At 44.4% G+C, this 123,468-nt stretch overlaps 2 protein-coding genes across 9 annotated transcripts; both read right to left on the bottom strand.

Annotated features, from left to right (window-relative positions):
• Positions 1-21,727: 21,727 nt before the first annotated feature.
• LOC134583349 (receptor-interacting serine/threonine-protein kinase 3-like) lies at positions 21,728-49,730 on the bottom strand. Of its 7 annotated transcripts, none has more exons than XM_063440237.1 (12): positions 49,660-49,730; positions 49,484-49,559; positions 49,208-49,452; positions 34,461-34,788; positions 33,487-33,626; positions 32,009-32,058; positions 31,076-31,234; positions 29,891-29,982; positions 29,483-29,528; positions 28,907-28,968; positions 23,077-23,165; positions 21,728-22,621 (listed from the first exon to the last, which is right to left on the bottom strand). In XM_063440237.1, exons 3-12 carry the CDS (start codon positions 49,330-49,332, stop codon positions 22,393-22,395), a joined length of 1,320 nt encoding a protein of 439 aa, XP_063296307.1. In that variant the 5' UTR covers positions 49,333-49,452; positions 49,484-49,559; positions 49,660-49,730; the 3' UTR covers positions 21,728-22,392. The 7 variants fall into 7 exon arrangements, with proteins under 7 accessions (XP_063296307.1, XP_063296303.1, XP_063296309.1 ...); XM_063440233.1 differs by having other exon boundaries at positions 49,484-49,599; positions 49,662-49,730; XM_063440239.1 differs by having other exon boundaries at positions 21,728-22,619; positions 23,084-23,165; positions 49,484-49,599; positions 49,662-49,730.
• Positions 49,731-56,106: 6,376 nt separating this feature from the next.
• On the bottom strand, positions 56,107-85,939 carry LOC134582368 (receptor-interacting serine/threonine-protein kinase 3-like). 2 transcript variants are annotated; one of them, XM_063438944.1, is made up of 8 exons: positions 85,696-85,939; positions 75,514-75,841; positions 74,954-75,093; positions 74,165-74,214; positions 69,496-69,657; positions 67,912-68,018; positions 63,868-64,021; positions 56,107-56,618 (listed from the first exon to the last, which is right to left on the bottom strand). In XM_063438944.1, the coding sequence occupies exons 1-8, from the start codon at positions 85,818-85,820 to the stop codon at positions 56,410-56,412; spliced, it is 1,275 nt and encodes a 424-aa protein (XP_063295014.1). In that variant the 5' UTR covers positions 85,821-85,939; the 3' UTR covers positions 56,107-56,409. The 2 variants fall into 2 exon arrangements, with proteins under 2 accessions (XP_063295014.1, XP_063295015.1); XM_063438945.1 differs by having other exon boundaries at positions 85,707-85,776.
• Between the last annotated feature and the right edge of the window lie 37,529 nt (positions 85,940-123,468).

The raw sequence follows: 123,468 nt of genomic DNA, 5'->3' as shown, positions 1-123,468 counted from the left end.
TCATTCAATCATTCATAAACACAAGTCCATTGTATAAAGAAACAAATATAGTACATGAATTAACAGCATATCATATATATAGCCAGAAACAATATAGATAACATTATGAAGCCTATGACTGATGTGAAAACACCTTAGGGGGAATAGAACCAAAAAAGGCATAAGTAAAATAAAAATAAAATTAAAGAAAATAAATAAAAAAGGAAATTAAGAATAAAGGTAGAGAATATATAAAAAATAAAATAAAAATAAAAATAAAATAAAATAAAAATAAATAAAAATAAATATAAAAATGAAAATAAAAATAAAATTAAATAAATAGCAATAAAAAAAAAATATAGAAATAAAAATCAAAAAACAGTAAATGATTATAAAAAACAAATCAAATCAAAATCCACGTTCAAACCCCTTGGTTTCATGGTTTTCAATGTATGGATCCAATAACCAGGGCCGGATTAACATAGGGGCTGATGGAGCTGCAGCTCCAGGCCCAGGCCCATGGAATAGGCCCATTGATTTAAAAAAAAAATATATATATTTTTTTTTTTACTTTTTTTTTTTTTTTTTTTTACACACTACTCTTAGGGATTCCACCTGCCTTTTATTTTATTGGCACAGCCAGTATTTGAGGCTGCCTGGCTGGTTCCAATATTACAGTGATACTGGCAATACAAATGCTGGTATTTTTCTCAGTATAAACAAGAGATTACTATGCAATACCAGCACTGGCCAGTAGGGGTCGCTGTGTATGGAGAGAGGCAGGGATAGGAAGTTCTAGCATACCCCTCCCTGCCTATCTCTAATCACTGATCCGCAGGGGAGCAGCTACAGAGAGTCCAGACAGCAGCTCCCACCCTGCAGAGACAGCCTACAGCTCAGGGAAGTAAGGGATGGGGGGGGGGGGAGGCTGCAAGGAGACATACACTGAGACACTAAGGGACATTGGGAGACATTATGACACAGAGACACATGGGGACACAGAGTCCCCATGTCTCTCAGTGTCCCCATGTCTCCCAGCCAGTGTCCCTGGCGTCTCAGTGACCCCTAGTCTCCCAGTGCCCCCAGTCTGCCAGTGTCTCATTGTCCCCATGTCTCCTAGTGCCTCCATGTCTCCCAGTGCCTCAAGTGTCTCAATGTCCCCATGTCTCCAAGCTAGTGTCCCTAGTGTCTGTGGCCCTGGTGTCTCAGTGTCCCCATGTCTCCCAGTGCCCCCATGTCTCAATGTCCCCATGTCCCCCAACCAGTGTCTCTAGTGTCTGTGTCCCTGGTGTCTGTGTCCCCATGTCTTCAAGTATCCCCTATTTTCCCAGTGTCTCCATGTGTCCCAGCCAGAGTCCCCTAGTCTCCCAGTGTCACTGGTGTCTCCGTGTCCCTAGGTCCCCCCGTGTCCCCAGGTCTCCCCGTCTTCCTAGTGTCCTAGTGACATGGGGACCCTGGGATACATGGGGACACAGGGAGACATGGGGCATTGAGACACTGTGATACATAGGATCACTAGGAGACCTGGGGACATGACACTAGGGACACTGGGAGACATGGGGCACTGAGACACTGATACATAAGAACACTGAGACCTGGAGTAATCGACAAATGGGGGCACTGGGAGACATAGGGGCACTGGGAGGTATCCATCTATACAGCAGAATCAAACTAAGTAGTTTTTTTTGGTGATTTTACAGCATTTTCTCTTATGTCACTCCTTGTGATTTACATCATGTGATGTCACCCATACATAGTTAATTATGCAAATTAGCAAGGCCGGTATGTTTTTCCAAGAAAGGTGGCAACCCTAACTACTTTTCACATACTCTTACTTAAGTATGGAAACTTAAGAGGGATGCATGGGAACAAAACTTGTGTGGACTGGCTGACAATGAATATAGTTAAAGGGACACTATAGTCACCAGAACAACTATAATTTATTGAATTTGTTCTGTTGAGTAGAATCATTACCGACAGGCTATTTGCTGTAAACACTGTCTTTTCAGAGATGCAGTGTTTACATTACAGCCTAGTGATAACTTCACTGGCCACTCCTTAGATGGCTGTTAGAGATCCTTCCTGGGTCATGGCTGCCTAAAATGCATCCAAACATTCAGTATCTCCTCCCTCTGCATGCAGAAACTGAACTTTCCTCATAGAGATTCATTGATTCAATTCATCTCTATGAGAAGATGCTGATTGGCCAGGGCTGTGTTTGAATCATGCTGGCTCTGCCCCTGATCTGCCTCTTTGTCAGTCTCAGCCAATCCTATGGGGAAGCACTGTGATTGGATCAGGCCACCACTTCTAATGATGTCAGCAGACTGCTTGTTTTTCTGAGTCTAACAGCATGCAGAGTTACAGCTTCAGGCTTGAATACAGTAAGATTTTGCTATATTAATGGAGGCATGAGGGGCCCAGGGGGGCTAGATGGTGGTGTTAACACTATAGGGTCATGAATTTATGTTTGTGTTCCTGACCCTATAGTGATCCTTTAAGGTAATGCAGACGTTGGTCTCTCTAACACTGTGGCATGTTCCCTTTCACTACATACAGCTTTTCTCTGTCCCAGACTATATAACAGGAGCTTCTACCTGCTAGTAAGAAGGTAAGGAGACAAGTGGACCCGCGAGTGCTAGGGGACAGTCCCTAGAAAGCGTTGAGCGAGCGCATCATTAGATGCATTTATGCCAAGCTCGGGTGCTGTCTGCATAGTATGCCCTTAGTTGGCCAGCTGCATGATTGGCAGGCAGCCTGACATGCATTCATGCCAGGCTGGCCTAATTCTTTGGGCAGACATGTCCTCTTTTTGGGCATGTTCGCCCCTTTTGGCAGGTTACGTGATTTGTGTCAGTGGCACACCCTTTTACCGTGCCCATTGACTTCCTGCTTGACTGGACACTGCTGTTAGGGGTTATGGATTTGCTTGAAAGATGAAAACATAAATTAGTGAGAGATTAGCCTAGGGTATGTGTTTTCTTATAGCTGCTGTTTTCTTTCTCTCCAGCACCATCTCCATCAGATACATGACGCTTGGGAGTGTTTTACTGTTTTTGGTCGATATGATCCTGTAATTAGGCCCATCATAATTGTCAGCACCAGGCCCACTGGGCTCTTAATCTGGCCCTGCCAATAACCCTCACGTTGTCTTAAGGTCATCATTAGATCCCCACCTCTTTCATTCAAGCTTACTTGTTCTATGCCTATGCATTTTAATGTATTAAAACTGAAAAGGGGGCAGCTATTACAGTGAACTGGCACTGAATGAGTGCTATAATAGTGTGTTATGGAAACTGCACAGTGCTGTAATACCCTGTTACCATGGAAACTGCACTGTGCTGTAATACTCTGTTGCCATGGAAACTGCACAGTGCTTTAATACTGTGTTACCGTGGAAACTGCACAGTGCTGTAATACTCTGTTACCATGGAAACTGCCCAGTGTTGTAATACCATGTTACCATGGAAACTGCACAGTGCTGTAATACTCTGTTACCATGGAAACCACAAATTGCTGTAATACTCTGTTACCATGGAAACTGCACAGTGCTATATTACTCCGCTTAGGGGGGTCTGCCTTGACGTTGGCAGGCGGGCATTCCCTCCAATGGCCATTGCAGCAACTAAATGACCTCCATTTGTCTAAATGTACATAGGGATTAAGGAGAAAGCGCAGGTAACGTTTTTCTTTTCTTTGGTTCATCCCAAACCTGCACACTCCAAGAAAACCACGCTCAGCATTATTACCCCTCTAATATGGGGGCATGTCAGCTCTCAGCACTAAATTTCAGCCAAATGTTAATACAGGATTAATATTGAAGGATTTCTCATAAAGGAAGATCAATTAACCTGACTGGATTGTCTGAAGTGAAGAATGTATCAGCATTTTACATTATTATTATTATTATTATTATTATTATTTGCCTTGTTTGTTATTCAGTCTGCAGTTCCCTCTCTTACCACTGGGAGCAGGGCCGAATTAACATAGGGGCTGATGGAGCAGTAGCTCCAGGCCCATGGAATAGGCCCATTTAAAAACATTTTATTTAAAAAAAAAAAAATTACACACTACTATCAACGTTGCCACCTGGGCGGTATTTTTTTGAGGCTGCGTGGCTGGTGCCGATATTGCAGTAATACCGGCAATACAAATGGCGGTATTTTTCTCAGTATAAACAGAGATTACTCTGCAATAATGGCACCGGCCAGTAGGTGTCGCGGTGTGTGTGGAAAGAAGTTACAGCATATACATCTCTTTACTCACTGATCCGCGGGGGAGCAGCTACACAGCACAGAGAGTCCAGACAGCAGCTCCCAGCCTGCAGAGACAGCCTACAGCTCAGGGTAGTGAGGGACCAGGTAAAGGCTGCAGGGAGACATGGGGACACTACGCGCTAGGAGACACTGTGAGACATGGGGATGCTGAAAAAACATGGGGACATTGTGAGACACTGAGACATTGTGACTGGTAGACACTAACGACACAGTGTCCCCATGTCTCCCAGTGTCCCCATGTCTCCCAGCCAGTGTCCCTAGAGTCTCAGTGTCCCTATGTCTCCCAGTGTCCCCATGTCTCCCAGCTAGTTTCCCTTGTCACAAACGCACCCTACTTCAAGAGTGTGCGTGACGTGGTTGTGGTGGTGAAAGGGTTAAAGTTCACTATTTGTCTGTGCTAGACCGGAAATAATGACAAAATCCCCCTTAACACCACCCACACTGAAATATAATAATACAACTATAACTATTTTAATGCTGCCACCACCAAGACAATTTATAAATGGGGTGCCTTAGTCCCCCAGGTAAACCAATAATAAAAAGCCCACTAAATATTACTTAGCACAATATCTATGTAATTGCAAAATATTAATTCGTCTCTTCAGGTAACGTGATTCTTAACCAGACAAAGGCAGAACTTAATAAATGAATGTTTATTATAAGCAAAAAATAGTCACAGTGCATACAAAATATATGATAAACAAATTACTTACACCAACAACAGATAAAAACAAAAATGATAAAATAACAGAAGTCCTAATTACTCACTTAGGTTTTCAAAGTAAAACTTCTGCCCAGGGGATCTCTGGCAAAGAAGGATGATGGTGACTCACTCAAAATTAGATCTTGGCCCCAAGAAAGTACATAAACACCCCTCCAAATCATTGGATATATACCCTGTGGGTTATCAAGTCTTGCCCAGGGGTGGAGTTAAGGTGAACCTATAGAAATATTAAGTGAGCACCTCCTTTGTTCCAGACCAACGTCAATGCAAATGGACACATTTGGCTCTATCTTCTCTTATGTACCTGCCATATAAATAATAATTGCATCTATGAATTTATTTTTCTCCCCTTCTATACATATATCGAATGCTAACCCTAGATGGACCTCATTGAGCTGAAGTGGTCTGGATGCCTATAGTGGTCCTTTAATGTTTCTCTTGGATATGATACTGGAACACAAGGGTCTTCATGAAACTAATACCATTACCATATCAAAGGATTGAACTATCAATTGAGAGTTTCAGGCCATATGGTCAAAGTCAGTTAGTTTACATTGAAACTAGACATACAGGCGGCTCAAGTGTAAAAATTTCTCACCTTGCAGGGCCTTTGATAAATCAAAAGAGCAATCCTTTTCACACCTTGCAGAGAGCAATTTCTCTCTGCCATTTGTCCTCTACCCAGGGGTCAAACTATTGATGCACTACACAAGTTATATTAAATAGAAATATTCTATAGTGCAACAATGAATTATGTACCCTTGCCATGACATCTCTAGTGTATCAGTGTCCCAATGGCTCATAGTGTCCCCCAGTCTCCCAGTGTCCCGTAGACTCCCAGTGTCTGTGTCCCAATATCTCCCAGTGTCCCTATGTCTCCTGGCCAGTGTCCCTAGTGTATCAGTGTCCCCATGTCTCCCAGTGTCCCCTAGTCTCCCAGTGTCTGTGTCCCCATGTCTATGTCCACAAGTGCCCCCATGTCTCCCAGTGTCCCCAAGTGTCTCAGTATCCCCATGTCTCCCAGCCAGTGTCCCTAGTGTCTCAGTGTCCCAGTGTCCCCCAGTCTCCCAGTGTCTGTGTTCCCATGTCTCTTAGTGTCCCTACTGTCTTAGTGTCGCAAAATGTCTCAGTGTCCCCATGTCTCCCAGTGTCTGTGTCCCTAGTGTCTCAGTGTCCCCATTTTTCACAGTGTCCCCAAATGTCTCAGTGTCCCCATGTCTGTATCCACAAGTGCCCCCAGGTCTCCCAGTGTCTCAGTGTCCCCAGGTCTCAAGTGTCTCAGTGTTCCCATGTTTTACTGTGTCCCCATGTCTCTCAGTGTCCTCTAGTATCCTAGTGACATGGGGACACACTGAGACATGGGGACACTGGGAGAAATGTGGACACTGAGACACTGGGAGACTAGGGGACTGGGCGACATGGTGACACTGACAATGTGATACATAGGGACACTGAGACTCTTGGTGACTTGGGAGACTGAGACACTGGGAGACAGGGAGACACTGGGAGCAATCCATCTATACAGCAGAATCAAACTGTTAGTAGTGTGTTGGTGATTTTATAGAATTTTCTCTTATGTCACTCCTTGTTAATTAATTATACAATTGATTAAGGCCATTTCCTTTGTCGCAAAGCACTCCTGATAAGTTACCAAAAGCTTTGATACTAAGACACCTGCAAATACATATTTGTTTCGAAATATTTTTGTTCTTGTATTGTTTTTCTCTTCTTAGTTTTTTTGGTTTTTCTCCAAGTTCTTTTTCCCTTTTCCTCTTTTTGTCCATATACTTAAGTTTAGCATGTTATACTACCTGTATTATTTATTAATTTTAATTGTCATTATTGCTAATTTTTTTCCACGAAAGTGTCAGGGTACCTGAAGTCTCTACCTCCGAGAGAGGTAGAGACTTAGACGTCTATCCGTCCAGACGGGCTGTTTCCTCTGTTCCTCGCGGTCCACCCGGTCACGTAAACGCCGGCCGCGAGGGAGTCACTTCCTTTTGTAGCAGGACGTCCGGAAACCGACGTCATGACGCCAGCCCGGAACGACCTGTCACTCAATCCTGTAGAGACTAATCAGATCTCGTCGGAGCCGTGTCTCTCCCTCCGAGCCAGGGTATTTAAACTTGCTTCTCCCATTTGCTCATTGCCCTGTCGTGGTTCTAGCCTGTCTAGTCACACAGTGCTCTGGTATTTTCTGTTATCCCTTTGGTTCCGACCCGGCTTGTTGTACTTTCTCTGTTTACCTCTGTTATCCTTGACCCGGCTTGTTCCTCGCTTACCTGTCCTCTCGTTCCCTCGACCTCGGCTTGTCTCTGACCATTCTCTATACTCTCCGTACGTTAGTCCGGCCATTCTAAGGTCCGGTATACGTATCCTGTACCTGTTTGTACTCTGCGTGTTGGATCCCTGTCCCGATCCTGACATTACGACAGGGCCAATGGATCCTGCAAGTACAAACAGTCAGCTTGGTCCTTCTGATCCTAGGTTCGAAGCCATGGAGCACAGAATGGATCAGATGGCGCTAGCACTACAGGCGTTATTGTCTCGTGCTAATAACCCGCCAGAGGAGACGCGTACTACTTCTATTTCTCCTGTGAGCTCAGGCCTAGAGGTAGCCACTGTAGGTGCCTCTTCCCGTATTACACCACCAGTACGTTATGGTGGCTCACCTGAGAAGTGTCGTGGTTTCCTTAACCAGATCAGTATCCACTTTGAACTACAACCTCGCTCCTATCCTACAGATAGGGCAAAGGTTGGATTTATTATCACCTTACTCATTGAGAAAGCTCTGAGATGGGCCAACCCACTATGGCAGAACGATAACCCGTTAGTATATAACTATAATGCCTTTGTAGCTGCCTTTAGAAGAACTTTTGACCCTCCTGGTAGAAAGGTCAATGCAGCTAGATTACTGTTGCGCCTGAGACAGGAGAACCGAACTCTCGTGGATTATTCACTAGAGTTCAGGTCTCTGGCGTCAGAAGTTAAGTGGAATGAGCAGGCTTATATAGATGTATTTTTGAACGGGTTATCAGACGTAATCCTTGATGAGGTTGCTACTAGAGAACTCCCTGAAAATTTGGAGGATTTAATTTCGTTCATTTCTCGTATTGATGAGCGTTTAAGAGAGAGACAAAACACTCGAGAGAGGAACCTTAGACCTTCCTTTAAATTAGCTCCCGCATTTCAAAGTCCTGATCCCACTACCTCACTGTTTCCTGAACCTATGCAGATAGGCAATACTCGCCTCTCAGAAGAGGAGAGACAGTACAGGAGAAGAGAGGGATTATGCATGTATTGTGGAGTCAGAGGTCACTTACGCCTGAATTGTCCTAATCGTTCGGGAAACGCTCGCACCTAAGTTTCTCTAGAGGACAGGCCTTGGGTGTTTCTATTTTGTCCTCTACTCATAATTATAAAGATCACAGGCTTCTGCTACCAGTTTCTTTAACTTGGGAGAAGGGAGTACTAAAGACTATGGCTTTGATAGATTCCGGAGCTGCTGAGAATTTTATCGACCAAGCCTTTGCTACCAAACACACTGTCCCATCCCAGTTAAGGGATACACCCTTGGCCGTTGAGGCCATAGATGGTAGACCTTTACTTGAGCCTGTTATCTTCCGTGAGACTATACCCGTTAACTTAACTGTTGGTATCTTGCACGAGGAGAACTTATCACTTATGCTCATTTCGTCCCCTTCGGTCCCCATAGTCCTGGGGTACCCATGGTTAAAAAGACATAACCCTATTATCGATTGGGAGTTAGGGGAGATACTCTCATGGGGTCAGGGCTGCCAGGAGAAGTGTTTACGCAGGGTTTCCCCATTGGCTGTAATAAACACACCGGGTAGTACCACTCAGTCTACAGAGGGACAGATACCGTTCATCTACCAGGACCTAAAAGCAGTATTCGACAAGAAGAATGCCGATACCTTACCTCCACACAGGTCATTTGATTGTAAAATTAAGCTTTTACCTGGTACTATGCCTCCGAGGGGCAATGTATATCCTCTATCCACTCAAGAGAACTCAGTTCTAGAGGAATATATTCGTGAGAATCTAGAAAAAGGATTCATTAGGAGATCCTCTTCCCCCGCCGGGGCTGGTTTTTTTTTCGTTAAAAAGAAGGATGGTACTTTGAGACCTTGTATTGATTACCGGGGTTTGAATAAGATAACCATCAGAAATGCCTATCCCATTCCTTTGATTACCGAGCTGTTTGATCGTTTAAAGGGCTCTAAAATTTTCACCAAGTTGGATCTCAGAGGGGCGTATAACTTGGTGAGAATCCAGGATGGACACGAGTGGATGACAGCGTTCAATACCCGTTATGGTCACTATGAATACACGGTTATGCCATTTTGTCTTTGTAATGCTCCGGCAGTCTTTCAGGATTTGATTAATGAAGTTCTTAGGGAGTTTCAACATGATTGTGTCATTGTATACCTGGATGACATACTTATACACTCTAGGGAGATTGAGACCCACCACAGACAAGTCAGAAAGGTATTGCTCAAACTTCTGCAACATGGCCTATACTGTAAATTGGAGAAATGCAGTTTTGACCAGTCTCAGATAGACTTTCTTGGGTACGTGATTTCTGGGGAGGGTTTTAAGATGGATCCTGACAAACTCCAATCTATTTTGGATTGGCCATTACCTATGGGACTCAAGGCTATCCAGAGGTTTATTGGTTTCTCTAATTATTATAGGCGCTTTATTAAGGGATACTCTTCTATTATTGCGCCTATTACCAATATGACCAAACAAGGGGCTAATACTAAGACCTGGTCTACTGAGGCTCTTGTTGCTTTCAAGACGCTCAAGGAACTTTTTGCTTCTGCCCCAATTTTGGTTCATCCTGATACGACTAGGGGCGGTTCTGTCACAAAGGTTAGGGGTGGACAAACCGTTACACCCTTGAGGGTTTTTCTCTAAGAAACTATCTGGTCCTGAAAGCAGATATGACATCGGTGACAGGGAACTGTTAGCGGTCATTATGGCTCTTAAGGAGTGGAGGCATTTATTAGAGGGGACCTTACATCCTGTTACTATTTTAACGGACCACAAGAACTTGTCCTATATTGGGGAGGCTAAATGCCTATCCTCCAGGCAAGCTCGTTGGTCCCTATTCCTGACTCACTTCAACTATGTGCTTACTTATAGACCTGGTTCTAAGAACTCCAAAGCCGATGCTTTATCTCGCCAATATGAACCGTCCACTATAGTTGAGCCAGTTCTTTCCTCGATAGTTCCTAAATGTAATATCATCGCTAACACGAATCTCAGGATTCATTCTCCGTTGCTTACCGGGGACATGGAGTTACAACATCTAGCTCCTAAACAGACTCCTGGGGATAGACACTTCGTTCCTCCTGCTCTCCAACTGGAAGTGTTACGGTGTTTCCACAACAGCAAGGTAGCTGGGCATCCTGGCATTCGCAAGACGTATGCTTTAATCTCCAAAGATTTCTGGTGGCCTGCTTTGCGTAAGGATATTAAAGATTTCATCGATACTTGTGAGGTCTGTACTAAGACTAAGCAACCTCATACGCTTCCATGTGGATTTCTGCATCCCTTAGAGGTTCCAGAGAAACCATGGTCCTGTTTAGCTATGGACTTCATTGTCGATTTGCCTATCTCTAAAAAACAGACTGTCATCCTCACCGTGGTTGACAGATTCACCAAGATGGCTCACTTCGTTCCTCTGCCTAAACTCCCGTCTTCACCCGAATTGGCAGAGATATTCGCAAGGGAGATTTTTCGTTTACATGGGATACCCTCCCAAATTGTATCTGACAGAGGTTCCCAATTTGTTTCCCGTTTTTGGAGGTCCTTCTGCTCTCAACTGGGTATCAAATTGAATTTCTCTTCTGCCTATCATCCTCAGTCTAACGGAGCTGCTGAACGCACCAACCAAAAAATTGAACAATATTTACGTTGTTTTGTTTCTGAACACCAGGACGATTGGGTTGGTTTGATTTCTTGGGCGGAGTTTGCACACAACAATCTCGTTTGTGATTCTACTCATTCAAGCCCCTTCTTCATGAATTATGGCTTTCATCCATCTATTCTTCCCTCGGCCTCCCCTTCCCAAGGGATACCGTCGGTTGATGTTCATGTTGCCAATTTGAGGAAGTTGTGGGATCAGACTCGACAAATTCTTCTGCACAATTCTATGCTGGTTAAGAAACACGCCGATAAACGTAGAAGGGCGGCTCCGGTGTTTGTTCCAGGTGATAGAGTTTGGTTGAGTACAAGAAACATCCATTTAAAAGTACCTTCCATGAAGTTCGCTCCTCGTTATATTGGACCTTACAGGGTGCTGACTCGGATTAACCCAGTCGCGTATCGTCTAGCTCTTCCCGCTGCCTTACGCATCCCTAACTCATTTCATGTTTCATTGCTGAAACCACTAGTCTGCAACAGATTTTCCTCCACAACGTCCTTTCCTCGCTCTGTTCAGGTGGAGGGTCAGGAGGAGTATGAGGTTAACTCTATTATCGATTCTCGAATCTCCCGGGGGAGAGTACAATATCTGGTCGATTGGAAGGGATATGGTCCTGAGGAGAGGAGTTGGGTACCTCAAGAGGATGTTCATGCTCCTCGTCTCCGCAGGGCGTTTCACTCCCGCTTCCCATCTCGTCCCGGTTCCTTCCGCCCGGTGGGCGTATCTGAGAGGGGGGGTACTGTCAGGGTACCTGAAGTCTCTACCTCCGAGAGAGGTAGAGACTTAGACGTCTATCCGTCCGGACGGGCTGTTTCCTCTGTTCCTCGCGGTCCACCCGGTCACGTAAACGCCGGCCGCGAGGGAGTCACTTCCTTTTGTAGCAGGACGTCCGGAAACCGACGTCATGACGCCAGCCCGGAACGACCTGTCACTCAATCCTGTAGAGACTAATCAGATCTCGTCGGAGCCGTGTCTCTCCCTCCGAGCCAGGGTATTTAAACTTGCTTCTCCCATTTGCTCATTGCCCTGTCATGGTTCTAGCCTGTCTAGTCACACAGTGCTCTGGTATTTTCTGTTATCCCTTTGGTTCCGACCCGGCTTGTTGTACTTTCTCTGTTTACCTCTGTTATCCTTGACCCGGCTTGTTCCTCGCTTACCTGTCCTCTCGTTCCCTCGACCTCGGCTTGTCTCTGACCATTCTCTATACTCTCCGTACGTTAGTCCGGCCATTCTAAGGTCCGGTATACGTATCCTGTACCTGTTTGTACTCTGCGTGTTGGATCCCTGTCCCGATCCTGACAGAAAGGTGGCAACCCTGACTACTCTTCACATACTCTTGCTTAAAGGAACACTATAGGGTCAGGAAAACAATCATGTATTTCTGACCCTATTATGTTAAAACCATCATCTAGCCCCCTGGACCCCTTTTGCCTCCCTAAATATAGTAAAATCCTACTTGTATTCAAGTCTTCATCTGCTGGCTCAGACCCTGTCTGCCTCTGTCTGCTGACATCCTCAGAAGTGGTGGTCTGAGCCAATTACAATGTTTCCCCATAGGATTGGCTGAGACTGTCAAGGAGGCAGATCAGGGACAGAGCCAGCACGAGTCAAACATAGCCCTGGCCAATCAGCATCTCCTCATTGAGATTAATTGAATCCATGCATCTCTATGAGGAAAGTTCAGTGTCTGCATGCAGAGGGTGGAGACACTGAATGGCAGTACTGCACACTAGGCAGTACTGCCCCAGGAAACACCTCTAACAGTCATCTAAGGAGTGGCCAGTGAAGTTATCACTAGGCTGTAATGTAAACAGTGCATTTTCTCTGAAAATACAGTGTTTACTGCAAAAAGCCTGAAGGGTATGATTCTAATCACCTGAACAAATACAATAAACTGTAGTTGCAGCCATTTACAGTAAGTAGTATGTGAATGCTGTGTGCAGTGTTTGAATGCACCCAGCTACAGTATGTAGTGTGTGAATGCTATGTGCAGTGTGTGAATGCAGCCATATGTAGTGAATAGTGTGAGAATGCTGTGTGCAGTGTGCGAATGCTGCCATATATAGTGAATAGTGTGAGAATGCTGTGTGCAGTGTGTGAATGCAGCCATATACAGTGAGTAGGATGGGAATGCTATGTGCAGTGTGTGAATGCAGCCATCTACAGTAAGTAGCATGTTAATGTTGTGTGCAGTGTGTGAATGCAGCGATATACAGTGAGTAGTGTGTGAATGCTGTGTGCAGTGTGTGAATGCAGCCATATACAGTAAGTAGGGTGGGGATGTTGTGTGCAGTGTGTGAATGCAGCGATATACATTGAGTAGTGTGTGAATGCTGTGTGCAGTGTGTGAATGCAGCCATCTACAGTAAGTAGTACTGGAATGCTGTGTGCAGTGTGTGAATGCAGTGATATACATTGAGTAGTGTGTGAATGTTGTGTGCAGTGTGTGAATGCAGCCATCTACAGTAAGTAGTATGTGAATGTTGTGTGCAGTGTGTGAATGCAGCAATATACAGTGAGTAGTGTGTGAATGCTCTGTGCAGTGTGTGAATGCAGCCATATACAGTAAGTAGGGTGGGGATGTTGTGTGCAGTGTGTGAATGTAGCGATATACATTGAGTAGTGTGTGAATGCTGTGTGCAGTGTGTGAATGCAGCCATCTACAGTAAGTAGTACGTGAATGCTTTGTGCAGTGTGTGAATGCAGTGATATACATTGAGTAGTGTGTGAATGCTGTGTGCAGTGTGTGAATGCAGCCATATACAGTAAGTAGGATGGGAATGTTGTGTGCAGTGTGTGAATGCAGTGATATACAGTGAGTAGTGTGTGAATGCTGTGTGCAGTGTGTGAATGCAGCCATATACAGTAAGTAGGATGGGAATGTTGTGTGCAGTGTGTGAATGCAGCGATATACAGTGAGTAGTGTGTGAATGCTGTGTGCAGTGTGTGGATGTAGCCCTATACAGTAAGTAATGTGTGAATGCAGCCATATATAGTGAATAGTGTGTGAATGCTGTGTGCAGTGTGTGAATGTAGCCCTATACAGTAAGTAATGTGTGAATGCAGCCATATATAGTGAATAGTGTGTGAATGCTGTGTGCAGTGTGTGAATGCAGCCATATACAGTAAGTAGTATATGTATATGTGATGAATTAAAGGGGCATTCTAAGCACTATCCACATTATCCAAAGCTTCCAGTTTTGTGTTAAACAGTTTGTTTTTTGTGTTAAACAGTTTGCCCACTGGTTGCCTGTAGCCTGGTCCATCACTTTACTTATTTTTACTATGGAAAGTCCATGTGCATATGGACACTTTCATTGGCTGAGCAAATGGGGGACGGGGCATGCAGGCAGGCACCATAACAACACCAGTGGGCTGTAGTGGTTATGGTGTTATAAGAAACTTTTGGAAAATCATAAATCCCACAATCCACTCCCAACCCTCCACTGTTAAAATGGACAACCAAACACTTCAATAGCCCCTAGATGTAGCAAATGTCTTTAATAATTTATTTTGCTGGATGTGCTACCACCCTGGTTGCTAAGATAGCGAATTACATTCATTTTCAGACCACAAATAAAGATCAGGCTCTGCCAAATCTTCAAAATCCTCATTTAGAGATATTCAATTATAGACATGTGCCTGTTAGTGTCGTTAATAAACATCTTAATAATTTAAAAATGAAAAACCAGTGTGGACCAGATCAAATCCCAACGATGTTGCTGAAGCTCAGTGCGTCAGGATACATACCCAAACTTTGGAAGACTGCAAAAGTATCCACAAAAATGGTGACAATACTGGTATCTAACTATCGCCAGATATCATTGCTCCCTGTATTGTCAAGAATCTTTGAAAAATGTGTCCACACGCAACTATGTGAATATTATCAACAATTAAATTATCTGACCCCTGATCAATCAGGCTTTCGTCCAAATCACTCCACTACAACTGCCCTCTTAAAAGTTTGCAATGACATCCAAATTGGCATGGAACAAGGAGACTTAACTGAAGCTATTTTCCTTGATATTGCCAAGGCCTTTGACACAGTAGACCATGGCATTCTTTAGCAAAAACTTAAATTAAAAACTCAGACATTGGTGATCGTCCGCTAACCTGGTTTCAATCGTATGTTTCAGACAGATTGCAATATGTGGCCATTTCTGATAGCGCTTCCCTCCCTCTTCCAGTCACGTGTCAAGGCTCCATACTCAGCCCCCTGCTTTATAAACAATCTGCCTAATGTCTGCAAATCTTCAACTGTACACATGTATGCACACGACACAGTAATCTACGCTGGAAAACCCAAGCTACCGCAGCTTGAGGCTTTGCTCAAAAACCAATTCGCAGAGGTAGAAAAGTGGATAGCGGATAACAAACTCTTCCTAAACACTGACAGAACCGTTACAATGATCTTTGGAACTGTACCTTAATTACGTAAACTACAAAATGAACATTGAATATTTTTTGTAATATTGTATCCTATTGTATCAATGCAATGTTTTGTTGTCCCAGGACATATTTGAAAACTAGAGAAATCTCAATGTATTCTTCCTGGTAAAATATTTTATAAATAAATAAATGATGCCCCTTTAACAATCAGTAAAGTGGTAAATGTAGTGAAGTGTTCAGCAAGTTGCATTCAGTGGTCATTAACCCATTACATTCTAGTGAATGGTGACAGATAAAGTAGCATTTTATATCCTCTAATTCCGTATCCTCGGCAATCAGGACCTCTTTTAGTTTAATTATCACTGTTCATATGTTGTTTACCCCCATTCATCCTACGTGGCCCATGTGGACTTTATAAATACCACGTGGCATGGTTAACAGCAATTTCTTATCGTATTAAACGGCGAATCCTTTGGGACAGGAAGAGAGCTTTTTACGATAGAAGATTTCAGCTGAGATCCACCGAGATTGCACAAACTTTGCAATAAATTTTATTCAATGATGCCTATTTAGCAGCCAGCTTCCCCTTTCTCATTTCCTCCTTGGGCTGTCACCACTTCGTATTCTATGAAACAATATTACAAATAATTCCACTTAAAATCGTCTGACTTGGCATTTACAGACGTATACGCAAACTCCAAATAGTGTTGGGTGCACTTTGGATGCATTATGTAAACATGTCTTTCACCAGCAGGGAGCGCTATAAGCTGGGTACGGACCTGCTGGGCTCTGCAGTCAATACAGTCACCTTACGATGTTCCTTTCTGTATTACGTTTTACAATGTATTTACAGCAGAAATCTCCTTGAGGTTGTGAGTATGTGATCCCCTTGTTAATTCTTCGCAACTCCCAGCTAAGTGAATAGTGAGATCAGAGAGAAGATAGGATGAGATAGAAATCATTGTTATTAGAACTTAGTTTGTATTGAGACCTGACCATGAGCCTCCAGTATGGACATGACAATAGCTCCATATTGTTCTGCTAACCATTTAGGTGACTGTCCCAGTGGCGGATCCAGAGCCTGATCTCGGGAGGGGCACTTGTAGATTATTTAAAGAATTAATCCAGGCAGCTCAGTGTAGTAGTTATGGTGCCAGTAGTGCCAGGATCCCATCGCAGAGTAAGTAGTCAAACCGTTTAAGAACAGTTTGACTACTTACCTGGGGTCTGCTGGGATATAGAGCATAGGAGCAGTGGTATGTGTGAGGGGTGAAGTGTGTGTGAAAGGTGCAGAGTGTTGTGTGTGAGCGGTGAAGTGTGTGTGTGAGTGCGTGAGGGCGGCAGTGTATGTCAGGGTTGCAGTGTGTATATCAGGGTTGCAGTGTGTGTGTTAGGGGGCAGTGTGTGTGTTGGGCAGTGTGTGTGTAAGCGGTGCAGTGTGTGTGATAGTTGCAGTGTATGTGTGTTTGGGGCAGTGTGTGTATGTGTATGGGGGGAACTGTATATGTGTGTGGGGCAGTGTGTGTATGGGGGGCAGTGTATGTATAGGGGAGCAGTGTGTGTGTGAGGCAGTGTATGTATGGGTGGCAGTGTGTGTATGGGGGGCAGTGTGTGTATGGGGGCAGTGTATGTATAGGGGCAGTGTGTGTATGGGGGGCAGTGTGTGTGAGGCAGTGTGTGTATGGGGGCAGTGTTTGTGTGAGGCAGTGTATGTATGGGGGTAGTGTGTGTATGGGGGCAGTGTGTGTGTGTGGCGGGGCAGTGTGTGTATGGGGCAGTGCATGTATGGGGGTCAGTGTATGTGTGGGGCAATGTATGTATGGGGCAGTGTGTGTGTATGGGGGCAGTATGTGTGTATGGGGGCAGTGTGTGTGTGAGGCAGTGTATGTATGGATGGTAGTGTGTGTATGGGGGGCAGTGTGTGTGTGAGGCAGTGTATGTATGGGTGGCAGTGTGTGTATGGGGGGGCAGTGTGTGTATGGGGGGGCAGTGTGTGTATGGGGAGAAGGAGGGTAGGCAGGCTTTTTAATAATGTTTTCTTTTAAATTTAAATTAAATAATTATATTTATGTCTCCCTTCCCTTCTTACCTTTGTTGAGGAGGAGGGGGGACATTTCTCCATCCCTGGTGGTCCGGTGGATAATCCCTGGTGGTCCCAGTGGTGGTGAGGTGAACTCTAGCCCGTAGCTCCTGGGCTAGAGTTCACTCTCGCGAGATTTGGAGCGTTGCTGTGCTCGCGAGTGTTGGACCCGGAGGAGCTGCCGGCTGAGCTCCCGGGTCCTATCTCCCTCCCTCCCCTGCCGGCTGTCAGCATAGTGCCTGCGGACCGGGGAGGGAGGTCTCTGATCTCTGATCTACCTCCCCGGACCGCAGGCACATTGCAGGGCTGGCACTTGGACAATGCCAGCCCTGCATTAGCTGGCAGGGGAGAATCTTGGGGGGGGGGGGGGGAATTGCCCTGTTCCCCCCCCCCCCCCCCCTGGATCGGCCGTCCCCAGTGAGCTTTAAAAAAAAAAATGAAGATTGATTTACCTTTTAGCCCTCGGCGCGGCATGCTTCGCGTTCTTGGCCAAGATCACCGATCCTGAATCAGTAGATCTCTACGAGGAGCGTTCGATGCCTTCATGCAGAGCGTGCCTGTGACAGTCCCTCCATCAATTGATGCTCCTAGTGCTTACCAAGGACCATCAGCACCGCACCAGACACCATAAGCACTGCAGATCCCACAAACCGCCGCAGCTTGGCTGGGAACTCACCGTCCTCTACCCACCCTGGACCCACGACAAGGCTCCAGGTTCCAGTGGGTGAACCTCTCCTCCAAGAGAGAGTAGCAGGAACAACTTAGTGATTATAGCCCAGGGGAGTATACAGAGTATAGCAATTCCCCAGTGTAGATGCAGCCTTTTCCCCCACACATGAGACGAGGCTCTATGTTGAGGGTAAAACAGGAACTCAGCAGATCTGAGGGTTTATTGAACAGCTTGGTCTTTTATACAGTTTCCCCACCCAGGTGGACCTTGTGGGGCACAAGGACACAGGAACAACAAACCAATAAAAACATAGTTTTACATTCAGTCACTCCCAGTTACTGTACACAATCCCTCCCCTCTGCCTGTGATACAATTATCAAAGACAATCGACTAACTCAATTAACTCTAAGCAGAAAAAAACATAAATTTTTACAAACCCCAAAAAGTACCCCAAAATACAACATATCCCCACATCCCCTGATAGCCCCGATCTGGGTGAACAACATATCCAAAAATCACCCAGATCGGTTCAGGGCTTCAGGAATTTCCTGGAAGTCTTATTTTTGCACCACCGTGCACATAGTCCCGTGCCCAAAATAGTTCCATACACTCGACGGCAAAACACTGCTGGACAATTTAAGATGGCCGCCGCCACATGTTTGAAAGGGGCATTGTGCTAAGTCCCAATATGCACAAATAGAGTTTTTAAAAGGCAATACACTCCAGGGGCCATAGTCACAGGACAAGAGGCTGGCAAGCAGGCCTCTCCAAAACCAGTGGCGAGGTTACTTTCGCCATAGTGCCATCTTTGCAGGACCGGATCCAGGAAGTCTGTTTGGCGGCTGTGAGAGTGACTGACTAATTGTCCTAAATGTCTACTAACAGCCAGTAGACTGGATTTAATCAGCAGTGTAAACATTGCAATTTCTAAGAAAAGGCAGCATTTACACGGATGACCCTGCAGAGACAAACTATATCCCAGAACCATTTTTACATTAAGCTGTAGTGGCTCTGGTGAGTGTAGTGTTATACTCTAAATACGTACAATGTTATTTGGAGTGAGCCGGCTGCTCGGGTGGTGTGGCATTTAGAGGGTGTGGGAATTTCCATTTTGTTTTATATGTATAATAAAGTTTTAGTAATTAACACTACAATCCAGTTGACTCCTGGCACAGTCCAGGCACACATTTGTTAGGAGGCGGAGACACAGAAGCATTCAGGTAGACTTAGCAAAGTCTCACCAAAACGTTTACTTCCACTATTCTGCAATTTTTGGGGCAATTTGTTAAACCTGTCAGGTTTGTTCACCTGTTGCTCCTTTTGAGCCCTAACAAAATATATATGAATACACGCCATTTTTACACAACTGTTTTATTTCTACTTTTGGCATACTAAACCCACAAATTTACTGTGAAGAAAACTGTCACCTTTTAGAACCTTAATAAATATAATCAAAATAATGATGGATAATAGTGCTCTCTTTTCAGAACACATTGATACATACTACCTTATTGCTTCTTTGTCCCCTACATGGCCACATCCAAGATATGCAGACGGACACACACATACACACGCTGACTCAAGTAGACACACATACACACACTGATCCATGCACACACACACATACACTGACATATACACATACACACACTGATCCATGCCACACACACATACACTGACATATACACACACACACACTGACCCATGCAGACACACACATACACACACACACTGACCCATGCAAACACATACACTGACCCATACAGACACAGACATACACACACACACTGACCCATGCAAACACATACACTGACCCATGCAGACACACACATACACACACACACTGACCCATGCAAACACATACACTGCCCCATACAGACACACACATACACACACACACGCACACTGGCCCATGCAGACACACACATACACTGATCCATACAGACACACACTGACCCATGCAGACACATACACTGACCCATACAGACACACACATACACACCCACACTGACCCATGCAGACACACACATACACACACACACACTGGCCCATGCAGACACATACACTGACCCATACAGACACACACATACACACACACACTGACCCATGCAGACACACACATACACACACACTGGCCCATGCAGACACACACATACACTGATCCATACAGACACACACTGACCCAGGCAGACACACATGTTCACACACACTGACCTAAACAGACTAACATACACAAACATAATGAGTGAAGCAGACTGGCACACGTTCTCTGAAACACACTGTGAGGTATACTTAAACCTCCTACCTCTTTATTAATTTGATGTTCGTGTGTTTCAGGAGACACCGAAGCATTCAGGTAGATTTAGCAAATTCCCACCAAAACGTTTACATCTAATATCCATCTTGACTGTGCCTGGCTGCCTTCAATCCCTGTCTTTGTAGTGAAAAGAGAGTATGTGTCTAAGGGGTGGAGTTTCACTGCAGAATGTGTAATCCATGAATGAACACATAACTAACAGATGACAAAATATATAACTGATTTATTTGATACAATTACCATGTTTTTAAGTTTTGGGTTTAATGTTTTATTACTCAACAAACAACATCTATAATTGTCTTTTATTTTCAGTATCGTAGCATGTAGTAACCTTTCCCACAGTCCTACACATTAAAAGAAGAGGTGCAAACACTACAGCCAAAGGCGGTGTTTAACCCCTTAAGGACCAAACTTCTGGAATGAAAGGGAATCATGACATGTCACACATGTCATGTGTCCTTAAGGGGTTACAGGGACACTCCACTGCTCAAATAAAAAAATATAAAAATCCTAATGAAAACATGCTGGCATTTAATCATACATTTTTCCACTGGCGGTATATCTAAAAAAGAGCTTGTAAAAGCTGTAGATCTCTTGTCTGCAGCCTTTGAACGCCCTCCCCTTCTAACCCCGCCCAGACTTTCCGTGGCTGTCCAATTACAAGCTTCTCAATGCAGCTCAATGAGTAGTCTTTGTAAGGCAGGTACTCTGGGTAATTGCTGCCAACTGAATTTTGCTTTACTGAGCTAATCAACCAGGAAGTACCTGGACCAGTTGGCCGATAGACAGGGTGTGACCAGGTTCATTTATAAAAGTAGCAATTTCTATTGAAATCTGCGCTTTTTGTAAAATGAAAAAGACGACACACTCTTCACATTTCAGCATTTCGGCAAGATAAATTGCTTTAGAGGTCCGGAGTGTTCCTTGAAATTGTAAAGGAATGGGATGGGCTGACAAACAGTTTATGCAGTATATTAGAGATTGGAAATGCTTAAATAAGAGGTGAGATGCAGTTATACTTAAACAGGTAAGAATTTGTCTGCAAACATCACAAAGGTGAGAAAAATAAATCCCAAAAGTTGCTGTGAGAGGGAGCTAGATCGATTAGCGTGATCTAGAAAGTCGTACCTGGTGGATAGACCTTTGGAAGGGTAAAATGGGATTAAATAAATATTCTTTGGTGTCAGTTTAATTTTACCTGTGCCTGACCAATGACCCACTATACACCGCACCATGAAAATGGGGAACATTAATTTTCAGTGTGACTATTTTGGTCTAAAATTTTAATTTCTTGGTAAGTTCTCTTGGTAAGTCCCACAATGAATAAACCTCAATGGGTTCAATAATGACATTTATTTTCAAGCAATGAGAAAATAGTTTATATTATTTTTCCTTAGGCTTGCCAGACCCCATTCAGAGAAATAATATAATTTATCACATAATTAAACTGAAAAGTTGTGGGATCTGGGTGCTTTTCAGCTATTTTGGGCGCTCAGACCAGGCTATTTGGGGATATAAGACTTGAGGGGGTACCTTGTGGGGAAATGTATAATTTAGGGTGATAAAGATTGTACATGTCCTGGACCTGACAGTTCATGTCATTATGTTGTGTACTTTGCTTCAGTCTGCTCTCAGGTCCAATGCCCCTGGAATATGTATCTGGAAACCCCTTGCATGGGGATTCTCATAAAAGGCCAGCCGTGGCTCCATTAAAATCAGTAATATCCCCAGAGCTGAGTGTTGTCCAGTTGCTGGGGAGGTGTTGGGAGGTTCTTGGATTACTTTGCTGTATTTGGCTGTTCCCTTGGAGTATTTTATTTGTTCCTGAGCACATCTTGGAGTAACCAGCGGAGGAGAGTCCCTGCTATGACTAGCACTCCACTACAGCTTTGTCCACATCCAGCCTCTGTTTAATCCAAAAATGGTGGCTGTGACTTCGAAAGAAGTTCCTGCCTTTTCCTTGCTTTGTTGGTCAGATACCATTGCAGTCCACATTCCAAACTTCACTTCCATAATTTTACGATGGATGATATAAGCTTCCCGGGATCTTTCCGAATGGTTTCTAATACGGCTTTCTCAGCAGTCCGTCCGATATCTTTCAATGAATCGGAACTGTCGAGCTTTGCCTTCTCAACGCTGGACAATATTTTATCTTTGGAAAGTGTCTCCACTATCTTCTTATATTCTCCAGAATTTTTAATGGTTTCTGTGAGGTTTTTAAGCGGGCCTTCTGTGTGAAGAAAACAACAAGCAATTAGAGTTTAGAAATGTGTGCGGATCAAAGAGCTAGTGGTAGGACAATAGGAGTATAGGACTATAGCAGTTAACCAGGGGAAAAGCATAATTGACCTTGTGTAGTAATATAATGTTCCTCTCACGCAGTGCATTCTGGGTAATATTCTCTGGTCAGATTTATGTTAGATTGCTGGGTTTCGTTCAAGCCAGGGGAGAATAGTCTGAGTCGTGAGGAGATGACTTGAGCGATGGATTTTCATTAAACCACCAAGACCACAGGACCTTCCTCACCAATGGGAACAGTTAAAACCAGGGAAGGGATGATTTACCAGTGCTACGGGGCCCTAGAGACCAATGTCCCAACACCATGGAAAAGATATCAGGCCAGACTAACCATTGTGGGACATCTCCTACGAAATGAGTGTGAAGAGTGACAAAATATACGATTTTAGAATTTACCTGAATCTTCTGTAGGGGTATCAGCCGCTATTTCTGTAGTAGTTACAGCAACGTCTTGCTTTTCAAATGTCAGTTGGTCAGCCTGAGGAGGGAATGATATGGAAATGATCTTAGCTACCTAGACCTCATAATCATATCACAATGTGACTGCTGTCTGTAGAATACTCAGGGAACACAGCAGCTCACACTGGGGGGGGGGGGGGGCAATTAACTAAAACCCCCCAATATCTTTTACACTAAAGGGATACGGATATTACAATGTGACTGCTGTCTGTAGAATACTCAGGGAACACAGCAGCTCACACTGGAGGGGGGAATTAACCAAACTCCCCAATATCTTTTACACTAAAGGGATACGGACATTACAATGTAACTGCTGTCTGTAGGATACTCAGGGAACCCAGCAGCTCACACTGGAGGGGGCAATTAACCAAACCCCCCCCCCCCCAATATCTTTTACACTAAAGGGATACGGACATTACAATGTAACTGCTGTCTGTAGAATACTCAGGGATCCCAGCAGCTCACACTGGAGGGGGGAATTAACCAAACTCCCCAATATCTTTTACACTAAAGGGATACGGACATTACAATGTAACTGCTGTCTGTAGAATACTCAGGGAACCCAGCAGCTCACACTGGGGGGGGGGGGGGGGCAATTAACTAAAACCCCCCAATATCTTTTAAACTAAAGGGATACGGACATTACAATGTAACTGCTGTCTGTAGAATACTCAGGGAACACAGTAGCTCACACTGGAGGGGGCAATAAACAAACCCCCCAATATATTTTACACTAAAGGGATACGGATATTACAATGTAACTGCTGTCTGTAGAATACTCAGGGAACACAGCAGCTCACACTGGAGGGGGCAATAAACAAACCCCCCAATATATTTTACACTAAAGGGATACGGACATTACAATGTAACTGCTGTCTGTAGAATACTCAGGGAACACAGCAGCTCACACTGGAGGGGGCAATTAACCAAACCCCCCAATATCTCTTACACTAAAGGGATACGGACATTACAATGTAACTGCTGTCTGTAGAATACTCAGGGAACACAGCAGCTCACACTGGAGGGGGCAATTAACCAAAACCCCCCAATATCTTTTACACTAAAGGGATATGGACATTACAATGTAACTGCTGTCTGTAGAATACTCAGGGAACACAGCAGCTCACACTGGGGGGGGGGGGGGGCAATTAACCAACCCCCCCCCCCCCCAATATCTTTTACACTAAAGGGATACGGACATTACAATGTAACTGCTGTCTGTAGAATACTCAGGGATCCCAGCAGCTCACACTGGAGGGGGGAATTAACCAAACTCCCCAATATCTTTTACACTAAAGGGATACGGACATTACAATGTAACTGCTGTCTGTAGAATACTCAGGGAACACAGCAGCTCACACTGGAGGGGGCAATTAACCAAACCCCCCAATATCTCTTACACTAAAGGGATACGGACATTACAATGTAACTGCTGTCTGTAGAATACTCAGGGAACACAGCAGCTCACACTGGAGGGGGCAATTAACCAAAACCCCCCAATATCTTTTACACTAAAGGGATATGGACATTACAATGTAACTGCTGTCTGTAGAATACTCAGGGAACACAGCAGCTCACACTGGGGGGGGGGGGGGCAATTAACCAACCCCCCCCCCCCCCCCAATATCTTTTACACTAAAGGGATACGGACATTACAATGTAACTGCTGTCTGTAGAATACTCAGGGAACACAGCAGCTCACACTGGGGGGGGGGGGGCAATTAACTAAAACCCCCCAATATCTTTTACACTAAAGGGATACGGACATTACAATGTAACTGCTGTCTGTAGAATACTCAGGGAACACAGCAGCTCACACTGGAGGGGCAATTAACCAAACCCCCCAATATCTTTTACACTAAAGGGATACGGACATTACAATGTAACTGCTGTCTGTAGAACACTCAGGGAACACAGCAGCTCACACTGGAGGGGGCAATTAACCAAACCCCCCAATATCTCTTACACTAAAGGGATACGGACATTACAATGTAACTGCTGTCTGTAGAATACTCAGGGAACCCAGCAGCTCACACTGGAGGGGGCAATTAACCAAACCCCCCAATATCTCTTACACTAAAGGGATACGGACATTACAATGTAACTGCTGTCTGTAGAATACTCAGGGAACACAGCAGCTCACACTGGAGGGGGCAATTAACCAAAACCCCCCAATATCTTTTACACTAAAGGGATATGGACATTACAATGTAACTGCTGTCTGTAGAATACTCAGGGAACACAGCAGCTCACACTGGGGGGGGGGGGGGGCAATTAACCAACCCCCCCCCCCCCCCCCAATATCTTTTACACTAAAGGGATACGGACATTACAATGTAACTGCTGTCTGTAGAATACTCAGGGAACACAGCAGCTCACACTGGAGGGGGCAATTAACCAGCCCCCCCCCCCCCCAATATCTTTTACACTAAAGGGATACGGACATTACAATGTAACTGCTGTCTGTAGAATACTCAGGGAACACAGTAGCTCACACTGGAGGGGGGCAATAAACAAACCCCCCAATATATTTTACACTAAAGGGATACGGACATTACAATGTAACTGCTGTCTGTAGAATACTCAGGGAACACAGCAGCTCACACTGGAGGGGGCAATAAACAAACCCCCCAATATATTTTACACTAAAGGGATACGGATATTACAATGTAACTGCTGTCTGTAGAATACTCAGGGAACACAGCAGCTCACACTGGAGGGGGCAATAAACAAACCCCCCAATATATTTTACACTAAAGGAATACGGATATTACAATGTAACTGCTGTCTGTAGAATACTCAGGGAACACAGCAGCTCACACTGGGGGGGGGGGGGGGGGCAATTAACCAACCCCCCCCCCCCCCCCCCAATATCTTTTACACTAAAGGGATACGGGCATTACAATGTAACTGCTGTCTGTAGAATACTCAGGGAACACAGCAGCTCACACTGGAGGGGGCAATTAACCAGCCCCCCCCCCCCCCCAATATCTTTTACACTAAAGGGATACGGACATTACAATGTAACTGCTGTCTGTAGAATACTCAGGGAACACAGTAGCTCACACTGGAGGGGGGCAATAAACAAACCCCCCAATATATTTTACACTAAAGGGATACGGATATTACAATGTAACTGCTGTCTGTAGAATACTCAGGGAACACAGCAGCTCACACTGGAGGGGGCAATAAACAAACCCCCCAATATATTTTACACTAAAGGAATACGGATATTACAATGTAACTGCTGTCTGTAGAATACTCAGGGAACACAGCAGCTCACACTGGAGGGGGGCAATTAACCAAACCCCTCAATATGTTTTACACTAAAGGGATACGGACATTACAATGTAACTGCTGTCTGTAGAATACTCAGGGAACACAGCAGCTCACACTGGAGGGGGGCAATTAACCAAACCCCTCATTATGTTTTACACTAAAGGGATACGGACATTACAATGTAACTGCTGTCTGTAGAATGTGTTGGGAACACAGCAGTTCACACTGGAGGGGCAATTAACCAAAAAAAAAACAATATCTTTTACGCTAAAGGGATACGGACATTACAATGTAACTGCTGTCTGTAGAATACTCAGGGAACACAGCAGCTCACACTGGAGGGGGGCAATTAACCAAACCCCCCCAATATCTTTTACACTAAAGGGATACGGACATTACAATGTAACTGCTGTCTGTAGAATACTCAGGGAACACAGCAGCTCACACTGGAGGGGGCAATTAACCAAACCCCCCCAATATCTTTTACACTAAAGGGATACGGACATTACAATGTAACTGCTGTCTGTAGAATGCGTTGGGAACACAGCAGCTCACACTGGAGGGGCAATTAACCAAAAAAAACAATATCTTTTACGCTAAAGGGATACGGACATTACAATGTAACTGCTGTCTGTAGAATACTCAGGGAACACAGCAGCTCACACTGGGGGGGGGGGGGGGGGCAATTAACCAACCCCCCCCCCCCCCAATATCTTTTACACTAAAGGGATACGGACATTACAATGTAACTGCTGTCTGTAGAATACTCAGGGAACACAGCAGCTCACACTGGAGGGGGCAATTAACCAGCCCCCCCCCCCCCCCCAATATCTTTTACACTAAAGGGATACGGACATTACAATGTAACTGCTGTCTGTAGAATACTCAGGGAACACAGCAGCTCACACTGGAGGGGGGCAATTAACCAAAAAAAACCCAATATCTTTTAAACTAAAGGGATACGGACATTACAATGTAACTGCTGTCTGTAGAATACTCAGGGAACACAGTAGCTCACACTGGAGGGGGGCAATAAACAAACCCCCCAATATATTTTACACTAAAGGGATACGGATATTACAATGTAACTGCTGTCTGTAGAATACTCAGGGAACACAGCAGCTCACACTGGAGGGGGCAATAAACAAACCCCCCAATATATTTTACACTAAAGGGATACGGATATTACAATGTAACTGCTGTCTGTAGAATACTCAGGGAACACAGCAGCTCACACTGGAGGGGGGCAATTAACCAAACCCCTCAATATGTTTTACACTAAAGGGATACGGACATTACAATGTAACTGCTGTCTGTAGAATACTCAGGGAACACAGCAGCTCACACTGGAGGGGGGCAATTAACCAAACCCCTCATTATGTTTTACACTAAAGGGATACGGACATTACAATGTAACTGCTGTCTGTAGAATGTGTTGGGAACACAGCAGTTCACACTGGAGGGGCAATTAACCAAAAAAAAAACAATATCTTTTACGCTAAAGGGATACGGACATTACAATGTAACTGCTGTCTGTAGAATACTCAGGGAACACAGCAGCTCACACTGGAGGGGGGCAATTAACCAAACCCCCCCAATATCTTTTACACTAAAGGGATACGGACATTACAATGTAACTGCTGTCTGTAGAATACTCAGGGAACACAGCAGCTCACACTGGAGGGGGCAATTAACCAAACCCCCCCAATATCTTTTACACTAAAGGGATACGGACATTACAATGTAACTGCTGTCTGTAGAATGCGTTGGGAACACAGCAGCTCACACTGGAGGGGCAATTAACCAAAAAAAAACAATATCTTTTACGCTAAAGGGATACGGACATTACAATGTAACTGCTGTCTGTAGAATACTCAGGGAACACAGCAGCTCACACTGGAGGGGCAATTAACCAAACCCCCCCAATATCTTTTACACTAAAGGGATACGGACATTACAATGTAACTGCTGTCTGTAGAATGCGTTGGGAACACAGCAGCTCACACTGGAGGGGCAATTAACCAAAAAAAAACAATATCTTTTACGCTAAAGGGATACGGACATTACAATGTAACTGCTGTCTGTAGAATACTCAGGGAACACAGCAGCTCACACTGGAGGGGCAATTAACCAAACCCCCCCCCCCCCCCCAATATCTTTTACACTAAAGGGATACGGACATTACAATGTAACTGCTGTCTGTAGAATACTCAGGGAACTCAGCAGCTCACACTGGAGGGGGGAATTAACCAAACCCCCCAATATCTTTTACGCTAAAGGGATACGGACATTACAATGTAACTGCTGTCTGTAGAATGCGTTGGGAACCCAGCAGCTCACACTGGTGGGGGCCATTGGTTATGACAACAATCACTCCCTGTTGGGTCTGGTTTGAGAGGTGCTAGTCTGACCCAGGACAACTACCGGTGTTTCATATCTTTTCCTCATGGGTCATCTCACAAAGCGAACTAACCCACTTACCTCACCCATATCTTCCAGGAAATTTTTTCTTATGTTGTTTAATCTTTCAAAATCGTCATCATCTGGAAGATAAAACCATGGGATTGTTTTGTTATGTGTTTGGTCACTGCTTGTCCATGTTGCTTATTCTGATGTCAGGAACTGATTGAAAAAACACAACTACCAAGCTGCCAAATCAGGCCGTCAGACATCATACAGACGGTGTCTACTGGGTGTATGTGGAATACATATACTGCTGGAATGGAATAGTTTAATTAATCAGCACAGGAAGCCCGTGGGAACTTCTAGGATTAATGAATTCATTCAGCGGGGTGTGGGAGGCCAGGATACTGTTTATTGACTGACATTTACCAGAGGGCTCTCCAGTGAAACACACGGGTATCCTTTATAATGCAATATTCTGCGTTATTTACTATTCAATATGTGAACTGATGAAAGTCCACAAGGAAATTGCTCATTTTAGGGCAAATAAACCAAATGGAAAATGTCGGTGATTTTAAGAATGTCTCTGCCCCGGCTGTTCTGGGCTAATGCCTGACGTTCACAGTTAATGAATCTTTTAATCTATTCACAGACCTGTAGAGCAGCTGATGGCTCCAGTCTCGTCATTCTCTTCTGGAATCTGTGGAATAAAGGAATATATCTTCTTAGAAAACAGCACGGGTTGGAAAGAGAACAGAAATATTCTGGGCACAAGGAAAGATTTTCACTTCAAACTGGATCAACTTCTCTAATATCAATTACTGTCCAACTAGTTTACGTCTCCCGAGGTTCTGCAGTGCAGGGCTATAAAAGGTAGGTTAGGGTAGGTTAATCTAGGCCAACGAAGGGTCTGTGAAGACCAGTTATTGATGGATGTACAGGGCATTATTGGTTCTTAATAGATTAAAATGGCAATAGTTAAATTTTAGCCAATTTAGTGACATATTCATCAAATCCAATTGTTTCTTCCATTTATCTGCTTATTTATTTAATTTCACATACCTGAGCACCAATCTTTTTAAGGAGGATTTGAACATCTTCGTCGATTTGGCTTTCGTATGCCTCGAACATGCTGGCTGTCAATTCGCTGCATTCTGGGGTAAAACAATAGATAATGGAATATATTATGTCCAAATCAGAAAACAAATTAAAAAAGCACATTTCTTATTTTCGTGACTTTTAACGCACGAAAGGAGACCGACCGCCAGGTCAAACTGTATGGATCTAATTTCAGCTACTGCTGCCTGTGCGGTCGGTCAAAAGTTTACTTCCACATAACTCCCGAACCCCTGGTCAGATCTGGGTGATTTTTGAATATGTGGCTCACCCAGATCAGGGCTATCAGGGGATACCATATTTAGGGTGTAGTATTGTGAGTGTCTCCCTTGTAGGGGAGAACCGCATAAAAGCAGGGTATGTGGAATAAAAGTTCAGTTCTACTCCTGATACTGTGTGTCGTCCAGTGACTGGGAAAGGTGATGGGATATTCTTGGATTATATTGCTGATTGTGCCTGCTACTCTATGGGATTTACTACTTGTTCCTGAGCCATTCTAGGATTACCAGCGGAAATAGGCTGTGGGAGATCAGCTCTCCGCTACATGGAGAAACAGGTAAATATGAAAAAAAAAATCATACTTACCTGTTTTTTTTCCGCCTGCAGAGTGAGGCAACTGTCTCATCTAAAGTTCTCTTTGCACTCCACATGTTGTGGACAACATTATAGCATTATGACTGTAAGTGCATTATGGGGGATGTATTTCATAGCATGTTTAGTGCCCAAGGTTGCCTACTGCTACCTTATACATACAGAACTAACGCTCTGAGTTTATGACCATTCTTTTATTCTGTTGCCAGAAGAATTTGTTAGTAATAACTGGGGTGGAATGTTATTGGGGTACATCGATTTTTCTCTTCCAAAGAGTATATATTGGGGGTGTAATCTATTGGTGTCGGGGTAAACCTACGGCCTCTCCGAATCAAACAGCTTGGCGTTGGTAATATGTACGGTAATGCATGGTGTGTGATAGTGTAGAAAGAACACATTATCTATTACGAGAATCATAAATAGGCCATGTATCTGCTTGTTTTCATCTCTTCTGATTAATTGCAGCATTTGTTTTTTTCCCTGGACGTTGAGGCATACGGAACGTGACGTGTTTAGCCAAACCTTCGTTATCATACTCACCGTGAAAGCTCGGCCTGTCCTCAGCCTGTTTGTTCCAACACGAAACCATCAGATCCATGGCCTTTGGAACCATCTTCTCATCAGACCACCTGTCCAGTTCACTCATATCCGGCCTATGGCCGTTCGGTATAAGGAATGGGATCAGGTTTATAGGTGCACCTACAGAAAGAGATTTTTAGGAAGTAATTTTATATAAACTATAATAAGACGTATGGGAGAATATTTGTCATAACGTTCTATAATCTGACGGTTAAATTACGTTTTTATTTTGAAGTTTTTCTAAAAGTGAGTTAAAAAGTAAAGGTTTTCCCCAGAGTAAATCCTCCAGATTTTGCAGAAATTCACATTTCAGAAAATCGACAAATTTAGAATAGCGGCAAAGTGGGAATTGTAAACCGAACACTTTCCTGTTGGATAAAGTGGTGGAAATATTGATAAATCAGCTGAAAATTGCATATATTCAAAAATGGCAGTTAGGGCTCAAAGATAAAACCTGACATATTGAATAAATCAAGCAGAAATGTTCCAAAAAATCAATTTAAAAAATAAAAAATCTGGTTACATGAACTTGTATTTTAAAGAAATAGGAACTGCTGACTGAGAATTTGTTGTGGTATTTGTCAAGTCTGTACACGGTAAAAAACCTATACCAATTTGTTTATAATTTTATGTTTTTTTTTAAATAAAAGTTTAATGTGAAGATTGGTGTTCTTTGCACTTTTTGTATATGTGAAAATGTGCCCCATTTTTTGGTGTTGCTTTGCACTTATTGACTGCACTGTAAAGGGGCACACACATTTTTTACTTCAGATATCTAATAAGGTTATATATTCATAAGCGCCTTTTTCCCCACTTATTGTTGTTGTTATTTTGTAGTCGTAAGTCGTAAGTCGTGTTGTAGTGGTGGATAGACACTATTGTTTGTGTGCTTACCTGAGAAGGGTTCTTTTCCGGAGATCACCGACCACATCAAGATTCCGAAGCTGTGGAGTAAGTAAAGCGTTAATACGTGATTTCTGGAGAGCAGCTTTCTAAATGTAACTATAGTACACACATATTGAGCCAGGGGTGTACCAAGAAACACCGTAATTCAGGATGAGCTGTGCACCCGGGACACGTCATTTTATGTCAGTTGAAGTAACTCAGTGTCTGGTAGAAGATGAACATTGTGATTATTAATGATCCATTTGTACGTCATGCTTAAAGGGACACTCCAGGCACCCAGACCCCTTCTGCCCATTGGAGTGGTCTGGGTGCCAACTCCCACTACCCTTAACCCTGCAACTGTAAATGTTGCAGTTTTCATAAACTCCAATAATTACCTTGCAGGGTTAACTCCTCCTCTAGACAGCCACTAGAGGGCACTTCCGGGTTTACAGCACAGGTTTTCTGTGCTATAGCGTCGCTGGACGTCCTCACGCTATGTATCCCCATAGGAAAGCATTGAAAGCATTTTTCAATGCTTTCCTATGGGGAGGTCTGATGTGCGTTAGGTCTCTCCCAGCTGCCGGCCGTGCATGCGCAATCGGTCTCCCCCGCCGGATGACGTCGGCGGGGGAGGAGCATGGGCGGACCCTGAACTAGCGCCGAGGGACATCGGCGCTGGATACAGGTGAGTCACTGAAGGGGGTTTAACCCCTTCAGCAACATAGGATGGGGTGGTGGGAGGGAGAGGGGACCTGCAGTGCAAACCGTTTTCCTGGCACTGGAGAGTCCCTTTAATATTGTTTTCTTGATTTTATATTCATATTCATATTTGTACAACAGAAGCTCAATCAGATTAATATCTGGTGAATTTGGAGGCCAAGGTTACACCATGAACACTTTGTCATGTTCCTCAAACCATTCCTGAACCCTTTATGCAGTGTGGCAGAGTGCAGTATCCTGTGGAAAGAGGCCACTGTCATCAGGGAACACCATTGCCATGAATGTCTCTAAGTAGGTGGTACATGTCAAAGTCACATCCACATGAAAGCCAGAACCCAAGGTTTCCTAGCAGAACATTGATCAAAGCATAACACTGCCTACGCCAGCATGCCTTCATCCCATGGTGAATCCTGCTGTCATCTCTTCTCTAGGTAAACAATGTACACGCACCCAGCCATCCAGCTGATCTAAAAGAAAACGTGATTCATCAGACCAGGCAACCTTCTTCGATGGTCTAGTTCTGATGCTCACATCAGGGATGGAGCTTTGGAAATGGGTAGTTAAATTATTTTAGGGCTCAAGGTGCTTTTTGACCCTACCATTGCCCCTGCTGGCAATGTTGCGCACACAGAATCGCTCATCACCCAGCTGATTTTCAATGCCATTTTTGTAACAGATTCTTTTTATAGTTGGGGAGATCATTAGGGTAGTAGAACAATGGACAATATATTTAGTTGACTGTGTATCATTTGGAATTTTCGTACCTGTAGACATCGTAGGATTCGGTGGGATTGTAGTTAATGTTGATAAATGCTTCTGGAGGAATATATGCTAAGGTTCCCACAATACTCGGATTAGCAGAAGACGTGGCTCCTTGGATTTTAGACAATCCAAAATCAGTGATCTTAGAAGAAAACAAATAGTGCTGCGGTGTAAGAAAACACGCAATATACTATCTGAACAACAGCAGATTAATGAAAGTGGGTCAGTGCTGTATAACAGTTATGCAATTAATGGTTTTAATATAATTAAATAATAAATAAACATTTCCCGACAGAGGGTTGTATCTCAACTTTGCAGAAAATTGCAAAATGTTTATGTAAAAAAATACAAGTAACAGAGAATAATGCAATGCAAAACAAAACCAACGACACAGACCTAAAATGCATTACAAAGATTAATAATAACAACCATCTGTCTCGAAAAAAGCCCACAGGTAATTATTTAGTCACAGACTAATATACGGTGATAGGCAAAAAAGCCCCCCCAAAAAACCCAGAGGGCTCAAGGTTTATCCTTACAGATGTAAATCCATGACACTTACAGGGTTATTCACCAAATATACTAAAAATGACCAAATTCCAGCCGCAATGGCAATTCTCATATTTACTAAAGCTACATACGGTCGGAATTCGGTTAAGTCCCCCACCCGATGCCCTGCTATGTTTATAGAAGAAAGGGTTAAACCTAGCTGGACCTGGCACCCAGACCACTTCATTAAGCTGAAGTGGTCTGGGTGCCTATAGTGGTCCTTTAAAAAATGTTATCTTTTCGGGAATAACGGTTTGTACGAGCTACTATTGCCAATGCCAATCCTGTATGTTACCCCTACATTTCCTCACTCCCAATCTTTAGGTACCTATCAGGATCTCACAAGCAGTGACCATGCCTTCAGCTTCCTGAAAGATTAGGTAACCAGTTCCTATCGATAACTGTTCTCTACAGGGAACAGACTCACCTGAACATCCAAGTACTTATTCAGTAGAACGTTGCCAGGTTTCAGGTCGCGATGAATTATCGGAGGATCGAGGCTGTGAAGATAATTCATTCCCAGAACCACCTGGTGGAAAATCCGAAACTTCAAAGACCAGGGAACCGATTCGATATCGTTAACCAAAGTGTGGAGGGAACCGTGTGGCATGTACTCCATAACAAGACCATTCTGCACCATGATCCCCTCGACCTTCTTGTAAACGCCCAGGAGACGCAGGACATAGGGGTTGCTTGCTTTTTGCATCACCATGCTTTCCTTTGACAATGCTTTTATCAGGGTTTTAAGATCTGAGCTAAAGGAAACGAGTAATAGAACATTAACAAGATTAATGACTTATTCTGTCTATCAGAGTAACTTCTATCTCTCAAACCTTCCTCTCGCTCTCTCCTAAAGGGCCACACATCACTCTCACCTCCAGCTCGGCTACTTTCCCACCATGTCTATTTCCTGTCTATCTCAATACCCTTCCTATTGTGTTTTTATACCCACCTCGGCTAGATTGTAAGCTCGTTTGAGCGGTGTCCTCCACTACCTATTGTTCCTGTTACCTTTTAATAATGTCTCATTTGGTAAATTCCCCTTTTATTGTAAAGCACTGCGGAATAAGCAGGCGCTATATAAATCCCAATAATATTAATAATAATAATCAGAAGAAAACACTTTTTTGGATATTTTGCATGTAAACGCATTTCAGTGCCCCAGTATGAAACTTCATTTCTGATCAGTTTACTCACTAAGCAGTGAGCTGACAGCCGAGGAACAAAATACAAAATCAGAATCAAAGAGTTTCAAAAATACTCTGCGTTTGCATCATGGCTATTCTGGCCACAATGCTCTAACAGGGCTATTAATTATTCAAAATACCAATTAACAAAATGTTTTTTTTTTTTTTTTATGATTCTTTATTTTTCAATGACAGACATAAATGAACAGTGCAATTATGTGGCTTGCGCAGAAGCCCAGGTGTGGTATTAAAAAATTGTATAACAAGCTGCTTACATCAATTGTTTAAGCTATCTGTCTGTCGTCATTTTTCAATACAGTATAGTATAGTAGAAAGTTCAACACTTAGAAAACAAATATATAACATATTACGTAACTTTGAATCAACTGACATGGTTGTCGTTTGGTAGCCTTGGGATTAGTGTGTCGAACCTATAGGCCGGGTCACCGGTAAGCTCGGCCTACAATCAAGGAAAGTGGGGTTGCGGAGAACTAGGTGTAGGGGGGGGGGGGGGGGGGGGGGGGGGGATGGTCCTGGATGATGCCTGTGGCCGTTTAGTCGTCAATATAGTTATCCCACGGTTCCCATATCTTTGTGAATGTCGTCGTGTTGCCCCTCATTTGGGCCGTTAGTTTGTCCATGAGATGGCATTCTTTGATTTTGTTGAGCACTGCGGGTAATGGGGGGGGAGTAGGCTGCAGCCATGTGTGGGCTAGAGCCTTTCTGGCAGCTAAGGCTATCTTGTTTAGTAGTTGTTGTTCTGATCTGGGTAAGTCGTCAAGGGTCTGGCCAGGAGGAAGGTCCAAGGGTTTAGGTCTATCGGTCTGTGTAGGATCTCTGATGCAAGCTGCTGGACTTTTTTCCAGAATACATTGATTGCGGGACAGAACCACCACATGTGTGCATAAGTCCCTTTTTCTCCGCAGTTACGCCAACAGAGATCTGTGGGTGTTCTTTTCATATGATAAAGTTGGACTGGAGTAATGTACCACCTCATCATTGTCTTATATGCCTGTTCTTGCATCGTTACGCAGATAGAGTTTTGGAATTGGCTTCCCAAATATCCTGCCAGTCTATACCCTCTAGGGTTTCTCCCAAGTCTGTTTCCCCATTTCTCCGTATAGTGTAGGGTCCCCCATTCCCGTGTGGTGGAACAGAGGTGGGAGTACAATAGGGTGATTAGGCCTCTCTGATAACGTTCTGTGAGGCAGATGCGCTCAAAGAAGGTTGGGTTGGTTTTGGCGGCCGTTTTCACTGTCGCTTGGGCCGCGTAATGCTTCAGTTGTAGGTATCTGAAGAAGTCGGCTGGTTTTAGGGTTGCTTTGGTTTGTAGGTCGGGGAAGGTGATTATCGTGTCTCCAATATAAAGTTGGAAGACCCTCTGGAGTCCGGCATTCTCTAGGCCTTTAAAGTCCCAGGGTCTCATGCCTGGCGTGAATGCTTTATTACGGTATAATGGGGTGAGGGGGGAGGACGTGGTGGTGAGTTTGTGTTTGATGGCATAGGTGTCCCATAACTGGATCGAGTTAGTAATAGCTGGGCACGCAGTTCTCGGGAGTGCTCTGTGCTCCCTTGGTGTCCAGATATAGAATTGTGGGAGATCCGATTTCATTAGAGCTGATTCGAGATCTACCCAACGTCTAGTCTCTGGGGGGGTGTGCCATAGGGCAATTTGTGCCATTTGTGCGGCTATATAATAAAAGTGTAGGTGGGGCAACCCCAGACCTCCTTGCATTCTGGGGCGATATAGGATGTTACGGGCTACCCTGTGTCTCTTGTTTTGCCATATGAATCTGTCTATTGCTCGTTGTAGGGGGATGAGGCTATGTTTCGTGATGGGGATGGGTAGAGCCTGAAAAAGGAATAAAATTCGGGGTAGTACGTTCATCTTAATTGAATGTATTCTCCCTATCCAGGATATGGGTTTGTCCGCCCAGGTCTCCATGTCCGAGATGAGTTTAGCTATCATGGGAGTATAGTTCAGGCTATGGAGTGTGGATATGTCTGCTGGTAATTTTACGCCCAGATAGGTAAGGTGTGTTGGCGTAACACGTATGTGGTAGTCTGATGTGATTCCGAGTATGTCTGTCTGTGTGAGATTTATTGGAGTGCGCTAGATTTGTCTACATTGACTTTGTATCCCGAAATCGTCCCATATTCAGCCAGGAGTGGTAGTAGGGCCCGTAGCGTGTGGGTGGGTTCAGTGATGGTCAGCAGGATGTCGTCTGCATATCCCGAAACCAGGTACTCCTGGTTGTCCACCTTGACCCCTTTGATTTGCGGGTGTTCCCGAATGGCTTGGAGAAGTGGTTCGAGTGTCAGTACAAAGAGTAGAGGGGACAGGGGGCATCCCTGTCGGGTGCCGTTAGTAATTGTGAAGGACGGGCAGGCCGTTCCCGTAATCTTTATTTGCGCTGAAACGGAGGTGTATAAAGCGCGGATGGCAGTTATGTACGTATGGGGCATGCCTAGGTATTCCAATAGGGTAAACATGTAGGGCCATTGCACACGGTCAAAGGCTTTTTCCGCGTCGAGAGAAAGCGCTAAGGATGGTGTTTTTGTGTCCGCTAGTATCCCTATCAAGTCAATGTTGCGTCTCGTGTTCTCAAACAAGGGGACAGGGGGCATCCCTGTCGGGTGCCGTTAGTAATTGTGAAGGACGGGCAGGCCGTTCCCGTAATCTTTATTTGCGCTGAAACGGAGGTGTATAAAGCGCGGATGGCAGTTATGTACGTATGGGGCATGCCTAGGTATTCCAATAGGGTAAACATGTAGGGCCATTGCACACGGTCAAAGGCTTTTTCCGCGTCGAGAGAAAGCGCTAAGGATGGTGTTTTTGTGTCCGCTAGTATCCCTATCAAGTCAATGTTGCGTCTCGTGTTCTCAAACAACTGGCGTCCGGGTATGAACCCCACTTGGTCTGCGTGGATTAGACTTGTCAAGTATGGGTTCAATCGGCTCGCTAAGATCTTGGCGAAAATTTTGCTATCATGGTTTATGAGTGAGATAGGTCGGTATGCTTCTGGCTGTGTGTGGTCCTTGCCCGGTTTCGGCAGGAGGATAATGTTTGCCCTGGTCATGTCCCTGTCTGGTGGAGTTCCCGTCATTAGGTCCCTGAACAGGGATTCGAGATGCGGGACGAGGGTTTCCCTGAAGGTCTTATAATAGCTGCCCTCAAAACCGTCAGGGCCGGGGGCTTTGTTGCTTTTAAGAGAGGAGATGGCTGAGTCTATTTCCTCTTTTGTGATCGGTGCTGCTAGTTCTGTTATGGCTGCATTGTGTAGTTTAGGTAAATTTAGGCTGGTGAGGAAGTCCGCTATTTTCTGGTTCTCTGTAGTGTGGGCTACGTCGTCTCGTGGGGAGTGGTTGTATAGTGTTGTGTAGAAGGTTGTGAAAGTATTGGCTATGTCGGCCGGGGAGGTTTTCATGGTACCGTCGGGGGCTCTTATCTTGGTGATATGTGGGTGATGTGGTCTGGGGCGTAGTGTGCGGGCCAGTAGGGTGTCCATTTTATTGGACTTGTCATAATACGTTCTTCTTGTCCATGTGAGTGCTCTGGCTGTGTCATCTATGAGTAGTTGCCTAATCGTAATGCGGGTGTTCTGTAGAATGTGGAGTGTTTGGGGAGTTGGGTCGGTTTTGTGGCGTTGCTCCGCCGTGCGGAGGGCGTCTAGCAGTTGTGTGAGTTTCTGAGTTTTTTGTTTTTTTTTATGGGTAGCTATTTTGATGAGGGAGCCTCGGATTACTGCCTTGTGGGCCTGCCCACACTGTGGTCATTGGGATTGTCTAGAGATATGTTTTCAGTAAAGTATGAGGTCAGTTGTTTCTGTATGTCCTCCACTACCAATGGGTCCTTGAGGAGGATGTGTTCAATCTCCATGTCCATGGGGTAGGGCATTGGAGGCCGGTGAGGTAGATTGCGATGTCGGCGTGGTCGGACCATGCGATGGAACCGATGTCTGTTTTTTGCGTTTTCTCGTGTAGCCTGTATGGTTGGTCAAGAACATGTCTATGCGTGAGTATGTGTCGTGGGGCGGGTGAGTAATATGTTAGTCCTTATCCGAGGGGTTTTGGGCCCTCCAAGCATCTATGAGGCCTGTTTTACGAATAAAATGGTGTAATTGTTTGTCCTGAGTGCCCATGCCGTGGGATCTTAGTAGTCCTGGGCGTGAACTTCTATCAATAGCCGGGGCGGGTGCCGCATTCAAGTCTCCCCCTGACATATGGTTCCAGAATTGAGGTGTGTGTGTATTGGGGCGTAAACATTGATTAAGTGGATGGGTTGCGAGTGGATCGTCCGGTTGCTAAGACATATCTACCGTCTGGGTCTGGTGTCACTTTTGTTATGTGTATCGGGCATCGTTTGTGTGTGAGTATCGCTACTCCGTTTATGTTTGCGAAAGGAGCGTGCCTCGGCCGTCAAGCGGTATGAGTGGTCACGGAGGGAGACCTGGGCGGACTGAGGTAGGTGTGTTCTCCTGAAGGAATACAATGTCTGGGTTCAGCCTACGAGTTCCCTGTATAATGTTCTTCGTTTGCGGGGGGCGTTAAGGCCCTTGACATTAAGCTGAGGATATTTTGAGGGCCATGGTCATGGGGTTGGTGGGTGCTCTTGGACCGGAGGTGTTCGGGTGGTGTTGGCGTCACCTTGTGGGTTGAGTGGCGTATGTGTGGAGAGGGTGGTGGGTTGCGCCCCCACCTCTGTTCCATTGGGAGCTGTGTTGGGATTAGGAATGGATTGTGTCAGTGCGCCTCTAGTTTCGTCCAGGACCGGTGTGGACAATAGGAGGGGGAGGGTGATTAGGTGGATGAAGAAGGGTAGGGGGTATAGAGGGAAGAGGTAGGAGAAGGTACGGTGGAGCCGTACTTGTCTGGTCTTATACCATGCCAGACGGTGGGGGGGTGCATGAACCCTCGTCTCCGTGACGGCTAATCCAGTCAGGAAGTGATGGGTCATGAACCTGAAAGCCGGTGTGGCCCCCTGATACCATAAAACGTTTGCTTATTATATCTTAAGTGTGTCATATGCTTTTTGATAAACCTAGCAGAATGTTCTGCTCCTCCGTCCCTGGTTCTTAGATGCTAAATGGTTGCAGTGTGGAGGTGGGGCTGGGAGCTCGGGTGAGTTTTGGGTGGGGGGGGGCATATGGGGGGGGGGGGGGGGGGGGAGGAGGTGAAACCTTTATGGATGAGTCCCGTAGTGTCGTCTCTTACGTGTCGAGACAGCTCTCCCAGCAATGAGCACAATAGCGCCGGGGGTTACTCAATTTACATTTCGCTCTTATTTTTGTTGTTTTATGTTTTTTTTTTTTTTTTTTTGGCTAGATAGGAATGAGGGGGTGAATGGAAGAGGGTCCCATCGCCTGAATACGTGGTTGGGCCGGCCGGCGGGGGGTGGGGGGGGGAGGAGGGAGGGGGAGGGGGGGGGAGGGGGACAAGGACAGGCCCGTGGCGGCTGCATAAAACATTACATGAGAAAACAGTACACATCATATTATGACAGAGCAGGAACATGTCTATTTCACACTCCCCTCCCCGTATGTTACACTGCTTTCCTTGGGTTGGCTTAGTGTCTCTGGAGTCGTGTGCTCTGCAACCTGCCCCAGCCCCCCACGCCCCCCCCAGCCACCCACCACCCCGCCCCGCCACCCCCCAAGTGGCCCCCGCCACCGGCCCCCACGCAAGTATAGGATGTGTGTGCGGTGGGGTGATGTTTAGTATGCTGTGTTACGCTTACAGTGGTGTGTGTAACCTGGCTAGTTAACTCAATACATCCCACTGGTGTTATCAGTATACATTACACTTCCATGCGATGTCTGGATTTTGACAGCCGGTACAGAGTCTCTTTTTGGTATCAAGTTGGCAGCAATAGTTCTTAGAAAGTTTCACAGTTCACAATACCAAATAATTGGGGCTGTCGCCGTGGCAGGTGTCGTGTGGGTAGACAGGGTCTAGGGAGCCGGAGCAGTGTGTGCCAGCGGCCGCCAAGGAAAAAAGCAGTTCGCGTGCTGTAGTGTGGGGTTGATGCGATGGGGTCCATTACAAAAAAGGGTCTTGGGTAGCATGAGTCCCGTCAATCAACGAGTAGGGCAACTTTCTCGATGCATAGCGACCAGCTCATCTGCTTCAGGTGGATGGGGAAGGGTGGTTGCGACGCTATGCCGTTTGTCAGGAGGGGGTCAGGTGTGCTCATTCATGGGAGGTCGGGCAGGCCAGGTGGGTGTCGGTCTGCCGCCCGTTTATTCTCCGGCGGTGTACCAGTCGCGTGGTAAGGGTTGCAAGGTTGGGAGGGTGGTGTCCGGCACCGAGAAGCCCTCTGGTACTGTAATACCCAGTCCTTGAAGGAAGGGCACAGGGTCAGTGCCTGGCATTAGGATAAGTGGTCTGCCTTGCTTAAAGACCATTAATTTAAACGGATGTCCCCAGGCATACCTGATCGTGTTGGCCCTGAGCAGTTCCGTAATAGGTCTCCATTCTCTTCTGCGTTGGAGGGTGATGGGGGCCAAGTCTTGAAAAAGGGAGAGTTCCTTTCCCTGATGTGTGATGGGGTTGTCCCTGGCCTTCCTCAGCACTGCTTCCTTTGTCTGGAAGTGGAGGAACCGGGCTATTATGTCTCTGGGCCTCGTGTTGTCGTCTCTCCTGGCCCGCAAGGCCCTGTGGGCTCTGTCAATGTGCCAGTGCTCGTCTGGTATCTCCGGCAGGAGGGGGCGTAGTATCGTGAGGAGCAGGGCCGAAATTGGGCCTTCATCTTGTTGCTCCGGTAGGCCGCGCACGCGGATGTTGTTGCGGCGCGACCTGTTCGCTAAGTCCTCTAGAGCTGCCTCTGATGCTTCCAGCCGGGCTGTGAGCGTGTTGACATGGGCGGACATCGTGTTGTGAGCCACCGTGGTTGTTTCCACGCGGTGTTCGAGGTCTGCTGTTCTCTCACCCAGCTTGTGGATTTCGGACATCACCTCCTTCGAGGACCTATCAATCTCTCGAGCTAGGTAGCTTTTGACCGCCGCCAGTTCGGTCAGTATGTGGGCCATATCAGAAGATGCCAGGCTGTGAGGCTGGGGTGTGCTCAGGGTCGTTGGTGAGGCCTGGGCTCGTGGGCTGGATCCGCCGCCATTTTGGGAGTCTTGGCGCGGTGTGCGGGAGGCCGCAAATAGGTCGGGTACTGTGGCGGTGTTTTCCATGGTTTTTTTGCCCGATTTTTTCGGCTGGCGCCTATCCATGGCGGGTCAGGGGAAGGGAGGTGAGGTTTTTTTTCGTGTTTGGTCGGTTTATCGCTGTTGTGAGCTGTTGGTATAGGGGGCTAAGCGCGGAGCTCTAGGCTTGCACGTCCAGCTTGGTTCCCGGTCAAGCCACGCCCCCAACAAAATGTTTTTTTTAATGAGCTATTATATTTATTATCATGGACACTTCATTTTATTTTATTTTTTAATAATTTAATGCATTTTTAAAATTGTTTTAGATAAGACCAGTTAAATAACTGAGCAATAATGTGAGATATATGAAATATTCAGTTGACCAGAATCGCGATTAAGGGGCCTTGTTTGTGTTACTTGGTTTCGCCTTTATACTGGGCGTAGTTTATTCCTTTACACAAAGATTCCCGTATTAAAATAATGGAGAATGTATCCTGGTTTTCAATCCCGTGAAATAATGAACGTGCATCATCTGCAGCACAAGGCTGTTACATGTGCAAGAAATCACGTGACCTTCAGCTACATACGTGTTCACTTTTACTTTATGTGTTTAGACATGAATCATCCCATTCCATGTTTCCTGACCGTTGATATTTCACGCCAAGTGTTCGCATGCTATGCATAATAAACATGGATGAAAAAGAATGTCTGCAATTTGGTTTTAATGCAGAATCCGTTCCCAGTTTAACTCTGCTGAGGATCCGGGATTCTCAAAACGGAAATACACGTAGCCAGTCAGGGTTTACCACAAATTAATATATACAACTATATACAGTAAACAAAAGTTTAAGAAAAGTTTGCTGCAAATCCACATACTTTACAGCATCTGCAGGGAGCTTTGATTTTGATTCCTCCCATTTTTCCCTCTTTCATTTTTGTGTCACAGCAAGGCAGCTTTGGGGTTAAAATCAATAAATTAACACCATTAAGTTGTTATGGTGCCGGGAGATCCCTGGAGCCAGTTAACCTTCAGAGGTTTAGCTGTTACGGACAGTTAGCCCCAAAAATCCTGAGTCCGATACCAGTCAACTCTTCTCACTTTATTTTGTGAATTGGGAGCTGCTGACGCTACTGGTCTATCAGCGTCACGCGTTTCCTGATTGAAGTCTCGGACTGCAATGGATGTTTGGGGGAAGAGCTGACCTGCTCTGGACTGAAGACTTTGGAGGTTAAACTGTTTACTAACGGTTTGACCCCTGGTGGAAAGCATGTGCCAGGGATCTCCTGGTTTCATTACAACTTTATTCTGATAATGTAGTTATGGTGCGCGGAGAGTTCTTCAAAGTTTTGACTTTCTGGATATAATGAGTTAAACTTTGAGAGATGTTTTGGATTTTAAATAGTTATTGTGTCTGTTTGGTGAATATTAATGTTATTCATAGTGATGTCCCGAACTGTTCGCTGGCGAATAGTTCCTGGCGAACATCGCTTGTTCGCGTTCGCCACGGATGCGCTGTTCGGTCCGCCCCCTATTCATCATCATTGAGTAAACTTTGACCCTGGCCTGTACCTCACAGTCAGCATACACATTCCAGCCATTCGGCAGCAGACCCTCCCTCCCAGACCCTCCCACCTCCTGGACAGCATCCATTTTACATTCATTGTGAAGCTGCATTCTTAGTGAGAGTAGGGACAGTGTAGCTGCTGCTGATTTGATAGGGAAATTGATAGCTAGGCTAGTGTATTCAGTGTCCACTACAGTCCTGAAGGACTCATCTGATCTCTGCTGTAAGGACAGCACCCCAAAAAGCCCTTTTTTAGGGCTAGAACATCAGTCTGCTTTGTAATGTAATGTAATGTAATTGCAGTTGCCTGCCTGCCAGCCAGCCTGTGTGTCAGGCTCACAGCATATACTGTGCCCACTTGCCCAGTGCCACCACTCACTCACTGGTGTCACAATAGCTTGCATTTAAACAAAAAAAAACTTTTTTTAATGTAGTATAATAGCAGTCAGTTTCCTTCACTAGTGTGTGTTTCAGGGCCTGCCCGGTGCCACCACTCACTCACTGGTGTCTCAATAGCTTGCATTTAACAAAAAAAAACTTTTTGGACTGTAATATAATAGCAGTCAGTTTCCTTCACTAGTGTGCGTTTCAGGGCCTGCCCAATGCCACCACTCACTCACTGGTGTCCCAATAGCTTGCATTTAAAAAAAACTAAACTTTTTTGACTGTAATATAATAGCAGTCAGTTTCATTCACTAGTCTGCGTTTCAGGGCCTGCCCAGTGCCACCACTCACTCACTGGTGTCACAATAGCTTGCATTTAAAAAAAAACAAAACTTTTTGGACTGTAATATAATAGCAGTAAGTTTCCTTCACGAGTGTGCGTTTCAGAGCCTGCCAGGGCACAGTGTCACACCAGTGCAACTCATATCTGGTGTAACAGTAGTTTACATTTTTAAATGCTTGCATTTAAAAATGAGGGTTTTAGATGCTTGCATTTAACAAAAAAAAACCTTTTTGGACTGTAATATAATAGCAGTCAGTTTCCTTCACTAGTGTGCGTTTCAGGGCCTGCCCAGTGCCACCACTCACTCATATCTGGTGTTCCAATAGCTTGCATTTAAAAACACTAAACTTTTTGGACTGTAATATAATAGCAGTCAGTTTCCTTCACTAGTGTGCGTTTCAGGGCCTGCCCAGTGCCACCACTCACTCATATCTGGTGTTCCAATAGCTTGCATTTAAAAACACTAAACTTTTTGGACTGTAATATAATAGCAGTCAGTTTCCTTCACTAGTGTGCGTTTCAGGGCCTGCCCAGTGCCACCACTCACTCATATCTGGTGTCCCAATAGCTTGCATTTAGTAAAAAATAAACTTTTTGGACTGTAATATAATAGCAGTCAGTTTCCTTCAGGGCGTTTCAGGGCCTGCCAGGGCACAGTGTCACACCAATGCCACTCATATCTGTTGTCACAGTAGCTTGCACGCATAGTACCACTAATCAAAAAAAAAATGACAGGCAGAGCAGGCCACCCCACAGGGGCCATCGTGGTCGTGGTTCTGTGATTCCCTTTAGCCCTAGAATAATGCCCAGTTTTCAGAGGCCACGTACCCTGAACTTGAAAAGTTCTGAGGACATAGTTGACTGGCTTACACAGGACACCCAATCTTCTACAGCTTCCGCTCGGAACCTTGACGCACCATCCTCCTCCAGCTTAGCTTCGGGCACCTATCAAGTTACCACTCGCCCGCCTGCCGCCACCACCAACACTAGCACCACAGCCGCTTCACTTGGTATGTCAGAGGAGTTATTTACACATCAGTTGGAAGAAATGAGTGATGTGCAACCATTATTGCCAGAGGATGTAGATAACAGGGATATGTCTCAGTCAGGCAGCATTACACACGTACGGTGTGTTGATGATGATGTTGTACCCACTGCTGCTTCCTTTGCTGAGTTGTCAGATACAAGTGAAGCGGTTGATGATGACGATGCGTCCGTGGATGTCACGTGGGTGCCCGCTAGAAGAGTAGAAGAACAGGGGGAAAGTTCAGATTGGGAGACAGAGAGGAGGAGGAGGAGACGAGTTGGAAGCAGGGGGAGGTCGTCGCAAGGAGCTAGTGGCACAGTCAGACAGCATGCATCGGCACCCGGGGTCAGCCAGACAGCACGTCCAATCAACGCATGCTGTTGCCACCACCAGAATGCCGTCATTGCAGAGCTCAGCAGTGTGGCATTTTTTTTGTGTGTCTGCCTCTGACAACAGCGATGCCATTTGCAACCTGTGCCAAAAGAAACTGAGTCGTGGGAAGTCCTATGAGATCAACACATGAGTACAAGCAGCACACAAACTCAAAGCCGCCATCCTCCTCCTGGTCCAGCATCTTCAGCCACGTTAACCACTGCTGTCCTCCTTGCCCCCTCTCAACCATCCGCCCCTCCGTCTCTCGCCTTGAGCAGTTCCTGCTCATCTGTCCACAGTCAGGTGTCTGTCAAGGACATGTTTGAGCGTAAGAAGCCAATGTCACAAAGTCACTCCCTTGCCCGGCATCTGACAGCTGGCTTGACTGAACTCTTAGCCCGCCAGCTTTTACCATTTAAGCTGGTGGAGTCTGAGGCATTCAAAAAATTTGTAGCTATTGGGACACCGCAGTGGAAGGTACCAGGCTGAAATTTCTTTGCACAAAAGGCAATCCCCAACCTGTACTCGATTGTGCAAAAGGAAGTAATGGCATGTCTGGCACACAGTGTTGGGGCAAGGGTTCATCTGACCACTGATACCTGCATGGTCAGGGCAGGTATATCACCTACACTGCGCATTGGGTAAACCTGCTGACGGCTGCCAAGCATGGAATGCGTGGCTCTGCAGAGGAGTTGGTGACACCGCCACGACTTGCAGGCAGGCCTGCTGCCACCTCCTCTACTCCTCCTACTCCATCCTCTTCCATAACCTCCTCGGCTGAGTCCTCTTCTGCTGCTGCGTCTTGCTCCACATCAACGGCACCCCCCCAGCTCCCAGGTACTGTTCCACATCCCGGATACGGCAGTGTCACGCCGTCTTGGGGTTGACTTGCCTGAAAGCAGAGTCACACCGGACGTCCTTAATCAGGCCAGGAAGGTGTGTGGCCATTTCAGGCGTTCCATCACTATTGTGGCCAGAAAGAGTCCCTGTGGGTTTTAAAATTCGCCTGCCCATTGAAGTCTATGGCGGTTCGCCCGGTTCGTCCATTCGCGAACATTTGCGGAAATTCGCGTTCGCCGTTCGCGAACGGAAAATGTTATGTTCGCGACATCACTAGTTATTTATGTTAGATTATAATAATGATCGGCAATGTTATTTTGTCGTATAATTATGTCAGTTCTAACAGTTATTCATGTTAATACATTTGTAATGTTTCTATTGGTTTGTTTATGTTGTGCTGTCCCCGATTGTACAGCACTATGGAACATGTTGGTGCTTTATAAATGCCAGTAATATAACTAAATAAACCGGGCGGTTTAAACCCCTCAGCAAAGTCTATATGTTGGTGCCAAGCTTTGTTATTTGCAATCTATGTTTAGTAAGACTGTAAGTGAGAAACCTATTTCTTAGTTCTTCTAAAACCCTCAGTAACTCACAAAGTCACAGAATATTCCTGGAACAGCGCCGTCGTACCCAACCCCCCTTCCCTTCTTTATGGAAACACGTCCAGAAACCGTGCCCTTCTATACTGCGCACAATGCAGCCCTATTCACTAAGCTGTGAATTGTACAGAGTTACGGTCTGGAATCAGGGTGTTAATAGCCGAGACACAGCTATACTAGAGATGTTTCGATTTCAGGTTTAATTTGAATTCTGTTTTGTACCGGGTAATGTGTGTTACGTTCATTTTATTACCATTATCCTTTTAAGTCAAAGCTGAAAGCATTGCTGATTTGATTTTCTCTAGTTTTCCTATGTTAAAGTTTGAAATTCTCTTTAAATTCACCTTGAAATCCACGTTAGTGAATTAGTGCTGTTTTCACGGATGGCAGTGATGCAGTTATAATTCAGGGTTTCTAAAAACACGTTAAAATGACTGTTTGACCATCAATACTCTGCCATCCCTCCATATTCCCTTACCCCACTCCCCCCCACCCTCTACATTCTCTCATCCCCCCATTCTTCCCTATCCTTCCCCTGGATTTTCCCTTGTCCATTCCCCCTCCCCTTCCCCTGGATTTTCCCTTGTCCATTCCCCCTCCCCTTCCCCTGGATTTTCCCTTGCCTGCTCCCCCTCCCCTTCCCCTGGATTTCCCCTTGTCCGCTCCTCCCCCCTTCTTTTCTGAATTACTGTACACCAGGAGGGACTGTTAACCCTTTCATGAATTATTGCTGTATTGGAATTGTTACTAGGAGGCCTGCTGACAGTTTTTATTATTATATCATTTTACAATAATTAGAGTGTTCCCGAGTTTATTCCCATTATATTCCCCGGACTCATTTTACCCCCTTAAAAAACAAGTTACACACTGCGTCAAAGAAATAACCTGTGAATATATGTGTATTCTGATCACACCCAGAAATGGTACAGAGACCCCAGCATTTATTATAGCCCGCCATTCAAATCACACAGATTGCATAGTTAGTTAGTCCTTGCAGAGCAGGTAGGTGCATCTGGCAGCCGACAACTGGAAATGTCTGCTAAATATTTACTGTCGGCAAACAACAAAACAATAAAATAGTTGTTTTATCCACGGACTTTGTACCGAGCAATGAATAATACATTAAACAGAAAGTAACACACTGACTAGTGATAACTTACTAAACAGCCACGTGTGGCCAAGTGGAAAATAAATGGCTAAATTAGTCAGACTCTGACTACAGTCCGGACGGATATCTCTTCAAATTTAACTATTCCAGACATAATTCGGCCATTTGGATTTCATTTGGCAAACAGTGCGTCAGATGCGCCAACATAGAAAAGTGACGTCATAAGAGATTTTTCTCAAATGATGAACTAAATTGGAGCGAAAGTGCTGTTTATTTTTATTTTTTTATTTTTTTATTGCGCTGCAATTCTCCGCCATTGTATATGTGGCGTTACCTGCACGCTGTGAAAAGTATTGCTATAAATAAATGTCTCAGATCGTCCAGTTTGTGTTTTCTCATAAAATGCACAACGTTTTACAAATCGTACAGCAACGAAAGTAAAAAATAAAATAATAAAGGATAAAAAATGTTTGAGATTCCGGCGTTATATCTATGTAGCCCCTCTCCATGTTTGCAATAGACAAAGTATTAAGAGTTGCTAGTAAAGGGAATAAACTGACGACAAACAGACAGGAACATACACGCTATTTATCAAACTACGTGTGTAAAATCTTACCCATGAATCATTTTCAGCGCAACCTCCATTCTCAGTGTTTTGCTCCATCCTTTGTACACCATCCCAAAACCTCCTTGTCCAATCAGAATTAAATTCTCCAAGTCTTCCTTGGGGAGAAGCAACATCTCCACACACTGTCTGCAGACACTGACACACTGTAACACTCTACACACTGTCTGCAAACACTGACACACTGTAACACTCTACACACTGTCACTGACACACTGTAACACTCTACACACTGTCTGCAAACACTGACACACTTGAACACTCTACACACTGTCACTGACACACTGTGACACTCTACACACTGTCTGCAGACACTGACACACTGTAACACTCTACACACTGTCTGCAGACACTGACACACTGTAACGCTCTACACACTGTCACTGACACACTGTAACACTCTACACACTGTCTGCAGACACTGACACACTTGAACACTCTACACACTGTCACTGACACACTGTAACACTCTACACACTGTCTGCAGACACTGACACACTGTAACGATCTACACACTGTCACTGACACACTGTAACACTCTACGCACTGTTTGCAATAATCAACACACTCTAACACCCTCCCAGAGGCTGGGATCTGAATGGCTCTGGCAGTTTGAGGGCAGGGCTGATAGACTGAGTTAGGAAACCCCTGTGTTACATCACAGCAAACATTACAATAGACATTCTCTGAAAAACCCACAGCACTAAACACCGCATCACTGCTTCCTCTCTTTAATTCGAAATTTGGTTTATTTACCAAACACAGCATCACTGCTTATTCTGTTTAATTAAACATATATTTAATTTACTGAGCTGAGAGCTCGGAACTCTCAACTGCTATTATTATATTTGATACCCTACTAACCTTAACATCTGAGGAAAGGGATTTAGGGGTGATTATTTCAGATGACTTAAAGGTAGGCAGACAATGTAATAGAGCAGCATTTAAATATTTAAATACATAAAGGGAATCAACACAGTAAAGGAGGAGACTATATTAAAAAATAATAAAAACTACCACAACAAGAGGACATAGTCTTAAGGGGTAAGTGTTTAAAAATAATATCAGGAAGTTTTACTTTACTGAGAGGGTAGTGGATGCATGGAATAGCCTTCCAGCTGAAGTGGTAGAGGTTAACACAGTGAGGGAGTTTAAGCATGCGTGGGATAGGCATAAGGCTATCTTAACTATAAGATAAGGCCAGGGACTAATGGAAGTATTTATAAAATTGGGCAGACTAGATGGGCCGAATGGTATCTGCCGTCACATTCTATGTTTCTATGTAGAGTTTAGCAGCTTCCACAGAAAATAATATCAGGAAGTATTACTTTACTGAGAGGGTAGTGGATGCATGGAATAATGAGAAAGTTAACGTATTGAAACAATGTTTTTCCCCTTGCACACTAAAATAAAATAATACTAATAATAATGACATAAGTAAATAATAATAATAATAACAACTAAGTAATAATATAATATCGCTCCCATATAATATCACAGCGTCGGGATATGAATCCTTCCTTGCCGTCATTGGTGGCGCTGTGCCTCACACCGGCCAGAAAAGTCTCTTATAAAACATATTTATAACATAATAAATAACATAATAATAATAATAATAATAATAATAATAATAAAACGCTCAGAAAGAAATAGAAACATGAAATATTGTATCAATCGCAGGGAAAACTGCTCACACCGTGCTATATTATATCATATTATATTATATTATTTTATTTTATATCATATTATATTATTTTATATTATTTATAGATAACAACATTTAAATTAATTCACATAAAATATTACATATAAGGAATAGATGGTGTCTCTGTATAAGTAATGGACGGTGTCTCTGTATAAGGAATGGATGGTGTCTCTGTATAAGGAAGGGATGGTGTCTCTGTATAAGGAATGGACGGTGTGTCTCTGTATAAGGAATGGACGGTGTGTCTCTGTATAAGGAATGGACGGTGTCTCTGTATAAGGAATGGACGGTGTGTCTCTTTATAAGGAATGGACGGTGTGTCTCTGTATAAGGAATGGACGGTGTGTCTCTGTATAAGGAATGGATGGTGTCTCTGTATAAGGAATGAATGGTGTCTCTGTATAAGGAATGGACGGTGTCTCTGTATAAGGAATGGATGGTATGTCTCTGTATAAGGAATGGACGGTGTGTCTCTGTATAAGGAATGGACGGTGTCTCTGTATAAGGAATGGATGGTATGTCTCTGTATAAGGAATGGACGGTGTGTCTCTGTATAAGGAATGGATGGTGTCTCTGTATAAGGAATGAATGGTGTCTCTGTATAAGGAATGGACGGTGTCTCTGTATAAGGAATGAATAGTGTGTCTGTATAAGGAATGGACGGTGTCTCTGTATAAGGAATGGATGGTGTCTCTGTATAAGGAATGGACGGTATGTCTCTGCATAAGTAATGGACAGTGTCTCTGTATAAGGAATGGACGGTGTCTCTGTATAAGGAATAGATGGTGTCTCTGTATAAGGAATGGACGGGTGTCTCTGTATAAGGAATGGACGGTATGTCTCTGTATAATGAATAGACAGTGTGTCTATGTATAAGGAATGGACGGTGTGTCTCTGTATAAGGAATGGACGGTGTCTCTGTATAAGGAATGGACGGTGTGTCTCTGTATAAGGAATGGACGGTATGTCTCTGTATAAGGAATGGACGGTGTGTCTATGTATAAGGAATGGACGGTGTGTCTCTGTATAAGGAATGGATGGTGTGTCTCTGTATAAGGAATGGACGGTATGTCTCTGTATAAGGAATGGATGGTGTGTCTATGTATAAGGAATGGACGGTATGTCTATGTATAAGGAATGGACGGTGTCTCTGTATAAGGAATGGACGGTGTGTCTCTGTATAAGGAATGGACGGTATGTCTCTGTATAATGAATAGACAGTGTGTCTATGTATAAGGAATGGACGGTGTGTCTCTGTATAAGGAATGGATGGTGTGTCTCTGTATAAGGAATGGACGGTATGTCTCTGTATAATGAATAGACAGTGTGTCTATGTATAAGTAATGGACGGTGTCTCTGTATAAGGAATGTGTAGAATATTGCATATTCTATGTTTCTATTGATTATATATATGGATGTGTGGATTGACATAAGAAACAGATGGTATCAATAAGTCACAAGGGTTTCTTTGTCCGAGAGCTCTGGAATGTGGATTTGGGGGTCTTGTCCTTATATGGCAAGAGTATGCTCTGACGTCAGTATGGGCACTTTTATATAGTAACAGAGGGACACGAGGTCTCGCTCTCTTCTCTCTTAGCTCTTCTCTCTTAGCTCTTCCCTCTCTGCTCTCTGCTCTCTTCTCTCGTGGCTCTGGGCTCTCTCTCTGGTTCTCTCTCGATGTAAAGATGTAAGGGTGTAAAGAAGTCCAGCAATTACCATCTGCTGTTGAATGTCCATTATCCTGTAACATCCTTTGTTGTTTTATTATGCATCAGTAACTAAGAATAAACCTGAAGAAACCGTAAGTCAGATTGCGTATTAGTATTTTACTTTTCAATAATATAGACATATATTATTGTGGCGAGCATTTGGCCCAAGACTATATATACAAAAGACGTATATATATATCAATCAACTGAAGACAAGAAGTAATTAAGAAGATTTAACTGTGACGATTCCAAACGACATGTTACAGAATGGATGGTGTCTCTGTATAAGGAATGGATGGTGTGTCTCTGTATAATGAATAGACAGTGTGTCTCTGTATAAGGAATGGACGGTGTGTCTCTGTATAAGGAATGGACGGTGTGTCTCTGTATAAGGAATGGACGGTGTGTCTCTGTATAATGAATAGACAGTGTGTCTCTGTATAAGGAATGGACGGTGTGTCTCTGTATAAGGAATGGACGGTGTGTCTCTGTATACATTGCTATTTTACCTCTGAGCCACCATTTAGCTCTAGTATTAGTCAGTATTCTATCCCTGTCTTGTATCCAGCACTGGGGGCTGGATGTTAATTGAAATAACTCCTGTCACTCATGGTACACCTGTAGTTGATGGTCTCGTTAGCCAGGTATAAAACACTGCCTCTCCTAGATGGCAGTGTCAGTTCCTTGACTCTGGTACTTGTATTGCTGTTTTATGTTCTCCAGTTTACTCCTGACCTTGGCTTGTTATTTTGTTTATTCTGATTTCTGGCACTCTTTGACATTTGGCTTTCCCATGACGATTCTCCTGCTTTATCCGTTCCTGTACTGCGACTTGGAGAATTATCCTGCACAGAACCCGTGGACCGACACACAGGCCAGGTGAATTCTTACCTGACCACCTTGGCCTGTCTTTACTTGCAAGGGTGAGCACATATCTCTGCCTGCCGGACTCCCAACTCAGGTAAGCCGTGACAAACATCTCACGAACTAAGACCGGCTCTTGCCACATTTTCTCTGGAACTGTTTTCGGCTTACTCCTTGTGGCAGACCGGTCAAAACTTCCATGCGATGGTACGGACAAACCACCAAATGGATTTGGGTGATTTTTGGATATATTGTTCACCCAGATCCCAGCTATCCAGCGATGTGACTTTGTGGGTGTGACGAGACCAATCTCGCCACTGTGCATTGGAGGAGCCTGGTTGCCCACCTGCTGACTTTAGACTATGGCCCATGTTGAAACACTTGATTTTCCCCTGCAAAGACACAAAAGCCGGGTCATTCGGTGCTTGCCCTGTTTGAGTGGTGATACCCCAGATAGCTATGCCATGGAGCCCATTCGTATAATGAAAGACTTTGGCTCCATGGCAATTGAACTGTATGTGTGTGATCTGAGCGCCATTCAGTAATAATGTGCGCTCAGATCTGAGCTATCTGGGGATATGTTGAATGTACCTGTTTTATGCAATGACTGCACAGTTATATATTTTTATGTATTTTATTGTCTTTTGCTGCCATGTGTTCAATGGAGTTTTGCCTCTGTCCTTGGAGATAATTGGATTACTTCCCAATTATCTCCAGGATAGAAGACTCTGTGGAACTGGTTTTGGGCAGAAAATCCATGCTTCATTTGGTCACAAAGGACCATGATCTATATTTTGAACCACTAGACCAATTTGTATGATCTTGATGTATGTTTGTATTTGGAGTATGCTGATTCTGAAAATGTAAGTTGGATGTGAATGTGATGCATACTTTTAAAGTTATGAATAATGTGGAAAAACTGTATTTCTCTGCCTGTGATAATTACATGACCCATTGTGTAAGGTAATTGTATCACAGGCAGAGGGGATGATTTTGTGTGAGAGTGTCTGAGTGTATTGTACGTGTTTATTGGTTGTTTTCCAAAACCCTGTGGGTGGTACTAATGTGTAAGAATGTGTATATAAGAACAATAAACCCACAGCTCGCTCTGTTCCTGCTTGACCCTCAAAACGGAGCCTTGTCTCGTTCTTGGGGGGATTTATTGTATGCTGTTCCAGTTTGACTGCTGTGGTAACCTATTCGTATGGTTTTTCCTATTCGGCTGTTTAAAGCATTCGTATGCTTGATAGCATTCATATGCTTCTCCGGTTCGGTGGATTGGTGTCTACAGTAGCTGTGTCTGTGTCTCTGGAAGGGGAAGATCTACTAAACGGCGGTTTAACCCCTTTTATGCCTGGGGGTGCCAATTCAAGAGTGATGCGGTCATAGCAATGAACCGGGAAGATGGGATTTAAGGGGGTAAAGTGAATAATACTGTAGATCAAGGGCTGGACCAGCCATTGTCTTCTTCTTTAGAACAGATATTAGGTCTACTAAACGGCTGTTAACCCCTTTTATGCCTGGGGGTGCCGTTACAGTGGGGTTACAGTGTATAGTTTTGGGGTGTTTTAAAAATGTTGTATTTTTCTGTCCTGGATATAATTGAGCTCAGCCCAGCCTCTTACTCAATTATCTCCCAGGCTCAGAGGAGGAGTTTATATACTGCATAAATATGTTGCTGTGTCTGCCATTAAACAGATCTCTACCCAGCATTAAGCCTCGGCTCATGTGTGGGGGGGTTATGCTATGCTTTTGTCTACACTCTGTCTGGAAGGATTGTTCGCTATTTACTGGGAGAAAGGGAACCCAAGACAGTCAGAGAGGGTTAGACAATACAAAAAGAAAGCAGCCCGATTCTCCTTCTCCTACAGAGCTCCGCAATTATGGAACGACCTCCCGCACACTTTAAAATCTTCCCCAAGCCTAAAGTCCTTTAAGAGATCCCTCTCTACATACCTCAAAACAGAATGCACGTATCATGGTTGATTATATATTTCCTACCTGTTCTATGTTAAATTTTGTATACATTGTGTATTAATATTGTTTTTGTATTTTATTGTACCCTATTGTATCAACGCAATGTTTTGTGGACCCAGGACATACTTGAAAATGAGAGAAATCTCAATGTATCTTTCCTGGTAAATATTTTATAAATAAATAAGGCCAGGGACTAATAAAAGTATTTAGAAAATTGGGCAGACTAGATGGGCTGAATGGTTCTTATCTGCCGTCACATTCTATGTTTCTATGATGCCAGGACGGGGCCAATGTCGGTGAGTAGCTGTCAGATGCCCAGTGGACTGGCATTTTATCGGAATCTGTGTCTGATGTACTGAGAGGTGGTATAACAAGGAAAAAACAGGACTGTAAAACAGGGGCCTAGATTGGGACTGTTTCACTATATTCAGGACCGAAAAGTAACAGAAGTAATGCAATATGTAACGTATTGTACTGTCTTTCTGTATGGAAAAAAAAAATGGAGAAAAGAAAGGGTAAACCTTTACAATAAAGATTATATAAAAAAAAAAAAGAAGTAATGCAATAGCATACATAATTACACAGTGCTCTATAACGGAATAATTTCACATTAACATGCAATAGTGCCTCAACAATTCCATGCACCAGTGGATGGTTTGAGCAGTTATTGATTATCAATTAACCAGCTATTTCAGCAATTTACAAACTGTATATGTTTTATTCAGAACTTCTCAATGTATTTATTTATATTGTTACATTTTGTCTCTGTGGCATGATGATAATCACAGTTTTTTGACAACGCTAGTTCTCCATGGTTTGACCATCACACATAGAATGTTTTTTAGAGGAAGCGCATGACATCTGGGAGGTCCACCAATGCCAACCTCCTGACCCCAGCTTGCACATCATAACTCCTTCCATGTTGGCAGTCTTTAACATTATTTCAGCAAGTGACTCATTAGATCCTTCATTATAGGTATTTCACAAAAATCAGCGACAACATCTTTGATGCCCACAGCAAATTCCTGAAGTGCACGGTCAGTCCCAGGCGACTTCACGTCTTTTTCTGAATTGATGCAGGTGTGCAACCCGTGCATGACGTTTCCCAGCTTTTTGGATGTTGTCATTACGTCTTTAACGACAGCCACTGCGTGAAAACACCATATCATATCGTTAATAAGTGAACTATGACACGGATCCAGGCATGAGTGTTATATCACACTTTATCAGAATATATCACATTATATCAGGTTATATTACATTATATCAGGTTATATTAGGTTCTATCAGGTTATATCACATTCTATCAGGTTATATCAGGTTATATTATGCTCTATCAGGTTATATCATACTCTATCAGAATAACATTCTATCAGGCAGGGGCGTACCTAGAGCATTTGGCACCCGGGGCGGACCCTGAGTGTGGCACCCCCCCCCCCCCCCCCATAATAAAAATGTAAGAAAACACCCACATTTTTTTCAATGTTTTCAATAATATTTATTGCTCACATTTGTAAACTGCTTGTAAAATTTGTAAAATGCGCCAATTTTGTAGAAGGGGGAAGACCAGTGCTTTTGTAGAAAGGGGCTGGTGAGAACCTTATAGAAAACTCCTGCCCTGCCCCTTTCTACAAAGCCCCTTGTCTCGCCCTTCATATAAAAACGCTGCACCCCGATCACATAAATGTCATACACTCCCTACACATAAAAACCCTGCACCCCAATCACATAAATTTCATTCACTCCCTACACATAAAAATCCTGCCCACCCCCTTAATAAAAAACCCTGCACACCCCCTTAATAAAAAACAAAAACGTGCACAACCCCTCTTAATAACAAAAAACCTGCACACCCCCCTTATAAAAACCCTGCACACCCCATTAACAAAAAACAAAAATCTGCAGTGCACATCCTCCCTTAATAAATAGAATACTGCAGCCCCCTTAATAAAAAAAAACCTGCACCCCCATTATTTAAACCTCCCCCTTTAATTCTTTAATCCACAGCCCCCTTTAATTAATCCACACCCCCTTAATTAATACACCCCCCTTAATTAATCCACACACCCTTTAATACACCCCCGTTAATTAATACACCCCCCTTAATTAATCCACACCCCCTTAATTAATACACCCCCCTCAATTAATACACACACCCCTTGATTAATCCTCACTGCCCCTTAATTAATACACCCCCCTTAATTAATACTCCCCCCTTAATTAATACACCCCATTAATTAATACACCCCTTTAATTAATCCTCACTCCCCTTAATTAATCCTCACTTTCCCTTAATTAATACACTCCCCTTAATTAATACACCCCCCTTAATTAATCCACACCCCCCTTAATTAATACACCCCCTTAATTAATCCTCACTGCCCCTTAATTAATCCACCCCCTTAATTAATCCTCACTCCCCCTTAATTAATACACCCCCATTAATTAATCCACACCCCCCTTAATTAATACACCCCCTTAATTAAACCTCACACCCCCCTTAATTAATCCACACCCCCTTAATACACCCCCTTAATTAATACTCACCCCCATTAATTAATACACCCCCCTTAATTAATACACCCCCTTAATTAATCCTCACTCCCCTTAATTAATACACCCCCTAAATTAATACACATCCCTTAATTAATCCTCACTCCCCCCCTTAATTAATACAGCCCCCTTAATTAATCCACACCCCCCTTAATTAATACAGCCCCCTTAATTAATCCACACCCCCCTTAATTAATACACCCCCTTAATTAATCCTCACACCCCCTTAACTTAATTAATCTACACCCCCTTAATTAATACCCCCATTAATTAATACACCCCCCTTAATTAATCCTCACTCCCCCCTTAATTAATACACCCCCTTAATTAATCCACACACCCCTTAATTAATACACCCCCTTAATTAATCCTCACACCCCCCTTAATTAATCCTCACTCCCCCCTTAATTAATACAGCCCCCTTAATTACTCCACACCCCCCTTAATTAATACACCCCCTTAATTAATCCTCACACCCCCCTTAATTAATACACACCCCCTTAATACACCCCCTTAATTAATACTCACCCCAATTAATACACCCCCCTTAATTAATTAATACACCCCCCTTAATTAATCCACCCCCCTTAATTAATCCACACCCCCCTTAATTAATACACCCCCTTAATTAATCCTCACTCCCCCCTTAATTAATCCACACCCCCTTAATTAATACTCACCCCATTAATTAATACACCCCCCCTTAATTAATACACCCCCCTTAATTAATCCTCACCCCTTTAATTAAACCTCCCTCCCCTTCTTTAATTAATCCATTATCCACCCCCCCCCCCTTTAATTAATTTAGCCCCATCACATAAAATGACTACTCACATTTTGATGATGCCTTGACCGCCTGAATATCCGTGAAGGCGGGCTGACGGCGCTGCGCACGACGTCATCATGTTGCGCGACGTCGCGGCCCGCAACACTCCTCCCCCTTCTCCTTGAATTAAGTCCCGCCGGGCGCAAAGGTGCTGCGGCTGTGCGCAGCCGCCACAGCGTAATGATGGGGGGTGACACATGACACTGGACGTCATGGCACCCCCCTAGTCAGTGGCACCCGGGGCGGGCCGCCCCCCCCCGCCCCCCCCTTAGTACGCCACTGCTATCAGGTTATATTAGGTTATATTATGCTCTATCAGGTTATATTAGGTTCTATCAGGTTATATCACATTCTATCAGGTTATATTAGGTTATATTATGCTCTATCAGGTTATATTATGCTCTATCAGGTTATATCACACTATTTCAGGTTATATCAGGTTATATCATGCTCTATTAGCTTATATCATACTCTATCAGAATAACATTCTATCAGGTTATATCAGGTTATATTATGCTCTATCAGGTTATATTATGCTCTATCAGGTTATATCACACTATTTCAGGTTATATCAGGTTATATCATGCTCTATCAGGTTATGTCATGCTCTATTAGCTTATATCATACTCTATCAGAATAACATTCTATCAGGTTATATTAGGTTCTATCAGGTTACATCACGCTCTATCAGGTTATATCACATTCTATCAGGTTATATTAGGTTATATTATGCTCTATCAGGTTATATCACACTATTTCAGGTTATATCAGGTTATGTCATGCTCTATTAGCTTATATCATACTCTATCAGAATAACATTCTATCAGGTTATATCAGGTTATATTATGCTCTATCAGGTTATATTATGCTCTATCAGGTTATATCACACTATTTCAGGTTATATCAGGTTATATCATGCTCTATCAGGTTATGTCATGCTCTATTAGCTTATATCATACTCTATCAGAATAACATTCTATCAGGTTATATTAGGTTCTATCAGGTTACATCACGCTCTATCAGGTTATATCACATTCTATCAGGTTATATTAGGTTATATTATGCTCTATCAGGTTATATTATGCTCTATCAGGTTATATCACACTATTTCAGGTTATATCAGGTTATGTCATGCTCTATTAGCTTATATCATACTCTATCAGAATAACATTCTATCAGGTTATATCAGGTTATATTATGCTCTATCAGGTTATATTATGCTCTATCAGGTTATATCACACTATTTCAGGTTATATCAGGTTATATCATGCTCTATCAGGTTATGTCATGCTCTATTAGCTTATATCATACTCTATCAGAATAACATTCTATCAGGTTATATTAGGTTCTATCAGGTTACATCACGCTCTATCAGGTTATATCACATTCTATCAGGTTATATTAGGTTATATTATGCTCTATCAGGTTATATTATGCTCTATCAGGTTATATCACACTATTTCAGGTTATATCAGGTTATGTCATGCTCTATTAGCTTATATCATACTCTATCAGAATAACATTCTATCAGGTTATATCAGGTTATATTATGCTCTATCAGGTTATATTATGCTCTATCAGGTTATATCACACTATTTCAGGTTATATCAGGTTATATCATGCTCTATCAGGTTATGTCATGCTCTATTAGCTTATATCATACTCTATCAGAATAACATTCTATCAGGTTATATTAGGTTCTATCAGGTTACATCACGCTCTATCAGGTTATATCATTGTGGCAGACTTGCCCTCACCACGAGCTCCTGGAGGAATCTGCTTGCTAGCCTTGTACCTCAGGATTAGGGGCCATGCTAAAAGGCTATTGAAAGACTGGGTTCGTGGGATTCCCTTGGACAATTCGGGAACCGAACCAACTCACAAACTGCGGCCCATCTCTGAGCTTATTGACCCTTGTTAACCTCTTCTGACAGTTCTATCAGTGTGTGGCTTTTATAATTGTGTGGCTGGGTGGCCACTGTTCGTATGCACGAACGCGTGGGAACTGTGTGGCGGCCATCTTGTTCGCGAGAATGCAGGCAGCGGTGTTTGGGAGTCAATAGTGTGGAACTAAAATTGAACACTGAGTCTCCCGAACACCGCTGAACTTGAACGAATGCCTGCTGCTTTCCCACACACGTCAGGAGAGTGCCATTCAGTAGGTTTGTTCGTATGGTTCTTACGAACAAATGCTACCAAGAAGGCAGAGTGTGCGTTCGGTATTTCTTTCACATGGTATTTTTTTCACCGGCCAAAAGCACAAAATGCCCTGGAACTGTTTTGGGCATAGGACCATGTGTGCAGCCGATCAAAACTTTCACACGGTGGCTTTTCGGCTCTGTTAATGGGATCTGAGCACTTTTTGGATTTGTTGGGTGCTCAGATCCAGGCTGTCTGAGTTTGTATAGACTGTGGGGGGTTCCTATGTAGGAAATATGTGTGTTTATGGTTTTTAATTTCTTTACTGTTTTTGCTGAGTCACAATGACGATGTATTTTGTGGACATTTTGTGGTTGTGTTTATGGGCGTGTTTTGGCGAGTGTCTACTGTACCATATTCTGTATAAATGTGAGCCATTTGGCTGGGAATAAACAGATCTACTTCACCCTTCACTCAGTCTCAACTAGTGTTTGGATGATACCGTGGTTACAATTCAGCAGTAACTATAATCACTACTCAGCAGCTATAATCACTCAGAAGCTGAGGTGGGGTGTAAAACACACTAGGACAGGAAATAGCAATCAAACAAGGTGGGGGTGAAGCATAGCTGGAGGAGAGAATAGAGCTTTGCCCTTTAGGAGAGAGCAAGAGACAGGTATGTGAGGTAGAGGCTACTCTAGGCGACCATAAGCTTTCCAAAAGAAATGGATTTGAAGGCACTTCTTAAATGATTGAAGACTAGGGAAGAGTCTGAAGGTAGCTGCCCGCGAGAAGTACTGCAACTGTGAGAAGGGGCATACCTATGGTATGTATGCGAGCAGCAGAAAGGAGAAGGTTACGGGCAGAGCAGAGAGACTGACAGGGGCATACCTATTGATCTGTGAAAAGATATGAGGGGCTAGAATTGTTCAGTGCTTTATAGGTATGGGTAAGTGTGACAGATCCATCTGTCTTTAAAATACTTTTATTCCTCCTTGTATCGTCTGTTTGTTCGTCTAATTGACTGTCCGTACAGCCCTTTCGTATATTTACCCTTTTCCCGATTAAACTGCCGAACGGCCGTCCACCCAGCATGATGGTTAACCTCTTGGCCTCATTAGAACGTTGTGGTTAACCGCAGACACTTCATAAGTGTCGAATGTCGGCTGGGTTGTCGTCGTTCGTATGCCGACCACGAGGCAGCGGCCATCTTGGACGTACGAATGCCCAGCGGTGTTCGTAGACTATTTCATGGAACTAAAAACGGACACTATTTCACACGAACACCGCTGAAGCCGCCAACCTCCCGTCTTCTGATCATCCCGCATACGAACGCCGGCCCCTTTGGTACAGTCTACACAAATGGACTTACCCCAGATAGCTATGCCATGGAGCCCATTCGTATACCGAAAGACTATGTGAAAGACTTTGGCTCCATGGTGATTGAACTGTATGTATATGATCTGAGCGCCATTCGGTAATAATGTGCGCTCAGATCTAAGCTATCTAGAGATACGTTAAATGTGTATAGTGCATTCGGTAATTTGCAAGTTATATATTTTTATGTATTTTTATTGTCAAGCATAAAATGGAGTTTTGCCTCTGTCCTTGGAGATAATTGGATTACTTCCCAATTATCTCCAGGATAGAGATAAGGGTTCTGTACAGTAGAAGGGGAGTGTTTATAGCCAAAGTGTTTCTATTGGCTACTGCATTATATTTGTCACAGTTTTCCACCAGGTCCCCTATGGAAGTGTCCACCTGGTGGAACACCGCATAAATACCGGGCCTGTAGCCCCGATTAAACAGATCTCTGCTTAACCCTCATTACGGAGCTTGGTCTCGTACTTGGGGGATTGATATTCGTATGGTTGACTCGTTCAGCTGTTTGGTACATGAAGGATTTTGTATGGTTCCTGTTCGGCTGATTGGAGCTATGGTTAGCTGCTTCTCTCTTTGGAAGGTGAACATCCTCAGCGGTATTAAACCCTTTCATACCAGGGTGTACCGTAACAGTTAGCATTTTGAATTTACTCATATATGATACAGGAAGCCAATGCAAGGACTGACAGAGGGGTGAGGTGTGAGAGGACCGACTAGAGAGGAAATTGTCAGCAGGGACAAATCCAGAAGAGAGAGAGTAGTTGAAGATGTGTGTTAGGAAGGCACAGGACAAGGGGAGGAAGTTCTGATAAGGTCATATGGGACAGGATTGAGCGGGCAAGTGGTGGGGCGAGAGGAAACAAGAAGCACAGCCACCCCTTGTTCAGTAGCCGGGGAAAAAGTCTGAATGGTAGGAAAGGTATGATTTACGTGTGGTTGAGAAAGAGAACGGCTATGTGGGGAGAATTCTTTCCTTAGCTGTTCAATCTTTTCAGTAAAGTAACATGCAAAGCTATCGGCTGTAAGGTTAGTTTGGGTGGTGGCCACAGCAGGGCGAAGAAGAGAGTTAAAGGTGTCAAAGAGATGCATGAACTAATGAGAGAGGAAAAGTATGACTGTTTGGCGAGTGTGGATGTGTTGGAGCGGCTTTTGCATGAAATTTTGGAGCCATTCTGGACATTTTTTGCAGTGGTTTTGGGACTTTTTGGAACATTTTTGGTGCATTTCTCAAGCGGTGGAAAGGTAGGGTGCTGGCTGAGCTTCATCGTTTGCATGCCTTTTACTGTGTGTTCTGCATTGTGGGTTGGTTTCCATGCCAGCTCATTTTTACTTTTTTCTGACCTCCAGAATGGATTAATTGGTTTTCAATGCATTCCTATGGTAAACCACGTTTCAGTTTACAAATTTTTCACAATAAGAAACGTCCCTTAGAACGCATTAAATTCGTAAGCCGAGGTACCATGTAAAAAGGTTTGTAAAATTGTACAAAACGTACTTGCATAGCTGGTCGGTTTGTCAAGTCCAGTGGACTCGTCAGTGGACTCGTCAGATTGAAAAACTTCCAGTTCACGGCTTGTACTCATCGGTGTCTGCAGTTGAAAACTTGGAAGACTAGCACCGCTTTCCATGTCTACATCGTCATCGTCGCTCTGCAGGAAAAAGGACAAATTTTTTTTGGCCAATTAATTAAGTTTAATTAATATTGTAACAGTATCTGTCTGTCCAGCACTAGCACTATTTAATTTGTCTCCCACATTGAAATTAGTGTAGGACCCTCTGATACGGGTACTGTAATGTAGTGGTAGACCCCTGAAGCACTTTCCAAAAAAGTGTTGTGTGTTAAAACCTCTTATTAATTAATCAAATATTCTTCAATTAGTAGCTTCTACCACACTGAATGTGCCAACCTCCAAAACACACAAAAAGTAAAATATCAATAAAAAAAACTGTGAAGCAACATGTATACAGATCCGTGCTTAGTGCAATACTTCAACGAGTGAAAATTTGTGGTACCAGCAAGTATACCTTAAACAGAAAACTGGTAGACAATAGTGTAAAACCTTATTATATATTTTAAGGTGCAAAATCGTATATGGTCCAGACTCACATGGTCCAGAGCTAATCCACCGAGCTCTGGTGTGTATAGCTTCTAGGTCAGTTTGGGCGACCTCTCCCATATTAGTTCTTTTAATAGATCCCTTTATCCAGTGATGTATCTCATAGCGAAAGGAAAATTTGTAAATAGTGTAATATTGCTTTACGAGAGAAACGTATGCGTAGTAAGTTATATTCACTATCGTGGAGCCTAAATCCTGGCTCAGTATTGTAGCTTTGTATGGAGGACCACACTGCCTTCTTTTATAAGTGCAGGAACTCAGGCAATGGTATTAAAAAGGTATTACTTTATTATATTTATAAAAACAACAAATATAGTGCAATATAAACAAGGTCCACCTGGGTGTCGCCCTTGTAGGGAAACTTGCATAAAAGGCCAGTGTGCCTCCATTAAAATTCTGTTCCTGCTTACCCTCAACATAGAGTCTCATTTCATGTGTGGGGGAAACGGCTGTATCTATCCTGGGGATTGCTATATCACTATACTCCCCAGGAATTATAATCACTAGCTCTTATAAGAGCTGTTCCTGCTGCTCTCTCTGGGAGTAGGAGAGGTCTGCCCACTGGATGCTGGATCCTGGGTGGGTGAAGGAGGGCGAGACCCCGGCACAGCTGCATCGCTGGAAGAGGGGTCTGCAGTGCTTATGGTATCTGGTGGAGTGCTGGAATTCCTCGGTGAGCACTAGGAGCATCGATTGACGGAGGTACCCAGTCGGGGTACCAGGTGGTCCGTCACAACTATTACTACTCATAAGTTTCTCTCTTAAAGCAATATTACACTATTTCCAATTTTTCCTTTTACTCTGAGATACATCACTGGATAAAGGGATCCATTAAAATAACTAATACAGGAGAGGGGAGAGGTTGCCTAAACGGACCTAAAAGCTATACACACCAGAGCTCGGTGGATTAGCTCTGGACCATGTGAGTGTTCCATATAAGAATTTGCACCTTAAAATATATAATAAGGTTTTACACTATTGTCTACTATTTTTCTGTTTAAGGTGTACTTGCTTGTTTACCCTGAAGCACTCTATCTCGCTGAAAAGCTTTATGCGTGAAGAGTGTGTCCTCTTCTCAGACTTCTCAGTGAGCTGCATTGGGAAGCTGTGATTGGACAGCCACAGAAAGTCTGGGCGGGCTTAGAAGGGGAGGGATTACAAGGGCAGCAGTTTTTGCAAGCTGTTTTTAGATATAACTCCAATAAAAAATGCCTAATTAAATGCATACAAGTTTTCATTTGGGGCATAAACAGCGATTTTTATCTATTTTGTATTTGGGCCGTGGAGGGTCCCTTTAACACATTATGGCCTTATGGTTGAACTGAATCTCTATATTTGTTTGCTGAGATAGATGATTTTAACTAGCCTTATAAAATGTAAAACTGTATTTTTACATGTGCGCTGTTCATTAATTTGCATTACGGAGGACTCTTCAGATTTAATATTTACAATCAGTTGTACTAATCACCATCAGAGTCTGCAGTTAAAAACTTGGAAGACTGCCACCACTTGCCATATCTACATCTTCATCCTCATTCTGCAGGAAAAAGGAGGGTTTAGGCACATAAATTAAAGGGACACTATAGTCACCAGAACAACTACAGCTTATTGTATTTATTATTGTATTTGTTCATGTGAGTATAATCAGTCCCTTGAGGCTATTTGCAGTAAATACGGTCTTTTCAGAGAAAAATCATTGCTTACATTCCAGCCTAGGGTTACCTCCACTGGCCACTCCTCAGATGGCTGCTAGAGGCGCTTCCTGGGGCAGTGCTGCACAGTGTGACTGACATTCAGTGTCTCCACCCTCTGCATGGAGACACTGAACTTTACTAATATGCTGATGGCCAGGGCTGTGTTTGGCTTGTGCTGGCTCTGCCCAAGATCTATCTCCTTGACAGCCTCAGCCAATCCAATGGGAAAGCATTGTGATTGGCTCAGAGAAATACTTCTTATGATGACAGCCAAGCAGGCAGGTCAGGGGCAGAGCCAGCAGCTGTAGACTTGAATGCAAGTATGTTTTTACTATATTTCTGGAGGCAGGAGGTGACCAGGGGGGCTAGATGGTGGTTTTAACACTATGGGGTCAGAAATACATGTTTGTGTTCCTAACCCTATAGTGTTCCTTTAAATGTAATACATATTGTAAAAGTATCTGCCTGTCTATCCTGTAATCATTCACAGTCCAAGTTCACAGTTTTCTCATACTTGAAACCTTTTCTGCCGTTCGGGATATTTCAAGACACCATCCCAGATGTATTTAAACTAGACTTGGAGATTAGTATCATTCCAAACGGCAATTTGTCCGAATTTGGGTAATTATCCAAATTCTCGATTTCCGAACCACCATATAGACTGATCACAAAACAAACTACTTGCACAATAAGCGCGCATGATCGATTTGATTTGAGATTTAGCGCTCTGCCCGGGGAGCCAAAACAAGAAATGATTTATGGGAAAAAAGCTGATCGACGGCCAGGGGACAATCCCTAAATGTTGATATTACTCACAGATCATGTGAGATGTGACCAAAAGAAGGAAAAAAAGGAAGAGCAGTGAAAATTTTAAATATTTATAAATTTGATATGTAATAAATATAGATTGTTACTGTTCCTCCTCTTTTCCCCTCAATTGGTTACTTGTTTCTCACTTGGACATTAACCGAAATAGTGGGAAATGCTCCTGTGTCCTCCGCCATTTTGCAGTGCACTGATTGGCCCATTTATCGACAATTTGGTTTGTCTGATTCATTTAACAAGTCTTTTTTCATTAATGAAATCTGAGCAAGTCCGGACTCTGTATGGCTGAAACTTGGCCAATACGAAGCAGTCAAAGTTTTTCCACATCTCCTCTGATTTCATTTTGTCGTTCTCCTACATTTTGTCATTGTGTCTGACTAGTCAGTGACCCTCAAACAGTATATGAATGTTTAAATGATATAGAACGCGCACAGTGTGACATTGTTTTGTCATTTTTTTAGAAAGGTTAACTCGCAATTTCCTTTATTAAAGGCTTTTCTCCCTAGTATATGACAACACAATTTATTTTTATAAATACATATTAACCACATTGTTCCTGTGGAACAAAAGACTCTGGCTACAGCTTGTGTGGTTAGTCTTGGCCAGGATGAATGAGTGGGTCATGGAGAGCTCATAATCCATGGTTATCTACCTCCAGGTATTATGAGAAATGCTAAGAACTAACTATACAGATCACACACATTATATATACGGTAATCTATACATTTTACACAATGAAAAGCCATAGATGTCAGTGATATCTGTCTCTGGATATTGCCCAAATAGAAGCAATTTGCAATAAGAGTTGAATTTTTTTCCTTTTAGATATATTTACTCATATCTCGACAGGTTTCTAATTGCCTTTCTAGAAACGTCCTCTGGATGGGACACAGCACCACATACCTGGACAGAAGACGTGGAATTCTTAAGATATGCAAGAGTTTGTCGAACTGCGTCCTCTAGTTCAGAGTTGTACTCCATGAGAAAGCGTCTGGTATATTCATCACAATCTGTTTAATGATAAATTAATATAAATATGTCACAAATGCTGTGTTCGCACCAATCAGACTATTATCAAATAATCACAATATGTAGATAAGCAAATATTCAGAGCCCAGAAAACCAGATCCTGTAATCAGCCAAGTGGTGTTTGGGCAGTAACCGTGTCGTTCATGGAATTGGTACAGATTTTATATAACAAATAGCAGAGAGCAGAATAGCCTGGAGACCTAGTACCGTGGTGTGGACTGACCTATTCAGGATGAAATAGCAATGTATCTGTATGTATATTACCATCAGAAGAGGTTTAATTATCTATATAACATGTTTTATTACTTTAATATTTTAAATTGATTTAAAATACTACAATAGCATCTTATAGGACCGATCTCGAGCACAAGTCAGACTATGCCTGCCACGAGACCTAGCTTGGAGACATGAGGCAATGCTGGGTCTCTGCTGGCGTGGGTATTATCGGATAATTATGTTTAGTGAGTGCGTCAAACCCTTAGCCAAGTTCTTTGTGTACTGCATCTGTTAATTTTTAAAGGAATACTCCAGGTATTATAACCACTGCAGTGAACTGTAGTGGTAATGGTGCCAGAAGTGATCTGGCATCCTCCTAATGTAGGCAAACGGATTTATAACATTGTAACTTCTTACCTGAGGTCCACCTTGTCCCGTTCCCCACCTCCACCACATCAGCCAGAGAACCAGAAGCTCTCTGTGTGAGCTAGGTTTGGCGGTACATGGCGGTGCTCAGGAGAGCTGGCCGGAGATACAATGTAGGTGGCGAGGGGCCCATTGGATTCCAAGTAACCATTCATAGTAAGTTGTGCAGTGTAGTGGTTTTAGCCTTGAAGTGTTTCTTAAAGTGGCTATTATTTCCCTTTTTCTATATTATGTGCTGTAATTTTAGTATTTTTAATACTGGCAATTTCAACAGTCCATTTAGATTTGGGACCCTCCACCACCATGCTCTAAAAAAGGGTTAACTTTTCTGCAATCCAGCGACGACAGGGTTCCTCAGAACCAGTACTGAGCTCCCAGTCAATCCAGGGCTTGTTAGAAGAATTGGGACGCATGGTGCATGCGTGGTAGGCACTGCACATCCAATGCCCCTAATAAAGATGCATTGAATCCAACGTTTCTCTGTATGAAGCATTGCTTGGCACTTTGTGTTGGGGCAAAGAGTGATCAGGAGCAGAGCACCCTCGGCCATGTGATTGCAACTTTAGAAAAGTGCCAATTTCTCATGTAATCCACACTATTTTATAAAGTACGACAGAGGGGACATTCTGTTAATGCCTAAAGTACTATAGCAAGCTGAAACATTAGGTGTCCTTTATTGCATTACAGGCAGACAGGGCAACAGGAAATGAGAAATATAAGAATTGTTTTCTACAATATTATTCTGGCAATTTGCGTTGTTCAATGCATAGGTAAAACTTGTATCGTATAATGACATTATTCTGAGAGCTCGCTCACCCTGGAAAGTGGGTCTTCTCTCTGCATTTCCATCCCAGCACCTTCTCATCAGCTTGCGTGCTTCAGGCAACATTCGTACATCGTCCCACTTGTCCAGGATACTCTCGTCAGGCCTCTGATTTTTTTCGGGAACCATGACAGGGATCATATCTTGGGGAGCACCTATGTGAATTGAACATAAAATGTGTTACAGCGCTAATTATAACATCACAGAGAGGTAACTTCATCCCGTAGAGGAGAAATCTCCTGGAAACACGTTTATTGGATGTAAAGCTATCCAATGCAGATGCATTCTCTTTACAAACACCAATCAACTGATAACATTTCCACCCATAAAATTCTACGGAAAGGAAAATGGATTCGTACATTCTTTGCCCTGCACTAGGTTACATTTAGTGTGAGCACATGTAATGGTGACATCATACCAATTTATTGCATCATGCTCTGTGTGTTGTATCACATACCAAGGGATTATGGGAGCATTGAGCACAGAGTAGCTGAAACCTGTCATCACCCATAAATATAAGGCATTAAATGTTGCTAGATCCATGCCCTGACGAATCAAGAGACGATCAAAGAGAGGTATGAACGGTTCAATTTCTAAATACATTAAATAAAGAATGCATTAAACATATCCAAACCAATAAATTAAAATTAATAAAAATTCAATTCACTTTTGAAGTCTCTGCATTTACTGTAAAAAGATAAGTTCTGCATCGTCTGCAGATAAATAACTAACTTAAAGGGACACTATAGTCACCAAGACAACTTTAACTCATTGAAGAACTTTTGGTCTATAGAACATGTCCCTGCAATCTCACTGCTCAACTCTCTGCCATTCAGGAGTTAAATAACTTTTGGTCTGTTTATGCAGCCCTAGCTACACCTCCCCTGGCTGTTACTCACACAGCCTGCTTGAAAAAAAATGGTTTCATATTCAAACAGATGTTAACTTACTTTAAATGTATTTTTCTCCTGCTTTGTAAATTGAACTTTAATTACATACAGGAGGCTCCTGTAGGGTCATGCAAGCTATTAACAGCAGAAGATAAGAATTTGCAATAAAGGAACTGTAAACATTAGATGACTCTTTACAGGAAGTGTTTAGGAAGGCTGCGTGAGTCACATGCAGGAAGGTGTGACTAGGGCTGTATAAACAAAGTAATTTAACTCTTAAATTTCAGAGAATTGAGCAGTGAGACGGCAGGGACGACATGAACTAAACAACATAACTGCTTCATTAAACTATAGTTGTTTTGGTGACTATCGTGTCTATTTATTCTTCTCACTTTCCCTGGTACGCCTTTGGTGTGGTCTGCCACACCAAATGTGTACCAGTTCAGGCCTGCTATTGTCCGTGGATTTCTTTGCTTAACTTGCACTGCTAACAGTCAACTAAGCTTATGTTAGCTTGGTAGCGGACTCACTGACAACATAGTATAATATATATCTACAGTATCTCGCAAAAGTGAGTACACCCCTCACATTTTTGTAAATATTTTATTATATCTTTTTATGTGCCAACACTGAAGAAATGACACTCTGCTACAATGTAAAGTAGTAAGTGTACAGCCTGTATAACAGTGTAAATGTGCTGTCCCCTCAAAATAACTCAACACACAGCCATTAATGTCTAAACTATTGGCAACAAAAGTGAGAACACCCCTAAGTGGAAATGTCCAAATTGGGTCCAAAGTGGCAATATTTTGTATGGCCACCATTATTTTCCAGCACTGCCTTAACCCTAATGGACTTGGAGTTCACCAGAACTTCACAGGTTGCCACCAGAGTCCTCTTCCACTCCTCCATGACGACATCACGGAGCTGGTGGATGTTAGAGACCTTGTGCTCCCCCACCTTCTGTTTGAGGATGCCCCATAGATGCTCAATAGGATTTAGGTCTGGAGACATGCTTGGCCAGTCAAGGCAGTGATCATCTTGGAGGTGTGTTTGGGGTCGTTATCATGTTGGAATACTGCCCTGAAGCCCAGTCTCCGAAGGGAGGGGATCGTGCTCTGCCTAAGTCACAGTACATGTTGGCATTCATGGCTCCCTCAATGAACTGTAGCTCCCCAGTGCCGGCAGCACTCATGCAGGCCCAGACCATGACACTCCCACCACCATGCTTGACTGTAGGCACGACACTTGTCTTTGTACTCCTTACCTGGTTGCTGCGACACACGCTTGAGAACATCTGAACCAAATAAGTTTATCTTGGTCTCATTGGACCACGGGACATGGTTCCTGTAATCCATGTCCTTAGTCTGCATGTCTTCAGCAAACTGTTTGCAGGCTTCCCACCCAGTATAACTAACTGTAACCTAACCTACACATAACATCTAATGTGTGTGGGAGCCTGGAGTGTCCCTTTATAATATAAACCCACCCAGTATAACCAACAGTAACCTAACTTACACAGTGTATCTAACGTGTGTGGGAGCCTGGAGTGTCCCTTTAATAATATAAACCCACCCAGTATAACTAACTGTAACCTAACCTACACAGTGCATCTAACGTGTGTGGGAGCCTGGAGTGTCCCTTAAATAAAATAAACCCACCCACTATAACAAACTGTAACCTAACCTACACAGTGTACCTAACGTGTGTGGGAGCCTGGAGTGTCCCTTTAATAATATAAACCCACCCAGTATAACTAACTGTAACCTAACCTACACAGTGCATCTAACGTGTGTGGGAGCCTGGAGTGTCCCTTTAATAATATAAACCCACCCAGTATAACTAACTGTAACCTAACCTACACAGTGCATCTAACGTGTGTGGGAGCCTGGAGTGTCCCTTTAATAATATAAACCCACCCAGTATAACTAACTGTAACCTAACCCACACAGTGCACCTAACGTGTGTGGGAGCCTGGAGTGTCCCATTAATAATATAAACCCACCCAGTATAACTAACTGTAACCTAACCTACACAGTGCATCTAACGTGTGTGGGAGCCAGGAGTGTCCCTTTAATAATATAAACCCACCCAGTATAACTAACGGTAACCTAACCTACACAGTGCATCTAACGTGTGTGGGAGCCTGGAGTGTCCCTTTAATAATATAAACCCACCCAGTATAACTAACTGTAACCTAACCTACACAGTGCGCCTAACGTGTGTGGGAGCCTGGAGTGTCCCTTTAATAATATAAACCCACCCAGTATAACTGTAACCTAACCTACACAGTGCATCTAACGTGCTTGGGAGCCTGGAGTGTCCCTTTAATAATATAAACCCACCCAGTATAACTAACTGTAACCTAACCTACACAGTGCATCTAACGTGTGTGGGAGCCTGGAGTGTCCCTTTAATAATATAAACCCACCCAGTATAACTAACTGTAACCTAACCTACACAGTGCGCCTAACGTGTGTGGGAGCCTGGAATGTCCCATTAATAATATAAACCCACCCAGTATAACTAATTGTAACCTAACCTACACAGTGCATCTAACGTGTGTGGGAGCCTGGAGTGTCCCTTTAATAATATAAACCCACCCAGTATAACTGTAACCTAACCTACACAGTGCATCTAACGTGTGTGGGAGCCTGGAGTGTCCCTTTAATAATATAAACCCACCCAGTATAACTGTAACCTAACCTACACAGTGCATCTAACGTGTGTGGGAGCCTGGAGTGTCCCTTTAATAATATAAACCCACCCAGTATAACTAACTGTAACCTAACCTACACAGTGCATCTAACGTGTGTGGGAGCCTGGAGTGTCCCTTTAATAATATAAACCCACCCAGTATAACTAACTGTAATCTAACCTACACAGTGCACCTAACGTGTGTGGGAGACTGGAGTATCCCTTTAATAACATAAACCCACCCAGTATAATTAACTGTAACCTAACCTACACATTGCACCTAACGTGTGTGGGAGCCTGGAGTGTCCCTTTAATAATATAAACCCACCCAGTATAACTGTAACCTAACCTACACAGTGCATCTAACGTGTGTGGGAGCCTGGAGTGTCCCTTTAATAATATAAACCCACCCAGTATAACTGTAACTTAACCTACACAGTGCATACATTTGTGGGAGCCCTGGAGTGTCCCTTTAATAATACACCCTGTTCCAAATTATTATACAAATGATATTTTCTCATTTACCTAAATAATTGATGTAAATAACAGTCAGCATAATTCTCATGTTATCAACAATTAAGAGTACAATTCAAATTTTATCGAACAAACCTCCTAATGATAACAGTATTTTTTTTTAAACATAAAAAACTTACAATGCACTGTTCCAAATTATTACGCACAGTAAGTTTCAAAACACTTAATAGGTTGTAAAGAACTGAAAATTGTCATTTGTTGTGTTTGCAGCATATTTACTGAAATCAAAAGCTATTTCAATTAAACTTATAACAACATTTTAACTTTTTAAACATTTTAACAGGTCACGTTACATTTTAACATAGGACCCCTTATTTGATAGCAGCTTCACAAGTCTTGCATCTATTGAACTTGTGAGGTTTTGGACAGTTTCTGCTTGAATTTGTTTGCAAGATGTCAGAATAGCCTCCCAGAGCTGCTGTTTGGATGTAAACTGCCTCCCACCCTCATAGATCTTTTGCTTGAGGATGCTCAGTGCATCAAACGTGTGTGGGAGCCTGGGGTGCACCTAAAACCGTTAAGAAAATTTGAATTGACCTACCTTGGTAAGGTTCTTCTCCTGATAAAACAGACCAGGTTAAGATTCCAAAGCTGTAAGATAAACACTATGTGATGATGGATTCTCTATATGGGAGATTTCAATCACTGTTCAATGCAAGAAGTATACAGAAATATATTATATTTTAACCTTTATAATTGCTAAACATCAAATTCCATATGGCTTTGTCTGAGAGTGAGATGGTTTTACTTTTATTTGACTCCCACATCCTTTATATAATCTGGGATATATTTCATTAGATAAAACATTGAAAATCCCCTAAAACGTGTGGAAATCTTTGTCCTGTGATCCTATGTCTTCACAATCCAGCTCAGTCTTGGCACACCCAGGGTACACAATGTATTGGTAAAGAAAAAATGGAGACAGTGGCATTGTCTGCTCTAAAATGTTAAAGTTGAACGTTCCTGCTGGTTTCCATAGTGTCTGCCCCACGTTTACTCTCCTGGGCCACCTTCTAAAACAGAACACTGATAACTATTCCTGTATTAACATATTTAGATATTTGGCTAACGCAGACTTCATGAATTATCACACAGAAGTTCCCATTTAAAAGTGAATGAAAAGTAACATTACGTATAATTCATATCGATGTCTTTCTTTAGTGAAGTGTTTCCATATTGGTGTTATCGTTTATAAATAGACTTGGAAACCCTGTGCCATTATTAGACTGAACTATAAACCAGTTGCTTCTCAAATATTATTGTATATATTAAGAAAATATATGGACTATCTAAAAACTGAAACAGTATGTTTATCTGTGGTCTGCCATACCTGAATATATCGTAGGCTTTGGTGGGCTTGTTGTTAAGGTCATTAAAAGCTTCGGGGGGCATATATGCCAGAGTACCTGTACAATAATTTTGTCCTGATGAATTCATTCCCAAAATCTTGGACAATCCAAAATCTGTGATCTAAAAAAGGAGTAGGTGAAAATTCAACATCTTGGTAAGTGCTCAATACCAGCAGTTTTTTTTGTCTCTTTGTCATTCAGTCCACTACAGTCCATTCTTTCAGAAACAATAGAGCTTAAGAATGGACAGAAGGAGATGAAAAAATGAGCTAAGTGACAAGACTGTAAGTAAAGAATTAATCGAGACAAGTCAACATTCTCACTGGATTCTGTCCACTTAGCCTTCGTCATGTTTTAGATCTGATCCATATCAATTTTAATCAGATTTGGAAGATTTGGGAGCAAACATACACTAATTTCCAGACACATTATACAATTTCTATCCTACTCTTCCTGTCCTCAAAAATCTCTGTCACAAACCATTCTTTCCATCTCAGTTAAATGTTGTTTGACAACATAGTAGAAATGAAAATGTACTTACCTTGACGTCTAAGTGCCTATTCAGTAGAACGTTGCCAGGTTTTAGGTCTCTGTGAATTATTGGAGGATCAAGGCTGTGGAGATAATTCATTCCCAGGACCACTTGGTAGAGAATTTGAAACTTTAAGGCCCAGGGAACTTCTAAGGATCTGGTGAACAAAGTGTGGAGGGAACCGTGTGGCATATACTCCATAACTAGACAAGGCTTCTCGAGGTCTCCTTCTCCTTTATCGTATACCCCAAGGACGAGCAAGACATAGGTATTACACGCTTTCACCATTATGTCTCTTTCCTTTTCCACTTTTTTTGTCAGATCCTGAATACTGGAGCTGAAAAACCCAAATCATTAGATTATAGTCAGATATTTACTGTGTCTAATGGCTTCTTTTAATTCACCTCACGTTGAAGTACGGTCTTATTATTGGATGTTATGGCCAGGCCACCACAATGGTTTAATTTGCAAACACTATGTCAACTTTCCCATTTAATTCAGGAAAGCAAAGCAGAATGTTAGTCCATTCATGGGTGAAGAACTTTGAAGGCACATCCAAATTTGGGATTGATTTGAATAAAACATTTTTTTGTTGTTAATCTGTAACAGACATCCTAGCTTCTATAATCGTGCTGATTTTGCTTAAGAAAAATTAATTAATTAGAAAATTGAGCAAGACTTCTGGGATCATTCCAGTGTTATATACCAAGACCCAATTTCCACCTTCACCTTTGACCTGTGGCTTTGCTCCATGACCATCACATGTCTGTGTGTATAACAGCTGCAGACAACAAGGACATTGGACAGGATTGCTCAATTTATCCATCCATAAATGTATCTACCTGTTTATCTATGGATTTACACACCTCTAATGTGATAAGTCCTCCATCTCTACTATTCCCTGTATCAATTACATCCATAGTTCAAACATTCTTTAGATCTGGGATTGGTTATACAGCCAAGAAATAGTAGATTTATCATGAACTCAATTCTTACAAGCAAAGACCAAGAATAAAACATAATTTATCAGGTGATTTCTATCGCTTTTCAGGCCCGGCCCGGCCATCGGACTAACTGGGCAAATGCCTGGTGGGCCATGATGACCATGTGCCGAGGCTGACAGGAGAGATGCAGGACTGGCACTATCCAAGCACCGGCCCTGCTGTGTGTCATCATGGGTGAATGGGGAAATAAAAGATCTCCCTCACCAGCCCACTGTCACTACACTGCAAGAGAGAAAAGGAAAGGGGAGAGCAGGACACAGCTTCACCTTGAATGTTCCTCTTGCAAGCTCAGAACATTGCCATGGCTACCATGCCAAAGCTCCTACTCATCTCCATACCGGATCTCGTCAAAGTGAACTCTAGCCAGAGGTGCTGCAGTACCACCTGTCTGTAGCAAAAAATGATCGTGGCCTCTAATTCTCCTGAATCTGCCATAAACCAGAAAATAAAAACTTCTAAAACACTGACAAGTTCCCACATGCAGCAAAATGCAGATGTGCTTTCACTTTCAGAACGGTTTGATAAATACTAAAATCAGAATACGGCTGATTCATATATCCTGTCTCTCGGCCTCATTAAACCTCAAGTTATTTAGCCCTGCATACCATATAAAATGGAATCTTTGATATCCTAGTGCTGAATAAACAAACATAAAGCTGTACAAAAAATTCACAAACTTGAAATCATTCAAAGTTACTCCATCTAACTGATACTCCGAGGTGTATCATTGGTGGGGTTCTCCATCAAACTGATATCTCAAAGTGTTTCATTTGAGGGGTTCTCCATATAATTGATAGTCCGAAGCATATCATTTGTGGGTGTAGCGGTACTTACCTTATCCGGGGGCCGGCCGCGGTCCTCTCTTCAAGCCGCGCGCGGTCCTGCGGCTGCACGAGCCGCGCGCGGCTCATCCGACTGCTCAAACAGGAAGGCGGGCAGTGACCGCGAGAAGCGGTCACGTGTCCCGCCTGCAGCTAAGAGCGCGCCGCGAATCTCGGGCGCGCTCTTAAAGAGACAGTGGGAGCCTAAATTGCAAAAAGGCTCCCATTGGCTCCTGTCACGCCAATCACCCCATACACTTACCTGTTGGGGGAGTGGAAGAGACAGGAGCCAATCACGTTAGTTTGAAGGCTACTTATACTTACCCTTTTCCCTTAGTTCCTTGCCCTATCGTGGTTTCTGCTACAGTTCCCTTTAGTGCTTGTTGTATTCAGTTGTGTTTCTCCGTACTTGACCTTGGCTTTGTATTCTGACTTCGTTTTCGCTTTATCCTTGTCTGTACTGTTTGCCGGCTTGCTGATTCCTGTGTACCAGACCCCGGCTAGTTCTCGTTTACGCTGTCTCTTTGTGCCCTTGACCTCGGATCGCTCCTGACTCTGTACTTCTCCTTTACGTCGAGTCCGGCCACTCTAAGGTCCGGTAGACGTATCTCTCCTCTGTGCTGTCTTCTGTTTTGCTGGATCCTGCGTGTAGGGGTATATACACGTTACATTACGATAGGGCCATGGACCCCGCAGATTTAGCTCAACAGATGGCGACCCATGAGGCTAGATTTGTAGAGCAGGATCACCGTATGGATCAAATAGCTCAGGCTCTCCAGACGCTCTTAGCTAGAACCATTCCAGCAACCGCACCTAACCCTCCTGCACCCCTGCTTCCTGAAGTATCGACTATGCCTAATGCTACAGCACATTTAACGCCTCCTCCTAGGTATGGAGGGGATTCTAAGACATGCAGAGGGTTCATTAACCAAATAGAGTTTCATTTTGAAATGTATCCACGTTCATTTCCCACAGAGAGGTCCAAAGTTGGGTTCTTTATGCACCAACTTACCGACAAAGCACTTGAATGGGCAAACCCTATTTGGGAGGCTAATGGACCTATGGTGCATAACTTTCACAGTTTCCTAACAGCTTTTCGCAGAACTTTTGACACTATGAAAAGGTCTAAGAATGCCGCTAGAGCATTAATGAGGGTTAAACAGGGTTCTAGGTCTGTGGCTGATTACGCTATACAGTTTCGTACCCTTGCCTCACAGGTCGATTGGACCAATAATGGGTTAACTACTGCCTTCATGGAAGGCTTATCAGATTCTATATTGGATGAGGTAGCGGCTAAGGAACTTCCTGTTGCCTTAGAGGACCTTATTGACTACCTCATCGATATAGATAATAGGATTCGGGACAGGCTCTATACCAAGAACAGGAATAGACGTTTTGTTACGCCTATTCACCCCAGAGTTAATCCACCGGAGAGTGTAAAAGTATCTGAAGAGGAGCCAATGCAATTAGGGGTTGCCAAACTCTCTGATAATGAAAAATTACATAGGAGAAGAGAGGGACTCTGCCTATATTGTGGTAGGAGAGAACATATGGTAAAGGAGTGTCCTCTGCTCCCGGAAAACTCTCGCACCTAAGACCTTATAGGGGACTGGCCTTGGGTGTGATTTCTAAGTCTCCTACATTGCCTCCTAACCGACTGCTTCTCCCTGTTTCTTTACATATGGGAGAGAGTTGTATAGTTGAAAACATATACGCCCTGGTTGACTCTGGGGCAGCTGAGAATTTTATAGACTCTGGTTTTGTAAAGAAAAACAATATTCCCATCAGGGAGAAGGAGATACCCTTGGCCGTTGAGGCCATAGATGGTAGACCATTGATATCTCCAGTTGTTACTCACGAGACTGCACCGCTACACATGTACACAGGGGTTCTACACTATGAAACCATTCGGTTCCAGGTCATCACCTCTCCCTCTTCACAGTTGGTATTAGGGTATCCATGGTTACGTGCCCACAATCCCATTTTTGACTGGGAGACAGGGCAGATAAAATCATGGAGTGAAGCCTGCCATGAGTCATGTACTATTGAAGTCACGCCTGTGAATTCTATTAACGTTCCTACTGTTCCTCCTTTATCTACGGCTATACCCTCTCAGTATTTAACTTTAAAGACTGTCTTTGATAAAAGAGAGGCTGACAAATTACCGCCTCACAGACCCTACGATTGTGCTATTGATTTGTTGCCTGGTACGATACCTCCCAAGGGCAGGGTGTACCCCCTATCGGTTCAAGAAAACCGTGTCATGGAGGAGTACATTAAAGAATCATTAGAAAAGGGATTTATTAGGAGATCCTCTTCTCCGGCTGGAGCGGGGTTCTTCTTTGTATCGAAGAAAGAAGGTGATTTAAGACCTTGCATTGATTATAGAGGTCTTAATAAAATCACCATCAAAAATGCTTACCCTATACCGTTAATAACAGAATTGTTTGACAGGCTCAAACATGCTACGGTATTCACCAAATTAGATCTTAGAGGAGCATACAATTTGATACGTATAAAAAAGGACCACGAATGGAAAACAGCCTTTAACACTCGGTCAGGTCATTATGAGTATACCGTCATGCCATTTGGGCTTTGCAATGCCCCAGCAGTGTTCCAAGAATTTATTAATGATGTCTTAAGGGACTTTATTCACTCATTTGTTATTGTGTACTTGGATGACATTTTAATATATTCTACAGACATTCACACTCATCACAGACATGTTACGACAGTTCTGAAGACCCTTCTTGCTAATGGTCTTTATTGCAAATTAGAAAAATGTCTATTCGACCAATCCGAGGTCCAGTTTTTAGGGTATTTGATTTCCGCTGAGGGTTTTCGGATGGATCCCCAGAAGCTCGCTGCGGTCATAGAATGGCCTCTGCCACAAGGTCTGAAAGCCATCCAGCGTTTTCTGGGTTTCTCTAATTATTATAGACGTTTTATCAAAGGTTTTTCGTCTATAGTAGCGCCTATTACTCGTATGACTAAAAAGGATGGCAATACACGTGTCTGGTCTACTGAGGCACTTCAGGCTTTTGACTTTCTTAAGACTACGTTCGCCTCTGCCCCTATTTTACAGCATCCTGTCCCCTCATTGCCATATATACTTGAGGTTGATGCTTCCGATATAGGGGTAGGTGCTGTCTTATCCCAAAGAGAGTCTCCTGACAAGCCATTGCATCCTTGTGGCTTCTTTTCTAAACAAATGTCCAAAGCAGAAAGGAATTATGATGTGGGTAATCGCGAACTCCTTGCTATCATTTTAGCACTTAAAGAATGGAGACATTTGTTAGAAGGCACTAAGGATCCCATCCTCATATTTACGGATCATAAGAACCTGTCCTACCTTAGCGAAGCTAAAAGATTGTCTTCCAGGCAGGCTAGGTGGTCACTGTTCTTGTCTCATTTTAATTATATAATAACCTATAGGCCAGGCGACCGGAACACTAAAGCGGACGCTCTGTCCAGACAATTCGAGACTATTGACAAACAGGAGATTGATGTCACTCCTGTCATTCCCCCAGACAGGATAATAGCAACTACTATATTGTCTATTTCCTCGTCCCTCTTGCAGGCCATACAAGCGAAACAGAGCATGGCACCTGGCGAGAGGCCTAATGATAAATTGTTCGTTGACGTTCCCGAGAGACGGGATATTCTGTCACTGTATCACGATACTAAGACTGCTGGACATCCTGGTATTTCCAAAACAGTGTCAGCCGTTTCTCGGTATTTCTGGTGGGATACCTTACGTAAGGATGTTACTGACTATATAAGTGCTTGTTCTACTTGTGCATGTATGAAAACCTCTCGTAGAGTTCCTTGTGGGCTGTTGCATCCGTTACCCGTTCCCGAGAGACCTTGGTCTAATCTATCAATGGATTTTATTGTTGAATTACCCCCTTCGAATGGTAACACAGTCATCCTAATGATAGTAGATCGGTTTTCCAAAATGGCTCACTTTGTGTCTCTTCGCAAGTTGCCCACTTCCAAGGAACTGGCTCTTATCTTCGCTAAAGAAGTGTTTCGATTACATGGTATTCCCTTATCTATTGTATCCGATAGGGGTAGCCAATTTATTTCCAGGTTCTGGAAAGCCTTTTGTTCGGAGATGGGTATTTCCCTCTCATTTTCTTCCGCTTACCATCCCCAGTCTAATGGAGCTGCTGAACGTGCCAACCAGTCTCTGGAGCAGTACCTCCGTTGTTTTGTGTCTCACCATCAGGACAATTGGTCTGACCTGCTTCCTTGGGCTGAATTTGCTCGGAATAACGCCACTCATGATTCTTCCGGCAAAAGCCCTTTTTACGTTGTCTATGGCCAGCATCCCGTTGTTCTTCCGGCTGCATTCTCCTCACAGGGCATGCCAGTTCTGGATGAGCATTTGGCTGGTTTGCGTAATACTTGGGAGCAGGTTCAGCGTTCTTTGGTGGACTCTGCTGCCCGCCAGAAGGCTCAGGCTGACAAGCATCGCAGAGCGGCTCCTTCCTATGTTGTGGGGGACAGGGTTTTGCTTTCCACACGGAATATTCGCCTCCGGGTGCCTTCTATGAAATTGGCTCCCCGCTTCATTGGTCCTTATCGCATTATACATAAGGTTAATCCCGTTTCTTATGCCTTGGGTCTGCCTAAAAATCTGCGTATACCCAATGTATTTCACACCTCGTTGTTGAAGCCTTACGTACGCAACCGCTATACCCGGAGTACACCCCCTCCCCCTCCTGTCTCTGTGGAGGGTCATGAGGAGTTCGAAGTGTCTGCTGTTATTGACTCTCGTTTCCTCAGGGGTCGGCTTCAGTACTTGGTACATTGGAAGGGTTATGGGCCTGAGGAGCGCAGTTGGATTTCTGCGGATGCTGTTCATGCTCCCCGCCTTGTACGTTCTTTCCATTCGCGTTTTCCTGCCAGACCTGGTCCTGCCCGCCCGGAGGGCGTGTCCTCAGGGGGGGGTACTGTAGCGGTACTTACCTTATCCGGGGGCCGGCCGCGGTCCTCTCTTCAAGCCGCGCGCGGTCCTGCGGCTGCACGAGCCGCGCGCGGCTCATCCGACTGCTCAAACAGGAAGGCGGGCAGTGACCGCGAGAAGCGGTCACGTGTCCCGCCTGCAGCTAAGAGCGCGCCGCGAATCTCGGGCGCGCTCTTAAAGAGACAGTGGGAGCCTAAATTGCAAAAAGGCTCCCATTGGCTCCTGTCACGCCAATCACCCCATACACTTACCTGTTGGGGGAGTGGAAGAGACAGGAGCCAATCACGTTAGTTTGAAGGCTACTTATACTTACCCTTTTCCCTTAGTTCCTTGCCCTATCGTGGTTTCTGCTACAGTTCCCTTTAGTGCTTGTTGTATTCAGTTGTGTTTCTCCGTACTTGACCTTGGCTTTGTATTCTGACTTCGTTTTCGCTTTATCCTTGTCTGTACTGTTTGCCGGCTTGCTGATTCCTGTGTACCAGACCCCGGCTAGTTCTCGTTTACGCTGTCTCTTTGTGCCCTTGACCTCGGATCGCTCCTGACTCTGTACTTCTCCTTTACGTCGAGTCCGGCCACTCTAAGGTCCGGTAGACGTATCTCTCCTCTGTGCTGTCTTCTGTTTTGCTGGATCCTGCGTGTAGGGGTATATACACGTTACAGTGGGATACTCTGTCTAACTGATACTCTGAGAAGTATAAAATATGTCGAAGTGTAATGGATTGGTTGATAAAGTGCCAATAAAGAGCCAAGTCTCAGAGTAAGAATTACTGATTAGGACAGTATCTTCCATCTTTAACAATAGATTAGGACCACCGATATTGGGGAGCTTTGATTTAGGATTGGGCTCAGTGAAAAAGGCAGACAGATACATAACTTGTATTTTGTGTGTGGATTACTTTTCCTGTATTTTGAAATCTAAGTTTAAAAATCTCAGAGCATCGGGAAATGTGAATGGTGGTGGACTGTATTGCACGTGCTAGTCATGCTGTGTCCATCACTGGTGCCCTCATGCCACTCTAACATGTAAGTTGTGTTGGTTGTTGTGGCGGACACCCCGATGGGAAGAGGGGTTTCGCCGCCAGAGATATTCTTTTTCCCCCCAGTGTGAGTAGAGCTGCAATAATCCTGGAAGCGATAATCCTAAAACGTAGTGAAATAGCTGCTACAAGGGTAAAACTAGAACTGCTTTAATGGGAGATACAGCTGGCCTTTTTGCAAGTCCCCATGCAAGGGGTTTCTGGTGACACATTCCAGGGGCATTCCCCACTGGACCTGAGAGGGGACAACAACATAAGCACACACATAATTACATTACCCTTCATGTCCAGGAGAAGCATAATAAAAACATCCCAAAATATATATTTAACAGTGAGATATCCCTTCAAGTTCTATATCCCCTGGGTCTGAGCACCCAACATATCCCGAAAACTCTCAGATCCCACGAACGCAGCCGAAACACCACCGGGGTATAGTTTTGACCGATCGCACATGAGGCGCATGCCCAAAATAGTTCCATGAAATCAGGCTGTGCGGTCAGTCTCTTTCGGGAATATAGAATACATAATATTTATACGAATAACAATTCGTGCATATGTTCACAGTGTATCTGTGGTTCGAGAGATGTTGAATGCCGCTTTGTTCGTATAAATAATAGCGAACCGATTTTAGTTCCATACACTTGACAACCAAACATCGCTGTCTGTGTTCATGTCCCAAGATGACCACCGCCACGTGTTCGCACTTACGAACGACGACCACCCAGCTGACCGCTTAGAATGTTGAGGTGCTTGTGGTTACAGAGATGTTAGCAACGGTTAATGGGGTCAACAAGCCGCACACTCCGCATATGGGTGGTCTGTCGTTCGGTAAATTATTCGGTATTTGAATGGGGCAAAGTCAACATAAGTGGTGGATGTATTCCACCGAACAAACAGGCGAAGGGAACAAAGAGCTGTAAAATCCAGGGAGATCTGTCGGTTGGCAACCCTCAGAGTAATCCATGTTCTAAAAAATGCTAAATGGGAACAATGCCTTGAGTTCAGTTCATGTGGCAGATGATGACTGTCACAGGTGGCAACAGTTCTGAATTTGCCAGGACAGTCATTCCTTTTAGGGCACTGTTCTGCAAATCTAGGCAGGGGGACCTGTCCTGCTTTTTGAAATCTGCTGGCAGAGTTCAATATGCAGGAGGGGTCCATGCACTAGGGTCATGCATGGAGCCCCTCAGCAGTGCACAGGCAGACTGTCAGTCTACCTGGCCATTCTTACAAGGGGTGGCCTTATCTCTTTAATGGGCAGAACTGCCCCTCACACTCGGTCCTGGGCAGCCTGTACTCCTGCCCATCTACATCCATTCATCACAATTCAATCTTAATCAACATCCCTCCAGTCCAGAGATGATTAGAGCATGCAGGCGGCTAGGGACAATGTGTGTACACATGATAAGCACCATATCCGAACAACGCAACATGGTCTGGGAGGTAATGGAACAAAGAATTGTCCAGGAAAAATGACATTGTCGTGGGACCCAGAGGGCATACGCTGAAGGTTTAGAAAAGTCTTCAAGAGCATTATTGATATGGAAAACATATAAATATTGAAATATACATATATAAGCACAAGAAAAAGTTTGGTGAGACCAAACACAATAAAACTCGCCACAGTGCAAATAGATGTATTACAGCACTGAATGCATATCTCACATTGGATTGTGGAACGTCTTCCCTGCACACAGAAACTCGGAAAATCATGTATCTGCAGAAATGCAGGGTGCAGTCTGACATGGCGGTCTGGGCTCATTTGCACGTCAAGCTAGGAATTCTGGGATAGTTATGGAAACACGCTTTCTATATATAGACATAGCTAGTGTTTACAAAGGAGGATACTCTCCCAGAAGTTTCCAAAATCGTGTTAATCCAGTAAAAAGGTATTAAATGATACTAATTTCATATGTATATAACCAATGAAATTAATAATCTGCTTTCAATCCACCGTAAAATCTCTAAAATGGTAATTTGTACTTTATTGAACTCCGCGAGCGAGTGTTCACACACTGATGTTTACGTATGTCTGTGTGAGTGTAAGATTTATCCTTGTATAATTTTCTATCAGTGTCTCTGTGTGTAAGTGTATGTTTACGTATGTCTGTGTGAGTGTAAGATTTATCCTTGTATAATTTTCTATCAGTGTCTCTGTGTGTAAGTGTGTATGTTTACGTATGTCTGTGTGAGTGTAAGATTTATCCTTGTATAATTTTCTATCAGTGTCTCTGTGTGTAAGTGTGTATGTTTACGTATGTCTGTGTGAGTGTAAGATTTATCCTTGTATAATTTTCTATCAGTGTCTCTGTGTGTAAGTGTGTATGTTTACGTATGTCTGTGTATATACAATTTACCCTTGAATTACTTTCAGAGCGACCTCCATTCTCAGAGTTTTGCTCCATCCTTTGTACACCCGTCCAAAACCTCCATTCCCGATCAGTATTAATTGCTCCACATCACCCGATTTCAAAACCAGCATCTTCGCTACAAATTCCAAGAGATTAGTCGATGAAATGGTGAAGAGTTAAGGATATTGAAACAGAAAGTAGAAAAGCTGTGGGTTTACTCTATACAGAGGTCACGGAGAGGAGAGGGCTCTCTACATCTTTCCTTCCTGTGAGAAACATCTGTAAATTTAAAAGAACAGCACGTTCACTGATACATAGTGGCTGCAAGGCAGAAAATAACTCCCCTAAACACAGGCCCATTTAATGCACGCAGTTCTATATCTATATTTAAGAGTAAAAGATTGTCAGTTTTTAAAAAGATGAAGAGTCTTATAAACATTCTGCTTTTTGACAATTAGTCTAAATCTACATTGAAACCGCTGAAAAATGTGATCTATTTAGATAAAAACTATTTTGTTCCTGGGCGTTTTTGAATTTTTTTGGGTACTTTAATTTGAAGGTCCAGAGATAAAGTGTTATCTGACAAAAGTGGTGGCCAACTGGCGAACTATGAACTCCAGTTATGGCATGATAGCACTAATAAAACAAGTGTAACAATCTGAGCGTTCTTTAAAACTGGGCAAATGAAAAATAAAATGTAGGAAGAGAACATATAAATGAGAAACCCAGATATTTTCCAAAGTTCACATCCCCAAATCCAGAAAAACTCACTTTACTCAGATCTAGTATTGTAGACTTCTAATTTGAAGGAGATGCCTTTGTGTCATATGGGCTGATGTCCAGAAGTCTGATTTCTCTGATGCAAACTGAGTGAAAGCAACATATGGCAAAAGAGCATTAAGTATAAGCAGTGTATAAAGTAGTAAAAATGTTAAACCAAAACCTTTATTTGTGTGTGTGAACTGTGTCACCTAAACATCATAATCTACTAAAAGACTCTAGATTATCGAGTTCACATGACTGGTTCTTCTGCCACTTCAAATCTCTCCGATGTTGATCAATAATAACCAATCCTATTCACTGTGTCGATCACCTCACCCAATCCTATTCTCTATTTCCAACATCTCACTCAGTCTGATTCACTATGTACATCATTTCGCCCAATCCTATTTACTTTCTCCATCGCCTCACCCAATCCTATTCACTGTGTCCATCACCTCGTCCAATCCTATTCACTGTGTCCATCATCTCGCCCAATCCTATTTACTGTGGCCATTGCCTCATGCAATCCCATTTGCTGTGTCCATCATCTCACCCAATCAGATTCACTTTGTCCATCATCTCGCCCAATCCGATTCACTTTGTCCATCATCTCGTCCAATCCATTTCACTGTGTCCATCATCTCTGCAATCCTATTCACTGTGTCCATCATCTCGCCCAATCCTTTTACTGTGTCCATTACCTTGCCCAATCCTATTTACTGTGTCCATTGCCTTGTCCAATCCTATTCACCGTGTCCATCATCTCACCCAATCCTATTTACTGTGTCCATTGCCTCACCCAATCCTTTATACTGTGCCCATCACCTTGTCCAATCCTATTCACTGTGGCCATTGATTCACTGTTTCCATCGTCTCATCCAATACTATTCACTGTGTCCATCGCCTAGCCCAATACTATTCTCTGTGTCCAACATCTAGCCCACTCCTATTTTCTTCTCACACAATCCTATTCACTGTGTCCATGATCTCGCCAAATCCTATTCACTATGTCCATCATCGCGCCCAATTCTATTCACTTTATCAATCAACTCTCACAAACCTATCCACTGTGTCCATCATCTCACCAAATCCTATCCACTGTGTCCATTTCCTCTCTCAATCCTATTCACTATGTCCATCACTTCGCCCTATCTTATTCACTGTGTCCATCCCATCACCAAATCCTATCCACTGTGTTCATTCCCTAGCCCAATCCGATTGACTATGTCCATGTATGAGGATAGGAGCTTGATACCAGCCTTTCTAGCTTCTCGAAGGCTTCTTGGGCTTGGGTGGTTCACGTGAACTGATCATGTTTTTAATCAAAGCTGTTATGGGGGAGCAAACTTGGGAAAAGCCTCTGATAAAGCTTCTATAAGACTTAGCGAATCAAGGATTCATTTGTATCTGCCCAGGGGTGATAATGTATCTCAGTAACTCTATGGATTCTGTATCAATGTTTGAATACCTGGGCTTTGTTGTAAATTGTGAGAACGTGGCTCATTTCCCATCCCATGTGGTCAAGTTCTTAAATTTAAAAAAAGACAATTCCATGTGCATTTTATGTGATCTCTCCACAGATGAGGAGATAACCTTATATATTAATTGTCCTGAATTGATTGCAGGTTTGTTTGCAATCCACAGTCTAGCAAATCATCTTTCGGACTGCTGTGTCTAGTTGAGAAAGGACAACATCTCGGTGATGCAGTGCATCAACCGCCTAAATGGATTACAATGCCTTGCCCTCTGAGAGGAGACTTGTAACGGACCGTTTCACTTACAAGAGGATAAAACCCAGTTTAGGCGATAATCCCCTTTCCAGATGCACAGGCAGCTACTGCAAACACCATTCTCCCGACTGGAACCACACGAACACTGGAACAGCTGAACAAGAAAAGCAGACATCGGCTTACACTCTTGGCAGTCAGCATACAATCCCATTCCCCCAAAGACCGAGACGACACATCGCTTTGAGGGTTAAGCAAGACCTCTAGACTGGGACACCCAGTCTGGCTTTTATTTCCAACTCACACATACAGGCCACACCCAGGGGGAGGCATAAAAGAACCAATGACATAGATGTTACCTCCCACACATCCCCTCCCCTTAGTGTGACACATAATCCCATTATGCATACAGAGTAAAATATACTTTTACACAACTTTCATAACTTTAAAACCATACATCACATTCACATAAAAATACATATCCACAATCAATCCATTCAGGGGAACAACATATTAAAAAATGGCATGAATCCGACCAGGGGTTTAAAAGTTACTAAAAGTATCTTTTATTCCCCCTGGCTCAAACAGTAAAAGTAAAACATCCCCACAATGCATCCTGGCTTCCTCCCTTCTGCCCTGGAGATAATTGGAGAAGAAATCTAATTATCCAGGACTAGAGGCAGACTCCATTAACCACATGGTTGCAAAAAGACAGTAAAAGACATAAACTTACATACTGATACATTTAACACATAAAACACACATTTCTACATATCCCCAGTTTAACTGAACACATAAATACCTACATAATATTTAAGACAGTATTACTGTGATATGTTACAAAGTCTTAAAGGGACATTAGTCCCAAAAGTCCCAATATGTCCATCGCTGATTTTAAAGGGCCAGTAGCAGCAATATAAATTATTACATGCCCAAATATAGTGTTTATAGAGCAATATGTCCATGGGCCGTAGTCGCAGGGCAGGAGGCTAGCAGCCAGGCCTCTCCAGTTCACAGTGGCGAAGCTGGTTTCGCCACAAGACTAAAAAGATTTATGAGTTTTGCCTTTAGCACAACATCATGCTCCCGACGGAAGTATCTTCCAGGAGCAACAAACTGACAGTGGACTGGTTCTCCTGGAGGGACACCTGCGACTGTCTACTGCACCGGTCGATTTTCCATCGATTTTGACCCGTTTGTGCTGGATCTCTGAGAGCACAAAGGCCTAGAGTAATTAATTAGCTATGTTCACGGGTGCAGGCAATAACATGTAACAGCCAATCCAATATTAGGGGAAGGTCACTTGAATGACAATACATTGTATTTTGACCTGTAATTGGCTAAAGGCCCCCACGTGTGGGTCAAGAGAGGGACTGGTCTCCTATAATTGAAAGTATTCCTTAATTTTGTGTGAGTTAGTTCCCCAAAGTGGAGGAGAGAGAGACCAGTGCTTGTATGTAGACGCTCCTCCTATAGTGCTTGTATGTGGATGCTCAATGTGAGTGGGCTGGCTTATTGAGCAAGAACCAACTGCTTGTAAAACGGACGGGGCACACCTGCGGGTAAATACCCATGGCTCATGGGCTTCATTGCAGGGTCAATGTCCAAAGGGAGAAGGTGAGGCCAGCCAGGACAGCACCCTCCAATGCCAGAGCTCCACCCACAGACACTGTACTTAAATTTGAATGATGTTTCTAAATCTGTAAACAGACATTCATCTGTCACTTTAAGGATGGCCAACTGAGGGAGGAGCTACGTACGGCCAGCTGCCGATCAAGAAAAAGCCTCCAATCCTCAAGGGATACGGGGAGCAAAGGAGGGTGTGCTCATTAACAAGGAGGAACAATCCTCCATTACACTGTACACCAAACTAACTTTCGGAAGGGGGAGAAACAAGCAATTACTCCCCCCTTCTTAAGCATGCTTGTCCTGTTTGTGGTCCACCTCAGTTTTGCTGACTGTGGGGCATCTGGCTAATTCACAGCATGCACAGAAGTAAAGCCTTGTATCAATTAAAGGGCTATAAAGTCAATGTATCATAGCTGTGAATATATCCAAATAGTTATTGAACACTATCTGATGGGCTGGCATAATGATACAAGGAAGGCTTCAAATAATATACAATATTATCCCATAAGGAACAATGCTTGTGACAGTGGTCACCGTCGCTGGGAATGGTAGACAGACACTGTGTATTGGTCCCCAGATTCCTTTTGTGTTTTGGTCACCCTTTGCCCATTATTGGTGCAGGGTATGTTGAATGTATTGCTTGTCTGTCCCCCTTTTTCCTGTCCTATTGTTTCCCCAGCAGGGTGTTGTCCCAGGGACACTGCCAGACCAGTTTAAACTAGCTGTTCTGTCCCTCCTTAATCTCCCATAAGCCCCTGCTATTGTCTGACCCCACCCTTCCTTGTAATATAGTGCTCTATATACATTGTATGTAAATGAGGCTGTTGGGGGCTTAAATGTGTGTGCTATGTCTATTAAAGTTAGTTGCTGTTTTAACCTTTACAAGGGGTCGTGTGGTGTTTGGCCCCTCAGTGATCCCAGCCAAGCCTCGGCGACTGGATCTGCAGTGCTCCAGGGTCCCTGATAGCTACGAGGAAGCAGACTTGGTGGAGGTACTTGGTTGGAGTACTGGAGCTCAGTCACAATGCTATACTCTGATCTAAACATAGAAATAAGGAGATTGTGAAGTTATTAAGATAATACAGACTGTAAATAAACCTTATATCATTCAAACCTGTAGGCACCAAAGTTAAAAAGAGTACATTCCAGTCATATAAATGCAGAAAAATAAAACTAATTAAGCCCATGGGGGGATAATGTATAGAACCTATAATTCCAATAAGACTCTTTGTCTCAGTTTGTGATCCCAGTCAACCTTACGTTGGGTTTGAGGTATCAGTTCAAGCCCTATGTTATGGTGTTGTTGAGAAAGTTGTCTGGAAATTGTGGTCTCCAGACATCTCCTCACCAAATTCACATGTCCACTTATACCAAATATGAAGGGTCTAAAGGTTTTCCCCACATATTTCAAACCACAGGAGCAAGTCAACCAATAGATTACTCCGACAATATGACTATTGAAAACGGATCGCAGTTGAAAAGTTTCTGTGTTCATACTGTCTGTGAAGCTTTTAGACTGCTTAGAGATAAAGGGACAGGCACTACAGGGTCCACACTTTTTTTTTTTTTTTTACAATGTCGTGTTGGGGAGAAATGGGACTCAAATGTCTAAGAACCAGACATTTTAGGAACAAGACTTTAACAAATGTCTAGGAACCAGGGAAAAGATTCTTCCCCATGTGTGCTGTTATATGATAACTTGTTTCAAGTAATGATCACAGATGAGAATTGGCCAAAATCTTCTCAAGGTATCCATCATACGATCCTGCATCATACGTGACTATACATTGTATGAGGCTGGAATTAGGGCTTTTGATATAGTCAATGACCAATGTTTCACGATCCCTTTTGAGAACTCTATTAGGATACTGTGGCGAAAGTAACCTCACCACATGCTCCTGGAGGAGTGAACTATGGACCACCCGGGAGCTTGTTAAGCCCTATCATCAACGATTCTAACCGCAGTGTTCTAATTGTTCATCTAGGTGGCCGCAGTTCGCATGAACAACCACGAGGTGGCGGCCATCTTGTTCCCGCAAACACAGAGTGGAGTTTGGGCGTTGAGTTAATTTAACTGAAATCGGACACTGAAACTCCCGAACACCGCTGGACTTCCATCATCGCCTGCGTTCGTTTCTACACCACCTGGAAGGGCACTGTTCGGTAGAATTGTTCGTCTGGATAAGGGGAACAAGCTCCACAGTATGACTATTGACTACGTCTAGTAGTTTGTTCGTTTTTAAACTACTGAACTTGACTGACCATTACCACTTTTAACCTGGAACTGTTATGACTTCCATGAAAAACCCGAACCCCTGAACTGATCTGGGTGACCAACATATCCAAAAATCATCCAAATCGGTTCAGGGGTTCGGGTTTTTCATGGAAGTCATAATTTGACTGACCGCAAACATGGTCCTATGCCCAAAACAGTTCCAGAAAAAAAGTGTTAACAATCGGTCAATTTCGGGGCTATCAGGGGATGTGACTTTTGTGGGGGGGGTTTATGTGTTTTAGGGGTACCTTTCGGGGTGTTTGTAAATTGTATGTTTTTCTGTGTCTGGAGATAACTGAGTTTGTACAGTTCCTGACTCAATTATCTCTCAGGCACGGGGGAGGAGTTTGTGACTTGCATACATTCTGTAACTGTGCTGTCATTAAAAAGACTACTTCCCAGCATTAAGCCTTGGCTCATGTGTGGGGGGATTGCTATTCTGCTCTTTGTATAGCTATACAGCGATACTCTCTTGGAGGAGAGGTCTTCCCACTGGGAGCTGTATCCAGGTGTTAGTCCAGGGTGGGAAGGGACGGCGAGGCCCCAGCCAAACTGCAGTGGCTAAGGGGCTACAGTGGTCATGTTGTCTGGTGCGGTGCTTATAGTACTCAGTGAAGCGGCAGAAATACCCAGTCGGGTGCCAGTTGGTCAACCACAGATACCCTTTCTCCTTGAAGGGTCTTCTAATATCACCTGCCTTGATCATAAAGTCCTCCAAGGAGAAAACATTTCTGACAAGTCTTAGGTATTGACCCATATGTATCCCCACTGTCAGGGACAACAAAAAATAGTCAAATAGGTATTTATAAGGACTTGTAAGGATATATTATACTCTGTAAAGAATGTCTGCATTTGAGTGTAAACACAGTTAAATTAGATATTTCTTAAATGTTTTCTAAATTTACTAAAATAAATATATTTTAAAAAAATGCTATTGTAATTGATATCACTCTCTGGAGTGTTACTGTAATGCTAACATAAATTGAGGGAGTTTACCTGTCCCTGAGTGCAGGAATGGTAGGACCCATTGAAACTTCCTTTACTGTTTGCAAGGAAGGGAAGACCTGGCATTTTCAGCTCACTTGCAGGTTTTGGATGAGTGCCGCTGGATACTACAGGCTCAGTGGCGGAACAACTAGTTCCTTTGGAAGGCTATTACAGGTATCTACTACCCTTTCTATACCATTGTTACTGCTCCCACTGGAAGGCTATTCCAGGTATCTACTACCCTTTCTATCTCACTGTCAGCCTTTACTGCTCCCACTGGAAGGCTATTCCAGGTATCTACTACCCTTTCTATATCACTGTTACTGCTCCCACTGGAAGGCTATTCCAGGTATCTACTACCCTTTCTATATCACAGTTACTGCTTGTAATGGATCACCTGGCACCCCGACTGCGTACCTCTGTTGAAGGATGCTCCTAGCGCTTACAGAGGGCTCCAAGCGCTCCAGAGACACCACAACCACCACAGACCCCACGAACCGCCGCAGCTTGGTTGGGGTCCCGCCGTCTCCTTTCCACCCTGGACCTCCAACAAGGCTCCAGGTTCCAGTGGGTGAACCTCTCTTCCAAGAGCTTAGAAGTGATTATCCAAGGGAGCATGCAGAGCATAGCAATTCCTTGTAGTGATATAGCAATTCCCCCAATAAGAAACAGGACTCTAGATTGAGGGTCAAGAAGATCTCTGGTTTAATGGCACACACTCTGCTTTTATGCAGTGCTCCCCTGCAAGGGAGATGCCCACAGGCAATTAGACATTAACCAACCAGATAACGGTTACATCCCACAGACTCCCTCCCCTCTGCGTGGGAGATAATTGAGTTTATTACTGTATCTACTCAATTATCTCCCAGCTAAAACTTATACTTTTTTATACATTTTTATAACTCCAAAACTATACATCCAATATTAATAAAAGTCACATATTATTAATCAGCACACTTTACTTACAAACATGTCCAAAGAGTTAGCTGGAAGTCCTTTATGACCGACCGCAAGCACATTTTCATGCCCAAAACAGTTCCATGGATTTGGGCTGTGCGGTCGGTCTATTTTACACAGAAAAAATGACGAACGGGACTTAGTCTCCAGCTGAGGTGTCGAAGTAGGTACGGGTCAGCGGTGTTCGTGCAATTGGGTAGCCGCAAACAGTTCCATAGTTTTGGCTGCACACGAATAAGTTAAAATGGCCACCCCCGCGTGTTAGTTTGTCGAATGGCGGCCACTTCGACAACTTCGGCACTTCGACGGCTTCGGCACTTTGACTGCATCTGAAGTGCCAGTTTAAAAGTTGTAACCCTGCTCCAAAGCATTTAAAGGGCCAGGAACAGCATTCAAAAATCCATTATGCCCAAATGTAATTCTTAAAGGGCAATAAATCCCAGGGCCATAGTCGCAGGGCAGGAGGCTAGCGGTCAGTCCTCTCCAATGCCCAGTGGCAAATCGCAGTTTGTCACACTGCTCCCACTGGAAGGCTATTCCAGGTATCTACTACCCTTTCTATATCACTATTACTGCTCCCACTGGAAGGCTATTCCAGGTATGTACTACCCTTTCTATATCACTGTTACTGCTCCCACTGGAATGTTGTTCCAGGTATCTACTACCCTTTCTATATCACTGTTACTGCTCGCACTGGAAGGCTGTTCCAGGCATCTACTACCCTTTCTATATCAATGTTACTGCATCCACTGGGAGGCTATTCCAGGTATTTACTACACTTTCTATATCGCTGTTACTGCTCCCACTGTAAGGCTATTCCAGGTATCTACTACCCTTTCTATATCACTGTTACATCTCCACTGTAAGGCTGTTCCAGGTATCTACTACCCTTTCTATATTGCTGTTACTGCTCCCACTGGAAGGCTATTCCAGGTATCTACTGCCCTTTCTATATCACTGTTACTGCTCCCACTGGAAGACTATTCCAGGTATCTACTACCCGTTCTATATCACTGTTACTGCTCCCACTGGAAGGCTATTCCAGGTATCTACAACCCTTTCTACATTACTGTTACTGCTCCCACTGGAAGGTTATTCCATGTATCTACTACCCTTTCTATATCACTGTTACTGCTCCCACTGGAAGGCTATTCCAGGTATCTACTACCCTTTCTATATCACTATTACCGCTCCTAGTGGAAGGCTATTCCAGGTATCTACTACCCTTTTTTTTATCACTGTTACCTCTCCCACTGGAAGGCTATTCCAGGTATCTACTACCCTTTCTATATTGCTGTTACTGCTCCCACTGGAAGGCTATTCCAGGTATCTACTACGCTTTCTATATCACTGTTACTGCTCCCACTGGAAGACTATTCCAGGTATCTACTACCCTTTCTATATCACTGTTACTGCTCCCACTGGAAGGCTATTCCAGGTATCTACTACCCTTTCTATATCACTGTTACTACTCCCACTAGAAGGCTATTCCAGGTATCTTCTACCCTTTCTATATCACTGTTACTGCTCCCACTGGAAGGCTATTCCAGGTATCTACAACCCTTTCTACATTACTGTTACTGCTCCCACTGGAAGGTTATTCCATGTATCTACTACCCTTTCTATATCACTGTTACTGCTCCCACTGGAAGGCTATTCCAGGTATCTACTACCCTTTCTATATCACTATTACCGCTCCTAGTGGAAGGCTATTCCAGGTATCTACTACCCTTTTTTTTATCACTGTTACCTCTCCCACTGGAAGGCTATTCCAGGTATCTACTACCCTTTCTATATCACTGTTACTGCTCCCACTGGAAGGCTATTCCCGGTATCTACTACTCTTTCTATATTGCTGTTACTGCTCCCATTGGAAGGCTATTTCCGCTATAACACTCTGATATTAACCAGGATGTACGCTGCATTGTGCCAAGCTGGGCTCCTTTTAACTCCTTCGGTTATCTATTAAGTTATGTTTTGTATTAATTTGATTCGTGCATAGTGAGACATCTAGTGGTGTTTATAGAGATTACACAAAGATCAGTTCTACGGGAATTATCTGTGCTGCTAAATGTATTGCACCAGTGCATTCTGGGTATTGACCATAGTGCGTGAAAAGACCTTACTCTAATAATGTTATATGCGCCTCTTTCGGACGGGGACCATATAATAACTTAAAATAAAACTCAGACTTTTTAACCCTTAGAATTGGTTGTGTGGTGTAAATAACTGCACAGTTTGATTAGGTCTAACTCTTTGGAGATGCCGGAGTTAAATAAATTGTGATTTTTATATATCTACAGTCCAATCTCGTCTTTTACCTGTGCCCTATAGGAAGATATTAGGAGAATGGAGCAGGTCTGACATCTAGTGGTAGAAATTGAAACTACTCACACGTACAATTCCAATTACAAAGGATATGATCATTTTAACCCCTTAAGGATGGAGGCGATTGTAAGTTCTGAGCGATATGTCTGTTTATCCATACGTTACCTATTTCACACTTATTATATATCATTTTGTTCAGGAGAAACAGGGCTTTTATTTCATACTCAATATTTATACATGGAACATAATTTAATATGGATAGAATCTAAAACGTGTGAGAAATGAAGAAATGTTATTTTTCACGTTCTGCATTTTTACTGTGAATGTCATAATACTGTTAACTGATACTGCAATAAAGTACACATATTTCTATTCAGCAATGTCTCATGAGTACAACTATGCCTCCTTGTACATATTTTACGGAGTTTCGGAAAGTTACTGGGTCAAATATAGGGCTTCCCCTTTCCAGTTTTTTCACATTGAAATTTGCCAGATTGCTTACGTTGCCTTTGAGAGCATATGGTAGCCCAGGAATGAAAATTCCCCCATCATGGCATACCATTTGCAAAAATAGACAACCCAAGGTATTGCAAGTGGGGTATGTCCAGCAGCCACTTAGTCACAAACACTGGCCAAAGTTAGTATTTATATTAGTTAGCATATAAGTCGTCTCTGAGAGAACATCCTAAGAAAGATAATGTTTGTCACAAAGTCCTTGGCCATCTCCTAATTCCAAAGAGTAAGGATTGGGGCACTGGTTAAATAAAATAATGGACAAAAAGTTTCAATATAAAAGCAAGCAATGGGTTTATCTTACCTCTGGCTGCTTTTTTATACAGCACTTTATAGAGCCCTCTGATCGCATGATACAGCACCGTCCAGTGATCGGGCAGCAGGGATGGGATTAGAATTTCTATTTCTAATACTAAGCACAGGTTAGTCAATGATCTCTCACCACAGATCAAAGTAAGGATAAGAGAGGGACGGAGACAACGTCTCAGCCAATGTTACAAATCATTGGCTGACACATTGTAGGCTGTCACAAGGATCACTGCGTGGGGATTCAATGGGAAAGTACAATTCTCTCCTGTTGCTTAATGACATGTACACATTCAGATCATTTATGGACAGTGTGCCTGCGGTTCATGTGAGCCATCAATAGAGACACTTTAATAACCCCCAGGTTATATGTTTTACTTACATTTAAAGCCACAGTTTAATATCTTATCTGGATAAGCATAGATCTTTTTTTCTTTAAATAAAAAATATAAAAAATATATAATATAAAAACAAATATATATCAAATAATATCAAAATATTAAAAACATTTTGAACCATTAAACCATTTGAAAAGTTTATCCAACATTACAATAGGTAAACAAGGCACATGATGAAGTCATTCTAATAAGACATGTTTGACATACAGAAACAGTAGGTGAGGAAGGCCCTGCCGAAACACGATTACAATCCACAATCTTTGAACAAAAACTTTTTAAATAGCCTTTTCTGAATGTTTTTCTTATCTCCAATATTTAGCAATGGAGATAAACTCAGCTCAAACTCTGCGGAATGCCAGTCCATGTTACGTTGGCAGCTTTCTGTCTTCTCATAGAACCAGACAGGATTTGTGGGTATGTGGAAACCTTTCAAGTCCATCTGTTCTCTGTGTCTGAGATGGACCTGGGTACCCCACCCCATAGTTAGATGGTGAAACCTTCCTGCTTATATTCGTGGCATGTTTCTCTCAGCCCATTATCCCTTGATATCCCATGATGTATTATCCTGTCAATCCTGGTTCCATATCTATTAACGCAATAAGGACTGAAAGGGGTTAACAGATCTGGATGGTCAATTCCTGCAATAAATAGACACTTTTGCAAAGCCCTGTAAGGTGGCATTACTCAAGCCAAACCCATACATTATCTTCTTATCTCCATGCCAGCTCAGCCCACATCCTGTATCTCGATGTGTGATATTGGCTTGGAATTGGGAAATGCCCATATTGTGCCCATAATAGGCCAACATGTCTTCAGTGCAGCTGGCAACCAGTTGGCAGAGCTGAGTCTATACTACTGGCTAGATGGAGCCACCATGCTGTCTCCCTTTACTGACCTAGCATAGAGTGCAGGACAAGAGAGCATGGGGTCTGTACCTCTGATGCACAAAAGTCTCCTAACTACCAGTACATCACAGGGCACTGGTGGATGATGTCTTTTCTCTGCACTCTGACTGATGTTTAGTAATGACAAGGAGTAATGATGGAGATCTGGGTAGGGTAGAGATCCTGACTGCTTTCTCCACATTCTGGACCTTCACATTGTATTCTGCCAGTCCAGGATAAAGTAGACAGTGGATAGGGGAGAACATCCCAAGAGTCCCTGGGATCAAAGTGTCGAAGCAAGAAGAAGAGAGTATAGGACAGAGGGACAGAGGGAGAATATAATGCTTTAATGATTAAAAGACCAGATAGTACATGTAAGAGGAAAGGAGTGCTCATGGACAGAGGTCTGAGAATGGATAGTGAAGAGAGAAAGGGGAGAATTTGTACCTGTGCGTTGTTACACCATTAAAAAAAGGAATGTGGCAATAAAAGCCTTTTTGGTATTCTTAAAACTACCGGTATTTATCCACATTCACAGGTACAATTCCAGACAGTGTATATATATATGTAGCGGTACTCCCTAGTAGTATAAGGGTTTCACCGCCAGAGACTTTTCCCAATGGTGAGAGGTGCTGTAGTAATCCCAGAGTCATCTGTGAGAGAAGCAGGAACAGCTCTTACAAGAGCTAGTGATTTGTGATATAGCGGTTCCTTACAATAAGAGACAGAACTCAGTATTGAGGGTGAAGACAATCTGAGGTTTAATGGAGGCACACTGCCTTTTATGCAGGTTTCCCAACAAGGGGGACGCCCACGTGGACCTTGTTGGGCACAGGGACACAAAGTGTACAAGCCAATAGAAATCATGTGACACTCCCACATACAGTACACAATCCCTCCCCTCTGCCTGTGATATAATTAGGGCAGATAATGCCTTTACCTAATTATCCCCAGTTAACCTAATTAACCTAATTATCCCCAGGCAGAAAAAAAAACACATTTTTACAAAGTCCAATAAATACCCCAAAATACAACATATCCCCATATTCCCTGAAAGCCCAGATCTGGGGCAACAACATACTTAAAAATCACCCAGATCGGTTCAGGGGTTCAAAAATTATTTATACGTTTCTTTTTGACCGACCGCACACATGGCTTCATGCCCAAAATAGTTCCAGAAAATAGGCTGTGCGGCCAGTCTATTTCAGCAGTCTATTTCAGCAGTAATGTTCCAATAGTCGAATGTAGCCATTCGTGCACAGAGTCAGTGAGTGTATCTGGTAAGTGAGTGAAATTCCAGTTCAACCTAACTGGAGGAGGAATTCCCAGCGGTGTTCATGCCGTCGAGTGTCCGATTTTAGTTCCATGCGCTCGACGACAAAAGACCGCAGGACGCGTTCAACTAAACAAGATGGCTGCCGCCACGTGTTCGACTATACGAACAGCGACCGCCCAGCTGGGGATTTTAACAGGCTGCACACTCCACTTAAACGGAAGGAGTTTAGGCGAACAAAAAGACAAACAAGACGATTAGGCCTTAGGTGAAACACAAACATGAGGCCCCACTAACAAAAAAGTGTCACATATACACATTGATGCACTGTCTACCTGTGTATATGCCTGAGAGTGTGTCTGACAGAGAGTATCCTTGTGTGTGTAAATGTCTGTCTCTGTGAGCATGTTTGCGTTTTTGTCTGAGACCCTATGTGTATGGGGTAGCTGCTTGAAGTGTGTTGTGTGTATGGGCAGGGGGTGATGGTGAGAGGGAGAGGGGGGCTGATGGTGAGGGGGGGTAATGGTGTGAGGGTGATGGTGAGAGGGGGGTGATGGTGAGAGGGAGAGGGGGGCTGAATGTGAGGGGGGTAATGGTGTGAGGGTGATGGTGAGAGGGGGGGTGATGGTGAGGGGGTGATGGTAAGAGGGAGCGGGGGGTGATGGTAATGTGAGAGGGAGAGGGGGGTGATGGTGAGAGGGAGAGGGGGGTGATGGTGAGAGGGAGAGGCGGGTGATGGTGTGGGGCGTGATGGTGTGAGGGAGCGGGGGGTGATGGTAATGTGAGAGGGAGAGGGGGGTGATGGTGAGAGGGATAGGGGGGTGATGGTGAGAGGGTGAGGGGGGTGATGGTGAGAGGGAGAGGCGGGTGATGGTGTGGGGCGTGATGGTGAGAGGGAGCGGGGGGTTGATGGTGTGAGGGAGCGGGGGGTTGATGGTGAGAGGGAGCGGGTGTTGATGGTAATGTGAGAGGGAGGGGGGTGATGTGAGAGTGAGAGGGGGTAATGTGAGAGTGATAGGGGGGGTAATGTGAGAGTGAGATGATGTGAGAAGGAGGGGGGGTGATGTGAGAAGGAGGGGGTGATGGTGATGGTGAGGGGGTGAGGCTGAGGGTGGTGACGGAGGGTTATGCTGAGGGTGGTGGGGGGGTGATGCTGAGATGGGTGATGGTAAGAGGGAGCAGGGGGTGATGGTAATGTGAGAGGGAGCTCGGGGGTGATGGTAATGTGAGAGGGAGAGGGGGGTGATGGTGAGAGGGAGAGGCGGGTAATGGTGTGAGGGTGATGGTGAGACGGGGGGTGATGGTGAGGGGGGTGATGGGGTGATGGTAAGAGGGAGCGGGGGGTGATGGTAATGTGAGAGGGAGAGGGGGGTGATGGTGAGAGGGAGCGGGGGGTGATGGTAATGTGAGAGGGAGAGGGGGGTGATGGTGAGAGGGAGAGGGGGGTGATGGTGAGAGGGAGAGGCGGGTGATGGTGTGGGGCGTGATGGTGAGAGGGAGCGGGGGGTTGAAGGTGTGAGGGAGCAGGGGGGGGTGGTAATGTGAGAGGGAGAGGGGGGTGATGGTGAGATGGAGAGGGGGGTGATGGTGAGAGGGTGAGGGGGTGATGGTGAGAGAAAGAGGCGGGTGATCGTGTGGGGCGTGATGGTGAGAGGGAGCGGGGGGTTGATGGTGTGAGGGAGCGGGGGGTTGATGGTGAGAGGGAGCGGGGGTTGATGGTAATGTGAGAGGGAGGGGGGTGATGTGAGAGTGAGAGGGGGTAATGTGAGAGTGATAGGGGGGTAATGTGAGAGTGAGATGATGTGAGAAGGAGGGGGGTGATGTGAGAAGGAGGGGGTGATGGTGATGGTGAGGGGGTGAGGCTGAGGGTGGTGACGGAGGGTTATGCTGAGGGTGGTGGGGGGGTGATGCTGAGGGTTGTGAGGGGTGATGCTGAGGGTGGTGAGGGGTGATGCTGAGGGTAGTGAGGGGGGTGGCGAGGCTGAGGGTGGTGATGGTGAGGGTGGTGGGGGCTGAGGCTGAGGGTGGTGGGGGGTGGTGAGGCTGAGGGTGGTGAGAGGTGATGGTGAGGGTGGTGGGGGGTGAGGCTGAGGGTGGTGGGGGTGAGGCTGAAGGTGGTGTGGGGGATGATGGGGGTGGTGAGGCTGAGGATGGTGGGGGGGTGAGGCTGAGGGTGGTGGGGGTGATGGTGAGGGTGTCGGGGGTGAGGCTGAGGGTTGTGGGGGTGATGGGGGGTGGTGAGGCTGAGGGTGGTGGGGGGTGAGGCTGAGGGTGGTGGGGGGTGATGGTGTCGGGGGGTGAGGCTGAGGGTTGTGGGGGTGATGGTGAGGGTGGTGGGGGGTGATGGTGAGGGAGAACCTACCTTAATTTCCTTGGTGGGCCAGTGGGCTCCCTGGTGGTCCGGTGGCCATTACCTCTGGTCTGCAGCTCCGCAGAGCTGGAGACCATGTAATCTCGCGAGATGGTAACCCGCGTCCACGCTCTGATTGGCCGGTTCTCGCAAGACACATGGTCTGCAGCTCTGCTCACTGCGGAGCTGCAGACCGGTGTCTGCGGTGGCTGGCCGGGCAGCCAGGAGGGGCCTCGCACCTGGCGGCATGCCGGGCAAGCCGCCGGGCCCCCTCCTGGTATCGGGTCCTCGGTCACTGACCGAGGACCTGACACAGTCTGCCCTCAGGCGGTTTAGGTGGCCGCGAGACCCCAGCCAGCACGAGGCCTTAGGCGTCCGCCTAAACTGCCTAATTAGAGAGCCGCCTCTGGATATTATAACCCAGAGACAGAGGATCTGTCACAATATAGATTTAGATTGTAAGCTTATTTGAGCAGGCCCTTAGCACCTCCTTCTGTACATCTAACTACTTGTTTGTTAGTCCACCTATTGCATTCCACTGCTGCCAATATGAAATGGGAAGGAGAAACTGGCCAGGTTTCCGATTTAAAAGTCCTCACAATCAAGGTTCAGACAGTTCAGCTGCACCTAATGTAAAAATGTCACATCTGCCGAGCATTTAAATCACTCACGTTCTAAAGAGCCTCATCATTCTGGATTACGGAGTCACTGCAGCGGAAAACAGACGGAGTCATTGAAGTTTGTCTGTGGCAGTGAGTTTCCTGATGTGTATAGCAATGAATAATATGCGATTTGAAATGTCCTGATACAGACAGAAAGGGAGAATATTATTAATAATGCAAGCTGCTATGGTAAATAAGCTACCTACCAAAGACATCATTAGATTGCTTCAGAGCGCTTCACATACCAAGATGGTGGATCCTAACTCAGAGGAATCTACTTTGCTCTCAAAAGAGAGAGCTGTAAGACAAGCCATATTCACCAACAATATTATTCCTGCTTCTATTAATACTGCAGCGGTGGTTCAGAGACATGCCACCGTACTGAGCAGAACATTACAAATGTATTTACCGATATCCAAAAATTATTTGCAGCTGATATCACGGTGGTTCAAGTAGTCACTGCCCTGGTTCAGTCCTCAATGGAATAGGTCATAAACATAGAACATGGGATGCTTGAGTGACAAGGTACATCATATTCAAGCTCTACAATCTAACCTAACACAGAGAGTTGACAACCTTGACATCAGAGGTTGGAGAGAATATAAAAATCAGATGGGTATCCGACACTGTAGTGCCAGATGAACTTGCCCATTTCATTTGAAGACTAGTGGCCTTAGTATTGCCCACTAAACTAGCAAGGAATATCCTGTCCTATTGCATAACTAAGTCTCCTCAAGCACCCACCAGAGACATTATTCTAAAATGTCAATCCTTAGCTGATAATCAGAGGCAATTCAAGAGAAAGCACCATTTGAGTTTGATTCTCACCTCCTCACATTTTTCCAAGATCTACACGGTTCCACATTGTTATGGCAGAAATCTATGCATTCCCTCACCACTAAGCTCTGTGCACCGAATATCTCTTTCAGCTGGTATGCTTCCACTATGCTTTGACTATGACAATTCTGCTTGAGGGATCTGGGACCTTTCTTAAGTGATTCCACTTCGTTACTGGGAGGTGGCCAAACCTCAGTTACATAAATGTATTGTGGCAAATGTGCCTATGCCACGAGCTCCTGGGGGTGTCTGCTGGCCAGCCCTCTGCCCAAGGACTATGGGTCATGTAACCATCCCATAAAATACTTTTATTTTCAAGAACCGAACAAATATACAAATTGCGGACCACCTCTGGGCTTGTTAACCCCTATTTACCTCTCATGACACCTCCATCATCGCTTTCACACTATGTATCCTAAGCGTTCGGCTAAGTGACCGCCATTCATATGCACAAACACGTGGGAACTGAGTTGGCAACCATCTTGTCGCACGAACACAGGCAGCGGTGTTTGGTTGTCGAGTGCATAAAACTAAAAATCGGACAGACAAACTCATGAACACCGCTGAACTTATATGAACGCCTGCTTCTTTTATATACATGTGAAAAGAGCTCTGTTCAGTGGGATTGTTTGTATGAACTAGGTGAACAATCGCTACCTAGGAGCCAGAGGATCAGTTCAGTATTTAATTCAGTTTTGGACTCCAGAAAGTGACCAACCGCTACCACTTTTCTTATAGAACTATTTTGGGCAGAAGCCTCGTGTGTGGTCGGTCAAAAGTTTACCTTGATGGAAAATCCAAACCACTGAACCGATCTGAGTGCTTTTTGGATATGATAGGCTTGATGTAGTTTTCTCACTCAATTATATCTCAGAAACAGATGCTCCTGGGAGGAAAACCTTTTAATTTTTTATGTGGAGACCCCATGCTAGGGGTCAGTGCATAAAAGCCACGTGTGGCCGAAATAAAATCAGTTGTACTCCCAGAACTGTGTGTCGTCCAATTACTAGGGAGGAGTTGGGCTATTCACTTGGCTATTTCTTGTTCCTGAGTTCCTGAATTCCTGATCCTAGCAGAGGGAGAGTCCTTGCATACCTCAACACAAGCAGGACAGATAACGAGTGATTCGGTTTTTGAATATACTGGAGATAGTTTTATTTAAATCTGAACAAAAACTATCTGCTGCTTGATATTTTCCTTAAGGTTTTTGAACATCTGTTCATCTGAGAACTGACAAGAACACTGCCCCAAAACAAAAAAGACCGTTGTCAGTTTCTATTCACGAACATCGTGCAATGATTCAGAATATCTTAATTAGTATATTTACATACCAGAATCTGCTAATGTGCTCACCATGAGCTATGGAGCGAGGCTTTCATTAATAAAAAACAGAGCGACGTGTTATTAATAAAATGTTGGCATGAAAATGTTTTAAACAAAAAAACAAAAACCTGTTTCATTTTTCTTTTATTTTAATAGTGCCACAGATTTTTCTGTCTTAATTCATGTTTTCCCTTTGACAATTTTATAAAATAATTTTTTTTTATAATTTTAAAAGTCTTTAATTAAGAAGTAGTGGCCAACACCCACAATACTCCAGGAAGGTTGGAAAACCATTCTTGAAAGGTTCTGAGGTTTGACTGCCTACTTTAGGAGTGAGTCAGGGCATTTGTGGCACCATAACCACTATAGCCATCTCTTTGTAGCAAATAACTCAGGGAACTGAGGGAACAGCAAATGTCACCAAGGAGGTCACAGTTATGGTAGTCATTTACACAACACAACAGTCAATGTCCTGGGGCATTTGCAGACCTGCAAGGTAATGTTACCGAAATTAACTGCTCTATAGCAGGGTCACTAAAAGTCCTACATGGGTTCTCTGTAACTTAATTCTGGTGAATAGTGGCAGGACAGGAAAGAGTTCACCTTTGCACCAGGTGGATGTTATTTTAATTTGTTATTGGGTTTAAATGTTCTTGACACAATTAAATTGTCCATGTTAGCACCGTTTATTTAAATTATCTAAGAATTTACTGTGATGGAGTTAGAGAATAAACGGTTACAGTACCACAAAGCCCTTAGGGGTAAGTCAAGTTTCAGTTTAGAAGACCCATCAAAGCAAAGTATAATTAAATTGCTGCCTGACTCTGTCATCATCTCTGAACTCCAGAAAAAAAGGCTTAGGCAGTATGTAGGCTGAAGGTGACCCGAGTAGAAAACGTGAACAGACACTCCACCGTCTGCGTGGCACGACTATGGTCCTCTTTGTTTTTAAAAAAAGGTTTGTTTTCTTTATGCCCCAGGTCTGTCTGCTGATTCCTGGGCATTTGGCCAACTTTCTCCTGGAGGGATATAGCTCCACACATGCCCCACCTGGCCCACTTGGGTAGTATGGAGAACTGACTCAGAAAAGTGCTGTATTTTGCAGGGGTGGAATGGAGCTTTTAGTACTCTAGATAAATACAAGGTGCAATACAAACCAGTAACATTCAAGGACAAAGAAAAGACTTGGCTTTAAAAAGGATAAGTTTAATACCAGACTTGGAGATTTGTTTCAGATTGAACTGCAATTTGGCCACACTTGGGCCAATCATGATGAAAAAAGGATGATTGACGAACATGGGACAGCCACTAAATGTCATTTTTCTTCACAGATCAAGTGAGAAGTGACCAACAGAGGGATAAAGTGGAGGAGCAGTATAACATCTAGTTTCATATATGAAATATAGTGATGTCCCGAACGGTTCGCTGGCGAATAGTTCCTGGCGAACATAGCGTGTTCGCGTTCGCCACGGATGGCAAACATATGCGATGTTCGGTCCGCCCCCTATTCGTCAGCATTGAGTAAACTTTGACCCTGTACCTCACAGTCAGCAGACACATTCCAGCCAATCAGCAGCAGACCCTCCCACCTCCTAGACAGCATACAATTTAGATTAAATTGTGAAGCTGGATTCATTTTTTTTTCTTTTTTGTATTATTTTTTTTTTTTTAAATATTTTGTGTTTGTCTTTATTATACATTATCCTCCATAGCCAGTAACCTGTGTTTATTATACATTATCCCCCCATAGCCAGTAACCTGTGTTTATTATACATTACCCCCCATAGCCAGTAACCTGTGTTTATTATACATTATCCCCCCCATAGCCAGTAACCTGTGTTTATTATACATTATCCCCCCCTAGCCAGTAACCTGTGTTTATTATACATTATCCTCCCATAGCCAGTAACCTGTGTTTATTATACATTATCCTCCCATAGCCAGTAACCTGTGTTTATTATACATTATCCTCCCCATAGCCAGTAACCTGTGTTTATTATACATTATCCTCCCCATAGCCAGTAACCTGTGTTTATTATACATTATCCCCTCCATAGCCAGTAACCTGTGTTTATTATACATTATCCTCCCATAGCCAGTAACCTGTGTTTATTATACAATATCCTCCCATAGCCAGTAACCTGTGTTTATTATACATTATCCTCCCCATAGCCAGTAACCTGTGTTTATTATACATTATCCCTCCCATAGCCAGTAACCTGTGTTTATTATACATTATCCCCTCCATAGCCAGTAACCTGTGTTTATTATACATTATCCTCCCATAGCCAGTAACCTGTGTTTATTATACAATATCCTCCCATAGCCAGTAACCTGTGTTTATTATACATTATCCTCCCCATAGCCAGTAACCTGTGTTTATTATACATTATCCCTCCCATAGCCAGTAACCTGTGTTTATTATACATTATCCCCCATAGCCAGTAACCTGTGTTTATTATACATTATCCTCCCCATAGCCAGTAACCTGTGTTTATTATACATTATCCTCCCCATAGCCAGTAACCTGTGTTTATTATACATTATCCCCTCCATAGCCAGTAACCTGTGTTTATTATACATTATCCTTCCATAGCCAGTAACCTGTGTTTATTATACAATATCCTCCCATAGCCAGTAACCTGTGCTTTATTATACATTATCCTCCCATAGCCAGTAACCTGTGTTTATTATACAATATCCTCCCATAGCCAGTAACCTGTGCTTTATTATACATTATCCCCCCATAGCCAGTAACCTGTGTTTATTATACATTATCCCCCCATAGCCAGTAACCTGTGTTTATTATACATTATCCCCCCATAGCCAGTAACCTGTGTTTATTATACATTATCCCCCATAGTCATTTATCGTTGGACCTAGCCAGCATGATGTCTTAGGCCAGCCCAGTGAGTGAGTGAATAATATAATATATATGTTCAGAAACATATTAGTAATATATGTAAATCGGGTTCATGCAAAGAGGGTGAAAAGGTATTAAAGAAAAACACACTTATTGCATCAAATTTACAAAGCCAAACTTTTAAAAGCTTTCCTCATTTCTTTCTCGGGATGAGGAATATATCGGTTGTGGCCAGAAAGAGTCCCTGTGGGTTTTAAAATTCGCCTGCCTATTAAAGTCTATGGCGGTTCGCCGGGTTCGCGAACATTTGCGGAAGTTCGCGTTCGCCATTCGCGAACGGAAAATTTTATGTTCGTGACATCACTAATGATATATACATTTATTCACTGATCGGCCTCTTTTCCCCCCTCTATCGGTTGAACCAAATGAGAAAATGCTCCTATCAGTGTATTGAAAAAAATATTTATATAATAAGATTTGCACATTTTTGCGCCTTTTGTCCTGCTCTCCTGATTCGTTTCACAAACCAACATTTTGAAAAGTCACACCAACACATTGCTGAATCTCGGGTGTCCCCAAAAAGTTTCTGTCTTTGAAAAAAAATATTTTGCACAAGTCTCATAAACACGACTTTCATTTAGCAACTGTTCTCCCATGACATCACACGTTTACCACCACCATGACCACTTTGTGTTATATGTTTTAAACATATAGCATTTTAATTAGGACCAACCAAATGTGAGCCTTTTACCCGGTATAAAACATGTTCTAAGACATTAATAATAAAATGGTTTCATGTGTAAAGCGTCTCGAGTACAAATATGTTGGTTTGGTTGTTTTGTGCCAAACAGTCTATTTGGTTGTAATTCAAATAAATATATATTATTGCATTAAATGTGTGTTTGTGTGGGGCTGGGGGGATTCTATTTACATGTTTCTGCCGATGTAAAATTAATTGTTGTAGGCATAGTCCTCCAGAGGGGTGGAATTTGCAAGAAGATAAAACTCTACGGCAAGTTTCCGTCATGCCCCCCCCCATACAAAGCTCTCTGTGGAGAGTTCAACCTACTTATTACTTCATAATTACAGCAACGATAGTGACAAGTAAGAGCCACGGATATTTCTTTGCTTTAATTAAAGGCCTTAAAGCACTCACATTCCCCTGAGTCATTAATCAAGCTCAGGCTTGGAGCTAACAAGGCCAGAGGTTCCAAGCTGCCATTTTGCCCCTCTGGAGGAATCGCAAGCAAGCCGTTATCGAGCAGGGCAGATGGGAATTGAACCTCAGGAGCTAATTATGCAAACCTGGCTTTTTTGCAACTTGATCTGGCTATTCAGCAGCAGATAATGATGAGATGTCTCACTCTGTGAAGAAAAAGACAAAACACTTCAATATGTTTTCTGAAGATCACCTGTCTCAGTTAAGACCAAAGTGACGGCGTGACAGTGATTTGCTTCAGAGAATAATTTTCACCCAAAACCAAACTCAATCTGTCTACAGGGATACATTTAATGGGGTCTGCACAGTAAGCCCATTACTTCACATACTGCGCGTTATGTCTGTCTCTCTCTCTCTCTCTCTCTCTCTCTATATATATATATATATATAGATATAGATATAGATATAGATATAGATAGATAGATAGATAGATGTTGTTCGTAGGTGGATCTATATTGTTGGTGCTACAGGGATTTTAAATGTATGCCCAAAGAGCGTATATTTTAATGTGCCCAGGGCAGGAGAATAGGCTCTGTGTGGATCTCGATGTATCAAAATACAGAGAAACTTAAAGGCGCCACATTCTTTAAAAATCGGAACTCACATTTATTCCAACATAGCGACTGTGAGGGCTACAATACGAGCTCCGTCCTATGATAGTGTGTGCACAGGCGCCATATGGGCAGATGGGGATATTAGTACCATAACCCAATAGCACTTAATAAGACACCAACACTCAATATGTTCACAGCTTTAATAATAATAATAACTTATCGGATAACAAACATACTAAGGTCACTAGAATAAAAAAAAGGACACGTAAATGTACCGGCGCTAATATTTGTCCTGTAGATAAATAATAAAACTTAACACAAATATTTATAGAAAGAAACAGCACCTTAAACAGTGTTATAGCTCATAACAACACACAGTAAATGCAACAAATCGAAATATAGGTGCCCTGTGCCTTTAAGACAAAGTGATTTAAAGTGCAGCAAGTGATTTATTGTGCAAAATGTGATATAAAGTGCATACATTCCCTTAACACATGTATTGTGCACATATGTGTAAAACTGTGGTCAAACACACAAAGCACTCACTTATAAACACATATGTTGATCCTCTCCATGTAACATCAATAGGAGGGAGAGAAAAGCCAATGATAGTGTAAATCTATAAAACAGAAAGTAAAATGTAATGTATAAAAGTGCACACTCACAAAGGTAGAGCAGAAAGCCTGCTCCAACTATGACAGCTCCCAGTATCAATCCCTCCTGGGATAAAAACAGCAGAGACAAACGATCCACTTTTTAACTGTATTGCACGGGTTATTTCATAGCAGCTCTCTCCAAAGTCCCCCCTTGTAAATGCAATGTAACAGTTCAGGTACTTCACAGTAAGAAGGCCGGCTTCTTCCAACGTAAACAACTGACTTGCCGTAACCAAAGACTTCCGGGGAGCGGAGATACCAATCTGCAGGCGTACCAATGTGCGTTCGTACGTGCTCGAGCGTGATGACGCGTTTCACCGTATTCCTGGCTTCTTCAGAACTGCACACTCTTGCCTGTCATAGCCTTTTATACCCACCCACCCATATTGGCGTATATGGCATCCTTCCGTTTAAGCAATAATGTAATTTAAAAAGGCCTTCGTATGGAAAATCATTATAATCCAGCGGATAAAGGGGGGAGTATTGTAATTCAAGATTCGTAAAATTACCTAAGGGAATATCATAAACAACTACAGGATAAGAAAGTATTAAAAAAAATTGGGAAAAAGATACCCTAAAAGACATTAAAAATTCTTTGTATGAATTATTGGAGAAGGGGAAAGAAGATAGCATTCTGAATGAAGATGAATATAGGTTTCTCCGTAAGGAGTTTCCGAGATTGCCAGTCTTCTATACCCTGCCCAAGGTTCATAAAAATAAAGAAAATCCCCATGGAAGACCCATTGTCTCAGGTATTTTTCTTTCTAAATATGTAGATACTTGGCTACTAAGATTTAGTTTAAAAAATACCTTCCTATTTGAAAGATACTTTGGATGTTACTAATATTTTTAGAAATATAAAATGGGAGGAATCATATATTTTAGTTACGAGTGAGGTATCTTCATTGTATACATCACATTCAGGGATGTCAAGTAGTAAAAGATTGCTTAAATATGTCAGGAACATTTTCTGAAATTCATATAGAATTTTTAATTAAGAGTATTAATTGGATTTTAAACAATAATTATTTCTTATTTTATTCTACATTCTATTTACAATGCCAGGGGATTGCCATGGGGACCAGGTTTGCCCCAGTTACGCAAATTTGTATATGTCGGGCTGGGAAAATAGGTTTATATATAACAGCCCAGAATGGGGGGGCAAACCTGGTCACATACTACAGATATATCGATGACATGATGTTTATATGGAAAGGATCAGAGGAGGACCTTAAATTGTTTGCTAATCTGCTAATCAGACCTGTGCTAAAGTAGGGAGAGCACTGATTAGCTACCTGTGCTAAAGCAGGGAGAGCACTGACTAGCAGACCTGTGCTAAAGCAGGGAGAGAACTGATTAGCAGACCTGTGCTAAAGCAGAATGAGCACTGATTAGCCAACCTGTGCTAAAGCAAGGAGAGAACTGACTAGCAGACCTGTGCTAAAGCAGACCATACATAAATATCTTCTAGGCTGAGATATGCTACTTTGGCATATATAAGATGTGACGGACCACCTCCACCGACGGATCAGCACTAACTTGCAGATCTGTGCTAAAGCAGGGAGAGCACTGATTAGCAGTAAAGCACAGAGATCACAGACTAGCAGACCTGTACTAAAGAAGGGAGAGCACTGACTAGCAGATATGTGCTAAAGCAGAGAGCAGTGACTAGTAGACCTGTGCTAAAGCAGGGAGATCACAGACTAGCAGACCTGTGCTAAAGCAGGGAGAGCACTGACTAGCAGACCTGTGCTAAAGCAGGTGGAGCACTGACTAGCCAAACTGTATTAAAGCAAGGAGAGCACTGACTAGCAGACCTGTGCTAAAGCAGGGAGATCACAGACTAGCAGACCTGTGCTAAAGCAGGGAGAGCACTGATTAGCAGACCTGTGCTAAAGCACAGATATCACAGACTAGCAGACTTGTGCTAAAGCAGGGAGATCACAGACTAGCAGATCTGTGCTAAAGCAGGGAGAGCACTGACTAGCCGACCTGTGCTAAAGCAAGGAGAGCACTGACTAGCAGACCTGTGCTAAAGCAGGGATATCACAGACTAGCAGACCTGTGCTAAAGCAGGTGGAGCACTGACTAGCAGATCTGTGCTAAAGCAGGGAAAGCACTGATTAGCAGACCTGTGCTAAAGCACATATATCACAGACTAGCAGACTTGTGCTAAAGCAGGGGGGACACAGACTAGCAGACCTGTGATAAAGCAGGGAGAGCACTGACTAGCAGATCTGTGCTAAAGCAGGGAGAGCACTGACTAGCCGACCTGTGCTAAAGCAAGGAGAGCACTGACTAGCAGACCTGTGCTAAAGCAGGGATATCACAGACTAGCAGACCTGTGCTAAAGCAGGTGGAGCACTGACTAGCAGATCTGTGCTAAAGCAGGGAGAGCTCTGATTAGCAGACCTGTGCTAAAGCAGGGAGAGCACTGATTAGCAGACCTGTGCTAAAGCAGGGAGAGCACTGACTAGCAGACCTGTGCTAAAGCAGGGAGAGCACTGATTAGTAGACCTGTGCTAAAGCAGGGAGAGCACTGACTAGCAGACCTGTGCTAAAGTAGGGAGATCACAGACTAGCAGACCTGTGCTAAAGCAGGGAGAGCACTGACTAGCAGACCTGTGCTAAAGCAGAGAGAACCCTGATCAGCATGCCTGTGCTAAAACAGGGAGAGCACTGACTAGCAGACCTATGCTAAAGCAGGCAGAGCACTAATTAAACATGTGCTAAAGCAGGGGGAGAACTGATTATCAGACCTGTGCTAAAGCAAAAAGAGCACAGATTAGCCGACCTGTGCCAAAGCAGGGAGAGCACAGACTAGCAGATCTGTGCTAAAGCAGGGAAAGCACTGACTAGCTGATATGTGCTAAAGCAGGGAGAGCACTGATTAGCAGACCTGTGCTAAAGCAGGAGAACCAGCCAAATGTTTTTTTTTTCATGGAAAATGTCTGCAGACTGACAATTCTGGAATTAGAATTTTCCCTTTCTCTTCGATCACTTTATGCTTGTGTAAACGGCTGTAATTAATGTGGGAGACAACGGTGAGACATTTACATCTCGTAATTGCAGGCGAAGTTTGACTAGTTTCACATCCTATTTTTGGCAGGAAATTGCAACCTCTTCTATTTAATTCTAAAAGTTGCCAGTATTTGCCTCGCATCTTGTCGATTGCAACATTTTCTCGATTGCATAGATGGCGTGGGGATATAATGCACGTCCTAAACTCTTCATGTATGGGTTGAGCACTGACCGAATGGTTGCTAAATTATTTTAAAAACAATTCTGCTTTTCAATGTCGTCATGATCTATTGATTAAGTAAAATGTTTTCCATTAAAATCTTTCTGAAAATCTCTCAGTCACCTCCTCCAGCCGGATAATATGTTACACATGTACGACACTTTACTGCGGTCATTTTTTCATCAATATATTAGTTTAATGGGCACTTCACGGAGGAGATATGTCAGAAACCTGGAAAATACAGCCAGGTTTATAGACCTCCTGCTTCCTTCTTTAAGAGAAAGTCAATAAACCCTGAGATATAGGTCACAGATTATCCAACTCTTTTCCATTTCCATGATAGATAGGCTATGGAAAAAAACAACTGCCTAAACAACTACCACACTCTTAACTCCATTAATACGGGTCTAGTTCAAACGTAAAGCAACAAACATACATTAACATCTTCTAGGCTGAGATATGTTACTTTGGCAGAACTCTAGGATATATGGTCAATGATTGAAGTTATGTTGTGTCTACCCGATCTTGTAACTTTTTCATAATGTTCCCTACTGACAAATGTTCGTCAGGTAAACCAAGACTGTACCATGAACTATTATATTATTGATCTGGACTCACAAAGTCCACCAAATGCTTCAATGAAGATTTAATGAAACTTGATGCATGACCGGTGTATAGTCGCCATATGGGCTGGCGGAACCTTGGACAAAAACCCCCCACATACCTAACCCAATAACACACTGACACCTGGTATATGGGAAAATTTGTCCACAGCTTTATTAAATAATTTATATAATATATAACGATAATATTGCTTTAAATAAGTTAACATATAAACATGGGTCATTGCCCCCACCTTCCGCCCCTCTCATCCGTATCCTTCTTTTTAATAGAGGGCAATGACCCCCAACATAACAAATACAAATATATAACGACATTTTCCAACCTCGCCAACTTGAACCGAACAAGTGCCAACCATAAGTAACCATGGCAGGGGTATACCCGGATACCCCTGCCCCACCAGGTTCTGAGCCACCTCCAGGACTCGAAACCACCATTGACCATAATTCCAATTTTTTCCATGTTCCTCACGTTCCTCATAGGGAGCCTATGTCCTCTCTCTCAGCTCCCTATCCCGCCGCTGTGAAAAAACGGGAAACTCTTATCTAAACATAAATATATAGGGAGGGTGGGCGGGACAAACTAAACCGGGTAGGAAATTAGAAGTGAACCTCACAAAATGGCTCCTCCCTTAAATAGCCAAACCCACATATCCCATAACCCACCTGTCCTGTCTGTTCCTCCTGGGCCCGCCTCCTAACCCCTGTCAAGGCCCTGTTCCGCTTAAGCTGTGCTTTGGCTACATGGGGCTACATGACCGGTGTATAGTCGCCATATGGGCTGGCGGAACCTTGGACAAAAACCCCCCACATACCTAACCCAATAACACACTGACACCTGGTATATGGGAAAATTTGTCCACAGCTTTATTAAATAATTTATATAATATATAACGATAATATTGCTTTAAATAAGTTAACATATAAACATGGGTCATTGCCCCCACCTTCCGCCCCTCTCATCCGTATCCTTCTTTTTAATAGAGGGCAATGACCCCCAACATAACAAATACAAATATATAACGACATTTTCCAACCTCGCCAACTTGAACCGAACAAGTGCCAACCATAAGTAACCATGGCAGGGGTATACCCGGATACCCCTGCCCCACCAGGTTCTGAGCCACCTCCAGGACTCGAAACCACCATTGACCATAATTCCAATTTTTTCCATGTTCCTCACATTCCTCATAGGGAGCCTATGTCCTCTCTCTCAGCTCCCTATCCCGCCACAAGCTCAGACCTTGACCCCTTAAGCTGTCTGAGCTCCGCCACCCCGAAGAAGGAACGCCCTCTGCATCCCTTCCTGCAGACCCAAGTTCAGCAGGTCGTAACCCACTGCCGAAAGGTGTACACCGTCCGAGCGGTAATACCCATCCAACCCCTCCTCCAGCTCCTGGTGCCTTACCACCACTCCCCCCAGTTTCCTGACAAAACTCGCCATCAGGCTGTTCACCTTACCCCTGCATCTGTCAATGGCTACCGGGTCCCGGGCGTAACGCCACCGCCGCCTCGGAACAATCTCAGACCATACCAGCATCACCCCGGGAAGCAGATCAACCAACCTGTTAAGATCCTGCTTCATCCATTTAACCAGCCTCCGCTGCGGGGTGAGGCCCAGGTCATTACCGCCTGCATGTAAGACTAGCATATCCGGCCGCGCCCCGCCTGCGACCATACCAAATATTGCCCTGCAGACGTCCCCCCAGCAAAAGCCCCGATACCCCCACCAGCGCACTACGAGCTGGCCCTCCGGAAAGCCCAGCTGCTGGCCTCGTGCTCGAGCTGCAGCCCTCCGTCCAGCCCAGAAAACGAAGGAATGACCCACGATCCAAGCGACCCGGCCTGGGGAAGAAAGAAAACACAGGATAAGAACCACCCGTACCCCCAAGGCCGCCCCAATGCCCTTAGTGTTCCAACAAACCCAAGCGTACATACGAGCGGAACCTAACAGATTCCCATCTCCCAATCCGCTTGACTACCTCATCCCCCAAACCTAGACGTGTGGCCTCCGTGGCCGCCCCAATACGAAAGGAGTGGGTGCCGTATGTGCCGGCATCCAGTCCCATCCGACCCAGACCCAGACTGAAAACTTTCTGAAATTGGAAGCGAGAGAGCGACGAGCCATCCGCATGGACCAGCAGGGACCCGCCAACCGCGGGCCTCTGATCCAAATACTCCGACACCGCAGCTACTGGGCACAGTGCCGAGCCCGGCAGGGCCCCCAGCGTAACGTCCCGGCCCTTACCTTCCACATCCGTCTTGGACCTAGCCAAGTGTACCACCAGCTTCCCATCCAGTATACGCACCCCGGACACCTGTAGGCCCCCCGTGGCCGCCCGGGTGTTGCTCACCAACTCCCCGACGCGGAACGCCCCAAAGAAAGCCAAAAGAAATGCCACACGGAATAGCGACACCTCAAATGCATTGAAACAAATGGTGGGCAGCGCCTGAACAAGCCCTTCCAGCACATGCACCGACACCGGGCGCCTAGCGTCGGGGGCCCTCCGAGCCCTCCGATACCCTTTGAGTGCTTGCCGGACAATAAATGCCTTGGTAAGGTCCGCTCCCCCATGGAGCTTGAACCAGAACGCCATTGCAGCCATGTTCCTGTCAATCACCGCCGGGGAGGCGCCCCCCGCCAGTAATTGAAAGATAAACCACAAGAAGGCATCCAGAGGCGGCTCCCCTCGTACCCCTCGGCCCAGCCCGCCCCAGGAACGTTCCCATGAACTCCAGACCTTACTGTATGCGGCCCATGTGGCCGGTGCCAGCGAAGCCTTCACGAGTCCGCCAAGCAGGACGCTCCTAGCTGCCACATCTCGATCGGGCACGGCTGACCCCTGTCCTGGGCCTCCGGGGCCATCATTCGAAACCGGGACCACTGAAAACGAGACAGAGTGTCAGCCACCTCGTTCAAGTACCCTGGCACATGGCGCGCACGAAAGACCACATTCAGGGACATGCACAACAAAACAAAGCGACGCAGCAGAGTCACCACCGGCCTCGATGCCGCAGACTGATTATTAACCGCGTGCACCACGGACATGTTGTCCGAGAAGAAAACTACCTTCCTGTCCCTCAACCGGTCCCCCCACAGAGCCAACGCCACCACCAGTGGGAACAGCTCCAGAAACGCCAGGTTACGCATGAGGGGGCTCTGCCCCCATGCCTCCGGCCACTTTTCTGCACACCAGCTCCCGCTGAAGTAGACCCCAAAACCCACGCTACCCGACGCGTCGGTGTACAGCTCCAGCTCAGCTGTCGACACGCCCCCTTGCCGAAAGAACACCGTCCCGTTAAAGTCCCTGAGGAAGGTATCCCACACCCCCAAGTCTGCCCGCATGGACGAAGATACCCGGATGAAATGGTGAGGGGACCTAATCCCCGCGGTAGCCGCCGATAAGCTGCGGCTAAACACCCTACCCATGAGTATCACCCTACAGGCGAAATTGAGCATACCGACTGTAACGGAGCTCCGTGTACTCCGACCGAGTACCCTCCGTTGATGGATGCTCCTAGCGCTCTCAGAGGACTCCAAGCACTGCAGACGACACCACAACCACCGCAGGCTCCACAACCGCCGTAGCTTAACTGGAGCCGCGCCGTCTTCCTTCCACCCTGGATCGGCTTCTGTCCTCCAGGACCGTGTGGGGAAGACCTCTCCTCCAGGAGAGCGTATCCGGAACAAGCTCTTACAAGAGCTAAGTGATTAAGAGCTCAGGGGAATATGCAGCGCATAGCAATCCCCAGTGTGATATAGCAGTTCCCTCCAATAACGAGACACGGCTACGTATTGAGGGTCAGAAGAGGTCTGAGGACTGGAACACCCAGCCTGCTTTTTATTAGGATCAGGTACATACAGGACACTCCCAGGGGGAGGATGAATTTGACCAATCACATGCATGGTAACACCCCCACGTCTCCTCCCCTCAGATAAACACATAACCCAATTAAAACATACATTATTTTACCCAAGTTCTGGATGTACCCCAAAAACAGGGGGTACAGCTTTAAATCTGGTATCCCCAAATAGCCCTTGTTCAGGGGAACAGTCTGTCCAAAAATCAGCCCATTCGGATGGATGGTTCGGGAGATACAGAGCTCCAAAGTTTTGACCGACCGCACAGACCAACTAGCCGAAAATAGTTCCATGAGTTTTGGCCTTGCGGTCGGTCTCCGTTCGCACGGTAAAATAGACGAAATTCTTGCCATCCATTCGCATCTTTGTGGTCGCTAGAATCCCCATACTAAGTTAAGTATAACTACCGAACGGCCGGTCGTTCGGTAGTTTCCGTGCGAAGTTCTGGATGTCTGGAGGTCTTAGCGGTATTCGCCTGTTTGTGCTTCCGATTTCAGTTCCATGCGTTCACAGGCAAACACCGCTGTTCGCACGCAAGATGGCCGCGAACACGTGGAAAAGTCCCGAAATGGCGGCCACCTATTCAGAGCACAAAGAATTCGCATGAAATCATACGAACGGCTGTATTCTCCAGTAATGGCATTCTCATGCAATATATTCGCCTAAATCCCCTGGCTGTTAGGTTATATTAGCAGTCCAAACCTACAGCATAGATAAAGGGAAAAAGACAGTCTAATACAAGTCCCTATGCCTGAATACAAGGTTTTCAGTGCAATATAGTCCAGGACCATAGTCGCAGGGGAGGAGGCAGGCAAGCAGGCCTCTCCAGGACAAAGTGGCGAAGGGCACTTCGTCACACATCTCCCCTTTGGGGGGAAGACTAACCAGGCACCTGACCTTCTGTCGGTCAGTGCCTCCGTTAGTCGATCCACCAACCCACAATAAACAGATGTCCGAGTGGCCCCCCCACAACATCAAAGTACAGGAACAGCCTACCCACAACACACAGTCACTGCACCTGGGTATTTGGCTGTGGTAATGAGGCCACATGCCGAGGGAACTTGAAGGGCAGAGGCCAACTGCACTCTGCCCAGATGCCAGCTCTTCTGCTGGGGTAGCCTGCGGGACATCAGGCTCTGGACCAGGGAAAAAGGTAGGGCAGAGGCCGGCTGCACTCTGCCCAGCTGCCAGCTCTTCTGCTGGGGTAGCCTGCAGGACATCAGGCTCTGGACCAGGGAAAAAGGTAGGGCAGAGGCCGACTGCACTCTGCCCAGCTGCCAGCTCTTCCGCTGGGGTACTGAGACCATAGTCCGGCTCAGTAGTCAAGGGAACATGGACGTCAGGAGGGGTTAGCATCGCCTCCGTTAACCCTGGTGCCACGTTAGGAGTTAGCTGGGGAGGGGAATTTGTACTTACCCCCTCCTCTGGGTGTCCCGGTGAGGGTAGTTGGGGATCTGGAAAGGCTGTCCAGCATCCCTGTAGGTCAGGCACAGAGACCTCGGTCCCATCTGCGCCGTCTGGAGGATTGGTGTCTCCCCTTGTTGGGGGAAGCTGCCGCTGGGGAGAGGGGGTGCCGTGCTCCTTTCCCGGAAACACAGGCTGCCGCTGGAGCGGGAGACCGCCTGTCTCCATTCCCTTACCATTGTCCTGTTGCTGTAGAGAGGGACCAACTGTCTCTGCTCTCTGTAGGACATACTGCTGCTGGGGGGGAAGGACGGCACCTTCGGCCCCCTGGGGTACACACTGCCGCTGGAGAGGGAGACCGCCTGTCTCCACTCCCTTACCATTGTCCTGTTGCTGTAGAGAGGGACCAACTGTCTCTGCTCTCTGTAGGACACACTGCTGCTGGGGGGGAAGGACGGCACCTTCGGCCCCCTGGGGTACACACTGCCGCTGGAGAGGGAGACTGCCTGTCTCCACTCCCTTACCATGGTCCTGTTGCTGTAGAGAGGGACCAACTGTCTCTGCTCTCTGTAGGACACACGGCTGCTGGGGGGAAAGGACGGCCCCTTCGGCCCCCTGTAACTCACGCTGTTGTTGGGGCGCAGGGACGGAATACTTTGCCCTCACTGCCCGATATTCGGCTTCCATCTGCAGATACTCCGCCAGTTCTCTCCTTATTCTTGGTACCATTTCCTCGGTTAGAAGGGACCCGTAGATATCCAACCGCCGCTTCAGCATAGCGTCAAACTGTACGTGACTATACCAATAGTCCAGTTTTGCTGGGTGTTCCCAGGATGCTGTTCCTCGCCCTAGGGAAGCCATCCTGTTGTAGCCAGGGGCGCTGCCCAATGGCTAGCGTTGCCCTCAATTGTAACTCCAAACGTTACCAGTGTCTCTGAGCTGCTTCTCCTCGCACTAGGACGCCATCCCACCGCTGCCACCAATGTAACGGAGCTCCGTGTACTCCGACCGAGTACCCTCCGTTGATGGATGCTCCTAGCGCTCTCAGAGGACTCCAAGCACTGCAGACGACACCACAACCACCGCAGGCTCCACAACCGCCGTAGCTTAACTGGAGCCGCGCCGTCTTCCTTCCACCCTGGATCGGCTTCTGTCCTCCAGGACCGTGTGGGGAAGACCTCTCCTCCAGGAGAGCGTATCCGGAACAAGCTCTTACAAGAGCTAAGTGATTAAGAGCTCAGGGGAATATGCAGCGCATAGCAATCCCCAGTGTGATATAGCAGTTCCCTCCAATAACGAGACACGGCTACGTATTGAGGGTCAGAAGAGGTCTGAGGACTGGAACACCCAGCCTGCTTTTTATTAGGATCAGGTACATACAGGACACTCCCAGGGGGAGGATGAATTTGACCAATCACATGCATGGTAACACCCCCACGTCTCCTCCCCTCAGATAAACACATAACCCAATTAAAACATACATTATTTTACCCAAGTTCTGGATGTACCCCAAAAACAGGGGGTACAGCTTTAAATCTGGTATCCCCAAATAGCCCTTGTTCAGGGGAACAGTCTGTCCAAAAATCAGCCCATTCGGATGGATGGTTCGGGAGATACAGAGCTCCAAAGTTTTGACCGACCGCACAGACCAACTAGCCGAAAATAGTTCCATGAGTTTTGGCCTTGCGGTCGGTCTCCGTTCGCACGGTAAAATAGACGAAATTCTTGCCATCCATTCGCATCTTTGTGGTCGCTAGAATCCCCATACTAAGTTAAGTATAACTACCGAACGGCCGGTCGTTCGGTAGTTTCCGTGCGAAGTTCTGGATGTCTGGAGGTCTTAGCGGTATTCGCCTGTTTGTGCTTCCGATTTCAGTTCCATGCGTTCACAGGCAAACACCGCTGTTCGCACGCAAGATGGCCGCGAACACGTGGAAAAGTCCCGAAATGGCGGCCACCTATTCAGAGCACAAAGAATTCGCATGAAATCATACGAACGGCTGTATTCTCCAGTAATGGCATTCTCATGCAATATATTCGCCTAAATCCCCTGGCTGTTAGGTTATATTAGCAGTCCAAACCTACAGCATAGATAAAGGGAAAAAGACAGTCTAATACAAGTCCCTATGCCTGAATACAAGGTTTTCAGTGCAATATAGTCCAGGACCATAGTCGCAGGGGAGGAGGCAGGCAAGCAGGCCTCTCCAGGACAAAGTGGCGAAGGGCACTTCGTCACACCGACCAGTGACTGCAGTCGGCGCAGGGTCACCTTCCGTGCCCGACGCACCTCTGCCACCACGCCGCGCAACCCTTCCAGCTTTGCCAGCGGCAGCCGACATTCCCCCCGCACTGAATCGATCTCCAGACCCAGGAAACTAAGGCACTCAGTCGGGCCCTCAGTTTTATCCGCCGCCAGCGGCACCCCAAAGCAGCCCGCCACCCATTGAATAGTACCTAACAAGTGCTGGCACACGGGAGATCCGGCCGGCCCCACACACAGGAAATCATCCAGATAGTGCACCACCGCTTTATCTCCCGCTTCCGTCCGCACCACCCACTCGAGAAATGAACTAAACTTCTCAAAGTAAGAGCACGAAATGGAACACCCCATGGGAAGGCACAAATCCACAAAGTAGCCCCCCTCAAAGAAGCACCCTAACAGGTGGTGACACGCCGGGTGCACCGGAAGCAACCTAAAAGCAGCCTCGATATCCACCTTGGCCATCAACGCACCACGCCCGGCTCTCTTCACCAGCTCGACCGCCTGGTCAAATGATGCATAAGAGACCGAGCATAGGTCCCTGTCAATGTCGTCGTTCACCGACTCCCCTTTAGGATAGGAAAGATGGTGAATGAGCCGAAACTTCCCTGTTTCTTTCTTGGGGACCACTCCGAGGGGAGAGACCCGAAGGCCCTCCAGCGGCGGGGCCGAGAAAGGCCCCGCCATCCTACCCAACCGCACCTCCTTGTCCAGCTTCTCCCGAACCACCTCTGGAAACTCCACCACTGACTTGAGATTATGAGGGCACGCAGTGCCACCCCTCTCCCGAAAAGGAATGACAAACCCTTGCCCAAACCCCGCCCTAAGCAGCTCCGCGTCTGCCCTGTTACCGTAACGGTTTAGCCAGGGCTCCATCGCGTCTAGTTTCACCGGGGTTAGCCCCCGAGGTAGTGGGAGACCCTCCGCCGCCAACCGCGGCAGAGGCTCCCGTCCCCCCGGACTTTCCTTTCTTGAAACAACGTTGGAGCCCATGAGCCCCACCGCAGCCCGAGCACTCGTGCTTGAAGCGGCAGGCTGCGCCCCACTTGCACTGGCCCTCATTAAAGAGCCAGCATAAGCCCTTCTGCGAGGCGGCCGACGAGGAGGACTGACCCTTAGCGCCAGCCGCGTGCTGAAAGGGCTGCGCCTTCTGCGCCATCATGAGCTTCATCCAGAGAGGCAGGTCCATCTGGTCCCACCGCATGCCCGGATTCGCCGCCAGCCGCTGCCGGAACTGCTCATCATACCGCCACCATGCCAATCCGCCATAGGTGCGGTATGCCTCCCATATGCCGTCCAAGTAGCAAAACAGGGACGAGCAGGAGCCCGGCGATTTTTCCCCGATTACGCTGGCCAGGATACAGAATGCCCTTAGCCAGTTACCAAAAGACTTCGGTATCTTGCGATACCTCCGCCGTTTCTCCTCCTCCTCTTTCTTTTCGTCCTTCTTGTCCTCCTCCTTGAGGTCAAGAAAGTCCTCCAAGGGAAGAAGAGAGAAGATCTCGCAAAATTCCCCCTTCCAGATTCTATCTTTCACCTCCTGCTTGAGGTGCACCCCCAGCGGGCCCGCGAAGGACACATACGCATGCTGCCTCGCCGCTTCCGTCACCCCACCCGTCAACTCCGCCCGTTCGCTTCCCGCCTCACCCGCGCTGGAAGCCGACACAGCTTCCCCGCCCGCAACTGCCGCCGGGGTCCCTAGACCGGACCCCGCCTCACCTCCCCCTTGCGTCCACACCTGCCCTACGCTACCTTGTGTGCCACCCCCCGCCCCCAGTGAGTGGAGTAGTGACTGCAGTGTTTGTACCAGTGCACTGGACTGTAGCGATTCAGTAGACTCACCGGCCAAGCCCCTGGAGCCGAGGATACCCGGGGCTGCGCAGTCCGTC

Source organism: Pelobates fuscus, chromosome 13, assembly GCF_036172605.1.
Source record: "Pelobates fuscus isolate aPelFus1 chromosome 13, aPelFus1.pri, whole genome shotgun sequence".
In the NCBI taxonomy this organism is placed as follows: Eukaryota; Metazoa; Chordata; class Amphibia; order Anura; family Pelobatidae; genus Pelobates; species Pelobates fuscus.
The sequence above is the reverse complement of the archived record's forward strand: the minus strand, read 5'-3'. Positions and strand labels throughout refer to the sequence as shown.

Coding starts and splice junctions, on each gene's coding strand:
- LOC134582368 (XM_063438944.1), bottom strand. CDS start 85,820: ATGCTGGTTTTGAAATCGGGTGATGTGGAGCAATTAATACTGATCGGG. Junction 75,842..85,695: donor GCTCTGAAAGTAATTCAAGG/GTAAATTGTATA, acceptor TGGGTTTTTCAG/CTCCAGTATTCAGGATCTGA. Junction 68,019..69,495: donor GAGAAGACCCACTTTCCAGG/GTGAGCGAGCTC, acceptor ATCATTAAACAG/ATTGTGATGAATATACCAGA.
- LOC134583349 (XM_063440237.1), bottom strand. CDS start 49,332: ATGTTGCTTCTCCCCAAGGAAGACTTGGAGAATTTAATTCTGATTGGA. Junction 33,627..34,460: donor ATAAGTACTTGGATGTTCAG/GTGAGTCTGTTC, acceptor TTTTCTTCTAAG/ATCACTGATTTTGGATTGTC. Junction 29,983..31,075: donor GGACAGGCCGAGCTTTCACG/GTGAGTATGATA, acceptor GTTTTACCCCAG/AATGCAGCGAATTGACAGCC.